Genomic DNA, 136,239 nt, shown 5'->3' with positions numbered 1-136,239 from the left:
TAAAATACAAAAGTTGAAAGGAGTGATGATTAAACATTCTCGCCAGTAAAGGTTCAAAGACAGTAAATATACATCTAAAAATACTATTAAAAATAGAAGCTCAACAATAGCATGCAAGGTACGACAGGGTGAACCAAGCACTAACAGAAAGCCTATGTCCTTATAAAAAAAAAAAAAAAAATGAATAATAACTGAGACTTGTCAAAGTATCAATGGAGCATATAAGTACAAATAAATAGGCATAATGCAGGACATGGACATGTACCTTTGAGCAACCCTCTGCTATTTGTGCCAAAGCAATGAGAGCAGCATGATGCTTCTCCCACTCTGGAGCTGCCAGAAAGCTTTGCAAAACCTCAGAAGCAACTGGAATTACAGTATTCCCGCCAAGAGCAATAGACAACCTGTCTAGACACTCCTGTCCAAACCCATAATTGCTGGTCTCCCCAGCATCCTCGTCTTCACTCTCTGCACTATGCCACACGGGATCATCTTCTATGTCCAAAAGCATTCTCATCAACACCATAAACAGCTTATGCACAAATTGTGGAAACTTCCTCATCATCCCGGGTGCCCTCTCTCTAGCCTCAGCTAATGTGATGACAAACTCTATGGCCAAATGTCTCGTCCCTTCTTCTAAACTCTCTGCCTCCGCTATTTGCAACATAGACCCAACCACCTCCATTATCTGCTTCCTCAAAAATCTCGGTTCACTGCCCGCTAATTCAATAAGCAACTCGAGCGCTTCTTGGGCTGTTGCCTCTTGATTGTTATTCAATGATTCTGTTAGAGTTTGCATCATTAACGGTAACAAATCCTGAAATTTATCACGATCATGATTGTTTGATAAACATTGAATAAAATTAATTGTGGCGTTTAAAGCTGCAAGTCTCACATCCGGACTCGTGGAATTGCTTAAACAATTTAAAAACAGTTCGCGAAGGGTGCTCAAATGTGGAATTAGGGTTTCACCAATAAACTGAGCCAATCGAGCGAAAATCAAAAGCGCCGATTCTTGGAGATTATGATTCTGTGCAGTGACGCATTGGAACATGAACGGCAACAGCTCAGGCCACCCGCCATCTGGCAAAACTGAGGCAGCGAGCTCTGAAACCGTGTCGTTAATCTTTTTAGTTATTGATTTCGTGGTTTCTCTCTGGAGAGAAGAGAGAAGTATGTTCTTAATGGTGGAGCGAGTTGACTCATTGAGCTTAGGGTAAAGGAACGAGTCATCGTTAGCTGCTCCACGGGTTAGGTGCTTACGGAGGAGGACAGCAGACATGGCGCGAATCTCGGAAAGCGCGGAGGAAGAGAGAAGGTGAGCAAGTCTGAGCGTGAACGAGTCCGGTTGAGCTTGCTTACAGAGGTTGAAGAGTGACTCGGCGGCGGACCGTTGCTCATTGGAGGAAGACATGAGGTGGCTTACTAAAATTTCGAAGTGACTCGGGTCAGGCCCGAGGAGGTGCGTGAGTTGCTGCAACTGGGTTGGATCGGCAGCCATGGATAGAGTTTGTGAGTGCTGGTGAGGTTTTTTCGTCTGGTGGTGGCTGGAAAGAGGAGGAGGGAAGAAGATTGAGGGGGGGAAAAGGAGGGGTTTTGGTTAACTCGTGGGTTTGGGATTTTTCTCTCAAGTTTGTTGTTACATTGTTTGGTGAAGTTAGTCCAACCAATACCTTCCACGTAAGCGATTCTCGAAATAAATCCGGTTCTGTTTGTCTCAGTCGCAATTTTTCCGTGCAGAATAGGTATAAAGCAAAATTCTAACATTTATTTTCTTTTTCTTTTTTTTTTTTCGAGAAATCCAACGTTTATTTTCAAATCTCTATTTGTTGCGGGACTAGCAGAAGTATACTGAATTACTGATGGGGAGCTAGAATTGGAATTAAAAATTAGAATCTTTTTTTTTTTTAACTTTGAAATAAAATTTAATTGCATTAATGCTTATATTTATATGCTACACTTCTAGAATATTAAGTAAATAAAATATACTAGTAAATATCAACAGTTTTCATCCATTAATCATTCAACATTTTTATCATTATTTTCCTTTAAATTTACTTTTTTGATAATGTAATTAGTCGTAGAAATATACTTAAATTTAAGATACGTTGTAAAAGTTTTTTTTTTTTTTATACACGGAGATCCAAGGGGCAACTATCCCCTCCGGAATAACATTATCGGCCACTATCTCATTTGAATAATATTCACCTAATTGATAAAAACTCTTATAATAGAGATGACTCAAACTCGATACCTCTTACTCCTTACATCATATACAATAATTATGAAGATCAATCAAACCAAACATGAAATGTATATTGTAAAATTTTGTTAAGCATACTTTCTAAATATCAAACTTGTATTCTCTCCTTTTACGAAAATTGAGACTCATCTCACTTGACTAACATATTATTAGCTAGAGTTGTAAATCATTATCGAATATAGTAAAATTAAAATTCTACTCAATTTGTTATTTAAACTACTTAAGTTCAAGTTATTGAACTCAAGTAATTTACGAATTGAATACGAGAAACTCATAAATTATAAACGGGTAAAAAGATAAATTTATTAGGAAAAATTGTAAGGTAATGGTAAATAAGTAAATTGGTGCAAATCAAATGTGATCTGATTGATTTTTCTATCTCTCATAGTAGATGTTTAGGAAGTAAAAGGTCTTGAATTCGAGTCTTTCCACTACAAAGTTATCGCAAATTTAGTAAATATTATTTAAAGGGAAGGGTTGTCTTTTACCGTGCAGCCCACAATGTTATTTCGGTCCGTTAGATCTTCCATATATTACAAAAAATAACTTGATAATTTTAATTAGATATTATTACATTAATTGAATTTTCAATCTAGATGTCGTCAATTATTGTATGGTTTATAAATTTATGTTATATTAAGAGTATAAATAAATTTAGAAATTTAATAATTGTTTGAATAATTACTGTTTATTCCATGAATTTTAATTGAAACTACTATCATATTATTATTATTTGACAAAATCATTATTTTGTCCCTAAAGTTTGTAAAAACTAAATTATTTAGGTATTCCATTTAAAAGTTCTATTTTTTGTTTTAACTATTCAGCAAAATCCAATAGTTTTGGTTGTTTATTTTTATTTTTTTGGTTATGCATAGGTGTGTTTACATTTCATGCAATGTTTATTTTTATTAAAACATTTAATGCAATGGTACTATTTGGTTCTTAGCAGCTGTTATTTGATATTTTACTTACAAAATGGCTAATACTTTTAAATAAATTTCATGGTGAAAAAATAATTTTATCATACAGTTATTTTTAAAATAAAGTTAATTTATCTTTTTTTTTTTCTTTAGTTTTTGTTTATTGTGGCTTGTTTTTTGAAATCGAAGATAGCGGGGGACAATCTGCTGTCAAGGCCAGAGCTGAAACTGTGGGACATCGCGATATACATTATTAAACGTGGCATTTTTACAGATTGTCATGGCCCACCTAGCCTGCTCCTCTATCATGATGATCAGAAAGGGGAATGTGATCTGGTCAGATTTGGGTCACTCAGGACCGTATGATATTCGAGATAATGATGATTTTGAGTCGGCTTTGGAATCCAACTGCTGGAAGCCACTAGAGTACAGTGCAATGTATGTTGTGGATAAAAGATGCCTTTGGTGTGAACGACCCTTTGGTTAATGCAATTGAACGGAAAAAGATAATTAAGAGCTTTTTGACAAATAGAATCCCAACTTTTTCTTTTTCTTTAGACGGGATTTTAAATTCGAAGATTTCGTTATTTCAATTACGATCAAATTGTTTTATTGAGATTAAATAATCAAATTATAAATAAATATACTTATGCTTAAACCAAAAAAAAAATCTTAAATAAATAAATTGAACATCTTGTTATAAATGAAAAAGATCGATTATGATAAAATTGATCAGAATTAAAAATAACAAGGATAGATTATATCTCGAAATTTATTAAAGTATTTTAAACGAAATAAATTCATAAAGAGGTAATTTTATTTTACATTTTTTTATATACAGACAGCTAGAACTTGATTGATAAATTTGTGTTGACGTGTTTTTCCAAATAATAATAATAATAATAATAAATCTAACTGTTGAAAATTTAGATTTGGGCTTCAGTCAGAGAAATTGGGCCTATGGTAGTATAATGAACGTTGAAGTTGGATTTTAGTATTTTATTTACTTAATTGGCCCATGGAAGCATAAAGCACATATTTGTATTAAATAAAGGAAAAAATTATAATCGTATATTTTGTCAAAAAAAATAAAATATTTGATCCTTAATTTTTTGAAAACTTTCATATTTTAAGTGTAAAAAGTGTAAATCCATTTACAAGTTACAATTTTATTTTTGCAGGCAATAATATATATATATATATATATATATATATATATATATATATATCAATACTAATATTCAAAGTAATTAAGAAAAATTAATTGCACGCTAACCTTTTATTTTGTTAGATTATTATATAATAATTCTAAGAGTAACGGAGGCAGGGTGCGCCCACCACACAACAAAAGTTCTAAAAAGAGGAAGCAGAAGGTGCAAGTACAACTAACAAACATCCTCGTAACTGTGTGCTTTTGCCGAGTACTGCACGCGCTCACTCGCTCACTTTAGACGTCAAATCAGGAAATCAATCAAACCAGTCTGCCGCTGCATTGTATTTGTAGAAAAACTACGTTATGATCTGGGCCGTAGATTAAGTAATCACAAGGGACCCCTAAAATGGATAAGATAGAAATTTAAGTTATCCACAAATGTTATAAAAGAAATAAATAATATGTAGCTATATAATATATAATATATATCTCTTAACGCTTAAGCATTTAACAAATGAGACAATCACGTAACATCACTTGGACCGTGTACTTTTTTAATTAGAAAATAAAAATTTAAATCTTTATATATTTTCAGATCATATATATATTATAATTAAATTATATTTTGATACGGGATTAATTTGCATCGTTGAAAACATATTTTAATAGTAAAATTAATTTTTAGAAAACACCATCCACAGAACTAAATGTAAAGTATTTTTTTTAATTAATTCGGTTTTAATTAATCTTAAGTTTGTAATTTTATGACAATGAATACAAATTTAATGTTGCTAAATTAAATTTAGCTTAATTAGTAGCTAAAGTTGAAGCTCTAGGACTCGAAGGTTTTAAATTGGGTGATTGCCCAGTTTGAGTTGGAGTTGTATTCGATATTATTTTGACTTTATTATCCAATATATAGATATGATTATTCATATATTTTTTACGAAAAATTTTATAATATTTTAAATCTTAAAAAGATTCATTATGTCGTTAAAGTTATAAATTTTGATAATATTTTATAACTTTTTACGTTAATAATAACAGTATTTAATGTTTTAAGTTTTTATATATGAAATATTGATTTAATATATATGGTTATTATTATTTTTGTAATTACAAATTTCATAGTTTTCAACTATCCAATAAATATTAATTTTAATCAATCTAATTATATAAGTTGAAATATTTAATAAAATAATTTTAATTACAAGTTAGCATTCAATAAAATGATTTTGTAAGTTAAAATATTTAATAGGTGAAAATTTATAAATTAAATAATTTAATGTGAAGTAAAAGTTAAGAGCGTTATAATATTTTTCAACAAAATATAAAATTGAATTTACTCTTACTCTTAAAATTACAAAAACACAATATATTTGTATATTAAAATTTATTTTCTGTACAATATAATAAAATTGAAATAATTTATTTATTTTTGAATAAAAAGAGATTAAAAAAATCTCCTAAAGTTAAGGGTGTAGTATTTTTTTTTTAAAAAAACAAAATTAGGAATAGGAAGAGTCAATTAATTAATGGCCACAACTTAAGAGCCGCCCGTGCAATCAGAAAATAAAATAAAGAAAGAAACAAAGGATTTTTCCACATTGATATTGAAAACAAAATTACTCATTTATTATAAAATATTACACGTTGGATCTGATCAGCTGGCTATATACCAACTACCAAGCAGTTGAAAAAAAATAAAGAAGGATATATTCGTCTTTTAACTGTAACTAAACAAGTCAAGCTTGATTCAAGGATATTTTTAATAAATCAAACTCAACCTTGCGATGGCTATTAACAAATAAATATTTGATTATTTCATAAAAAATTTAATAGTAATTATTGTTGAATTTAAAATGATGATTAGTTAAAAATAATTATTTTCGTAAATTATTTTTATCATATATTTTTAAATTTTTTAGAGTAAATTAATGTTTTTAATTTAATATGTTATACAAATAAAACATGTCAATTAAAATTTTTAATAATAATATTTAATATTAATTTATTATTTTTAAATAAAATGATTAGTAAATTTATTATTTGAAAAATAATTTTATTTATAATTATTTTTATAATGTTAATATAGACCAAATATATTGTGACTACAAATAAACAGTAGCTAACAAGAAAAAACAAAATCTAAATATAGTTGTTGGAATAAATAACCGATTGAGAATTTAAAACTCTATTTATCTAAAATTATATGTTGTTTTGAGAAAATTAAAAGGTATTAATTATTTTTTTAATTTTATATTATCTCTTATATAAACATAATAATTATTTTCTACAGAATCATAAAATACATATTATCACCTCCACTCTCTCTTAATGGAGATTAATATCGAGAAAATTATTAGGATTGGACTAATCGAACTTTATAAGCTTTTGTAATTTTGGTCTGTTTTAATTTTTTTTGTTAATTTTGTTTATTTTTTTATAGCAATAGCATCATCAATCATAATTAAAAATGAAATTATAAATAAAAAATATTTTACTATTATAATTTAGATGATTTAATTACATCGTTTATTATGGGAACATGAAAAAAAGTTTAAAAAGAGATAAAATGAATGGAGGGATTAATTAATTTTAAGGGTTGGATGATGTTATAATAGTACTATTTTTTCTAGAGGATATCAAATACTAATTTTAATTTATTTTTAATTTTATTGTTAAACAATATAATGAATTCATTAATTCAATTATTTCCACGTATATGGGGACTTTTCTTTATAGAGTACAAACTAATTTATCGTGCACTTTTTTTTTTAGGGAAAATTTACTGTGGAATTGAAAACTCAAGATTTCTTATTCTAAAAAAAAAAAAAGAAAAAACTTAAGATTTCTTAGATTTAGTTACTTTAGTAAGCTAATTAAAAATTGATTCTGATATTTAGTCTGTCTGAAAATAATAATAATAATAATAATAATAACCCAAGATTTATTCCAATTTATGGGGCAAAAATACAAAAAATCCTAGGCACAGGTCCCTAAAATTCTCTTGATTTCCACTTTTCTTCCTCTCTTAACCTTTACGTCTTCGTCTATAAATCATACAAGCAGTCCACCACAGCGCACCATCCCTACCAAAAGATTCACTTGTTCAGACAAAATAAAAAGAGACCTACACCGTAAGTCACTGAATCAAGAACCAGAGAAATATTTAATCCAATGGTGAGAAACCCACCTTCATCTTCTTCTTATTCAACTAATGGCAGGAAAACCACTACACCATGCTGTAGCAAAGTGGGAATCAAGAGAGGGCCATGGACGCCGGAGGAGGACGAGCTCTTGTCAAACTATATCAAGAAAGAAGGCGAAGGACGGTGGCGTACTCTGCCTAAAAGAGCTGGGCTGCTTAGATGTGGAAAAAGCTGTCGTCTCCGGTGGATGAATTATCTCCGGCCTTCTGTTAAACGAGGCCGTATTGCTCCAGATGAAGAAGATCTAATTCTTAGACTTCACAGGTTGCTTGGTAACAGGTATATTATAATTGAGACTGATGAGCTAATTTTGTTTCTTTGTTTTTGAATCAGATTCTGTTTCAACATATCCTTTTCTTTATTTTTTTTTTAGGGTTACACTGTTACTTGCATACGAGCTGTATCAATTATATTGCATATTCAATTAATTAGTTTCTTAGAATTTGATTTCTTTGAACTGGTTTTGTTCTCTCTTTTTCCCCCTATATCTCTCCCTCTTTGAAATGGGCTTCGATCAGTTTTCAATCTTTATTTCTATATGTTCAATTATCAAGATTTCTCTCCTCTAATTTTCATTTTTTCAAAATCTTAATAATACTTATTAGGGTTCTTTATCTTTTCCAGATAATATCAAAAGTTACAAACTTTATTAGCTGATATTATAGGGTGTCTTTTTTCCTTGTTCATTGTGGTGCACCACCTCCATCTGATATGGGCAGGTAAGATTTATATGTGGGTTAGGTAAATGATTGCCAGATTTCCTTATGTAAGATTAAACGGTTGATTTTGTTTCCTAATGTCAAAGTAACCTAATGGATGTTAATCTTCCTTTCCTTATCAGATTTCTAATCACTTCAATTATCAATGGTTAATTAACACAAAATCACCTAGAAATATTTTGATTCGCAAATATCTCTTTTTTCTTTTAAGTATTAATCGTTAATGTTTATGCTTCCTTCATTTCAGATGGTCATTGATAGCCGGGAGGATACCAGGACGAACTGATAATGAAATCAAGAATTACTGGAATACCCATCTAAGCAAGAAGCTAATTAGTCAAGGGATTGATCCAAGAACCCACAAACCATTGAACCCTAACCCTAATTCCTCACAAATTGCCCAAAACCAAAATACTGGCCCTAAGTCTGTCAATTTGGAAGAAACCGAAGGTAGGACTTATCGAACTATAGCAACTAGAGTGAGCCAAAATTTCAAAATGAGTACCCTGGATCATTATCATCAACCAAACCCATTACTTATTGATAATGCTGGTAGTGCTGATCATAATTGGCCTAATTGTGATGATATTGCTATGGATTTACAAAATGGCGATCAAGGACAAAGCAATGCGAATCAGTTCTATATTGGAAATGGAAATGATGAGGGTTTCTCTTCGTTTCTCGATTCTCTTATCAATGAAAATGAGAATCTGTTTATGACTCAACAACAACAGCTGCAACATCCTAGTATGATTGTCTCTTCAGCACAGAATTCTAGCATCTGGGAAGCTGAAGTTGTATCTTCAATGGCTGCCTTTGTCGATGAAGATGTTGCTTTAAAATAAAATAATCATTCTGCATCATATACACAAGTGGATAAAGAAAATCAGATGGGCTAATTAATTAAGCTTCATTGTCATCTAATTTACGTAAAATGTTGTTGCTTCTGTAGTTTTTGTGCTTGCATACATAGTTTCTGTAAGTTCTAGATTGTATGTAGGAGATGAACTTTGTTTTCTGCATGTATCAATTAATCCAGTCCTTTTAGATCTCGTACAAATTAAGAACCAAAAAAACCGGTTTGCTTTAACAAAAAATGTTCTTCTCTTTCTCAAACATTCAATGTAAATTAATTTTTTATGCTAGAGATCTGTTCTATTTCTATCTTATCTGCATGCATACATGAAACTATTTACTGCAACTGATGCAATGGTATTGCTTAGAATTTTCCTCTGTGTGTATATATCTAAAGGAATACAAAATTAGTTCACTAATTGAATCATTAGTACACATGTGATTTTATTCAACCTGTATTATATTTCCTCTCATACATTCATGCATGGCAAATTACATAGAATTTACCTTTTGAAATCCTTATAAATATGAGGGATTATTGACAATAATAAATAATTTATGCAAGCATGCACATGCACACGAGCTTTGCACATATTTGAGAATGTTAAGTTGCAGATAATGTACTTTTAATTCATAGGATATATACACAATAATAAGTATATAAACATTAATTTTTAAATTGTGTTGAGTATTCAAACTCTAACAATAAAAAGATTAACCGGACCGTACTTGATTGGCTGAGCTGGTGAAATTTAGAACTTGCAAGAAGAAGTCCAATGGTTTGAACCTGGCAAATGCTTTTCAATGGATGCCTTTAAACATTATAAGCAAATGAGTAGTTGGCTTTGTTGATATGGTTGAGGATTGATATATACATGTGCTTATTAATTAGCATGCAATGCTTAGGATATATAACTTTTGCCCTTCACTACATATGCAAATAGATTAATAAGACTTTAAAAACATTTGCTGTTTTCAAATCCTCGCAAATTCCTTCTTTGCTTCTCTCAAATCATGCACGTATAGATGTTTGGCTTAAATATAAAGGCGTGACACGATAGAATGACTTGATGAAGGTATTTGAGATCAACACGATATTGTGTGGGCGTGTGATCATGCAAGTAAATTATATAACTATATATGATTTTTTTTTTCTTTTTTTTTTCCAGCAAAAAAAAAAAATTTGGTACTATTATTAAGTTTTTGTCAGCTCCTCCAAAACTTCAAATGTCAACCCTTTTTGACTCCCACATGGAGGTCAGTCACATTGAAATTTAGTTGCAATCCTACTCCCCTTTCGTAAAGTCCAGCTTACTGATCTTAATGAAATTCAATATTTTAATTATCAACTGTTTGCTTACATATACTAACCACAAGAAAAATAATTAAATTAAAGATAATTTCAATGATAATTGAAATATTTTACACAATTTAAAATTTAAAATTTTACTTTAACCTAAAGTATAAAGTTTTTTCATTACAAAACACGATAAAAGAATATTTAAATTTCTTATACATATATCAAACTAATAAAAATTTCAAAAAAAAACTAAAAAAAAAAAACTATTTAACACTCGAAATATGAATAGCTTTTTAAATTTATAAATACTAGTGGTAGATGAAAAAAAGACATGTCACGTATGTAGAAGCTCGACCTAACCTTCTTATATGAATGAAAAATATTATTTAGCTTTTCAGTAAAAAGAGGAAAAGAAGAAATTAAGTTACAAAGCAAGTCTAGTAGGAGGTTGTTGATATTGTTTGTAATTATAACAAATGAAGGGCAGATAAATGAGTGGTATGCGAGGTTGATGAACACTGAGTAGGTAGGCATGGCATAGATTTGACCTGTGGGTGTGCTTTTTTTTTTTTTTTTCCATACAAACACTTGGCCCCCTAAATTTTGTTCCAAACCCAGAAATGGTTTCAATAAGATGTGTAATAACTCAAACCCTAATAGCTCAAAATCTTTGCAAGATTTGGTATTATTTTCACTATTTTGATGTTAAGTGTCACTGCTTTGTAGAAAACTTGGAGTTCATTCAAGAGTTTTTGATGGGAAAAATAAAAGAAACCCTCTTAACACTAGTGCATGTTCTTTCATCTCCCTTTCTCCCTATCTCATGCTTTCTTTCTGTATTGTAATTTCTAAACTCAATCATCATAATAAGTAATCAAACTATGTAGAGTTAAATGCTTGCAAAATAATACTAAATATACACAAGAAGAAAGAAAAGTAATTAATTGCAGAGAAAACGTATGTAATTAGTACGCAAGTTCTTTTTTTAGTCTCAAACATCATTCAAAAATACGAAGTGATCATGAAGGAGATTAATGAAAAACACTACATTTTACAGGTCAACAGAAGGACAGAAAAAGAAATTAAAACTTGAGAAGTCTTCTCCACGCACACAGAGGCATATATATTGCCAAGAAACCAAAACACAAATCAATCAAGAGAAGCAAGTAAAGATGCAGACTGACCTTGAAAATGGAAATAAGATTGCTTATTCTTTGTATATGGATATTTTTTGTATAATACTCTTCACCATTTAGACCTCGAAAACCAGTTCCTTGTAGAAGAAGCAAGCAGATCAGAGAATCTTGAAAACTTATATATAAAAACAGGAAAATTTATTACATCTGTATATATATTGGGAAGATTCCAAAATTTTAATTTGCATAAAGAAAAATGAAAAGGGTTTATGTGATCAAATAAATAAATAAAGTAAAAGGGTTTGGAAGATACTTTTGGTATGTAGTGGAGTGTGGGAGATACATTCATTAATATATATATATATATGTATATCACATGTTTATCAGACCATCGGCTGACCGAACGTTCTTCTGTAGAAGCTTGGTTCCCTTCTACATGGATATATGGACCTACCCTTCCTTTTTGGATTTTTAATTTCATTTTTTTTTAAATTATCAACTGCCATTAATTTTTGAATATTGTCCACTAAAATGGTAGAAGAGAACATGCCAACGAGAGCAGCTGCTTCTCTTCTCCTCATTGCAACTTAAAAATATTTATAAACGCACAAAGCATATCTTCAGAAATACATTTTTAAAAAATCACATTAAAAGAAAGAGTTAGGATCTCACATTAAAAGACCCAACTACTAATTCGGTTAACATTAATATTATTATTTTGAACTATAATTGTGCTGCTTTTTTGGGCTCATATTGCCTCGAAACAAAGAGTGCCTCGCGAAGAATATGATTCTATTCCTCCCATGCTTATTTGATTCATCACATTAGAGCGAAACAAGCTTATTTGAGCCTTTGCTCCCTCTTAATCACATAAGAAAAATATATATATATATATATATATATACTATATTATAATTCATACTTTTATCTCTCTATTTTCGTTAAATTATTACACTCATAATTTTTGCTTAAAACTAATTATTAGAGTTTTTTAATTCAAAAAAATTAACTATTTAGACTCGTTTTTTGGATGAAATAAACAAGTAGAAAATACTCACTTTTTAGACCGAATGATCTCATGGTGAAATTATAGTAAAAATTAAGAATGTTACGGTAATTAAAAAAAAATAAAGGAAGGAAATTGTTAATTAGAATATAATTTAGAAGGTAAGTGTATTTTAGAATATAATATGCTTGGTTGTGAAGACACTTTGCCACAAGTGGACTGTAAATGTATCTTTTTATTATTATTATTATTATAACAATCAATTTAATTATTAATTGTGAAAAGAGTTTTGATTAGTTTCTGATATTTTTCGGTTTGGTATATATGATTTTTTGATCATGTTTTTTTATTTAAGTTATCCATATAAAGTTGGGTGTAAATGGAAGATATAAGGGTTGAGACATTAATTTGATAAAATTGCTAATATAATTTAATAAAAATTATTTTTGCTGAAAAAAAAGTGTATTTTATTTAATAAAATATTGAAAAGAGGAAAATAATCTTATATATATAAATGGTAGGATTTGGGAGCAGTCCCTATCCTTCCTAGCTGGTAGCTGTTACTTAGACTTCAACCCAGGAATTTTGGACACGTATTTATTTCAGCACAAGCAAACAAATCAAAGACCCAACAAGCTTTTTCCCTGTTTATGTTTTTAACATTTTCTATGCAAAGAGCCACTGCCAACCGGAGAGGAACCTAAAAGACCAAAACTTTTTCTTTCCATGGCAAACACTTCTTTGATTAACTATTACTTCAGTCACCGGCGGTTCTCTCCCTCGTTCAGGTCACTTTTTTTCATGCCCACTTATTTGGCTCTCTTCACTTCTCTTTTCATTCTTTTCTATATATCCACCACCTCAAATCTCTTCTCCAGCAACCATAATCCTTCCACTCTTCGCCTAAAACCCCATTTCCCATCTGGGTATTCGACAAACACTCGAGGGAGCAAAAACCCAGTTTTTGTTTTCAATGATTCTAATAACCCACTTGGTCATTTGCCTAGAATTAGTCACCCGAAGAAGAATGGTGAAGCTGGACATGAAAGTCAACGGGTTTCCAGACTTGAATTTAGCTCTAATGGTATGATTATTTTTAAGCAAAGTTTTATTTTTGCATTGTTTTAGTTTGGGTAGATTCTCTTTTTCTTTCATAGATGGCTGAGAGATTCCTTTGGCTTCAAATGTATTGTTTAACTTTTTATATATGTGGCCTCCAATCCAATTTCTAAACTAGCTATTGTCATTTTGCCATCTGCACAGTTTAAAGCAAGTTAAAATCTTTTAATTAGCTTCAAACAGTTTATTGATTGAGTGGCAAAAATTGGTGCAGAAGAGAGTTCGTGGAGTACCAATTTCTTTCTAATTGTGATTGATGGGCTAAGTTTTAATCAATTGATAATTAAGAAAATTGAGGAGTTAAATCTTCGAGAGAAATTTATATTCATAATGATAAAGGACTTGATAAAATTCCAAGTTGGATCTTTGAGAGACTAGTCTGAAGAGAAATGTGGCAAAATAATCTTGTGGAATTCACAAGCAAAATAAGATCATTTTTGCTGCTTCGTTTGATTAAATTCCTTATTTGTCTTATGTCTATTTGGTTTACCAAAACCTTTTCTCACATGTCCTGAATTGTAGAAGCCCACAACTTCCTCCGATATTCATATTGTAAAGATTAGTTAGATTTTGCCAGAGGAGCTTCTATCCCCCTCTCTTATGTCCTTTAGGTGTATCCTTACTAGTTGGGTTTCATTGGTTGTGTTTGAGAGAAAACCATGTCAAGCACCAATGTCACGTTATGTTTCTACAATGTACATATAGCTGGAAAAGGTGACTTTAAAAATGATATACTAGAAAAAGATTAAATCTTTAAAATGTATAATCAGTGCAATCATTTGAAGCCTTCTTGTATCAAATGTAGTTTCAGAGGGCGCGTAGAATGGAACTAGCCCAGCTTTTCTATCTCCTGAACACCAAAGCAATCTCGACAAAGCAAGTACATATCCTAGGCTTTCCAATTTTGCAAATACTGGTATACTATGTCTTATCTTTGAGCATCATAACTTTGGGGTTGTGCTGCAATGCTTTTGTAATGTTCTTATTCGTCTCCCACTCCAGTGCTTTACTATATAACCAATATAATTATGCTCTAGTTCAACTTTGTTTTAACTATGGGCAATGCATTTGTAGCAGTTGAACCTTCTGTTTGGAATATATCATAAACCTAAATGAAGGTGTGAAATCCTTCACCTATTGGGAGAATGAGTATAAAATTTGCTTTGTTATTCATGTTCTTAATAAATGGCGGGACCTCCATTATTGGTTGAACCTCAAGTTTGATTTGGAGCTTAATTGACTTCCCATGTGGTGGGCTTAGAGAGAGGCCAAAGGAAGTGCAGTCAGTATGCTCAAACTTTTATTTCTTAACCCTAGGATCTGGAAACTGTTGGTTTTTATAATTCAGTTTATGATTCAGGAATCTATGTGAATAACGAGGTGTTCCATGATAGAGATATCTTTCTGGAAGATTATAAAGAAATGAATAGGAGCTTTAAGATATATGTTTATCCTCACAGGCGAAATGATCCATTTGCTAATGTGCTCTTGCCGGTGGATTTTGAACCTGGGGGTAATTATGCCAGTGAAAGTTACTTTAAGAAGGTTCTTATGAAAAGTCACTTTATCACTAAGGATCCGACAAAGGCAGATCTTTTCTTTCTGCCTTTCTCCATTGCCAGGTTGCGGCATGACCGCAGAATTGGAGTTGGAGGGATCCAAGATTTCATAAGAGCTTACATCTTTAATATAAGCCAAAAGTACCCATATTGGAATAGCAGTGGTGGAGCTGACCATTTTTACGTTGCTTGTCATTCCATTGGACGGTCAGCAATGGAAAAAGCAGAGGAAGTGAAATTTAATGCTATTCAAGTTGTATGCTCTTCAAGCTATTTCCTTTCTGGATACATTGCTCACAAGGATACGTCTCTGCCACAAGTTTGGCCTAGACAAGGGGATCCTCCTAGCCTTGCTTCATCGAAAAGGTGAAAATACATGCTCCGATTTCAATTTTCATTTATTAAAAACTATGAAGGTAGTAGATCTCTGCAAGTCACAAATTTTGCTCCATAAATAAAATTAATTGAATAGCAAACTCATATCCATTTGATAACATAAACCATGAACTGTCATTGCAGTTACAAAAGTACAGTGTTGCTGCTTTTTCTGTTAGTTTTGCAAGGAATTACTCGACTTAACTAACACCAATTGCAATTTGATGACAGGAAGAAGCTTGCATTTTTTGCGGGATCAATAAACTCTCCTGTCCGTGAATGGCTTCTTCAGGTTTGGAGAAATGACTCAGAGATCTATGTCCATTTTGGTCGGCTCCAAACCCCTTATGCAGATGAGCTACTTGGAAGCCAGTTCTGCCTCCATGTCAAAGGCTTTGAAATAAACACAGCTCGGATTGCAGATTCACTATATTATGGATGTGTCCCAGTTATTATTGCCAACCATTATGATCTTCCATTTGCAGACATTCTAAATTGGAAGAGCTTTTCAGTCATTGTTGCCACTTTAGACATTCCATTACTTAAGAAAACTCTTCAAGCAATAAGTTCTGACGCTTATCTGATGTTACAAAATAATGTGCTGAAGGTGCGAAAGCATTTCCAGTGGCATTTCCCTCCTGTTGATTATGATGCTTTCTATATGGTAATGTATGAATTATGGCTCCGGCGAAGTTCTGTGAGGGTTCCCCAGTGTGCTTCTGTGGTTCCCAATCAATAACCACTGGTTTTCTCTTCAGGATTTTACAGGTTCAAATGGGAGTGGTTATTTTGTATATGGTGATGTATTGATTTTTTTACTCATTGGGATACAATGACTTCAACTATTGTAATACATTCTATTGAATTAATATAGCTGCGTGGTTAAGTAAGGGATGAGCATTATGTTAGTTTGGTTCAAATTGAACTGAGTCAGTATAAAGTTATAAACTAATAAATTGAGTTTTTTTATAAAGAAAATCTAATGAAATAAAAAATAATTTATTTGGTTTAATTTAATCTATTATTTTTTATAAGAATAAAATTAAATCGAGAATTATGGTTATTTAATTAAAATAGAAACCAAACTGAAAATTTTTTTGTTACATTAAATCCGATCGGTTCGGTTCGTTTCACAGAAAACTGCTCTGTTATTTAATTAATTAATGAAGACAAAGACGAAGACAAACGCGTCTTTTTCAAAAGAAGAGGGGCTGTGTACAAAACAATACTTTTCTTATTTCTATCTTCCTTCCTTCCAGGCATCAGCGAGGGTCTGTTCGCATTTTCTTTATTCAAATAAATAAATAAACAAAATAAAAACAAATAGCAATTTACAGAATCTTCTCTTTTCTTTTCAAAGATTTGATTTTGAGCTTCCTAATCTTGTCATCTAAATTCCCTTCTAAATCTATATTTTATTTCTACTTCATGCACGCTCACCATCACTCTCTGCCTTCTATAAGAAATCAATTCCTCGAGATTTAAAATCCCCCGGAATCTTCGCTGCGAGTTAACCAAAGCAAAGAGAGGATTTTTTTTTTTTTTAAAAAAAAAGGGAAATTCAAATCTCAATCTGCTAAATCTCTTGTTTGGCTAATTACTAACATTAAGCATCCGTTGACTGTGAAGCTTGTAAAGTCGTTAACTTTACAGGTAATGTGCATACAATAATATCAAGTTTCCTTTTTGACCTGTATTTTTTTTTTCTTTGCTTTTGGATTGGTAATGTAGGGTTTAATATTGGGATTTTTGGCAGTTACGAAATTCAGTTGTTTGGTATGAGTGGAGATGGTATTCAAATCCAAGATAAAATGGATAGCTTTGTTATTACTGATACTATCCACAGGATCTCTTGTTATTCACCTCTCTATAACCAAGTTTTCTGGTTCCAGTCTGATTACTTATGCTCCAAAGGACTCCGGTATCAATTTCCCTCCTTTAGCAGACACGCAAGTCAGTTTTGCAAATCTATTTCGTTGGTTGTTTTTTTTTTTTTTAAGTTTATCTATTGTTTTGTAATTGTTGTTTTCTGATTACCAGTTTTTGCTGGTTTTGCAGAGTGTTCGATATATTAGAAATAAGAGGTTATGGGGGGTTGTGAAGCCTTTACAGTCATTACAGCCTTATGCCAATCCAAGAAGCAACTATCCAGGTAATTAATTTGCTTGAGCTTGCTATTTATCTATGTCTTTAGTTTTCTATTGCTATTTGTTTTCTTGAGTGGATTTATTTAGTGGGTTCCACTTTTGGTCACCCAAGAATAATTGAGTTCAACTGTTTTATTTCATATAGATAGATTTTGTGAATTTATAATCTGGGGAGGGTTTCTTCATAGTTGGCAACCGCTTGGCAATTTTGGAGGGAAATTTTAGATGTAGGATTTAATTCAGTCATGGTGACTTTCTTTTTGCTGGTCTAATCAATATTTGTCTCCGTTCATGATGTTATCTGATGGGTTCTAATTCTTGAACTTTTTTGTAGATTTTGATTCTTTGCTAAGTACCCCTTAAAGGAGTTGGGAAATAATTTCACTTGCTTACATGTCTGCAATTATTTTTCAATGACAATTTAATTGTTGCCGATGATAGTTGTAGTTAGTTACGTTATCTTTACATTTGAAATGCTTGCTTGGTTATTCTGATTATATGGCTAGAAATTGAAGCTATTCTGTCACTTTGATGATAAAATACTTGATATTCATTCATGCATATGTAATATAAGATGCATTTGAATGGATAGTCATTTGAAATGAACTTGTATTTAGATTTTGAGGTTCAGGAGTAAGAGGATAAAGAAACCAATATGTTGCCAATTCTGGATACTCGATCATTTCAAATCGCTAGATACCAACTGGACCCTTGATATATTATAGATGTAATATGCATAACATCGGGTTATAGAATTGTGTTTGAAATTTTGTTCGTGAATACATGATGTAATTGTTTAAGCATTGGATGATAAGGGATCAACATGATGTCTTGGAGGTGATGTTTTGTTGTTTGAAATGCCTGAGATATTGGAATGACAGTAAAATACTCCCTCGAGGCTTCAATCTTTCTCCTATATTACTTTTATTTGAACAATTAAATGCTTTTTTTCCTGCTGGTCTTTTTTCCTTTGTTATTTCATCATCTTATCAGATTCATCTGTATATTTCTAAGTTTTTTTGCTCTTGTTTACCTGTCACAGTTGCAAATGAAAAGAACAATGGTTATATTTATGCGAAAATTTTTGGTGGATTTGAGAAGATAAGATCTTCGGTATGACTGATTTGATGCATAAATGTGATTTCAACTACAATTGCTAATGGAAGTGCATAACGTTTTTGTTAATTTTCTAGATCTGTGATCTTGTCACCATATCCAGGCTTCTAAATGCTACTCTTGTCATTCCAGAAATTCAAGAAAGTCTTCGGTCAAAAGGCATTAGGTATCTTGCTGGCACAATTAATAGTTTTTGCCAATTCCTATGGTCGCATTAGTGAGCTCATACATTTTGTCTCTTCTTTATCTTTTCACTCTGAAAATTTCATACAGTAACAAATTCAAGAGTTTTTCCTATCTCTATGATGAGGAGCAGTTCATTGCTTCACTTAAAAAGGATGTAATCATTGTGAAGAGCCTACCTGAAAATTTGAAGGCAGCTAGGAAAAGGAATGAGTTCCCAACATTTAAGCCCAAAAGTTCTTCTTCTCCAAATTTTTATATTAAAGAAATATTGCCTAAGTTAAAGAAAGCCAAGGTTATTGGCCTAGTGCTTGCTGATGGAGGATGCTTGCAGGTGGTTATCTCTTTGTATATCATACACCAGACTTTTTATTTTTTCTAAAAAGCTCACTTGTATTTTTAAGTAGCTAAATTTTTTGAGGTTTTCTAGTTGAGCACCAAAACTTTTCCTCTTGTACAAGTGAGTTTCTAAATGGAGAAAAACTTTGCATTCAAGTGCATTCTTAATGGCTTTTTATTTTCTTCAGTCAATCCTTCCACCTAGCATGTATGAGCTTCAGAGGCTTAGATGCCGAGTTGCATTTCATGCTCTCCAATTTCGCCCAGAAATTCAGGTGCTTGGACATCAGATTGTTGAGAGGTGTAGTTTCTTTGCTGTCTTTCTGCTAGCTTCTTAACAACATAGTGAAAGAGTAAACTAAGAAGAGAAGCATTTAGTATGTGTTTATTGGAGGGGAAAACCAAATAACATGTTGAGCATGTCGAGATTATGGGAACTTGACTTGCAAATATAACTTTTTAACATGTCAGAAATAGAAAGGGGGGGAAGTTCCTTTTGTATCTAAAAAGTTGGTCACTTCAAATGTTTGCTTGCTGTTATTGATTTAATTGTGCTTTTGTATTCCAGGTTAAGACTGCGGGGCCAACCTTTCCTTGCATTTCACCCTGGTTTGGTGAGGGACACATTGGCCTATCATGGCTGTGCGGAACTTTTCCAGGCTAGTTGTTTAAGCCTTTTCTGCAGTTATCATTGTCATGAACTAATGTGACTGGTGTTTTGCTTGCTTGTTTTGCACAATTGAAGATTACTGAAAGGATGAGTAAACTAATTCAATCGCTTTTCTCAAATTCCCTGACTTTTTTTTTTTTTTTTTTTTTTTTTTTTTTTTTGAATTGGTAATTCCTCTAGGATGTTCACACTGAACTCATTCAATATCGAAGGGCTCAGATGATCAAGCGAGGGATTCTTAATGAAGAGCTTAGTGTAGATTCTCAATTACGTAGGGAAAATGGGTCGTGCCCTCTCATGCCAGAAGAGGTACGGTTGAATTTAATGAGATCCTCTTGTTCATGCAAGCTGACATTTTGTGTAATGGTAGTTGATAATCTTGATAGGGCTGGTACTTACAAGAATTTCTGTTGTGGTCCTCACCAAAATGCATATCGTATTTTGCAAGAGTTAGTTGGAAGGCAAAGATTTAGAAAATAGACAATAATAACTATAAATGTTATTTATGAATGGATAGCAAAGAGCTGTTTATTTATGTGCAAAGTCTAACAGCAAAATTTGGGAGCAAGTTTGCAGGTTGGACTTCTTCTCCGAGCACTGGGCTATTCTTCCAAAACAACAATATATGTGGCAGGTTCCGAAACTTTTGGTGGTCAGCGTGTTCTGATCCCTCTCCGTGCCTTGTTTGCCAATGCTGTAGATCGCACATCAATATGCAGCAAGGATGAGTTGGCTGAATTGTTTGGTCCTGAGGCACTTCTTCCTGAAGATTCTTTTCAAATTCCTCCTCCCAAAAGTGATAAACAACTTAAAGAAGAGTGGAAGAGGGCAGGTCCTCGGCCTCGGCCTCTTCCTCCACCTCCAGATAGACCCATCTATCGACATGAAAAGGAAGGCTGGTACGGTTGGATAACTCAGACTGATGCTGAACCAGACCCTTCACCAATGGATTTTAGGAGGCAAGCACACAGGTTACTATGGGATGCTCTTGATTACATCGTCTCTGTGGAAGCAGATGCATTCTTTCCTGGTTTTAATGACGCTGGAAGTGGGTGGCCAGATTTCTCAGGCCTGGTCATGGGACAGCGATTATATGAAAGTGCTGCTTCTAGAACATATCGACCAGACAGGTAAAATGGGCATGAAAATGCTATCACGAATTCTGAATTTTATTAGAAGGATGTTGGATATGGAATTGCATTGTAGTATAGTAACATAGATGAATCACCATAGTAACTGTAGTATGTTTAGGAATCTGTCTCTAATAATATAATTATAAAATGTCACTTAGAGCACATAACTACTCGATGGGAGAAAGGAAGATGGATGTAAGGACATAAATTCTCAGCAGCCCAATTGATTTCCCATGGGTTGACCAATGGCACTCCAATTTTCTTAATGTCTGCTATCTGTTTGCATATGTTGCAAATGGAGTCTCTTTGTACTCTTAATATCAAGTTTTTATTTTTTCATTTTTTTAGTTCTTAGTTAAATACGTGATTGTTAAGCTTAGCAATTTATTTTAGCTATTAAACCTAGTAATTATGATATCTTTGTAATTCTTTCTGATGCCTTGTTGGTTCTTCTAACAGGGAAGTTGTTGAAAAATTTTTCAACACTATCCGTGACAGTATGTATCATCCCAGACATAATTGGACACTTTCAGTGAGGGAACATCTAAACAAAAGTTTGGGTGTAGATGGCCTGATTAGGCAATCTCTTTTGTCAAAACCAAATTCATTTCTATCACATCCGCTCCCTGAATGCTCTTGTAGAATTTCATCTACTGAGTTTCAGACTCCGCTAAAAGGTAAGGATGGTCAATATCTATATGGAGGTGAAGATGAATGCCCAGAATGGATACAACGTGGACAGGAAGCTTTTCCATTGGATTCAACAGACGCAGAAGAGGTTAAAAATGGTGATAATGACTCTGACTATGGGAATGATGTGGTTCAACAAGAATCTGATGACAGAGGTGGTAAGAGTAGTTTTACTCTACCTATGGATCAGGATGATGAATGGGACCCTAATGACTAGAGTTGGATGTGAGAATGATAATGGAAAATTGGTAGTCACTTTACTGGCAATATTTTTGAGAATGGAAAATTCCGGGGAGATGTCTGAGAAGAGGTGACATTTGGAGAGAATTTTTTGCATAACAGCTCCAACTTATTTTTTTGAGGAAAATAAATCCAGATTTTTTCTTTCTAATAGATTCAAGGACTCATTTAAGTTACAGAAAAACAAAAACATCAGTATACCTTCATACAACAGATTTTTTCAACAGCACAGCAGCGAAAATGATTGATGCGGTTTGGACCAGCTGATTGCAGCCTGTAACTGAAACGGGTGTAACATTATTGAAGATGTTTTATCATGGAAAAGGGGGAATGCAGGAAATGTTGTATCATGCAGCTAGCAGTCAGTTGAGCTTGATCATTTGAGATGATTTGTTTCTGTTCTTCATAAACCTGCATTTGCTACTGAGAGTGTAAAGTTATTTGGAGAGGAAATCAATTAATGGAAGAGTTTTTCATTAATATAATTATTATAATACCCTTTCACTGTTGATTGGATGATTATAATGTCATATGCAAGCAGTTATAATATTGATATTGCAAATCCAAGTGCTGCTGCTGAGAATTCTCGGAAACAAGATGCGCCTTGATTGAAGGTCTTAGGTCGGTATCGAATAACTTTTTTCAGAAGCATTAACTAAGCAAATTAATGAAGGCTATCATTGATATAACTAGTGTCAAATTCCAGAAATAACATCCTCCTTTCATATTATTCAGTCTTTTTTGTGACCATGAAAATATTTTTGGTTGTTCAATTTCCGTTAGTTCCAAATGCCATGAGAACTGGCTTCTACAATATTTATCCCCAAGAATTTCAAATTTCCCTCCACGATCTTGGCAAAGAAATAACATGAACCCTTCACAATTTCAGTTTTTAATTCGATGAAAATAAAAGAAAATAGACACTATAGTAAGAAGTAGAACAAACCCAACCAAATTTGTTAATTGAATCCAACGAACAGAAGCTGAGACATCGTAAATGAACTGCAAAACGATAGACAGATTGCCGAAAGGGATCCAAAAGCTGGTGCATCACTCATTTATACAGTATACAAACAGAAAATAAATGCTAAGCACCCTTGTTGCTATTCCAAGGCTTGATCACCGCAACAACGATAATTACAACAATAAGGAGAAGGATAATGATGGCAATACACATCCATTTCCTTGAATTCCTTTGCAACTTTTTCGCCCTTTGAAGTGCAGTATTCCCTGATTGCACATGATCTACAGCACTTGAGACCTGAGATAAAGGAAGTAAGGTAGAAATAATCCAATCAGAGAGTTCTAGATTCAGCCAATGCATTAATTTGTACTATCATCACTTAACAAATCAGTGCGGCATTAGTAATGGGACCTGTGATTCAATGTTATCAAGCATTTCTCCTTGTGCATCCACCAAAACAGCCATATCCAGAAAAATCTGCACATGAATATAAAATTATAGAATCCAAAATATTCTCTCTCAACATGTACACATGTATCTGTACATCATCATAACGACACTTCCCGCAGAACATATTTTTTTCACACGAAAGCTCCCTTTCAACAAATATCTTCCTACAATTACAGGATAAACTCCAATTACATGCTTATGTACTATGCATTTGTCAAATCTTACTGTTGGATTGGAAATTATTTTGATGGTTTTATGACCATATTTTCATTAACTTCACAAGCCTTCTATATGGGCATATTGGCAGCCTCCATGCGACACTAATAGCTTGCATTTAAATATTAACCCCCATTTGAATAGTAAGCAATAATGCAAAATGTGAAGATGAGCTTTAGTTTCAACATATACCGGTTGATAACTTTCCTGCTAGAGTGAAAATGCATCAAGTAGTCACTAGCCACTCTTATGTCTCTTGACATACAACCACTGCATACTAACTTGCAAGCTCAAAATTAATCATTATATGCCTCAAAACATGCCTGTTGCATCTTATAGTTTGATATTGAAATCAAACTCCATGCAGTGCTGGACTTAAAAAAAAAAAAAAATTCACTGCATAGAAGGCAAATAAAATTATAATTGTGAAATACCTGTTGTAAGTCTAGAAGTTTCCTCTCCAAATCTCGCACAGCATCATGGCGCTCTTGAATTTCTGCAAGAGTATCCATTATCTGCAAACTCAGAGAACATTGATGAAATTAGACATGAGTTTTTATAGCCATCAAACCTTTACATAAATGACAAGTCATGCAAAGTACACCAAACAATCCTAAAAATGTATTTTTCCCAGGAAATAAAAAAAAGAAAAAAAAATACAGAAGTATAATAAAGAATGAGAGAAAGGAAAATGACCAATACTAATCATCTTAATTAGTGAGTTTAGCATCCAACTCACTAGTGGCTATAGGGTTAGATGAAATCCTCTCTAAATTGTTCACCATTTCTGGGGGCTTCCGACTTACAATCGGAAGATTGGATTGCCTGAATCACGAGTCTTTTCAGGTGCCAATACCGGTAGTTCCTAATGCTAAGACTTCTAATTTTATGAAAGCCAAGATTTTTTTTTTTTTTCACCTTCTAACCTTTGCAAAAAGGTAAAGTGACAGGAGAAGAAATAATTCAGTGGAGGAAGAAAAGAGCAACAAACCTGGCCTCGCCCTTGCTCCTGAATTGCTTTCTGAAAAATTTGTTCGCTGTCTCCAGTTTCAATCAATCTGTCAATTGTCTGTCATTATTGAATAATAACAGTATAAGTCCACGGAAATATTTTGCCACAGCCACCAACTAGGTGCAGACACAGGCAGTCAATGGAGGTGAGTATTTCAGCAATTCTGATATTCTCTTTGTACATTAAAAAAAAAAAAAATGAATATGAATTCACTGTGCAATATATTGTACAAAAGAATTCACCTCTTCATCTGCTCTTGCTCCCGTTACTGAAATCAAGGAGATAAATAGATAAAGTTACAACATATCATAGATTACACAGGGAATCATTTTGTAGAAATACTCATGGATAAGGTACAGGTGAGATTCAAACCTGTAAAAACACGCCTTTCAACAACCTCCCGATACTCTTGATGGATATTTTCCCTTAGATTCTACACAATTTACAAAATCAAAAAATTGAGACCACAATTAGGTGAAGTAAAAGACCCTCTCAGTGAGATATGTGGTTCAGTAGGTGAGTGTGTGTCCACATTCCTACCTGAAATTCTGCCATCTTGTCTTTCAACTTCTTTTTCAAGGCCCTGCACATTAGATGAAAATTATTGAAGTCAGATAAGGTTACTTGGAAAATTCTTCAATAGGTCTTTGCATGTAGAACTGCAATAGAGTAATCTTTACTTTCCCTCCCTTTCTGCATTCAAACTTCAGAAAGCAAAATGGAACCAACAATTTGTTTTTCCTTTTAGGTTTCTACCAGTTATGCATTTATAAAAAACTTCTCATGTAAAAGAACAAGCAGAATGTAAACACTTTTCAAAGCACCACAAAAAAGGGCAATGCCTCAATTCCTGTGGTCAGTAAAAACAGTTAGGAAAAATTCAGCGTGGCAATACTTATGATTATATTTCAGATTTTTATCGAAATATAAATATCAAAAGTCAGCATAAAAAAAGAGTAGAATAATAATTTGGACTAAGAAATGTTTGCTTTTCTTACATAATTTTTGAAACATACTGGTGATAATTAATTATATTAATAAAAGTATTTGGAAAAAAGGTCATGGAGGGATACCTTAATATTAATACAGTTCATAAAGAAAGGAAAACAGAAATTATTCAAAAGCAAAGTTGGAATGTAAGTTACATAGTTGTCGAGGTTCTTGATCGGTCTACACCTGTTCCTTTTCCACATCCTGGTTTCTGTCTATTTGCTAAATTCTGTACAACAAAAAAGTGTTGTTATCCATCGGAAGGATGCAAAACAATGAGTCAAAAGCAACAAGTATTTTACCTCTCTGTCAAGTTCCTCAATTTTTGACTTCACAGAACGAGCAATTTTTCCAACTTCATCGACATCTTTCTCCATTCGCTGCTTGATTCCTGCAGAAGAAAGCCAGACCAATCATCAATGTCTTGAGGCTGATAAGAATGTAGATTAATATTAAGTAACAATGAACATTATAAAAGATAGAGAGGGACACATGTTGATTCCAAAAGAAAAATCCAGTTGCAAAAATATCAAAGAAATGCAAGCTACTAAAAACAACCTTTCATGGCGGGAGCTTTAGTCACAGCCTTCGACTCTTCGTGTGCATCCTGCAATCAAAATTTGAAAGAGATTGATCATAAAATGCACACTTGGAGCTGATATTTTGGTTATGAAAGGCATTGTTTGCAAATTTCAACTATTTTTATCTTTACTAAAGAACGAATTTTAAACTAGGATTATGTCAAGAAGACTATATATTGAAAAAGCCTTCTGAGCTTATACCTGGAGCCGTTTAAGTAGCTTGTCCAGCTTCTCATTTTGTTTTTCTATTTCTTGAACCTGTGGAAGAATGAAATGACAATGTATAGCAGATGCTAATCAACAAAAGATGAGAATGATAACACATAAAATTCAATGTCCTTGGGTAGATTAATCATAATATCAGAAAAACAGAGACAGGACATATTTAGTACAGCAAAAGCCATAAAGATCAGTGAGCACCTTTTTAAAGAAATTTTCCAAGCCCAATTCATTAGAAGTCATTCCCATCTCAACATCACCACCTCTAGATCCCTGACCACGAGGGATCTCAAAGGACTCCTGCAAAATTAAGCAAGTCATTGCAGGTAAATCCAGCTGATTACTCGATGATCAATATCATATGCAACACATTATAACCCTTTAATAATTAAAAACTAAGGATCCTCAATGCTCAAGTTCCTGCAAAGATTAACCTTGTAGCTAATAATAAATAAAAGAAAATTGTAACAGCCTCAAATGTGAGCTTCTCATTGGTTTAAAACACGTGCGTTAGCAATTTAAATCCACAACCTCCATTAACAAAACTAGACATTTTTTGTGTCATATAACACAGCAAATACACTGATGATGCAAAATAAGCAGCACTGCAATGACAACAAATGGAAATAAAAACAGTGAACTGACTACTCTATATATAGGGAAACTGAAAGAACTATAATGCATACAGGAACTAATATTTACAGATTAGTGTAAAAAGGATTTGAATTTAAATAAATTAACAGTAAATTTATGGACTCGAGATTTTCATAACCTACAAAAGATCAGATTAATTAATGCAAGCAAAAGATTCAGTCTTCATCACCAAAATCGAATTATTTTAGAACGCTTAACTTCATATTTTATTTCCCATAACGTACGCAACAGTAAATTCCATGACTAATGAATTCCGAATTTCCTTCAACTTTTTCTCTCTTTATCAGCAACCAAACAGAGAAATCTAAACTTTTTAACTAACAAATCCTAAAATCAAATCCTCAGTGAACTCCATAGGTAATGGATCCACTTAAATAAGCCTTAACAACAACAAAGGGAGAAAATAACACTTGGATCAAGACAAACCCAATAAAACAAAAAAATCAAAAAGAAACAAAATTTACAAAAAAAAAAACCAAAACTAAATAGAGTGGAGAAAAATTTACAGATAGAAGGTCGTTCATTGTCGAAGAAGCAGCTCAGAGAACCCTCCCTTGCTTCCCAAATGTGGAAGAAATAAATAAAAATAAAATGCCAAAGAATAAAGGATATATAGAGGTCTAGAAGATAATTAATTTTTTGTTTTAGAAGGTTTATGATAAAAACCAGGTCCAATTTGTAAAAAATATACAAAGGAGAACTTTGAATTAGGGCTGGTAGAAAGAGAAAATCGATGACAGTATTTCGTGTTGAAATCAGAGGAAGAAAGAGAAAGTGGTGACAAACAGACCGCGAAGACAGGCAAGCAGCTTCCTTTTGGTAGATAAAATCATCTACGAATCAGTGTATGATTTAAATAGATCTTAACCGTTAAGCTATTGGCGGGTCCCATTCAACGGTTAGTTACTTACAATGACAGTGGAAATTCTAAATTATTTATTGTTATTATTATTGTTACACTGCTGGCAAATTCCAACAAAATCCTTGGGATTTGATCAAATTATTATTTAATCCTTACTGTTTCAAACATTATCATAAAGTCCTTAAAAGTTTTGCCCTATTAAATTATTTACTCATCCCCTCTTTTTTTACTCATAGATGATGAGCTAAATAGTAATTCTATAGTAAATGTGAAGTAAATTAAATATAAAGAACTAAATAATCAAATAATTTATGGTGTTTAATGATAAAATTAGCACTATTTAATTTAAGGATTAAATAGTTAAACAAATTATATCTCAAATATTTTACGATAAATTTCCAAAAAGTAGTTAAGATGAAGTAATGATTTATTTCAAATTGCATGAATTTCATAATAATTTATTAGAACATCCTTATTTGTAACTAGAACAATTCTTTATTTTCTCAAATTACTTCCAAAATTAAGATTTTTAAAGTATCACTTGCTTAGAATTTATTGATATAAATATTAATTACTGAGTCATAATTAATATAATGTAATTAAGAGTTTTTTTTTTTTTAGTTTGCATTAACACAATGTAACATAATATAACAATTATTATTATTATTATTAATGGGTGGGACCATATGAGGAATTTTGAGTTGCTAAAGTCAGCTGGATAGACATGTTTGATGATGAGTTGTCTAAAGGGATATACATAGATCACATTACTTTTTTAATTTATAAAATGGTGGCCGGTTTATTATTTTGATTTCCATTCCGATTCAATCAATTTCGAACCAATTTGATTTTAATGCTCGGAACATTCAATTCCATGGATAGCTTTGAATCGATTTCGGTTCCAGATTAAAACAAGAAAGGACTATAACCTAAATCAAACCCGATTTTAAAAATGAAAATTTTCAAGCCAATTTTTTTTGTTTAGATTTTTTTTTTTTTCGTTCCGATTGAAGTTCAATTTCAGTCCAATTATTTCAATTAAAGAATTAAACCGTTGCCAACCCAACATGGAATAATGGCTGGATGAGTGGATCCCACCTCCACCAAATCCATCCGAATTTATGATTGGAACTTTCTGTGGAAACCAAATAAATTAAAATGAAATTATTTGATTATTTCCATAGCATGTTTGTTAATTGATTGATATTTGTCAATTTAAACTAACTTTTCCATCCCACTCAAGCCACCTGGTGGCCCTACCTATTCCTTCACATGTGTATATATTATTTGTAAAATTTTGGAAAGAAATTTCAGATTTTTTGAATAGTTATGCCAATACTTTAACAAAATTCTTCATTTTCTAATTTATTGGATGCAAAATAATTTTTTTTTTTTTAAATATCGGAACTTTGCTTAACAAGTCAGAAAGCAAAATAGCCTCAATACAATGAGACCAGAGACATGTTTTAAATTTAAAAACGAGCTGAAAAAACAGTCTCTCAAATAAGAAAATGAGCAGATATGTTAGCTTCAGATCGAATTCAGATGGATATTAACTAATTGATTTAATATAAATCGACAATCTATAACTATAGTACCAAACTTTGAATGATTCATAGACGATAGATTCATATTTATACAAAATATATTAAAATAATATCATATTTATACAAAATTGATGAAAATTTATAGAATCATAAGTACTTAAGTTGACAAAGTGCATGCCAAGTGTTGGATGAAATGCGTCAAAGTGAGAACATAATATTTGAAGTACAGGAGCTATCTAAAAACAGACAACGAGGTTATTACAATTTACAACTAAGGATTGAAAACAATGACAGTTACGTGTACAGCATTTAGCATGGACTATAGACTAGAGAATGAACATATGACTTCTTTGACGCGTAGACCGGTTTTATTTCTTAAGGACTAAGGAGGAATATTATTATATAATAATGCGAGACTTTGTACATATTTAATTTCCAACATTTCTTACATGGAAGTATATAAATTTATCTTGAATTTCATTTTTTTAATTTTTTAAAATTCTTTAAAAAATATTTTTTAAAAAATATTTAGTATGCCTATGAAATATGAATTTTGATAATATTATTAATTTTAATATTTTTTTGTTGTTGATTTTAATTTATATATATATAATATAATTTGACGTGTAATAAGCATAAATTTATATTAATAATTTTTTATTTTTTAGCTATTTAATAAATTTAATAAAATAATTTTATGAATTTAAAGTTTAATATAAATATATGTCAATAAAAATTAAATTAATTCAATGTATTTGATTCTTTAATTTTACTTTTCATACTTTGGGATGGATAGCAGAAATCCACGTGTTTAACTAACCCAGTTGTACACGTATGCTCTGCTTACGGTGTAGAACTGTACAGGACCGCGTTAATGTTCTTCATCTACGATTCAACTGTTATTACCCGCAATAAAGGGTGCAGAGGAAAAAAATTGGAGATGAGAAAAAGACAAGCTTTTTGGTCTGTATAAGTACACAGTGACAGAGGCGGTTGCTTGAAGACTCTCGAGATCATTTCCTTTGTTAGTTGGTAACAGAAGAATTCTTCTCTTTTCTAGAAAAGAGGAAAGTTAAGGTACAAATTCTTTTCACGTTTTTTTATTGTTATGGTTCTTTCTGAGTTTTCCTAGATTTTGATCTTTTGTTATGCATTTCAGGTTAGCTAGAAACTTCTTCTAAATTATTATTATTATTGTTTTATTTAAATAATCTATCTTTGTCTCAGCCCTTAGGGATTTCCTATCATAGAAGTGGAATTATATCTGTTTTTGAAGGTTTGATAAATTATTTCTGATTTACAAAGAGTGTTTTAGAGGGGAACTGTCTATATGGAGTTATTTTCTTTCTCAGGTAATTGATTGGCAGGGAAAATTATAATAGGTGTGAAATCCAGAAAAAGAGGGCATTTTTGGATGGTTTTTCTTTGTTTGGTTGTTGGTTTATGGCATTTCCTTTTAGCTGTGACTGTGGAAAGAACAGTAATAATGTGCAAATCCATCTTGATGAAGGTGGGATTTTTTCATTGCTTTTCTGGGAAATTTTCATCCTCCTTTCTCAATAGGCAATCTTATTGTTTGTGTGTGGCATAAGTTATTCCTGATAATACTGGTTATGTTTGACGGCTCGCTTAATCAATTATCAGTCTTATTTTGGTCTGAATATTAATTTCAGTTCTCATGTTGGTTATTTGTTGGAATTGATGTCTTACATCCTCAAAATGGTTGGTGTTTTTTTTTTTGTTTTTTTGTTTTTCCCTCCAGGAAATCTGTGCTTAAACAATAAGTGCTTTACATTTGAAGTTAAATCATTTGACAAAAATCTCAAGATGGAAGACAAATCTGAATCTGCTGCGTCTGCTGTCGAAGTAGAAGAGAAGGTTAAAAAGGAGGAAATACATATCAAAGTCAAGAGTAAAGATAAAGAGCTGAATAATGAGAAAGCTGAGGTGGAACTTGAGTTGAAGACCAAGTCGATAGAGAAGGAAAAGCCAAAGCAGAGTGATGACAAGGACGACGGAGATAAAAAGAAGAAGAAGAATAAGAAGGATGAAGATGAGGATGACAAGAAGAAAGAGAAAGACAAGGAAAAGAAGAAGAAGAAGAAGAAAGAAAAGGAGGGTGAGGATAGTTTAGCTGAAGGGTCAGAGTTACACCATGAAAACGAAGGGACTAAGAAAAAGGAAGATAAGAAAGACAGTGAAAAAGATGAGAAAAAAAGAAAGAATAAAAAGGAACATGATGAGGAGGTGAGGGAGAAAGATTCAGTGAAGGAAGAGAAAGGGACTGGTGAAGTCAAGGATAAAAGTTTGAGTACTAAGGAAGGAGAAGATAAGAAGCATGGAAAGGATGTTAAGGAAAAAGATGAAGAGAAGAAAAAAGACAAAAAGGAAAAGAAAGTGAAAGATAAGAAGGTCAAAGATGAAGAGAAGGTAGGTGAAGAATCTGAGGAAGAGAAGAAAAACAAGGATGAAGTAGATGAGGAAGAAGATGATGAAGGTAAAGGTAAAGAAGAGAAGAAGAAAAAGAAGAAGGATAAAGAAAAGAAAGATAAGAAGCATGAGGATGGAGTAGATGGGGAAGTTACAGATGAAGGAGGAGAAACGAAGAAGAAAAAGAAAGAAAAGAAGGACAAAGAAGAGAAAAAGGAGAAGGAACCTAAGGATGAAGTTGATGAGCCAAAGACTGAAGTTGCATCTAGGGGTATTGTAATGGACTTGGGAGGGGAAAAGGAGAAAAAGAAAGAAGACAAAGGGGAAGAGAAAAAGAAAAAAGAGAAGCAGCAAACTGAGGAGAAAAACAAGGATGTAGTAGATGAGGAAGAAGAAGAGGAAGCTAAAGAGAAAGAAGAGAAGAAGAAAAAGAAGAAGGATAAAGAAAAGAAAGGTAAGAAGCATGAGGATGGAGTAGAAGGAGAAGTAATAGATGAAGGTGGAGAAAAGAAGGAGAAGAAGAAGAAGAAAGAAAAGAAGGTGAAAGAAGAGAAAAAGGATGAAGTTGATGAGTCCAAGATTGAAGTTGCATCCAAGGATATTGTAGTAGATTCAGGAGGGGAAAAAGAGGGGAAAGGTAAGGCAAAGGAAGGTAAAGAGAAGAAAGACAAAGATAAGAAAAGGAAAAAGGGTGAGAATGATAAAAGCAAGGACCTCGACAAGCTGAAAGTGAAGTTAGAGAAGATTAATGGAAAAATTGATGAAGTTCTCGAGAAAAAAGCTGACATTTTGAGGCAGATAAAAGAAATTGAGAATGCAAGCTCTGTTGTTCCCTAGAAGGATCAAGATGCACAGGAGGCCGCTGTGAAGTAGCTCCATATGCAAAATGGTGCGGCCTTCACCTGTTGCATATAGTGTTTCCATGGATTAAAGTTTTAAGAGAGCGTGACCACCTTGCTAGTGTTATAGAAGGTGTTTTCATATCTGTAGTTTAATGTGAATAAAATGTGAAATACTCTTGTGATTAATAAAAAACAAATGCTTTCTTGGCCCTTCATTTCACGTTTTATACTCCAAGCCATTTCAAGGAGTGTATTTATCTATTTTCTGTCATTATAACTCACATGTCTACACTATTTTTGTTTTGTATTGTATGGAATTATTGATCGTGCATCTGAACAATCAAATTAGTTTATTCCAAACTCATAATCCTCGATTATTTTCCCTCTCCAATTTGGAATACTTCTGCTTTAAAACTTGTGTGGCGTTTCAGGTTCTGTCAAGTCAAGCCATCACATTAGCAATGCTGTCTTGTCATGAGGGTTGAAGTGTATGAAGTTGGTGGTTCTGGCAATCATTACCTAATGAAGAAAGTAAGTGTATTTCCTTATACCAGCAAACTATTTGGACAATCATTTCAGTACTCATGAAAACATTTACTGTCAGGCAGAGCAGGTGTGAGAGACTAGTGTTGGGCAAAATCACTGGTAAATTGTCTTCTGCTGCTCTTCTTTATTGATATCAAATATAATACACAACAAAATTTCTCTCTAGTTATTGTGAGTGCACATTTGTTGGTTTGATACGCAATTTGTAGGAGCTTTCAAGGGGAAAAACAAATCTTTACTATAAACTGACTGATTGATTTTTTTTTTTTTTTTTTTTATCAAAAACATTATTGAGGGTTTAAATTCTTAACTGCTAGATCTAAAAGTTAGTGCGCTGTATCAGAAAAGATCTGAAAAGTTTCCACTGCCAAAGAAGGATCTAAAGATATATGTTTTTAAGGAACCTAACTAGGTTTTAATATTTAACAGATGAAGTTTTATTTTTGACATGTAAAAATTGCTATCTTTCATCATTTCCAACAATAATGTTTGTTGTGATCTACCATGTTAATATGCTCAGGTTAGTTTGTCAATGGTAGTTTTTCTTTTATTTGAACTAGAGCAAATTATAAAGCCAGTGAAACTATAATAGTTAGGTTTAATTTCTAAGCCGAAGCAAATTTATTTGAGCTAATAATCTGTTATAAATTACAGATTCACAAAATGGACATCTAACCCTTGGCAGGTTCAGTAGTGAGGCCAAATCCAAATGGGAAGAGGGGGTCGTAATGTTGATCTCCAACAATCATAGGCAGCTGATCAACAGTCTTGAACCATGTAAATGAAAGCTTTCCGGTGAAACCATAGTCACCAAATAAAACATCAGCAACACCTTGGCCTTCAGTTCCAGGAAGCCATGCAGCAACAAGAGCATCTATCAAGTTCATATATGGCTGCATTACAACAGGACGGCCCGATACAAGGATAACAACACATTTGACAGCTTCACAGACATTCTTGATGGTATTTGGGCCAGGATAAGGAATTGTCAGGTTCCTGCTGTCACCTTGTGTTTCTGCATATGGGTGTTCTCCTACTACAACAATAGCATAGGAGAACTTGTTGGACTTGACAAAGTCCGCATCAGGATTTTCACTGTAGACAACTTTTGTGCTTGGATCAACAGCTTTTTTAATGGCTGTAAGGATTGTGGTACCTATTCAAAATAATAGTCTGGTAAGGCCTGATGTTTTAGCTTTTTCATTCATTCAGGACCTGAAGGAACTCTGTTGTTTTTCTTTCAGGTTATCATATTTTATTTGATTTAAAATATAAATGAGTTGGAAATATACCAGTTGTGAGATTGTTGCCACTGAGTCCTTGCCACTCAATTGTCCATCCACCACACTGATAACCGAGATTGTCTGCGTGGCTGCCAGCAACAAGTATTTTCGATGTTTTATTGGGAAGGGGCAGCAATGGCTTACCAGCATATTTACCATTCTTTAGCAGAACAAGAGATTTCCTCACAGCTTCCCTTGCCAGTTCTCTATGTTCCTGTTTTCATTATCAGGTTTCCTAAATCAAGTATATTTTTATCCTCCGATTACTTCTATATTGGATTTTTAAAAGGAATAACCTGTGGCTAACCTCACTTCCAAGCTGGTGCACCAAGCTCTCATCAGCATATGGGTTCTCAAATAAACCCATCACGAATTTCACTCGCAAAATTCTCTTTACTGCATCATCAATTCGGCTTATAGGAATGATGTTTTTCTTCACTTGGTCTGTCAGACCGTCGATAAATTCTGTATAGTTGTATGGAACCATGATCTGTAAAATTGCTATAGCAAGTATTAGAAGATAGAATAAAATGATGACAACCTGATAAAGCAAAATGTTTCACACACTATTGACTTGCCATGTCAATTCCAGCACTAATTCCTGTTTGGATGGAATATGTGTAGTTAGCATGAAGTGGAGTGGTGATCCAGTCAATACCTTGCCAATCTGAGATTACAAAACCCTGCAACAACCAACACAATTTTGCGTGCAAAATATTAGATTCTTCTTTCTGATAGGGATAACAAATGCTAACTCAAAATTTTTAAAAAATTGTTCTACCCTAAATCTTATCGTGTTCTTGAGATAACCGATGATCCAGTTGCGATTAGCATGCATCTTAATTCCGTTCAAGGTGGACTGGGAAACCATGATAGTTGACACCCCCTTGATGATTGAGCTGTAGTAACCTGGCATGTGGATGCTGAGCAACCCATGCCTGCTTACCACTGTATTGTTCGCATTAAGCCCATCTTTTGTTCCTCCATCGCCAACATAGTGCTTGGCGCAAGCTGCAACTTTTGTTCTGTCAAATGCAAATTTAAGGACATGATCAATTCACAGCAAAGGAAATGGGTGTTACTGATATATAATGAATGAAATTAGCAATCTTTATGCGTATTAGTAATATTGACACTGCACGAGAAAATCTTACTTGCCAGCCACAAAAGGAACACCCTTTCGAGAGCCAGAAGGAATGTCTCCTTGCAATCCAGGTACTATTTCAGTCATTGCTTGAACAATCTTTGGATCTTCACTGTAGCTTTCAAAGCATCTACCCCATCTTGGATCTCTACAAACCTGTAAATTCAAAAGGAATGAGAATTTAATGATATATATATATATATATATATATATATATATATATATATATTTGGCTTCTGGAAATTAATTGTTGGATTAGACAGTCACCGCAATACAAGGTGCAAAAACATAAGGGATGCCTGTTGCCCTAACTTCCAGTGCAGTTGCTGCCCCAATTCTCTTAACAAGTTGAGGATCCCTAGTTAATGACAATGAAATTTCATCAGGAATACTAATATCCTCTAAAATGGCTATATTAGCTGAGTGTATGAGTATGAATACACTATCTCCCCTCCTGGATTAAGGATTTTGAAATTTATGAAACTTATCAAAATATATGAAGTATAGATTTAACACTCTCTTCTTTGTGAAAAGATTAGCGAATTATGTGGCGCATGTGTTAGCTAGAGCTACAGATTCTGTCTGATGCTAATAATAACTAGTACATCTTTATTTTCAATATATATACATTTTGACTATTGAGGAACTTTGGCCTATATCAGATAATATACCTACTATTGGGCTAATTGCTGGAAGGATATTTACTTGCCTGGTGGCTCCAAGGCCAATATTGTGGGGAAAAATTGTCGCATTATGGACATTGTTGTGGCCATGAACAGCATCAATCCCATAAATCATAGGAATTCCAAGTCTAGTAGATAAAGAACCCTTTTGAAATTCATTCACCATTTTAATCCAAGTTTCTGCAGAAGCTTGTTTAACTGGAACACTCCCTCCTCCACTCAATACACTCCCTGCAAATTTCAAGGGGCAAAAAAACAATAAAAAAAATAAGAAAGTCTTTATCTCTGTTCCTATGTTCTTTACTTTAAAAAAAAAAAAAAAAAAAAAAAAAAGAAAAGATGACTAATGATTCTTACCAATGTAGTACTTCTTCATGACTTCAGCTGATGCATTGCTGCGTTCAATCTGAGTCATTTGGCCAATTTTTTCCTCCAATGTCATCCTTTTCATTAAGTCCTTTATTCGAACGTTTAAGGGCTGTTTTGGATCTTTATATTTCATGTACTCTGCTTCTGCAATGGCTCCCCATAACAGAGCAAGCCCCATCAAGAAGATGAGAATTCTACCCATTTTCTTTTTTCTCTTTTCTTTTGTTTAATTCTAGAGCAAGAAATAGTGTTGAATTAGAAAGAGGAAACGTGTTCCAAGGTAAAATAGGGAAAGGAAAATTTAAGAAAAGTACAAAAAGCATTTATATCTCCTAAAAAAAAAATCGAAAGAGAGCAACATTAGAAAAACAATAGATACTACGTACGAATAATAATTCACCCTAAAAGAAAATGCAGCTAAGTTCATTAGCCCATAAAGAGAGACAAATACATATACAAAATGTAACATACATATCACCATAACTGGAAAATCATATTTTGTTGTATCACGAAACAGAGCATTGAAATAACTTAGAGAAAATAACAGGAACAAGGGAATGAAGAAGAAGAACTGAGAATTTGAAATAAGAAATAATAGACACTAGCCACTGTTGGGCTCACTCACCAACCAAGAGATAGATATATAGCCGGATAGAGAGGCTTGAAAGTTTAAAGGATACCTTCAGCTTCAAGCGAGTTTTGTGATTGTTTTATTTATTTATCTATTTATCCACTTGACATTATTCTATTTATTCACTTATTTATTTGTGGAAAAATTTTACTTAGAACAGCTCCATGACTCCACTAATTGACCTAACCAATGAAAATAAGATTTATAGTTTATAGTTTTTATTTATAATTATGGACCGTATCTAAACAAATAATTTCCTTTATTTGTAGTTTTTTTGGAAAGAGCACAACCTACAAAATATTTGGTGATTGATTTTATTTTATTTTTATTTATACACATGTCTCCACATCATTAGGATTGAGGTGATATTTAAATAAAATTCTCTTAAAAGCGTTGACACGTTGCGTCGAAGGAAATTTCTTACCTACAATTAGATATATAAATAGTCCCAAGCCAATCAAAATTTAAAAAAAAAATATTAATCTTCTCCTTTTTTTTTTTTTCATTTCTAATGAGAAATATCTTTATTCGAATCAAAATATTAGTTGTAATTAGTATAAGTGGGCTCTGTATAGATAGTTTTTTCCCAATCTGCAAAGGTATTTCATTATTGATTACCAAATATATCCTGAATATTTTAAGTCCATATGTATACATTATAGTTGCATTTAATGCACGTGATATTTCTAACGCGTTTGGTAAAAATAAATTACCAACCATTTTTTTTTATTTTTTTATTTAGATTTCAATTCTCCATGTAATATTGTTTGGCAAATTGCTGGATTAGGACAAAATGGAGAGGAATAGAAAAGGAGAAAAAGAACAACTTGACGTATTGAATAAATGTTTTTTGGCTCTAGATTAGAGACATTAAGTTGTATATTTCTATATATTATGATTTCTTAATTGACTGCTAGCTGGACTATTTCTTTAATGGCATCATCCTAATTTTCTAATTAGATTATTTCTTAATTATCTCTTTTGGTGGAAAAAAAGAGAGAGATTAGATTGTTCTCAAAATTAAAAAAAAAAGGTTATTTCTTTAATAATTCTTTAAGATAAAAATAATTATTTATTTTTGCTACAAAATAGACATCTAAGCGTTGACGGGTTCAGTAGTGAGGCCGAATCCAAATGGGAAGAGCGGATCATAATTTCTATCTCCAACATTCATAGGCAACTGATCAACGCTCTTGAACCATGTACGCGAAAGCTTGCCTGTGAAACCATAGTCACCAAATAAAACATCAGCAACACCCTGGCCTTCAGTTCCAGGAAGCCAAGCAGCGACCAGAGCTTCTATCGAGTTCACATATGGCTGCATTACGACAGGGCGACCAGAGACCACGATTACAACACATTTGACAGCTCCACAAACATTCTGGATAGTACTCGGACCAGGATTAGATAATGTCAGATTCATGCTATCACCTTGTGTTTCTGCATATGGGTGTTCTCCTACTACAACAATAGCGTAGGAGAATTTGTTGGATTTGACAAAGTCTGCGTCAGGATTTTCATTGTAGACAATTTTTGTGCTTGGATCAACAGTATTTTTGATAGCTGTAAGGATTGTAGTACCTGTATGAAATAATATTGTCAGGTAAAGTTTCATGTTTTAGCTTTGTTTGTTCAAACCATTAAATAAATTTTCTGGTTGTCTCCAGGATTGGGAGGTTTCTGAGTTCTACACAACTGAAGCCAAATTAACCCAAAAAAAATAAAAAATAAATAAAAAAAAAATAAAAACTACATGGGGATGAGTTGAGAAAATTACCACTTGTGTGGTTGTTGCCACTAAGGCCTTGCCACTCAATTGTCCAACCACCACACTGATAACCAAGATTGTCTGCATGGCTGCCAGCGACAAGTATTTTCGAGCTCTTCTTAGGAAGGGGTAACAATGGTTCATTAGCATTTTTACCATTCTTTAGCAGAACAAGTGATTTCCTAACAGCTTCCCTTGCCAGTTCTCTATGTTCCTGTTTTTGTTGTCAGGATTGCTAAATTAATAACCTGTAATTAGTATTATTATTGGATTTTGAAAATCAATAACCTGTAACTAACTTGACTTCCAAGCTGGTTCACCAAGCTCTCATCAGCATATGGGTTCTCAAATAATCCCATCGTGAACTTCACTCGCAAAATTCTCTTTACTGCATCATCAATTCGGCTCATAGGAATGATGTTTTTCTTCACTTGGTCCGTCAGACCGTCGATAAATTCTGTGTAGTTGAACGGAACCATGATCTGTAGAATTGCTACGACAAGTATTAATAGATAGAATAAAATGGCGATAACCTGATAAAGAAAAATGCTAGCTTTCACACTAACGACTTGCCATGTCAATTCCAGCACTAATTCCTGCTTGGATGGAATACGTATAGTTAGCGTGAGGTGGAGAGGTAATCCTGTCAATACCTTGCCAATCTGAGATTACAAAACCCTGCAACAACCAGTAAAATTTTGCAATTGAACTCAAAAGATGAATACAATCCTAACTCAAAAATTTTAAAGAAATTGTCCTACCCTGAATCGAAGAGTTTTCTTGAGAAAGCCAGTGATTAATTCGCCATTAGTATGCATCTTAATTCCATTCCAGCTAGAGTAGGAAACCATGACAGTTGACACTCCCTTAATGATCGAGTTGTAGTAGCCTGGCATGTGAATGCTGAGCAAACCATGTCTGCTTGTGACCGTATTATCCTCATTAATCCCATTTGTTGTTCCTCCATCACCAACATAGTGCTTGGCACAAGCAGCAACTTTTGTTCTGTCAAAAGCAAATTTGAGAACACGATTGATTAACAGCTAAGCTAACTTAAGGAAATGGGTATTTTTTTGTATAGCAAATGATTGATTGTAACACATAATAAAAAACGAAAGGTCCAAAAAAATATAAAACGAAAATAGGTACCACAACTTTCAAAAATCACATTGTAGAACTCATATCTACTGAAGACAAGAAGTTAATGATATTGATGAACTCTATAGAATCCTCAAGAGAGAAAAATCTTACTTGTCAGCAACAAAAGGAACACCCTTAGGAGAGCCAGAAGGAATGTCTCCTTGTAATCCTGGTATTATTTCAGTCATTGATTGAACAACCTTTGGATCTTCACTATAGCTTTCGTAGCATCTACCCCATCTTGGATCTCTGCATACCTGTAAACTTTTTGGGATCAGAATTTTATAATGAAATAAATAATTATTGTTGTTGGATTGGAGAGTTACCGCGATACAAGGTGCAAAGACATAAGGAATGCCTGTTGCCCTGACTTCAAGTGCAGTTGCTGCCCCAATTCTCTTGACAAGTTCAGGGTCCCTAGTTAATAGGAAAGAAATTTTCATCAAGAATATCTGAAAATTATAATAGTTTAAAAAATGAAAAGTAATGAAAAAGAGAAAAAAAATCAAATCTTTTTTTTTTTGCAATAAATCTAATCTTTGATATTTTCATTAGATTTAAAATTGTCCATGGCAGGTCTTTGTACATAATCTGGGGGTTTCACATTGATGTACATTATATTATGAGCTTGTTAAAACCTTTGAACCAACCATAAAACAAAGACAAAATAGAAGCCAACAATCAAAAACAAAAAGGAGACAGAAGCCGACAATAAGAAACAGAAGGGAGACACCAATATGTAGTATAGTTTTTATCTTAGAAATATGACAACCCTACTTTCCTATTTGTTTTGCATGAAAATTTGGTCTAAGTTTATATCCCAATTTCAAATATGATTTATTTAGAAGATGATTTACTTGCCTGGTAGCTCCAAGACCAATATTGTGAGGAAAAATTGTTGCTTTATAGACATTGTTGTGGCCATGAACAGCATCAATCCCATAAATCATAGGAATTCCAAGTCTAGTCGATAAAGAACCCTTTTGAAACTCATTTACCATTTTAATCCAAGTTTCAGCAGAAGCTTGTTTAACTGGAACACTACCTCCTCCGCTCAATACACTCCCTGCAAATTTTCATGGTAAAAAAAAAAAAGGGAAGAGCCTTTATCTCTGTTTCTCTGTTTTTTATTTTGAAAAAAATGAAAAGGAAATGATAAATGATTCTTACCAATGTGGTACTTCTCCATGACCTCAGTTGATGCAACGCTACGTTCAATCTGAGTCATTTGGCCAATCTTTTCCTCCAGTGTCATCCTCTTCATTAAGTCCTTTATACGAACATTTAAGGGCTGTTTTGGATCTTTATATTTCACGTACTCTGCTTCTGCCATGGCTCCCAAGAACAGAGCAAGCCCCATCAAGAAGATGGGAATTCTACCCATTTTCATTTTCCTTTTCCTTTTTCTTTTTGTTTTTTGTAATTCTAGAACAAGAAGTATAATGCTGAATTAGAAAATTCGTTTCAAGGTAAATAGGAAAAAGAAAATTAAAGAATAATGTACAACATTCATGTTTTCAAATACACAGAGAACAGTTTTAAAACAGAGCTGCATTAGAGAAAGAACAACTGCAGCTCAGTTTAGCCTGAAGAGAGACACATGTACAGGTAGAAATGCAAAAAATATAATCGTAATATCAAATTATTTCATATTCTCAAGAAAAATTAGAACTATGGCATCATTTCTTTTCCACTTCTATTTTCTAAAGAAACAGAGCATTGAAAAACTTACAGAAAAAACAGAAAAAACGGAATGGGGAAGAAGAACTGAGAATTTGCAGTAAGAAATTAAAAGAAACCCAATACGCAATAGCCACTGCTTGACAAACTTACCCACCACTTGAGGGAGAGAGGTTTAGGAGAAAGGCGTGAGAGTCTGTAGGATAGAGGTGGTATTTATAGGAAGTTTGCCCTTTAATTTTGAGGTGACTTTACTTTGTAGATTAAAGTTATTCATTCTTTAGTTTATTTTTTATTTTTTAAGTTCATTAAACCTCCAAATAAATCAAAAAATTCTACAAAACTTTTAATTTCAATAATTATTTTTTCAATTTTTTGATTTTATTAGTAAAATTGATTTGAAAACAGAATTTATTTTCACTTGTTCAATTGTTTATTGGTTATGAAAGGTTAATCAAATGATTTTTTTTTTTTTTTTTTTTATGTTTTAAAGAAAAGTTTGAAAGATTGGAATATTATTTTTCAAATGTTGAACCCATGGTAATGGATGCAACAAGAGATACAGGACACAACACAACAGCTGTGGTCAAATGAAGTGGCGATCAACTATTCATCATACAAATAATAATGTAAATGAAGCAAAATTATGGAACTTTTTGGCTTTTTTTTCTAATCAATAATTCAAAAACTTGTTCATTTGAACTAATCTAAACTAAAAGAAAAAAATAGTTTAGATATCATGTAATTATCTTATTAAATAGGAAATGTGGTTTCATTTTAATAAATTATAATTTAATTTTTTTTTCCAAACCATAATTTTCAAAAAAATTATAAAATTTAGTATAGCCAAAAATATCTTTATTTCAATAAAAATCTTCAATTTCAACAGATTAATTTATAAATGGACACGGTTCTAGTCTAGATAAATTTTCCCGGATGCTTTAATAATTCTAAGGAGGAAAAAGAAAGCAAAATAATGGACGTGTGAGAGCTGTGACATTCTTCCTTCCAAACCACTACCCAACAAAATATGGTTTAACATATAAAGAAGCAAGAAAATCTCAACGAATATTGCAAATTAATATAATATTATAAGATAGAGAAAAAAAAAATATAAATACGACTTTATTTTGCGATTTCTTTTTTTTTTTTTTTTTTGTTTTTCTTTTTCATTGACTAAGTTATTTTTTCAATTTCTTTATAGGCGGTCGCCTAATTCAGCTCTGAACGATCATTGAATTTAAAAATTTTTTTATATGTCCCGCCTGCATTGTCAATTGAAATATTATCTTCCTTTTATTTTTAATATTTCTTTTATTTTTTATTTGTGATTATCTCTTTTTATAAATAAATTTTTTTCCGTAAATTGAAATATTAATTTTATAGAAATTAGCGAATTTTTCTATTTTAAGATGGACATATTTGTAATTAATTAATTTTTCACATTAATTATTAAGATGGACACAATGGCATGGAGGCGGCTATTCTCACATTATTTAATTTATTTGCTTTTATAAATTTAATAAAAAAAACTATTTAAAACAAAACGGATACAATAAATTACTAAATAATATTCTTGATTAGTTTAGTGTATACGTGAGCTTATAATCCGAACATGAATAAATTTTTCCTATAAATAATAGAAAGTGGAAAGAGGAAGAAACAAGTTGGAGTATAGAATAAGTTGTATTGCTGTGTCTTAATGGGTTGACCCGTTAACTATGCCATATTTAGCTCCAATCAATTATTTTCATTTTTGTCCCTTTTGAAAAAATTTTCAAAATTTTCTATTCTCCACTAGTGATCCGATCGATATAAATGAATTTAAAATTTGTGAATGTCTTTTCATATTTGGTATAATTAATTTAAAATATATAATTCAATTAAATTTCATATTATCATGTGTGAAATAAATTTATAATTAAAAATTTATTTACTTTTATTTTTCAAAATATCTCTGAAATAGTAATTTTATAAAAATAAGTATGAATATAAATTATATTTATATTATGCTGTATAATTTTTTTATAAAAATTTAATTATTGTGTTGTTTGTTTGATTAAAAATATAATTCTGGCGGTTTTTCCCCTTGGAATTATTGTACTCGTGTGTTTTCATTAAACCGACAGCTACTACTTCTAAATAGGGGAGATGTTCCTTATGATCAAGAACAAAGTTAACGTCCATTGCGTAGGATTAATTAAATATTCTAGATGAGTCTAAAAGTATTCTTCATTACCTCTATTTCATTCATTAAACAATAAGACAATGTATTCTTCAATTTAATTAAATAATCTTAATCTTCAATATCCGAATTAGGTTAGATGTCTGTGGAGCCTATTGACTCGAATTAATACTTGAATAAAATAAATTTTTATAAGTTAATAAAATTTAATATTTTTGCTGATAAAAAAAATCTTAATCCATACATGCTTTCCTCAAGCCATTTTCTACAAGGAGAGATGTTGTATTACGCACAAAGGTAAATACCATATGACTATACAACTCATACTCTTGCAATTTTGATTAAGAGTTTAGTTGTGATTTTTAATTATCTTAATTAAAAAAAAAAAAAAATCTTTTGTTGCACTAATGTGAATGCAAATATGTATATATAGCCTTTTAGCAACTCCATATTATTCTTTTAATATCTATATTTTTAAGATGGGTTTCTGAAACACAGCTATATAGTGCAATAAAGCTAAATCATCCAGTCTACATTCATTGAAGGCAGAGGGCTGGCCAGCTAACAAGGATCTAATCCAGTGCTTTTATCCTAATACCAACCCTACATTATTCGATCAGACAACGACGGAAGCCTCCTGAAGAAGTTTAACGCCGGCGACGGCATTCGATCACGGAATATCGGATGCCGGAAATAGTAGAATCCAAATGCCATGGCCACCATTTTGGATGGTACCAAGTATAATATCACTGCTACCACAAAACACAGCCCTACAAAAATACCTGTCGCTCTTGGATCTCTCCACGTCACTAATGCTTGCACTCTTTCTCCTTGTGTCGCGAAATCCCCTAATACTTTTTGTACACGTATCCCGAGTGTACGTAACTTATCGTACCTCGCTCGTATTGTATCCGGTGATCTCGTACTTGGCAATGTATCAAACTCCTCATCAAGTTCCTCTCTATCAACGGTATCAGCCAATGAGATCTTAGGATCAAAGTCCGGCAGAGGGTCCCGTGTTCTAAACCTGTAATTCCAAGCACCAATCACAAACACGTAAAATGCCAATGTGGGGACAATCAAATCAGGGAACCACACAAGCATCACTAGCAATGCATGCACGAGTAGAGTAGCTGTTGGATTCCTCCATACACGTGTATCGTCTATCCACCGTACAATATCTAAAACCCCTGCGATCACGTTGATGATCCTAAACCAGTTGGCACGCACTTTTCGCATGCTAAAAGCGTGCGAGTCTGCATCAAGCATGTAAAGCACGATCTCACGTCGAAGGGGCGGCTCTGATCTTGACAAGTGGGTTGCTATAATCCTGACAGCTGCACTCCTCAGCATATCTTGCTGAACCACTCCTAGTGGCTTTATATGATGCATCAACGGCAACAAAGGCTGGGAGTACACGTGTAAGAAATCCAACGTCGGTGTTGTACGTATAAACCTTACTGCCACTTCGATTTCTCCCATTTTCTTCACTCCGTTGTTTGTCAACAAAATCAACGGATATGAGTTTCTGTACACCTTACCCGTCTCCAACGTAGATATACGTATCCGTATTTTACCAATACGGTAATCAGGAGGCGAGGCTGTTTTATCGCCGTCGCGTTCGAATACTTCCCTGCTATCAAAGACTCCAATGGACAACACCGTTGAAGGGTCAAATACTTTCCAAGTGTATTGCTCATTCCATTTAGGATCCAAACTATCGCATACGGTCCTTGTACGTACCCATTTTGGACCGTACTTGGCTACACTATAAGCATCTGTACAACCTTTACCGTCTTTGGTTTTCATAGGCAACAAGTTCTTGCACCCAATGATACCTAATTCAACAGTGCCAACCGGAGGTTTCCAGAGCTGCCTTGCCGTGGGCAGGTAATCGCTGCACACGTGAGCCGCCTCGTCCATCACGTGATATCCACCATCGAAACATAACTTCAACTGGACTCTACCTTTATAAGCTACCTTTTCACTGTTTGGATCTTCAAAACTGAACCACCGGGACGCTACCTTCCTGTCATCAACACGCCTCTCGATGGCCGTTAGAGGAATTCTAGCAATCCCGACGGTGACAGGTCCTTTAGATTGCCGGTTTTCTATGGTGAAATGCAAGTCGTCGCTAAAAGGTTCGGCAGCCACGAAGAGCAAGTCTTCATTCCAAGATGGGTTGCCGTTGCGAGTGACGACGGTTTTAGTTTTTTGGACTTGAAACCCTAATTGGGCTTTGAGCTGAAACGAGGCCTCTTTTAAATGGGTTACTGGAAAAATGTCTTGGGCTTCAACTACAGTGGCTCTCAAATACCATAATTTTGGAGAGAGATAAACTTTGGCTCTCGAGTTAACGTTACCGGCTGCGTCTGTCTTCCAAGCATCAGGAAATGCCTCGTCAGCTTGTGTCCCTACCCACGTGGCAAGCATTATGTTACCAAGCAACACGTCACCTATGTGGATCCCACCTTCCAACCTGTACCATTGTGGGGCCAAGGGACTGTCCGGTGGATCCCGCAAAGGAATTTCTGTTACGTCAAAGCAAATTCCACCAAGGAATTTCGCACCAGCCAAATCGGATTTGGGGTCCCCACCAGGCGGGTCCCACACTGAGACTTCAAGGATGGAGGAGGACTCTGGTGCGTCGCGGCCGAATGCGAATGTCTGATCCCACTCGAAAAAAGCAGTCTTTCGTGCAGGTCTGGACTGTATTCGACTGCCTGAGGTTACAATTCTTACAATGGGATTGCCTTTCGATGGAAGACCTTGTGCTTTCACTACACGTACAAATAAGTAGTGCATCTTTTCAACGAGATCAAATGATGATCGTTCGATTGAGATACTTTCTTGTGGTTCCAATGCGTAGTTCGTGGTGGAGGCTACTGGCCTTGGAATATGATGTGGATCATTGATACTAGCTACTCGAACTTCAGGTACAGATCCAGATACTGACGCGGCCATTATTTCCGGTGACGTTGGACCCAATTCATTGGCTGCGGGTTCCAAAACAATATCACCATCACATTGCGCAGCCTCGTTAGCTGCTGCAGGTGGATCGCCTTGACTTTCAGTCGTTTCTGCTGCTGGTGGTGGTGGCTGTGTCTCAGATTCTGGTGGTTTTTCAACTTGAATTGGAGCTGGTGCATTATCTGCAGGTGGTGGTGCCGCTTCAGCTGGTGGCTCTTCACTAGGCTTAGCGCCCTCTGCAGGTGGTTCTTTATCCGGCTCTGCGGTGGTTGCAGCTGTTGCATCAGGCTTTTCACCGGCTGCCGGTGGTTGATCTTGTGGCTTCTCAGCTGTTGCTTCAACTTTTGAATCAGGTTTAGCTTCCTCCGCTGGTGCTTCCGGTGGCGGTGGTGGTGGAGGAGGAGGAGGTGGCGGTATAACTTCATCTTGATAATAAATCTTCAAGCCAATTTCGCCTTGAATCCAACTGAACAAGTACTTCTTCTCCAAAGGATAATATATCAAAGCCTCTTCACCTTTTCTAACAAACTGAGTAGAATTGAGTCTGATTCTTCCAAGATGAACATTCCTTCTAGTGGGGCCATACGTTTTATCATGGCAAATATCAAGCTCAAGCATGTCACCAAACACATTAGATGGCTTACCAACATTAAATTCAAGAACTTCATTCCACGTCGGATTCAAATCGCGTATTGCAGTCTGCGTCCGCTTTCGCTGCCCGTAAAAATCAACAGTAACAAAAGGACTAGACGTCCCATGACCGTCTTTAGGTAGAAGATTGCGAGCATCTACAACTTCAACAAATAGTTTCTGATTTTTGGCCATGGTGAGTGCAATTTTACATTATTTGAAGAGGAAAATGGAAAAAGAAAATATAGAGAGGGAATATATAATGAATGGGAAAGAGTGAAAAAAGAGGAGGAGAGAAAAGAAAATAAAAATAAAACAAAGGTGCTTAACTTGATGTTCAAGAACATCTTTAAGACCAATAAATATTGTTTCTTGTTTTTTTTTTTAAAAAAATTTTTTTTGAGAGACTGAAAGATTCCTGCACCTTTTGCTTTATGGCCGTCCTTAATCTTAGCAGGATGTATTTGATGAGTTAATGCCAACAAGAGATGGGCATGCTTTTTTCAAAGATGAGTCTCTTTTGTGTCATCAACCGACCTATAGGAGGTTCTGTCACCACCATATTTTATATAATTTGGACAAAAGATGACACCTTAGCTTTAATTTCTCACAGTTCAATGAAAGTTTAACGTCTAACGTGTGTAGCAGTAGCAGTAGCAGTAGCAGTAGCACTATTGTTTATTGCCATGCAAGTGGGTGTATAAATTAACACAGATCAACACTTCTAGTTAAGAGCGGAAGATGGTATTTAAATAAAATTCTAGTTTTAATATTGAAAATATTGGTAAGTTGGTGAATAACATTTCCAACGTATAATTAGAAAGGAAAGTTAGCATAATATTATGTGGAGTTTTGCTAAATGGCATAGGTTGTGCTTTGGCGATGGCAAGAGCGGTTGCGGTTATCACCCTTCAGTCTCTCTGTGGCAGCCTTTTAGACACAACGTGTCTAAGAGAAAACAGATTGATCAATCCACACAAATGAGGTATCTTTTCTTTTCTTTATTTTATTTTATTTTATTTTTCCTCTTTCCTTAATTATGCCTTTTTCTTCTTTGTCAAAGGTAGAGGAAAATAAGGGTTTTGGTGGGGGCAGGAGAGGGAGAAAAAAGAGTCATATAATAGGATTACTGTTTCTTGAAAGTAAATAAAACTAAATTTGTTGATGGCTGAGATCCAAAGTTGATTATAAAATTGACTTCCACAATCAAAAGTAACAAAGACAAATAATTTGTATAATTTCAAAGATTGTTCAGTTCCATGGGTACCTCTCTCTCTCTTTCTTCTTTTAATGTCGTTTTGACATGAGCAAAATTTGATGTTAAAGAAAAAGAAGTTGTTAATTTCATTTGACAGTGCTGGAAGAGATAGTCTATGATGATAAATAAAAAAGGAGAAAGACATCTTATTCGATCATGAAATATATGTGTATTGAGTTTATATATATATATATATATATATATATATATATAATATAAATATATGTGTATTGAATTCAAATGTTATTGACAATTCAGAGAGAGCATGGTTGTGTAATTATGGATGTAGAACAATGTTAGCTCAACGGGTTAATATTTCTGAATGATTCAAAAAAAGGCAAGCAAATATATATAGGTGCTGGAGTATCTTATCTTTTATGCTAACTTATGTATGTGATTCAATTCTCGAATGCTTATACTGTTATTACCATGTTTCTTAATGCATTTCTTCATTTTACCTTTATGAAAAACACTGGTTAATATTTTCGTATGATGGATTAGGAGGCTAAATAATACAAAAGCTTATGGTTTAGCTAGAGCTTTAACTATTGTTTTTTTTTTGTATTTCTTCTCTTTATAGTTTGGAATGAAGTTTCTTCTTTCTTTTTTTTTTTAAAAAAAAAAAAAAAAAACTTTTTTATATTTTCTCTATTCATTTATCACATGAAACAAAATTTATAATTGTAATCCCTTATTATAAAATTAAAGTTCATACAAGAAAGATTTTTGGTAATTAAAGAAAAATTAATCAAAGGATTAGTAATTTACAAATTTTTAGGGCGTTGGCTATGTTACAAAGGAGAAACTTTTTTAAATATGGTGATTGTGTGTGTGTGTGTTTTTTTTTCTTGAGATAATTTTTTTTACGTGAATCAACGGTATCCAAATCCTATTATTGGGAGCCGCCGTCTAATCGGTTCGAGACTTAATCACAATTAAGTCATTCACCTCCTGCAGGTATGTTTAGTGGGGGTTGAATACGAGAGTTTTTTCCACATGTTCAGCCTACATCGTCAACTGAGCCATAATACTTAGGTTCTTAAGATAATTTTAGTAATTAACAAAGTAAATTTTATTTAATTTTATCCTCGTGGTGACTTTTACAAAGTTAAATAGAATAAATTATATATATCGGTTAAAATATCAAATTAATCCCTCAATTTTTTTAAATAGGTTAAATCAGATTCAAAACCTTTTTTATTTTTTCGATTTAATTAGCTATTGAACCTCTAACTTTGAATTAATTGAGATGCATATAAAATCCAGCCTGGAGATTGACCTGGCTAAAAAGAATGGGATCGGATGGGTAAGTAATTAGTTTAACCATCAGGTCAATAGTTCAACATAAGTCATAAAATATTAATAACATATATTAATTAAATAATTATAAATACATGAAAATTAAAAGATAATTAATTCTCAAAAATTAATAATAATAATAAACTAATTAATGCTGCAAGTAACAACTTGCAATAGTAATTGCTCCTCTCCAACAAATTTAGTTAATCACATCTAATCATGCCTCAATCAACAGCATATATAGCACTAATCATCTGCTTAATTATGACTACATGATATGATGTAACTGAAAAACATGTAATTATAGATGGATCATTTCACTCATAAAATGCCAAACCCTAGAAAGACATAATTAACATAAGCCATTGATAAATGAGGAAAATATATATATATATTATTCAAATTAAGACATGTAAAGTACAATGACCCAATTAATATAATGCCAAAAATGTTTTTAGAATCCAATTATATTTATAAAGAAAAACTAACACATTGTATATAATGAAAATGAGCAGGGATGCCAAAACTGTCCTAGCTAGTTTATGTGGCGCATGACAATTGGATATGTATATTCTTCAATAGGGTTTTATATATTTATATACAGTACAAACTTTTGAAAATGGCATCATAGTTTTATGGCACAAAATTAAAGAAAATGGAAAACTACAAACATCCATATATAAATTGATGAAGACAACATATATATATATCTGCTGCTACTTAGGGTTTATACATGTGAGATCCATAACTCAGTAAAATAAACTATATTGAGAATGATTTATATGTCTAGGAAAATGTCAAGTTATTAATTATTTTTTATTAAAGGAAAAGCATTTATGTTTATAGAAAAATTAGAGCCAAGAAGCAGGTTGGAGCAGTAGGGAAATAAGTAAAGAATAAATTCTTCTCAAAGAAAAAATAAAACAGAAGAATAAATAATTTTATTGAATGACATCATATTTCTGATAAAGCATCATAGTTATGTGTCTTGTATACTTTGTCTGAGAATCTTGGGCAAACAAATAAAATATTTTTACAGAAAACCATAGATGCAGCTTAAAAGAAAATGAAAGGTTTGGTTTTAACAAAGTTAAATCAGCAACATTCCATCAAGGAATAAAGGAACATGAATATATCAAATATACAAATGTTTTCTGTGCAAGAACTGATAAAACTATTCCCATGTAAATTGAAAATCCATAAGAGAACATCCATATTTGATTAGCACAGACAGAGTTCTATTCAGAAAACCATATATGGCATAGTATAGAAAGCTTGACAAATCCAAATACTTATAATATATATATACATATATATGATATTACCTTTAGGGTCTTGTATTTGAGCATGGAGAAGCTTGGTGTGAGGAATGAAGCCTGGTCCGAGATCAGTCTTTGGATATTATCAAGTAATTAATTACTTAAAACATCAAAGACAACAAAAAAAAGAGAAAAAAAAAAATCTGAAAATTTTAATTTTGACAAAAAAGCATAAAAAGATCTTTCAGACATAAATGCAAATTTTCACTCTCTTTCTCTCTCACAAGTCACACAGATGTAGCTAGAGTAGAGGGAGAGAAGAAGAGAGAGAATCTTGAAACAAAAAGAAAAATCAAGAAAACTTCTCTTCTTCAAAATCTCTTTCTTGATGCATGATAACAGATTAAGCCAAAATGGAAAAAGATTGAAAACAAAAGATCAAAACCAAACACTAACAGAAAGTAGAGAAAGAAGAAAAAAGGATCTTGGATCAAACTTCATTCCAAACACCATCTTTTCCTTCCGTTTTTTTCTCTAGGTATAGCTTAACCTAGCAAGAAGCAACCCTCTTTATATGCTCATGATTCAACAATCAAAACCAATAAATATATAAATATAAATATATAAGGCTGCAAAGTACTCAAGTTCTCAAAAAAATCTTTCTATAGAGTATTGCACACAGCCAAACATACAATAAAATGATACATATGATCAAGAAGCAGAAGTATTTAGTGAGACAAGCAAAAGAGAGTCAGTAAATGGAGGCAAGAGAAAAGATAAAATAAAAAAAAAAAAAAGAATATAAATGTATATGTGGAAAAGCACATGATAGACAGGTCATTACAAGAATAAAATAATGAAAAGGCTGGTAGGTTTTTGGAGGGAAGGTGTTGTCTTCTTGTATAGGTCTTTATTAGTTACGAGAGAGAAAAGGACTGCCTTTGAAGCCTTTTACAGCCTATAATATATATATAAAGTAGCTTTAGCACTGAAAATAACGAGGTCCTTACTCTTTTTTACCATACCAAACACAGAAGCAAGAGAGACAAGACATGGGCCTCCACAATTCCTTCCTATTTTTTTTTTTTATCTTTTCTTTGCTGCTTTATTCATCAAAGATTCAAGAAAATCAAAACCCTAAAACAATGAATTAAGATAATTTTTACATCATTAATTAAATATTAAAAAGAAAGAGTCACCACCGCCCAGATCAAACCATGATTTTTCTGCACTCATTCTTCTATAAATAATTAAAAGAGAAAATATTTCCTTTTTTTTTTTTTTTTTGTCTATACCACATGTGTTCCTAGCTCCATGGGCTAAACTTAATCCTGCTATCATCGTCGCATCAGACTATAAGAGGGAAGCGCTAAATTTTTTCTCTATTGAAAAGGTTGGAAGACTCGAATATTTCCATCTTTACTGGTGCAAGCAAAGCACAGTGACGAAAGAAACAAAGCTATTCGAGGAATCCCAATAGCATATAGTATAATATGTTTATTAATTTAGACCATGATTCCTTTTTCTTCTTTTGGTCTATGGTTGTTTTGGTGTAAGCGAGGGGTCCAGACGGCAGGTTCAGGAATTGGCAGAAATATATATATACCATAGAAATATAACGCTCGTTTCATGTTGTGATGCACTGTCTGCAGTTATTATATTGCAAGAGCTTGAAAGTTGTTTCGAAAGATGTTATTTTAAATATCGAGAAAAAAAATAGTTTTATTAATGTTACTTTAATTTAATTGCTTCATTCTCAGTACATACAGTAACATGGGAGTTGAGGCAATCGAACTTCAGATTTTTTTTTTTTTTTTTTTTTTTTTTTTGAGTGCTGGGGAAGGTGATACGCACACTTACCGTTAGGCTATCTCTTTTAGGGTGCAATCAAACTTAAGAATTTATTATAGTATTTTACTTTGATTTTCTTCTATAAATTTTTGTGTTGTGAGTATAGCCTATGAAATATCATGTTATGTATTAATTACTTCTTCTATAAATTTTTCTTTTTTTTTTTTTTTTTTTTTTAGTTTGTCCCAAAACATAGCCACTTTCCTTTTTCGCATTATCCTTAATCCTTACATTATCTATTATACCCTTATTAAATTTTATTTTATTTTAAATAACCTTCGTTAATTCTTACTTGTTACTCCCTCTGTTTTAAAATATAAGTCATTTTTTGTTTGTTATTTTATATCAAAATATAAATCGTTTTGTGTATTTCAAGAAGTAATAAATGATGTTTTTCAATGTTGCCATTTTTTACATTAAATACAATAAATACTTCACAAGCAACTGCTGATTTTAAAATAAATAATAATTTAGTCAAATTACCCTTAAATTTATTATAATCTAGGAGAATTAATTGCTTCTTTAATCTTTGTGTAATGGGACAGAGGAAGTATTCAAATATAATAATTACTCGTGTGTTATTTAAAATGTGCGTAATAGGAAAGTTATATGAATAAATTATTTTTTAACCATAATAATTACTACCTTTTTAATTTGTGTGAAAATAGAAAATCGACTACCTTTCTTTTTCTTTTTTTTAGATGGAGGAAGTATATCATTTGCCATTCCTTGAGTGCAATGAATGGGTTGTTACAAATAACTATGTTATATTTATACAACAACATGTTAAAAATATATCACTACCCACATTGAAACACAAAAGGAAATGAAAGAAACCGCAAGTAACGAATTATGGTCTTTCATTTAATTGATTACAATGATTTTGATTGATTAAAATTCCTACTAAATACATAAAATCAGCTGAATATTAACTTTGTTTTAAAAAATTTGAATAATGTAATTAGGATTTGAAGATTTAATCATGAGAAATGGGCTAATCTTTTGATCCTATGACAAATTGACAACTAAGAAGATGACATCAAATCCAAATAATTGAGTTCCTATTTTTCTCCCAAAAACTCCAATTGTTCACATCAAAGTGGAATGTTCATCTTTTACTTTCTCTCAAATACTCAAACTTCTCTTCCCCAAAAAGGGTCCACTAATTTATGCTAACATATATGCAATTAAAAGGTTCACTTGATTTTTGACTTATCATGTCCCCTCTCTCTTTTTAGCTCCAAAGGATCTATATATGGTGGCTATTTGTGCTTGGCAACTAGTTCCTTTTGTGTGGGTCCAGCCCACTTTCTCTACTATTGGAGACATGCATCATTAATTTCTCTGTCTCTCTGGGTCCATCAACTCTTTGCTTGCTGAACATCTCTATACCTTCCACATCTAACACCCACAATTTTGATCAAGCAAACTCAATCAATCTCCTTTAGAAGAGAGAGCAAAGAACATTTGAATTTAAGAATATGCTTTCGATTTATGTTATTTATAGATTGCAAATACCTGTCACAAAGATGATTTTATGTCATGTTCCAGAGATTTCATTTTTCTTCCCAACAAAAAACGGAGTGTATGCCTTGCACAATTTATTATAAAGGATATCGTACAAGTCAAGAAGCTGTTACCTTCGCTCGGGAATTTCAGGCTTCATTATCTCTTAAGTAAAAATTAAAACTGAATGTACATTTACAAATCTAAGATTCATGGGAAAAAAAAAAAATGATAAATTAAAGGCAGATGAAAAGTGACTACTATTCTAAGAATTAAAGAACCTAATTTACAAGATCACCTGTACACTGAAATTAACAGCAATGAAGTTAACTGGAAAAAGAGAGCAGATTTGATGAAGCACCCAATTGCTACATGCCAATGCAAAAATCATGCGCTCTCTTTTAAGTTGGGTTCTTCACAATCTTGACACTGCTGTAGAAGCGCTTTAAGTCCTTTATAGCCTTCTCCTCTATCTGAATTGAACGTATTGATGATGGTGTATTGACCTCAGGTTTGAACCAGCGGTTCATCCCTTGAGACTCTGATGGCGAGACCTGGCCAGATGCAATTGAGAATCCAGCTGTTCTTGTCTTTGGACTATGGGAATTATTCTGCTGGTGTTTTCCCTGCCATAAAACGTGCAAAAGATGATCACAGAAGTATTAAGTTGCAGATTAGGTGGACAAAGGAACGCGCAGTTGAAATTTCGAGCAAAGAAAAGGACAAATAATAGAAAGCTAACTTGGTAATAAGAAGAAAGTAACTTAACATACCTGTTGCATTTGGATGTCCCTAAGAGATGGCCGAGAAAGTAGAGGAGGAGTTCCAGAAGCCCAAGGCGGTGTGCTTTTTTCTGCATCACATGCTTGCGATGTGCGTGATGATACTACAGGTATTGGCTTGGATGGCAAGAAGGAACTTAGTGGAACTTTTCCATCATTTTTACCATCAGCATGATCTTCCACCTGATCTTTGTTCTTTGATGGTTGGTTCACCTTGGTTTTACTCTGTTCATCCTGAATTTCTCGAAGTGAAGCCAATCCCTTTGAGACCTTAGCCCCACCCCAGGCAGGACCCTCACTTTTAGGTGTTTGTGGAGGGGGAGCCGCATCTTTGGGAGTGTCATCAAGAGCACCGCTCAAAAACATGGAAAGGCCACCCTTCCGGTTTTTCTTCTTGGATACTGCCGGAGATGAACTCTTACTTCTTTGAAAGTCAGATGAGTCTTTCTTCTGAACAAGGAAAGCAAGATCTTTGGAGACTTGGTTCCCCAAACTTTCCTCAAATATAATTTCCTCCTCCTATCAGAAGTCAAATTTAAACAATTTAATCAGTTGCAATAATTACTCAAGTAAAAATAATTCTTAACTCCATGTTTTCCACTATTTGTCGAATATCAATAAGAAAAATCAACCTTGCATATGTCAGTAGAACCAATAAAATCTACAATCATCCATTTATGGCACTGCTGAATCCCAAGGAAAATTTAGAAACAATGAGATAAAACCGTAGCCATCGCATCAAGTTATATATCCTGTGCTTACTCAAAATGACAGAACAGGAAAAGGAGGGGAAGGAAAATCAAATGACTTTACTGTGCTCACAGGAATTACATGTCAAATTGCATTCAAGGATTCTTTCGAACATACCAAAAGAAAAGTCAGTCTCTCTAGAATGAATATCATGAAAGAGACGAGTCAGGTTGGGGGCTCAGGCAGAATGACTACCTCCAAAAAAAGGTACTCTAAATGGAAGTATCACGGGATTGTAGAGGAGTTGTACCTGTGAGAGGCAGTATAGGAAAGAATGGAAGTATCACGGGATTGTAGAGGAGTTGTACCTGTGAGACGCAGTATAGGAAAGAATGGGAATCTAATTTTGGAAGCTCTAAAAGCACTCCCAAGAGAAGTATGTCTCTTGAAACTTCCCAATTCCTATATGCCCCTTAAAACCCATCTCTAATTCTATATTTAACTCTGAAAGAAATATCAAGAATAATACATATAACATTTTGGTTGTTGATAGGCTCTGAATTTGCACGCAACATTTAGCAACCTTACCTTATTCATCGAAATATGAGAGATCTCAACCTCCAAATGGTCCTTCGTCGAAATATGAGAGATCTCAACCTCCAAAGGGTCCTTCGCAAGTTTAGATTCTAAATCAGTTCCACCACTAAAACCAGGAACTGTTTCCACTTGTGCGACCTTTTGTTTGCTCTTTCTTCTTTGTTTTCTTGATAACTCAGCCTTTTTATTCCCTTTTGCATCTGATGAAACTATAACTAATGCTTTTGACTGTGCTATATCAACTGGAAAACCAAGCTCAGCTAGTGAACTTTCAAGAGCCGACCTTGTTTGAAGCTTCGCAAGTTGTTGGTCATCAAGAAGATGACCGTTAGATTGCTTCACCTCAAGCATCTCGATTTGCTGCAACTTCTTACGCAATGCACGCACTTTCTTTGAAATGTCTTCATTGGGATCATCTATGGGTTGTACAAAGAAATCTGATCTTTCATCTCCACTCTTCAAGGCGGATTTGCTATTGTGGTTATCACGGGTCCTTATAACATCACATTCACTGTCCTCGTCCTCACTGTTGATGACTAAAGGAAAAGTGGCCGTTGGAGTTGGGAGCCTTCGGTAACTCCAAAGTTCAGATGACCTTAGGTCCAACAGATTTTCAAGGTCAGCCAGAATTTCAGGTGCAGAACTTGCAAAAGCATGTGATGAGACAGTTAAAATATAGTCCAGGTTGCGAATAGCAATGTCCTGCAAAAAATAAGTCAAAATTCTGAGTAAGACATCAAAACAGAAAATACTCAACTCATTTTTCTCTGCCACAGTTCCACCCTAGTGCAATTTCTTCTTTCATCAAATAAAGGTGACCAACAAGATGAGACAGGCTATATTAATATTATTATATATACATATATTATGCACATATATGAATGTCTATAAGTATAGGTTAACAGATTCTAGAATCTTGACGCTTGACGCCAAATTCGACACCATAATATATTTATCTTATCCAAAATTGCAGGTGATTAACTACCCAAAGTGCATGGCATGGGGAAGAAAAGAATAATCTATCAACACATAGCAACTCACAACAAACTTCATATGTACATAATTTACCTCGTAAAAACCAATAATGGCCACTAGGCCATGTTCACCTAGCCCAATCACAAACTACTATCTACATTATTCCTTACATGGATTATTTGTCAGTCAAGCATATTTTTGTCAAAACCCAATTTCTTAGGGACTAAGGAGAAACTCTGTTTGGGTGAAATCTAACAAAAACAAAGTAAAAGAATTTCCTTAGCTAAAACTCTCACATTACGTGAACAAATTCAGTTACTCAGTGGGATAGGCAGTAAACAAATTTGAAAATCATCTAAAAATAAATAAATAAGAGACAGCAAGTGTAGTAATGATAACATTAACTAATAGATTGACAATTTAGAGAAAGTTAAACTAACAAAAAATGGAATCCTACTCGATGAAACAACATATAATCACAAGTTGGTAAAATTTGATGCATATAATGTAAAATTTCAGGCATTCTCAAAATTACTGTTGTCATATAAAGTACCTGACAATGCTTCCTCAGATCTTCCGCCCCAAGTGAATCAGCAATTTCAAGCATCTGTATAGCATTTCGTGGCTCAACTAAATTTTCTGCAGCTGCTTTTTCACAAAGAGATTTTAAGCTTGGTATAGGCCTTTTCCCGGAATCATCCTTTTCTACAGATGACATGGGATTAGATTCTATATCATTAAACATCAAATCTTCATCAAACTCTTCTACCCCATCCCTAACTTGCAACTTCTGTTTCTCAAAACTTTTGACCACATTGGGAGGATAAATACCATGGTAGAGAGAACCAACCATCAACAAATGAGTTTCACCAACTGAAAGTGATGTGACCCTTTTTACACCATGTAACCGAGTGACATCTGGCAGCTTATCCTTGCCTTTTTTACCATCCCACATATATACATCACCTGTAGCCGTAACCACAGAACTCCAGTATTTCCCCGCAGAAATGTCCACCACTTTTTTCCCACATAATGAGTATAGCTACAAAGGGGGAAAGAAAGGCATTTCACAAACAATGATACTAAGAAAATCAACAGAGATGCATAGTTATTTTAAATAAACCTGTTGGCATCTAAGATCAGGATCTGCAGACAACCAATAAAACAATGCACCATCATCTGTGAGAGCCAAGCTGTGAATCATCCCTGCAGCTATAGAAGAAACATGAAGTCGTTCCATGCGATGGAACTTCAAAGGGCTGCTACCACTTTTCTTCAAATTTCTTGCAATCACAACACGTTTTGGGGTAACAAGTCGATGACCCCATGTGTACACCTGCCACCAAACTCATTATCATCAGATTTTACTCTGCTCACAGCTAAATGGCAACAAGATTCTCACAAATCAAAGCCCAGGCAATGATAGTAACCAGAAAAGAACAATGTAGCATTTGGCTTCATTTATGAATAAAAATGCGAAGTACATGTAAAGATCCAATTTATAAATTACCTCTCCATCAGCTCCTAATACAATTGTGTGATATTTTGCTGTTGTCACCCCAATAAAAACTTTTCCCTTCAAGTACTCAACCAGTCTTGGTGTGTAATTGGATGCTGAGTTAGAGGTGCCATAACCAAGTTGACCCTCTTTATTGCAGCCCCATGTAAAAACTTCACCAGAATCAGAAACTACAGCTGTATGTTTGTTTGCAGCTGCAACAGCAACAATCTTTGACCTAAGCGAACTCACTCTACGGGGTGTAGGTTGTGTGTCCACAGTGTAGCCAAGCTGACCCTCTGTAGAACATCATATTAAAGCAGTCAATCCTTCAGAAAGTATAAATGCTTGAAAGATATCCAAAAGCACAGGGAATGTTGCATTTTGCATCCAAATTTATGCTAAGTACAAATACACTAATACAGGCAGCCAATCCGTGAAACGGACATATGAAGCTCAAGTTGGAAATTAGATAAAAGTTACAGGGCTAATCTTGTCATGTATACTTCAAAAAACACTCATTTCGATTACCTCTATTGGATCCCCATGTGAAGACCTCCCCACTTTCTGTAGCAAGAACTGTGTGATGTTTGGCAGCTGCGATTGCCTTCACCCGCCGGTGCCCTAAACCAGAAGTCACCTGACGGGGAGTGATGACTGCAGCTTGGCCACTGAAAAAACATAAAATAAAATGCACCAGATTGTTCATCTACACAAAAAAAAAAAAAAAAAAAAAGGATAAAAGAAAAAAGACATGTAGTGGTGGTGCCATTTGCACAAATGATGGGACATACATGAGATTAGATTTTTATTTTTCAGCACTAAAACTTGAAGGAAAATGGGAATCTATTCCATCTGTGTCACAATAATTTGAGATCACACAATTGAAGGTGATAAATAACAGAAAAAGAAGAGTCCAGAAATCTCAGTACTGCAACCAAAACAACAATATACGGAACAGAATTATATAAATGATCCAATTTAATGCCTAAATTTACAATAACATAGAGAACTGAGGTTACAACTTTAAGAATGTTGATATCTCACTCATATGTATGTAGTTTAAGTATAAAACATTGTACACTACCTGTGGATATCAAAATCAGGATGCCCAAGGCGGCCACCTCTTCCAAATCCCCAGGTGTAGACCTCCCCACGTGCACTAACTGCTACACTGTGGAACTTTGCAGCAGAGACTAATTTAATAAGTGACCCATGAAGTGCATCAACTTTGCAAGGTAGCTTTTGCAAGTGAGCATTTCCTGTTCCTAATTGATAATTGGCACCACTCCCCCAGCTAAACACCTCAGTAGCCACTGAAAACAGAAATAATAGTTAAAAGGTCATCCCCAAAAAAAAGCTATGTCGAATTTGCAAGAACAATAACATCCGAAATGATCTTGTAATACTATAGATGTAGGAACCTGAATCACGTTCATCTCCAATGGCTTGCAACACAGGACCGGACAGAAGATCAACAGGAGTACGGGATTTACAGTCTTCCAATGTAATAGAAGCACCGGATTGAAGAAGGATACTTGCCACTGCAAGATGACCAAAATGCAAAGCCCTGTGAAGGCTAGTCCACCCTGATTCTCCATCCTGATATGAATAATGTTAAAGACTATCCAATGAGGGATAGAATTTCCCCACAAAAATTAGAATGCTACAGATCTGATTCCAGCAATTAAAAAGCCTGAAGCAAGACTTCTGTGTCACTTACGATTTAAAGGTGTATCATTAATGAAAAAATGTCAAAAGTTCTTGGACACAGAGCACCAAGTATTTGTGGGAAACAGACTAAATTACAAATTCAACTTTTCTCCCACTAATGAGAAATACACCAAGTAGATCTCCGATGAAGAATAACAATTACAAGGGTAAATATTATTATATTATATGCTCACACATCATGAAAAATGTCCAAATCAACATATCTAATGCCTTGAAATTCCCCAACACACATTAATTTTATGCCATCAAAACAGATATCAGCACATAATCCCGTCTAAACACATTAAGCATCATACAAAGAGTTAGAATCAACCTCTTGTGCAACAAACTCATGTCATGCAAAACCCTGACAATCTAATCAACTAATTAGAAAAGACTAAAATTATCAGGTTTCAAGCCTCTAATTGCCAGCAAGTATAAAAAAAAGAAGGTTCTCTTACTTTAACATCAGATAAAAATGTCCTTGACAGTTTATATGAACAAAACAGAACTATGTCAATTAGTGAACAGAGAGAAACAAATCTGAATTGCCTTTTTCAAGACCCTTAGATTATGTCTTCGATATTACAAATACCTAGATTAAAAATCTAATCACAATATATTACCTAATTTGAAATATCATTTAATTCATTATTCATTAGTAATATATTACCTAATTTGAAATATCACATCAGCTATATTTATCTCAAAGAGTCATCTCAGTAAGTGGAGATTACTACATTAAATAACCTTATCAATTATGGCTTATTATCCAACTAGCTTGGGAAATTGGGATTAATGCTTAGCTGCTGTTATTGTTGTTGCATAACCCCATTGATCTGATGGTAAAGCATATTAAGATAGTCAACTCTACAAGGGAGATGAGAATTCAATTACCTTAGACTCTTTTTGCTTTAAAAAAAATACATTTAGGCCAAATCAACTGAATTCATTTCCAAAGAAAACCAAATTAACCACACTAAACTTTTACACAACTCAACATGGTTAATATATTCAGTTTTCGAATTTTCAGTGGATTCTCAAGTTACTGCCATAAAAATAATGAGTAATTCTAATTTGATTAGAATTTAAACAAAAACATGCCTAGCTACATGAAACATATGCAAATAAATTTATAATACTCCCTTCGTCCCAAAATGTTTGTTCCATTGACTTTTACATAAAGTTTAAGAAACAAAATAATTATAGTGCCACATCATAAAAAATATCTCTACTTTTCCAAAATTATCCTCCTTTAAAACAAAATGGTTATTCTAGAATTTAAAAAACTAGTTATAATGATGGGTATAAAAGGAAAAGTAAAAATCTCTTAAGTCAAGTGGGCAAATATTTTGGGACATCTAAAAATGGAAACATGTACAGATATTTTGGGACGGAGGGAGTATATTTTAAAAAAAAAAAAAAATAGCCAACATAAACTCAGTTTAAGTTGCCTTGGTTTTTAAGGTGCTTAAAGAAGATAATATAATTTGAAAGAACCTACAGAATCAATAATAATGTACAGGTTTGGTTCAATCATTCAATTTTAATAAATAATGCTATGCTTAATTTGAGAGATGTCTTAAGCGGCTTGGAGAAAGGGTTCAAACAAAGACCTTTTGTATTGACATTTAGTCTTTAGATAATTCAAGTCAAGCTAGAGGCTTGTTGGGACACATTTAGCTGTGAGGAGAGTTCAAGTCAATGCTCATTTGATAAACAAATTGAGCTTAGATCAGCAGTCTTAGCTCATTTATGGTTGTTTCAAATGAAATGAACATAAGTCACATTTTGAGGATTATGTAATGAATTATCCAAGTCCGATATTGCTAGTGTCGTCTTAACCCGACTCATTTAGAACTTTTTTTTTTTTTGTTAATTCATTTAGCTCTCAATAGATGCAATTTTCATTGCTTTCAATAGTAAAGAGACCACTAGCAGATATCTACATGAGTGTTTGAGAAGATGTTCATGAAAAGGAATAAGGGAGACGGGATTCTCTCTCTGTGTAACTTGAAAATATTCAAAGAAACTAAGGGATGAGAAAAAAAACACACCCTCGCATCAGGATCAGCACCAGCTACAAGAAGCCTCCTAACAATAGGAATGTGGTTCCTCCAAGTTGCAATATGAAGAGGAGTGAGGCCAAACATGTTCCTTGAATTAATGTTACCTCCGTTCTTCTTAAGTAGTGCCAGTGCTGAATCTACATCAGCCAAGGAACCTTCTCGCACAACAAGCCACAGATCTTTATAGGAACCACCAGAAGAAAATTTCCGAGCCTGCATTTGCATATTATGCTTTTGTCCTTGAGGTGAAACTAGCATCTCCATATTCTTTATATGTGGTAAATGATATAAACTATTCTTCCTAAGTTTTCTAGATTAATTTCTTATATCTCTGCCTGCCAGATAGAGCTTAATAGGAATAAAGTCTTGATAAGTTAGCAAACTCCAATATCTAATCTAGGCCTTGGTTCTTTTAGATCATGTGATAATTACTTTTCTAATCTAACAAAGAGAATGGAAAAAGATAATTCCATCAAATGCAGGCGTGAACTAACAAACAGTTATACCCCCATCATCATCAACATCTGCATCATAAACACAAACGAGATCTAAAAGCCATTCACAAACTCCCATGAAAGTTCTCAACAATAGAGAAATATTTGATATCCAATCTTTGCAAGACCCTGCAATAGAAATTCATCTTGAGTAAAACATACCTATTGGGAGAACAATAGTTATTAAAGTGAAACAAACTGAAAGGATCAGAAAAATCATTAACCGAGAAGACCATCAAGAAGCATCTAGAATAGCATGATAAAGTTCATTTACTTATGCTGAAACGTGGATGGGCCCTTTCATTGCAATCAGCAAAACAAAAACGAAAGGAAATAGAAAAAGAAAACAAATCAATGAATGATAGTTGATCACCTCATAAGATTTCTATAACAACAAAAATCAGTACAAAGATCCATCAGCAAAAAAAAAAAAAAAAAAATCATATTCAACAATACAAACCCTATTCATGTCATAAAGATGGCAGAATAATACAGATTAAAATGATCAGAGAATTGCTTGAATGCAAATAGAGCGGAAGAGGAATATTTAACATAAATCAGTTAAATGCATCAATGCAGCAACAGAAGCTCTTGCCTTTGTCTCGGTAGCAAAGATATGTAGATAATAGTGCCTTAAAATTTTATTTATCTTCTTGTTGACAAGGAAAGGTAAAACTAGTGACATTTCCAGATTCAAATTTTATCATAAAACAAAATTCTAAAAAAATTACGCCCATTTCATTCTCAAAGTAAATTAAAAAACACAATTATGAATGCTGTCCTGGTAATGCTATAGAAAAAATATATATATACAGAAATGGTTTATCACACTACATAATTACAGAATAGAAATAATCAAAGGACTAAGCTTAATCCCAAGTTAAGCCATATCATAAAGAAAACCAAATGATGATCTAAATAAATTTTTTAAGACCTTAATTCCACACTTATCCCAAAAGCTTTCGAATAAGACGGAACCAAAAAAACAAGGATACCGAAAGATGCATGCCAAATTGTTACTGTAATTACACTTATCAACCTAAAAAATAAAAACTCGAATAGAAAATCAAATATTATCATCATCAAAGACATTACATCAAGCACTAAGACTCAATATCTAGATCTAATAACAAATGCATTCAATAAATTATACCTACCAATCAAAGTTCCAAACTTCGAATAGAAAACAACAAGATTATAACCTTAAACAATGATATTAGACCTTGCCAACCTAACACAAAAATTCCCAAGAAACTACAAAACTACCAACACTTTCCCATTACTAAATTTCCAAAAAAAGAAAATTTCCCCAGAGAAACCAAAGAAGAATTGAAACATGACCAAAAAAGACATCATAAAAGCCGACTGATATTAAAAAAAATTATACATCACCTCAAGAAAAAATCTCCAACCTGAGGAAGAGAAGCTCAGGAAACACAAATGAGATAGAGAGAGAAAACAAGATATAAAGAGTGATTGATTTTCTGTTACATAGAGAATAGAACCCAAGAATATACCGAACCAGACCAAAGGCATCTCGGTAGAGAAAGGAATCGAGCTACAGAGAAAGAAGGGCAGTATTGGAATTTCAATAAGTATTGTTGACGAAAATGCCCTTGCGTGTTTCAAAGATTGACGTGTCCAAGAGTTGGGTCTGAAAGTTCAGAGTTCTGTTTGGCTACGTCAGGCAAAAGTGGGCGTACGAGTGTCTCTGTGGCTTCTACGTGGCAATTCTATTGGCGGACAGGAAGCTAAGGGAACTTAACGGAGTTTAAAATTTGACGTTATGGCTGCCGTTTCGGGAAGTTCTCTTTCTCTTTTGGTCTTTGAGATTTGTCAAATGTCAGCCTCCAAATGCTGGGTTGGGCGTTTGTAATCGAAATGACTAATTTGCCTATGTCAGCCTACTTTTTTTATTTAGTTGCAATTATATTAAATTTAACAAGCCAAATAAAGTTCTAGCCTTAAAAAGGCAAATATCATTTCCGTCCAGATTTGAATTTCATCATCTTAATTTGTAATCTCATCAAAAAATACTAAATTTTTTATACACATAATAGAGAAACATTGCAACCAAATAGAAGATCAACTTGCTAATTTAAGAGCATTAAATTTTTTTATAAATTAATATGTATCTGACAAGACAATTAGGAGTGGAAGGTCTCGAGTTCAAGTCCTATTAACTAAAATTGTTTTCAACAATTTGGTGAGTGTAGGGAATGACTAACCTTATTGTATAACACGCAGTATTATTACGAATCATCAGACCTCTCAATGAATGAAAAAATTATGTACTTGACAATCTTAACGAAAGAATTGTCTATATCAATCAATTTCGGGCAACAACTTTTTTTACAAAAATATTTTTAACAACTTGTTTTGTATTGTTTGATTAAAATTTAAAAATTAATTAAACAATATTAAAATTTTTAAAAACTTCATTAGAAAATTAACTTTTTTCCATAAATTTCTAATGCAAAAAATAAATATTATAATTTTCAAAAAAGAGAAATCTACAAAAAAAGTAAAATTAAAAGAGACACTCCAACATTAAAATTTAAAAATTTAAGAGACGTTTGACTTTTGGATAAAATAGATACAAACAATTACTCTGACTCGTTTATCATATAAATATAAATATATATATATATATATATATATTTTAATTACAACCTTTCATTTTTTTTATAAGAATAGATAGAGTAAGAAGTCTCTATTATATACGATGACTTGTTTATAACAACATCCTGACTTTTGGTATATACATTTAAGAACTCTTCTATCTAGGTTTTGAAATGTCTATTATCAATTGAGTCTATTCCTAAAATACTATTCCTAAAATTAGAAAAGCTTAAAAAAAAAAATGTAGAGACCTTTTCTCCCTTGCTTTGGCATCGTAAAGACAAAAAATTAAGGAGTAAACAAATGAAAAAACAAACAGCTCTTCTTAAGTACTTCATCTCTGTTTTAATTTACAGCTGCTACAAGCTTACAACTACACCTATCGTATAATATGGGCAGCATAGTTTTGAAAGCAATCGCCTAGCTAGCTAGTGCTGGGCAAGGGACAATTTGCCTAGTTTGAAGTTTGAACCGGTTGGCATCACATGCACTGCACACAGAATCTAGTTGCTGGACGTAACAGCCAAGAATCATGTTTTTGGATTCTTTTGTAAATTTAGAGTACAAAATCAACTCTGAGATCTACAACCACGACACCAATACCCTTTTTTTTTTTTTTTTAATTTGAAAATATTTAAGCCAACATAGACCACAAATTTATGCTCATTTTATTTTAATTAAAAAATACGACAGGTAAGCATTTAACTGCCAAGGCAGAAGAATTAAGCATCAATGCCATGGAAAATAATAATAATAATAAAAATGTAACCTATTTGGCTCTTTCTATTTATTGAGTTGAAGTTACAATTACTCTTGAACAAAACAAGACTAATAAGGAAAGGGCATGTGCTGCATTAAAAGTACAACTAAGACTTGGCTGAGCACATGGACTGATGGAACCTATGCTTGATTCAAATTCTCACTTATACATATTTCAAGAAAACAACCTGATAAACAGGTACTTAAAAAAAGTTATGAATAAGCAGAGCAGGTGATGAACCTAACGATGTTACTAGCAGAAAGGAAAATTCAATTCCATCGCTGATAATAAGGTTTTAAAGCAATTTCCTATTCCCAAGAAGTTAGGTCAATCCAATGATTATAGTCTATCCAAAACGCCAAGGACACATAATTCTATATTACAGATCATCATGAATTAACAAAATCCATTCAATGAGCAAATATTTACAGGCAGTTAAATTCTCGGTGGCTATTAATATATCCAATTAATGCATAGACCTATGTTTGAATCCCTGTAAGATATTCAAAATAAATAAATATTCACAGGCTCTTGTGCAAAAAATCATCAGCAAACTGCCAATAGACCTCTTAATTCATTAATTCAAATAACGTTCTACCACTGCAAGAGATGAAATGAATTGTTATACTCTAAAGACTCAAAAACTTAGAAACTATAAATCAAAGTCATAACTGACACACGACATCGTTTCCTTCCCAGGCAATGTGAATTTAATTTTTCATTCAGCGTTAAAAGAATAAGCATTGCTGCGGACGGTGAAAATTACAAGGAAGCCATAGACATCATCCTAGAAATCAAAGAATATTGAAAAGCAGAGCAATGCTAGTTTTGCGATAATTGCACACACATCAAACCAAAAGGTCAATCAATACGCATAAAGGGAACACGGCACAAATTTCTCTCATCCTCCACCAGCAAGCAGACCTGCAGCTGCAGTAGCTACATACTATTCCCCGAACTTGATGATTGGAGCACATGAAGGGGTTCAATGCATTTGTTGAAAAAGATCTGATTTAGCAGCTTACAGTGACACCAACTTCTTGCTTATACAGCAATGGGAGAGTCCTGCATCCAAGAAGACAAAAGCATGTTCAAGCCATTATGAAAGTACTCTAGGATGATTGGTGTTGATATTGGTACTAAATTAAATTCAAGACATAGAAAACTTTTTTTTTTAAGAAAAAGGAACAAAAGAACAATCATGCCATAAGAAAATGAAAGGATCGAGCACTCACGAAGTTGCAACATGACTGACATTAGTCTCATAATAACGTTGCCATGATAAAATAAAAATAATGATAACAGTAGTAACTAGTAATAGTAATAAACTATTCCCCAACCAGAGAGGAGCCAGAATTAAATTCCCAAGGACTATTTACTTTGCATCACAGGCTCACAGCCTACACCAATTAATGCACAAACCAAGGCATATAAAAAACATATGATTAATATCATTGGATAATTTTTGGTCACCTAACATACAGATAACTCCATCTTTGGTGCCGCTAGGAATTTGCCTCAGATAGTTTGATCATAGATAATAAATAAAGAAAAATAGCGATCACCAAAAGTCAATCATGATAACCCACCTTGGAAGTCAGGTTTGAAACAGCCAAATTGAACTTCTCTCTGGTTTTTGTTCCAGCAGCCTGACCAGCCCTTGCCACCTTACTAAAGGCACCATTTAGCCAAGCTGTTCCAGCTGTCACATATCTGTTCAGGGTTACAGTAGATTTTATAAATTCATATCTTCTAATTCTAAAACAATTATCATTAGAAACTGAGCTCAAAATCAAATAACAATTCACCAACCAGACTACAAAAAAAAACAGCCACTGCAAATCAATTACACGAAAGATCCACTGCCTCTGTTCTAAAAGAAGTCACTAAAAAACATACTAGAGAAAAAGCAGGACCAATTTCAAAACTGAAACCAACTTTTGAGTACTTGAGAAGTTATTCTGTACTACACAATCTTATTAAAGGGGCTTATTTGAAGATATTTAGATTGGAGAAGAATAAAACCGAGTGGTTTTAGACCAAAAGAAGCTCCTCACTCCATCAGGATGGGGCACAGGTAATACAGATAATGAAATAAATCAACAGCTGTTGCTAGTTAATGAACACCATATGTTCTCTGAATAGCTAGTCCTTACGTGCAAATTAACTAAGCAATCAACAAAATAATTTAGACTACTCCGAAGTAACCAGAATCAAGAAAGAGATTCACCTGCTTGATTTGACAGCTGATCCTGTGTCATTTATCTTCCTTTCTGCTGCAAATATAGCTGCCATTGTCTTATCTGAAACATGAAGCCTTTGATCCACAGACTTAACTTTTTCATTGACTGCTGAAATGCCAACTGTCAATTTCTCTGTAAGCCCAACTCGTCGATCAAAGGAAATTACCTTGGCAGATGCACTAGCAGTCAAGCGATGTTTTTCATCAAAAGCCTTGGCCTTATTCATTGCATCTTGACCAAAAGCTGAACCCTTTGCCAGCATATTTGAAACCACTTCTTGTGCTTTACTGACATACACTCTTCCATTGCCAGTTGGACTAGTTTTAGACTCCTAACAAAGAAAATTTGATTGTCAGACCATACAGTTGGAGGAGAAAACTTTTAGAAAGAGCATATGACTAGATATTGATTGAGAGCACATATGAAGTATCAGTGCACAGGTGTCAACATATTTAATCATGCCCATTCATCAACTTATTGTAAAGCACAGAGTGAAGACAAGGGCATACATAAAAGGAAGTCATAATCCACCTCTAAAGACCATATAAAACGTTTCTGGAGCAAAGAATAATTGAATGAAAGGTTGAGATCAATCTTGATCAACCATTTTGTAAAACATGAATTTCTAAAATTCACTCCTTTTTTTCCAAACTAAGTCTAAGACAACCAGCATCCACTACTCCTCAGAATTTTCACTTTTTACACAATCACTTATAATTTGGATCTACCAATGAGTAGCTATACATTTGACCAACAAATCTATCTTTATACTATAAGATTGCTACCAGTAATTTTACCAACCTCAACATCAGATGGAAAACCTTCAGCTGGAATAGCAGACACAGCATTGTCTACCCTTCTTACTTCCTGCATAAATTTGCAGTGTGAAAATGGATATTTGACAATCATATAAATCAAAACTGCATAAAACTTGCTCATCCACTTACTTGTAGCTCACGATTTGGAACATAATTTTCTGCAGGAGTTATACTCACTATCTGGTCCACTATAGTTGCTCCCTGCACCAAATGTGGATATTTTAATTTCTAGAGCTTTCCCTTGAATGATGGTTTGCTCATATCAAATAAAAGAAGATTGGCAACCAAAATAGAGGACCAAAACAACTATGCCTTCCACACTATATTTATGCAAGGCATAAATTTTGTAGTCTTAACCATTCAAAAAGCATTGACACTACAGAACAACACATTCCTGCTGCAACTGTTAACCTAGACAATTTAGAGCTTAAAAATAATATATTTCCACAAATAGCATCACCAATATAACATTCTCAATGAACAAAAATATGACAATAATCATAAGCAAATATCTAACATGAAATCTAATGCTACGTACTTTTTTTTAGCATATTTATTATAAAATTAGAAGCATTGCAACAGCATTTGGCTGAATATTTTCTTTTAATGAATTACTTTTATATTAGGGTCATGTTCCAGTAGATGAAAAAAAATTTTAAAACTTCTTCGGCCAGAATAAGCCTTGGGAGTAGGTTATTTCTGTTGTAATACAAGGCATACTGCACCTATACCAAGTAATTTGGCCATAAAATGAACAAAATTCAGACATTGGTTTTCAGAATGTACATGCAGTCCCTCTGGCCAGAAGGTCCAGAACACAGATATGCAGACTATGGATATCTAGAGAAAGACAGGAAATATTCAAAGCATATTTCTGGGAATCATGGCATGAAGTTGATAATCACTTCTTACTTTCCGAAACAAAAATCAACAAGTTCAGCAGCCAGCTTGCAATTTAAGCGCTTCAAACATACCTAATTCTCATTACTATTGAATAGTAAATGTCAGACTACAGTTGTGACAACTCAGAAGGGTCATTTATAGGGTAAACTTAAAGAATACCACTCAATTGCTTAAAAGTTAAACATTAATTTAAAATTGCTTACAGTTCAATCACTGTCAGAGATTAAAGTAAATCATAAAAGTATTAGACTTCATAATGTCTCGTAAACACGCAAAGTCTAACAAGGGAAGAAAAATAAGGACATACCGATAACAACAATGCAATTTCAAGTGCTTTAGCTTCTTTGAATGTAACAAATGCAGTCTTTGATTGCCCATTTTCACTGCATCCAAAGATAAAACAACACCAAGAACCTCGATTAAGCAAACACATACACAAGAAACATGACTTCTTTTATTAAAAAGAAAAATCCATAAAGCCTCGTGTAAGAAAGCACATAACACAACAGTACGTCGATTGCCAGAATTTTAAAGAGAGAGAACAAAGTAGCATAAAAGATCACTAACGAGGTTAAACGCTCTATACCGTCCGGTTTCTAGAAAATGCCATGAGAGATAAAGAGGAAATAACTGCTCAAGTAACTGAACTAGAAAAGAAAAGGCAAGAACTAGTTTCCCACTCAGTTTCCTTTCCATACATTTTCTCAGCGACCAAATAAGAGTTAAACAAAAACTAAATATACGTTTCGCAAGCATATATATATGGAGAACGCACCGTTGGATCTCAATGTGTTCAATTTCACCAGAGAAAGAGAAGAACTCATGAATCTCTCTTTCACTTGCTAGATCTGATAAATTCTTCACTTGAACCGTTCTTGCCTTTAAGAGAAAACAAATCAATATCAGAAACTTCAAACTATAATTAAAGTAAAAATAGTGAAAAATCAGAGGCGTTACTTCTTTGTTCAGAGATAGAAAGAAAATATGACCTGACCTGCATTGTAACTTCCTTGTGCAGAGAAGGTTTTCCGTTTTCTACTGCTGCAAGGTCATGCGCGAGAGGGAGGGGGAGAAGGAGAGAGAAGACAAGAGTATTAAAAGAGCCAGCAACCTGACAAGTTGGATACAGAAGAAAGAACAATGAGAGCAGAGAATGTAGTTGTACTAAATGCCCCTGGGTCTTTCCATAATTACATTTTCTTTCCAGTTTCCTATTTTGCCCTTTTTGGTTAAAAGTATCAGCCGATATACTAGTGTAGCAGTAACGAGAGTCAATCTGAACTGAACATTTACTATGTAAAAATCAGTTAAATACTCCGCATCCCATAAAAATAAGCTTCGTTTTTTTACCTATTTGTTTTAACTGATTTTATTAGTTGGCAACTGGTAGTTTGGAATTGACAGCTGTTAGGATAAACGTGGTTTTGAGATGGTATATTATTTTCTATTTTAATATTTTATATATATAAAAACTTTTTATAATAATATTTAATAATTGTTAATTATTTTTAAATAATGATAAATAAAATGTTCGCATAAGAATATTAGTTTTAAAAAATAAGAGTAATTATTTTCATAAGATTAATAAAATTTAAATAATATACACGTCAAGACATAGCTAGTAATGAGTGCATATATAACAATAGATTAGGTTTGAATTAAACAAGATAAACACAGTCAAGCATGCATGTCTAGTTGGACTTTTTACTTACGTAAAAGACTGAAAATTTAAAGTTTAAAACTTTTTTCCCCATGAAATTAGTGAGTAAAATGGAAGGCTACGGGTATTATGTAACTTATGTTCTTTCAATCCTTTAGACTTCTTAATGAATACAAAAATACATATAATACAAATAAAAAATATAACATAAATATAAATCAACTAATAGAAAAAATAGATTGTTAGACCTCTTAATGAATAAAAAAAATATACTAAATAAATCAATTAATAGGAAAAGTTACAAAATATAAGCATACGCTTCATATGACTTTCATACAAATTAAAAAATATATATTAATGTAGCTCTAACCATAATTTTTTTTGCTAAAATGTTTTAATATGCACTTGCATTAGTCCATATTATTTCATTAAAATTAAATAACTCATATTTTCTCTCTCTCATTGACGCAGTCCTTTTTTTTTTTCTTTTAGCCAGCATGTTTCACCTTAGAATTCTTCAAACTTTTCATGTCATTCCACTAAAAAAAATACGCTTCTAGTGATTAATTTCTTTATTTCAATGTATGGTTTCTTTTATGCCTATGTTCCATATTCTACTATTCTAACTAATGGTTTGTTTTATTTAGATGTCCCGCATTTTATACCCTAATTAATGATTCGTTTCATTCTCATATTCCCCATTCCGCTATTATAGCTGGTCCTCATCATCTTAGAAGTCTGTTATTAATCTTGCCCTACCCATACCCTTTGAACCACTTTATCGAGTTAGGATGACACAGCTTACCAACTCCTACTTGGTCGATCCTCAAACCACACATTTATTAGATGGGGTTTGTGATAAATTCCCATCCTAACTCCAATCACTACATTTCTTTTTCTAATTTAAATACTAAAAAGGATCAGGTTAATTAATTTATAATTTTCAATTTACAAAAAATGATCATCTTTTCTAAACCAATGCGAATTTATCGAGTAATCTTTTGGACCAACCAAAAAAATTGAAATAGTTTTTTCTCCTCAATTATAGATTTTTAAGTGACTGTTGACGGTTGGTATACAAGACACTCTTGCAGTCCTTGTAGTTGCAGACTCCTTCACTTGCAGGGTTGATGGATTATTATCGTTGGCCGTATGGTTGTTTCTTTTTAGTTGTTTCTATTTTTTTTTTTTTTTTTAATTCACTGAGAGGCCTAACCAGTGGTAGAGCTAGAATTGAAGACAAAAGAGGATGATTTTTTTTTTTTTTTATCAAAAGTAAGGAGGGAAAATTAAAAATTTTCAGAAACATAGAAGGTAAATGTTTTAAAATTTTTTGCTGAGGGCGCATGGCTCCCTTCCCTCCGTTTATAGGACTAATGAATTGAAATAACATGACGGACTACTAACATAGATAACTCTTGTCAAATTGGTGAAACGAAGTCCTCCTCTCCACCTACCACTCCTCATGTTAGCGAGAAAACAACTAGACCATATATGATTAGTGTTCTAACTATTAACAAATTAATGGTTAGGAGAGTAAATATTACTAACAGCTAACATTATTAACTTTTCTTATTATTTAAGCTATTAGAAGGTTAAGACTGTGTTCGGTAATAACTTTTAAATAATCAGTCGAAATGCTAAACTTTAGTTTTTTTTAGCGTTCGGTAACATAGTGTTTGATTTAAACTAACTTTTAGATATTAACGTAGCGTTTTATAAAAAATTAACTCATATTAACTTAAATAATGTTTAGCTTAACTTTTTATGAAAAATTATTCAAACAGTTAACAGTTAAACATGTTATAACATCTAATAATTATCAAAACAATTAAATTTGCGGTAGAGATTCTAACTCTCACTAACAATTCAAAGATATATTTTTATATTTAATTATTAAATACTTATTGGACAATAATAGCTTATTGTAAATTACAAATGTAAGATCATAGTTAAAATACTAAATAATACTACATTAAATACATATGACAAAGCAAAGAAATTGCTGCCCAACTTGTTTTATACTTTCATTTTTACGAAATAAATTCAAGTAATTCCTTTCAAAAGGTAATAATTTGGAATAACTGAATAGGTAAATACGGAACAAGTGGGTGTGGAGGGTAAAATAGTAAATGAACAAAAAAAAAAAGGGTGCAACCGGAATAGGAAGTCATTGTGATTCTTTTCTTGGTCAACATGTAATGAGAGAAAATTCAACTTTGAAAGCCACTTGGGAGCTTTGTTGGAACTTTGTCTCTCTTTTGTCCCCTGCTCGTGGCTGTATTATCATCTTGCACTTATTAACTGGAGCCAAATTTTACTTTTCTAAGAGTAAATCATCTAACTTTCCTTATACAATCCTTATACAAGTACAAGGATTTTACTAATTTATCATGTTATTTAAATAATATTTATTTTTATATTATGGATATTTATTATCTTTTATACTTTGAAAGCAATTTATTTTTTAAGAAGTTGATTTCTATATTAAAGACATTCAACTTATATTTTCTGAAAAATAATTTTCTTATAAATTATATTTCCTAAAAAATAGACTATTTGAACTAAACAAGGCTAAATGTTAATATTTATTTAACAAACATAATGCTAATTACGTCATACTAAAACTGTAAAATTCTAAAATCGAACCAAAACCACAGCGTAACTAATAAGAACGAAAGAAGAAAGAAAAAGACAAACGTTACACTAGATGTTTTCTGTCTCAGTATGCAAAATTTGTGATTGCATTCAGATATTTCTTTTTTTTTTTTTTTTTTTTTTTTAAAGAAGCTTTATTATAAAATATTAACTCATCAGGCCAACTGTCTACGACAAAAAACAAATTGATGATTGAAGGTTAAATAGGTTAAAAAATTCGCATTCATTTTAAAGAAAATTCCAGTTAATTTTTATACCGATTAAATTAATTAATTACACAAATAAATCAAAATTTAAGTATTTAAATCTATACATTGCAATAAGATCGTTCTTTTACCGGTGTTGCTTATGCTCGCACTATGTTCACTTATTTTTCTTCTGTCCCAAAAAGAAAATGCAAGAGGTAAAAATAGGAAGTAAAATAAATATGTGCACAAAACCCAAAAAAAAAAAAAGCAAAATATATCCACAATGACACTCTTGGTGGAAACATTCTTTTTACTCTTTCTTTTTGGCTTTAGATGATACAGTAATTCTTGACTTTGTTTCGCTGCAAAATGATGATGCAAATGTTCAATTGGTTTTCAAAACAAAATATTTTAAATGTTCTTGGAAAAAAAAAAATATTCCAAAGTGAAAACCAATTTCTAAAATTGCCTTTAATTAAAAAAATCTCATTCTGTAAAATTTCTTCATATGTACTCCATAATAGCACCATCAAAATCATAGCTTGACCTAATTCACATTAAATGGAAGTTGGACAAAATATTGTACAATGGACCAACCACACATTCTGTCATCTTGTTTGGGTCTGACAAAACTCCTCAGTTCATTAAAACAGCCCAAACAAAAGTAAAAGTAAGCATAACATTAAATGCACAAGAAAGAACCAGCAATTGGCTTCCATCTTTTAAATGGTTTTTAGAGAAAGAATAGCATTATAGGCCAATGAGAAAAGGGCATGGCCATTGAAAAGTTTTCCAAAAAGAGGACACATTTCTTAGTCATAGTCTAGTTGGAAATCCATGAAATGAGCTACAAAACAAAACTCACATGGCACATGTAAAATGGTCCTAGCTTGTTAGTTTACACCTCAACCCAAAGAATTGCATGGGAGAAGTTGTCTTGTTCTCATTTTATGTGTTGGTTTAGCCTTGTTAGTCCAAAATTAAAAGTACACCCACACCCCACAAAAGTAAAATCCCTGCCTTTGGCTCCAAGTCATGGCTGGCTTATAAAAACACCATATGGGTTCTTTTTTTTATGGGTTCATTATAAATCCAGAATCTTGATTCTTCTGCTATGGCTACCAAGATTCTGAACACATCTAGTCAAGGTTTTGAGATGGATTGCAAAGAGATTCATGATTCTTGGGGAAGGTTAAACCAATTGGTTAGATCATTGGCTAGTCGGTCCAAGCTCGAAAGGCAACAAATTAGGGAGACTTTCAAGGGATTGTATGGAGAGGATATAACAAGTTTTCTTCAAAGAAAAGAGGCTAAAATTGTTGGATCTAAAGTTTGTACTGCTTTGTCTATGTGGATGGTAGACCCACATGAACGTGATGCTGTTGTGGCAAGGGAAGCTCTCCAACAAGGGGACACTAATTTCAAGGCTCTTGTTGAAATTTTTGTGGGTAGAAAATCAAGTCACATTATGCTCATCAAACAAGCCTATCAAACAAGATTTAGGAGGCAATTGAACCAAGACATTAGCAATCTTGAGCCACCCCACCCCTACCAAAAGGTAAAATCTTGAATTCAATAATTTGTTTTAGCATTTTTTGTGCTTGGTATTTACTATTTTACAAAGGAAAAAACAATGGTGGGTTGGTGTTTTCAGATTCTTTTTGCATTAGCTGCATCACATGAGGCTCACCAAGCAGATGTTAGCCAACATATTGCAAAATGCGATGCTAAGAGGCTACATGAAGCAGGGCAAGGAGGTTCAGCAGCCAGTGAAGAAGCTGTTGTGCTTGAGATTCTAAGTAAAAGGAGCATTCCACAGATGAAACTGACATTTTCTAGCTATAAACACATCTATGGATATGAGTACACGAAGGTATAATGTGTGACAGAGATATCTCTGGTTTCTTTTATCTCTAATTATCTATAATTGCACTAATTTAGATCATTCTACTTCTTCTGGGTATAACTCAAATTAGTGATTTCTTTGTTTAATCTCTATTTTGTAGTCACTCAAGAAGGGGAACTCTAGAGAATTTGCTGCTGCACTTAAAACTGTCATAAAATGCATGTGTAATCCACTTAAATATTATGCAAAGGTAATAACCCATCTTTAATTACTGGTACTCTATGGGTTTACTAAGCTATGTGCATCAAGTCATTAAAGATTTAAACAAGTTTGTTCAAGAACGGTTGCAGGCATTGTACACAAGCATTAAAGGGACAACAACAGATAAAAGTGCCTTGGCAAGGGTGATAATGAGCAGAGCAGAGGTAGACATGGGTGAGATTCAAGGGCTTTTGAAGAAGAAATATGGAATCGAACTAAAAGATGGAATATGTGGAAGCATTCCATCTGGGGATTACAGAGACTTCCTTGTTGCTTTAGCTATAAAGTCGACTGACACTACTGCTTGCAATTGCCATTAGTTGAAATGATGATTCTGCAGTGGCAGAGTTTTTTTTTTATTTGTTTAGGAAAGTGAAGAGGAGTTATATCTATCTATCTATCTATCTATATATATATATATATATATATATATATATATAGAATTCTCAGTTTTGGCTTTCACTGATGTACATTTTATATCTAAAAAACCAGCACCAGAAATATGAGTACTTGAACATGTGATCTCTATACAGTATAACCTCTCATAATCATGAACTGGTTGTCCATGACACACTAAAAATATTTTAAAATTTGGAATTTTATCAACTTCTAGGTTAATTTTAAATCCTATTGCAGATACTGCTTGAATCTATATGTCACTTTTTTCATTCATTAGGAGGCTCATCGGGCCCGTCCTCCCATTTTGTTAATTAAAATGATGAAAAATTTTATATTGGAGAGAGGTCGAATACTTCTCGCATCTTATATAAGAAAAAAGACCGATCAAAACAAACTCGATTAGTTTTATATATTACTTTTAGTAAGCCATAATATAATAAATTACGATCCATCACGCCCACTAAACATAAATCAAAGGTTTCTTCATGGCATATTACTTCCATTCATAATTTAATTTGGTAGTGTAAATTGACAAACCAGTGAACCAATTACCTGTACTTTAACATGTCACCATCCAATAACCATCCAACTTTTGCAGAGAAAAATTATAGATGCAGGACAGTAAGTGCAATTTATTTGGTTCTTTCCTTTTGCTATCTGACTATGAAAGCAAATGAATCAAAACAAAATATGAAAATCACGTATATGCTTCTGTTTTCTTTGTTATCGAAAGAAGACCGTCCACACTACACCTGATAGACTGTTTTTCTTAGTTATTACTATTTGATTAACATTAAATTAACTTTAATTGACTTGACTTATGGGTGTTTATTGGCAAATAGATAAAAATAAAAACTTTAAAATAACGGGGGAAAAGTTTCCCTCCATTGTTGGACGATCTAGAAAACTTTTCTTGTAGTCTGCAAAATCGACAGGAAAAGGTTCTCCTGTAACTTGGAACAATAGAAAACATTTCCAGACAATATGAAAACCCAACAGACTCAAATCCTTAGATATTCAAAAAGGAATTATTCGTCTCCAATTGCAAGAGGTAGTCCATAAGTAACCTCTTGCTAATTAGCCTACACCTTCTTTTAGCTGTTATATGAATATAAAAGAGCTACGAGGAAAAATATAAACAGTCCTCCATTGATATTCTTCTTCAATCCAAAAGCTTTAAGAAACCAAACCAGTTTAGCATCAATGGCTGGAGCTAATATAACTTCCTACGAGGATTTCGAACCGTACTGCAAGTGGCAAAGAGCGCCGGAATGCGACACTCTCGAGGTTCATCTCCATGGTATATATATCACATTCTCTATCATTTTAACTTTTTGGTTTTAATATTTTCTGTTCCATAACCAAAAAAAAAAAAAAACACATCTTTTACATTTCCTTGCACATATGGTTTATGCAGGTTTCAAAAAGAATCAACTCAAGATTAACGTCAGCAATCTTGGAGTTATGACAGTAACTGGAGAACGTCTTTTAGATGACAGCAAACGGAGTCGTTTTTGCAGAGAAATAAAGCTTTCAAAAGACCATAAAACTAATGAAATTCGTGCAAAATTGACCGGTGGCATTCTTTACATTGTTATGCCCAAGAAAGCACCATTATCAACCTTATTAGCGCCGGAAAATCAAGAAAGTGAAAGAACGAGAAAAAAGGCCACGTCAAATAAAGAATTGGTTAATACTACTACTATGATCAGTACTGAGAATAATGCTGCATTGCTTAACCTTAATAAGCTATCAAGCTATGGATTTCCATTGAAAGATTGGGTTTTGAAGCTTCGAACTAGAAATTTTGCTATAGCATTTGCTGCGGTGATAGTTGTTACTGCATTTGCAATGTACAAGCATCATCAGCCCCAGAATTGTTGAAAACTAGCTATGCTAGAATTAATTACGTCCCTGTATATATATTTAAAATTATTATATAACCTTTTCTGCTCTCTGTATATGAACCTTTTAATGTTTAATTTCCATAAACAGAAACTGAAATAAATTAACTTTATTTTGTTTGGAACAAAGACACCTTCTAATATATATTTTAGTACTGATGAATTTCCGACGGATTTTATCAGTTACTGATGGAATTTTCCTCCTGATATCTATAGTTTTTTGTTTGTCACGGAAATGATACTTTCAGCAACAATTGCCATTGATAAATATCTGGTTTTACTTATCTGACTCCATTACGGTTTCCATTGGTTTTAATGCAACTTTCGAAATTCGAAAACAGTGAAGTCATTTGAATTAAATATATATACTTTTTAAGAATTTATACAAAAAAAAAAAAAAAAATTCTTCATTCAAAAAATAAAAAATAGAAAAATATTTTTTCATTATAACTGATTTTTTGTGAATCCCTTAAATTATATAAATGGAAAAAAAGTAATATAATAAAGCAATAAAAAATTTATAAATGGTTAAATTCACACATATAATTATTTACATGATTAACTTAAAATTATGAATATAATCAATTAATTTTTTTAAGTAATTTAGTCGTTGATAATGTATGCTTATAACTTTGACAAACTGTTGGATTAATAGAAATGAACTGCGTTTGCAAGATAATTTTATTACAGTGTCAAATGTTCGAATTTTAGAGTTGCTGCTACCGAAGCTTTTACTAATACCATTCTGGTTCAAAGGGTGAAAATGGAAAACCAGCTTTGTGCATGAAAAACATAAAACTATATATATTTCTAGCTTAAGAAAGAATCCATAAAAAGATTAATCAAGCTATAATAACTTTCCTTAAGAAACTGAAATGAAAGATTCTTTCCTTAGATGAAACCCAAAAGCAACCTCTTAAAAATACCATGTTTGATTCCACACATGATTACCCTAGCAGTTAGAACCATATATATGATTTCTCCTTCAGCAAGAGTTAAGACTCATAGAACCAGAAAATCAAAAGAAACCTCTAATGGAGACCAGACCTAAACCAACCATCAACTATGAAGATTTTGAACCTCTATGCAAATGGAAAAGAGAAGAAGAAAGAGACTTGCTTGAGGTCTATCTCCAAGGTATATACTTCTCATTTTTCTCTATAATAAAAAAATTATCAAATCTAAAAGTTTATGAAATTAAATCCTATCTTCTATTTTCTTCTTATATGACTTCTATTTTCTTTATTTATAGATTTTAAAAAAGAAAACATTAGAGTACGAATAAATCGTAGTGGTATTTTGAGCATAGAAGGAGAATGTCTTTTGAATAATGATATTCATCATCGTTTCAAGAAAGAAATAAAAGTTTCAAAGCAATGCAAAATAAATGAAATTCGCGCAAAATTCAGTCGGAAAGGAATTCTTTACGTAACATTTCCTAAGAAAATGCTTTCAACGTTCAAAATTTTGAGCAGCAGTGAAAATGGCAGCATCAGCACAAGTTTGCCATCAAATTGCCTACTAGGTGGCACAGAAACTTCAAGTTTCAAACTAAATGATTTGGCTGTGCAAGTTGGAGCGGTAGCACTAATTGCTGTGGCTTTTGGTGTCTTTGGATACAAATATTTCAGTCATTTAAGATAATTGTTTCTGTTTTTATTCATCGTTTGGACTGTTTTTCGTAAAGAATAATGAAATGTAAAATATAATTCTGTACTTTTTTTTTAGTAATAAAATATTTATATTATGAAATTTACTTTTTTAAGCTTGTTGATTTTATCGGGATATGTTCGACAAAATTAACTCTATTTTAGTAGAGTTTGACCGTTAACTTTTCATGAAACTCTAAATTAACTTTTCACAAAAATATTATCGTAATCTCTAAAATCTGTCTAAACACTAAATAACTTTTTTAAATAATAGCAAAATGTTAAAAATTATTTAAAAAGCTGTTGTCAAATGCGGCTTTCATTTCAACTCATCAAATAAAACATAAATTGCTTTTGAGATATTTGGATTTCTAAAGCATAAATGACAACTATTTTTTTCAAATTTATAAATTATGCATTTATTTCTTAACGAGTTTTAGATTTCAAGTTTTTTCTTTTTTGAAGGGTAGAGTTCAAGTTGTATCATGCTTTTTCTTTTACAATTTAAGATTTAATTAATATTATTATTGTTGAAATTTGAGAGATTAAAGATTCAAATTCAAAATCTATCAATTAAAAAAAAAAAGGATTTCAATTCAATCTTAAAAATTGAGTTAACTCTGTGGTTTAATTAAAATGATTATTTTTTTTGGAGAAATAATTAAGATAAATATTTTTATTTGTAGGTTATTTTCGTCATTCTTTAACAAAGACAAACATCTTTTATGTAAATGCACAGAATCAAGAGTGAATTCTCTCTGATCCAGGAAACGGTAATCTACTGTAGGCTATAGTTCTACTTCCTTTCCTTTTGGTGTTAAAAAAAAAAAAAAAGAGAAACCTCTGAAAATAAGAAAAAAGAAGATAAAAAACATCAAAAAATGGCTCCGAAGAAGCAGCCTCCAGGCCCCCGCCCGAAACGCGCCGTGAGAGCCACCTCCAAGCGTTCCGTTCCTGACCCTAGCACTAGCCCTAATCCTTCTTCTAGTTCCTTGACCGCTGTTAAATTTCAACACAATGGTGAAATCAAAACAACAGCAGAATCAGCTCCTCAAGGTACCGCTTTGCCGATTTTTTCTCCTCCGATCGCAACAGAAACAGCTTCCTCTAGACCTTCGATTATAGGTAATGCAGAAACCGGGTCCGTAAGCGCAGTGGAAGAGACGCTGCAAAATTCTGCAATGGAACCAAGAAATGAAATAATTAGCGCGGGAAACGAAACCCTAGCTCAGGAGAATGGGAATCCGGAAGTCACGCCTGGAATTGGCACCGGAATGCTGGGGAATGCAGCGATTGCTGGGAGCGAGAGTGCTAATGAGACAGGGAAGCCGAAGAAGAAAAAGAAGAAGGTGGTGGTCAAGGTTGTGAAGAAAATAGTGAAGAAGAGAGTGCCTAAATCAATGCTTAAGGGCCTGCTTGCTCGTTCAAATAAAGAATTGACGACAGAGGAGGTTTTGGATGATAATGGTGGAAAAATTAGCTGCGGTGATGGTGTTTCTCCTACATTACAAGAAGTTGCAATGGTCAAATTGAGTGAAGGATCATCAGAGGATAAAAGATTGGAGAAACAACGGGAGATTTTCAATGTTGAACCTACCATACCTGAGCAGGAAGTTGGAAAGGTTGATTCTTCAATTTCTGTCCCGGTTGAAATTTCTGATGCTACCGTGACACTGTCAGTTGAAGAAGCTGAAAACCCAAATCAGCCTGTTGATGCTTCTACGGAAGTTCAAATGTTGAAAACAACGGATGAAGAAGGAAAAGAAGTTTCTGCTAGTGAAATTCTAGTGGATGGTGAAAAGAATGATGGTGCAGTTGAATCTGATTCTGCTATTGCAAAGCCTATGGAAGTGGTAAATGTGAATGCAGTTGGGGATAGAAATAGCGAGTTTTCTGTTGGTTTTTCTACGGAAGTTGAAAAGTTGAAGACAATTGATGAAGAAAGTAAAGAAGTTTCTGTGGGTGAAATTCCAGTAAATGGTGAAAAGAATGATTTTGTAGCTGAGAAATCTGATTCTGCTACTGCAATGCCCATGGAAGTGGTGAATCTTGGTGTAGCTGGGGACAGAAATAGTGAGTTTGCTGGCTTGAGGAGTGGATATGGGGAGGTTGAGAAGGACGTGGAGAAAGGTAATGGCAGGATAGTTTTAAGTGGTGAATTGGAAGCACTGGAGAGGAGGAGGAGGAGGAAGACGGAGATTTTTATTGGTGGATTGAACACTGTTGCTAAAGAGGAGGACGTCAGGAAAGTTTTTGAGGAAGTGGGTAATGTCGTGGAGGTAAGGTTGGTGATTAATAGCAAGACAGGGAAGAATAAGGGCTTTGCATTTGTGCGGTTTGCTTCAGCAGCTGATGCAAAGAAGGCATTGGACAAATACTCAAATGTTGAGGTGATCACTTCTATGGATTTAATTTTAATTTTGCCCTTTTTATTTGAATGAAATTTGTATCTTCGCTTCATGGTAGTATAGCGAAAGTAAACTTTAACTAAGACAAGTGGCTAACTGGTCGAAGTTTGGAAACTTCTTGCATAGTTGTCAACCCGAGATTCGAATCAAGGATCCGAATCCTAATTTTCTGAATCAAGAATCAAATTGAATTGTAAAATTCGATATTACTTTTCAAAATCAATTAAGACTAACACATAAACATTTATACACGTATTTCCTATTAATTTTATCGAAAGATACTAAAAATACAATTTCAAATCATGTATTTATATAAATTTCAATTTGAAATCATGTACTATAACACAAAAGGAAAGATAAAACAACGACTATAACACAAAAGGAAAGATAACCCAACGGTTTTGTTGTCTTCAAATTCAAAATATCAAACTATTTAGTCAAAAATAGGTCTCCGAATCATTTGAATCTACCGATTCGTTGCCATTCTGACTATTCGCCTTTGATTCCATCACACACAGTATTTGTATCATTGGGCATGAGAATCAACTCAAATTGCACGATTCAAATGGAATCATATGATTCTAATAACATTGATTTCTGGTTGCCATGTGCATGTCTTTGAAATCTAGGCAGTTTAGAGTGACATCAAACTATATAACCTCAGAATATATTATATCCTCAACTCTTGTTATAGCACCTCACTCCGCTATGGTAGTTTTTCTTCCTTTTCAATTGACAATGCTTGTCAAGACTCCGAGTAGATATTCAGTACAATGAGTTGGTGCATATAATGATAGAAAGTTGATATCATTAAGACTGCTTATAACTAAGATCAAGTCCACTGCTTTTATTAATTTCAGCGATTTGAACTGTTTTGTTCTTTATCATTAATCGCATGCCGCATTTAGTGATGGAATACTCCTTTTGAAATGGAAACAAAAATTTGAAGTGATTTCTTTCCATATTGACTATAATTTCCATACAATACAAGTTCCTGATGACAAGACCATAGGATGAGATTATTGGAGAGACTTGTTTCATTTTTGATGTTTTTCTGTCCCGATACTCCTAATTGTGACTGCAAGTTTATCCTAAATCTGCCTCATGTTTTAAAATTGAAAATTTCCCCATCGTCATTTTCATCTGCTGCATGATCTTGCGATACTTTTAGCTACTCATATTAGTTTGATCATCATTCTATTTATGACTAAACATCTCTCTTTCTCCCCCCTTCTCATTTCACATTATAGATTTGTGGAAAGCAGTGTACTACAGCACCAGTTGAGGGCAATGATACACTTTTTCTTGGTAACATTGACAAAAAGTGGAAAAATGAAGATGTAAGGGCTTGTGCATATATTGATTTCTTCACTGAATGTTTGAATTATCAATCTCAAAGTTATATATCATGTCCGACAGGTTATAAAACTTTTGCAAGAGATAGGAATTGAAAAAATAGATAAAGTCACAGTGATGATTGACCCTTCTAATGTGGAACGTAATCGTGGGTTTGCATTTTTAGAGCTTGAAACTTATAAAGATGCTCAAATTGCTCTCAAGAAACTCCAAAAAAAGGACCTGCTAAAGCTTCAAAATATAAAAGTTGCTTGGGCTGAACCCTTAAGTGAGCCAGATGAAGAAGAACTTCTCAAGGTCTGTCCACTAAGACTTCTTATCTTTTAGAGTTCCTGATGCAATTATTTCTTCACTTATCTATGCTTTATGCAGGTGAAGTCAGTTTATGCAGAGTATTTACCTTCCTCATGGGATGAAGAGAAAGTGGGAAGTTACTTTACGAAGTTTGGAGAAATTGAAAACGTTGTTCTTTCCCGCAATCTACATTCTTCAAGGAGAAAGGACTTTGCCTTCATTAATTTTAAGAACCGTGAAGCAGCTCTTGCATGCATCGAATCATTCAAGAATGAAATGCTGGCAGTTGAGGGATCTCAGGTTTTTTTTTCTTTCAAAGAAACTGAGTTTGCTTATTATGATATGTATTATTTTATAACTAAATGATGTATATGCTACGATGTTTAGGTAAATGTGAAGGTATCCCTTGCAAAACCTATGCCTAAGGGCAAGCCTCATAAAAAAGTCCAGAAGTCTACTAATAAAGAAATTTCCAAACAGAAGCAAGTGAACCGACGTGAGTGTTTATTTTCTCCCAGTGGCAAATATAATTCATGTATGGATAATATCTGATGGAATATACATTTCAATTGTCGAAGGATTGAATAAAATAAAAGCAAAAAAAAAAAATATATTTTGATTAATTTCTTGTGGCATGCTGATTCCCGCTAAGACTGTTGCCCTTATTAAATTGTGCACCGGAGAAGAGGTTTCTGCATGTTAACCTTGGGATAGTAGTTGATGGTAAGAAGATAAACATACATTTGTACCTTGTTGGACAAGTTTACCAAGTTAGGAATCCATCAATTACTAGTAATACAAGAAAAACCTAAATTAGTAAAAAATAAATAAAATAAATGACAATAATGAAGTAAACGCAAATGCTGTTTTATCTTTCCGATAGGCCTGAAATGAGAAAAGGAAAAAAAAAAAAGATCCTAAATTAAATATATAAATAGAATAGAATATAATATAGAAGAGCTCATACATAAATTGGAGAGTGGAGAAAGCCATTTTTTAGCAATGACATCATATTTCATAACCTAGTGGTCTAAAAGCTTGGGGATCACAAGATTACTAAAACGGACCAGTTTGCTTCTTTTTTTTTTTTTTCTCTCATAGTGAGAAACATGTGCGTGGTAGGATGATGAAGTATCACTTCCTTTTCTTTCAGGTCCTGAAAAGCCAATTGAACCCAAAATAAAGGAAACTCCTATAATTCAAATTAACAATCAGAGGACGGATGATACAAGATCCCCTGGAACTGCTGATCTTGAGAAACTCTTAGCAGAGAGAGCTCTATGGAAGCAAATGCAATCAAGATTGGGTACAGGTATTTTGTTGTTATCTATCTTGTTTTATTCTAGATTTGGTTACTTCTTGGTTTTGAATCAGAACGGAACTTTTAGGTGTACATACCAATGAAACGTGATACTTTTGATTTATGCTCAAGAATTCTTGATGGACTTCTCTGCCTATAATTACCATATGCTTCTTGCATTAACTGCAGTTTCATTTTTGGTTGAATATAGTGCAACTTTGGTCAATATAGGCTAGTCAATTATCAATATGAACTGGTATTAGCAGGATCCTTGCCAAGGTTCCCATTGTTAATCAACTAATCATTAATGAAATTTAAGAAATCCTTCACAAGGAGATGCTTGACCTGGTATACCGATGTGGCTATACACCCAACTTTCGTTAGCTACTGTTTTTCCTAAAATTGGGGGCAACAGGTCCCATATGGAGTTTTTATAATCAACTAAATAACATTCCATAATTGTGAGCAGAAATAAAACACGAGACATTAACTGCCGCAAGAAAATATCTGCTGGTGATAGAGATCAATAAGGATTGTGTTAACCATCTTAACATCATTCCAAAGTTGGGAGCAAAATGTTGACAATATTAATCAACAATCTTGAGCTCTGCTGCATGTTTACAAGATCAAACATTCCTTAATATCAATTTGGGAAAAGTTTAAACCAGTCTTGATGTGTGCTGCATGCTGGATTTCTGTCATTTACAACTTTAATCTGATTCAAAGCAAGGCTTACCATGAGAATTAAACAAGACTTGTGGAGCTAGGAATTAATGGGGATATTACAAATGCAATAGAGGTTACTTGGGGCATAGGCTGGTCTTGCGTATAAATCCATGTTTGCTTTGTCTTAATCATCAAATATCCTAATATCATTCCCACATTGTCCATTGATAGTCGCTCTCAGGGAAGATAATAGCAGGTCTCTTTTATTCCAGCTTTACAAATTACAGTCCCTTGTATCTCTGCAGTCTTTTAGCTATTCCGCTAAAAGCAGAAAAAACAGAATTCTTACGGAAATACTTGATTTTGAGATGCTTCCACTTATTCTCTCTCTCTCTCTCTCTCTCACTGATGGATAGGCATGGCCAATCTGGATTATCAGCAATCATCACCTGGACAGAAACGCACTTTTTCTGCTTTGGTAAGTTCTAACTGATTGCTGGACAAACCTTTCTAATTTATATCTTTCATTGTCAGCTGCCCTCAAATTATCTTTATATATGCAGGGAGATAATTTAAACTATTCAGAACTAAGAGGGTACCCACGTGTTCGTATGGAAAATTCATTTCCGGCTGGACGCCCAAGGTAAATCTCGTTTGAATTCCTTCTAATTTCTTCCATTTACTTATATGTAATCGCCCAACCCCTACACACCAAGGTTGCTTGATTGTAGTATGACCGTTTAACAAATAACCTTTTTTTTTTCTTCTTTTTTTGTTCTCCTTAGCTATGATGAAGTTCCCCCAAGCTTTGGTGTGGCTCCTCCCTCTTATTATCAGCAACGAGGTGCTGATTATTCAATAGGTGAACTCCTATGTGGCATTAATGTTGATTTATGATAACACTTAGTTATGTATAGTTTTGTTATTTTAGTTTCACATTGTTTTCCATTTTTTTTGTCAGGTCACAGATATTCAGATTATGCGAATACTTTTCAGGTACTGATCAATTCGTTTAGAAATTTTAATTGCTGTAGTAATCCAACGAAAGACCTTTTTTTTTCCTTTGCATATTCCTTTTGATGGTAGAAGATTGTTCTAGAGAAGATCTAAGTTTTTCACTCAACTAATGTCACATATGAAATTGGGAATCTAACAAGCCACTCTGATTACACTTTCAAATAAATTTTTCTATGAATACTGCTGTTATCTTATTTGGAGTGGGGATTGTCGGTTCCAATTCTGTCACACCAACTGTATACTTCCATTTACAAATGAGAGAATCTGATGTTAATATTATTTACCGCGTTGGCATGAAGAAAATTGATTTTGCTGTATAATTTGAATCATTGGCATGGCCGCCTCTGCCCTTCCCTTTGTGGATGGAGACTTCCATTTGTCCATGTTGTCGTTATTGTAAACACTCCTTTGTTAGCCAATAACCTGTTCTCTGACCAGATAAAAAAATTATAGGTTGTTGTACCTTGCAAAGGTCTGAATTAGAGAGAAGCGTGCCTCCTCTAATATGGATAGGGGGAATTCAAGTCACTGATGAAATCCCTACCTGTAGATATCATATACACTTAAAGAGTGTTCCTTTTGGATGCATCAGAACGCCAATATTGATTTATCAATTCCAATTTTGGAGGTGGTAGGCGGGCTTATGGAGTCAGAAGGAAGTTTTTCAGGTAATGTGTGTGAAAGAATGGTTCTAGCTGCCCTTATCTATGTCAGATGGGGGGCTGTAATGAGAGAGATTCCTTTGGCTTTAGAGTTAGGTTTCTCCAGTGCAGGGGATAGTTCCAAATGATCCCCATCCTATTACTTTTAATGCAAAGGACTATCCTATCCATAGAAGGGCATGGTGGCAGAGAACAGGGAGGTAGCCCAACTACTTCCAAAAGCAGGTTAGGAATCCATAGAAGGAGAGGGATGGGGCAATCCAACCCCAATCACTGGTATGCCAATACAGAATGTAATATCTGCCTCTCAGATAAGAGGATTCTCGGATGCTTCATTTGCATTTTGTAAATAAAGAAAATAATTCATTATCATAAATTTAGCACAATACCAGCATATAGGAAGTACACAAGGAAGCAATTTGAAAAGAAATAAAAAGGAAAGGTCAATATTCAAGCCAACTACTGGGGCTTCGAATATGCAAAACACCGAAGGAAAAATAGAAAGCAAAGGAAAGAGTTGTCAGCACCCTTCACTCAAGTCTTAGTCCTAATCGGCTGGCCAACATATTATCATGAATGGCGTTGAATATTTATTTTGCAGCTTTCAGAGTTCATTTTGAAAGATTTATGGTCCTTCCTGAAGATTTTGTTATTTATTATCTGCTATTATTGAATCTCAGTTTAGTAAGACAGGGCTGAAGGCACCTGTGTTCATCTTGCAAATGAATGATGATTGCACTGATAGCAGAGTCATTTTTGTATGTCTAAGTTCAAATTCATTATGTTTGCCGATGATAGATTTGGAGCATAAAGAATGCTTCATACTGTTCGGCCTGCTTTACCTCTATGTTCCTTTGTCTATCTATAGCCCTTTAGTATCAATAGATATGATTTTCTAGGGAAGTACTAAATATGTCCTTCACATGTATTTAGTGTAATATGAAAATATCACTGTTTATAGTAATATATGAATTTCATTGCAGAGGGAAGATGCTCCTTGCCGAGGAAATATTGGCAGAGACTACTACAGATGTAAGCACACATTTTGCCCCATTACCTGAACCTATCTTCATTATTTCTATAAATTTTTCGAAATATCCTAGAAGAAAATTTATTGGTTGGAAATATAAAGTCTTCATTTCAATTGATTGGTTCCACAGTTTCTATCCCGTACAAAATGAGAATGGTCAAGGATCTGTTTAGATTGGCAGTTGTGATTAGTTGGTGGTAGTTTGATGGTTAATAGACAGTGGTTGGAGGTGCAAACACTACCACCTAGAAATCAATTTTTATTGTTTTGGTTAAAAGTTTGAAACTCAACTCTGAACACCATGTCCTTGGCCTATAAATACTGGGTTTGGGTATACATTTCTGTGAACTATTTTCAAATTTTAATTATTTAGTTCTGCTGATAGTTTCTTCATTTTGTACAGATTGATGAATTCATCTGATGTTGGAAAAGGCGGAACTAACAGGCTTTTAGGATGAAGCGAGGAAATTTTTTACTTGCGGCGTCTTCTAAGTTAACCTGTATCATTTGTTGTTGCAATTAATAATGTAATATATGAAAAATCTTGTATAGGTTAACTTAATTCTTTTAATAGCAGTTATACTTTAATTATTTCATACCTCCTTTTTTCACGAAGTATCAGAGAGCATGAAAATTGATATTTAGGTTATATTGCTTTGATTTTGGTTCTGTTTTTGAATAGTCATTGAGTATCTGTTTGGTTCAGCGGTTCATACTAGTTAGTAGTTGTTGGCTGATGATGACTGATAACAGTTAGTTTGGGTACTTTTGCTGATACAAGTACATCTAGAACTGGCGCTTCTTTTTAACGGAACATCCAACTTATCCAATGAAGAAGTGTTTGCACGTAAAATGTCTAGAATGGATATGTTTGGTGCTCATTTTCAGGGGATAGAGACCATGATTTCTTCTGGTCCATAGAGGTTATGTATGGGATCAACAATCAGCTCCAGATAGTAATATAGTTGCTGTAGCTACATCCATTTCCACCACCTGCAGAATGATTGGTTTTAATTATTTTGTTTTTCGTATTTCTTGCTATGTTGAGTTGAATTTCTTTTGATTATTACATATTTTCAGACACCGTTCCTGTTTCCATTAAGTATTTTGAATATTTGTGCTTGTGTTTTCTTTTGTTTAGTGTTTCTTTTCGCAGATTGATACTTTTTGGCGTCCGGCTCTTATCATATCTTTTCCTTGATTCTTATTGTAATTTTCAATACAATGGTGGTAATGGTTTCTTTGCCCTCTTATTTTTCTGTCACATTCTTGATAATATGATAAGTTTGGAGAATTGATTTTAGGCACATTGGGGATAATGTGCTAGAGTAAAATTGCGAGAAGGGAAATTTTAGTCAAAAGTTTTGTTTTTTTATATATTTTTTTAAGCTTAATATGGTTGAAATAATTATAAGCAAGATAAGAAACTATCATTATTTATGAAAATTGTGATATTTTGAGTTATTTTCTACTCTAGTCATGTTTTATCTTAAAAATTAAAGTCTTGACTTAATATGATTCTTTGATTTAAGCATTTTTATTTTTAAGATCATAAACACCAATTTTTGTGAATTTTTATGATGGGTATGTATGTTTGATCAAGACTTATCGACATTCCTAGAATAATTTAGAATTTCTCTCGAGGCAACGTTTTTAATGTTCGCATTAGGAAAAAAAATGATTTAGGGATTCTTTGTTTATAACTCATTTTTAGCCTAGGCCACCCTAAGTTGAATTATGACATTTGCAATCAATTTGAAGCCTACAATCAAAATTTTCTTATTTACCCTTATTAAAACCTAGCCATAAAATCAATTTGAGAATCCATACCTAAGTACAATAATTTATAATTGAAGGAATTGATTTTATTAAGACATAGCAAGGGAATAAAAGGGAGATTATTTCATAATCACTAGCAAGCAAAAAAAGTAAGAAATTCAAAGAAGAAATGCCCTAGGAAAGAACAAGTAATCAAAATTGAAGTTTGGGGAATTTTAGAGCAAGGAAGAAATTATCAAATGTTATGAAGAAACCTTGCCAAAGTTTCTCTAATTTTTAGCTAGTGAAGAACTTCAAGCAAAATCTCCTTTTACAAATAAGAACATACGCTTTGATTTAATTAAATATAGATATCATTCATTCTTTGTACTTTTTGTCGTCTTTTATCCATTTTCTTTGCTAAACTAATCTTTAAACCTTAAAACTTCATTTCAACCCTAATCAAATACCTTTTGATTTCTTCTAAGTGTGCTGCATTTAAATTGGGAAAGGGGACGAATATTTTTGCCTATGGAAATATTGAATCAATATCAATCTATTCAAAGATTAATAATGCTTTGAAGATTCATAACTTATTTGTCATAATCTGAATATTTTTTGGTGTTAAATATCTTATTAACTTTTGTTTACATTTAAGAATTTATTTTGCTAACAATTTAGTTTTTGGCTAAAATATAATTATTGAAGGAAACACTTGATTTATTTTCATGTTACTTAATTTTGATATTTTCCTGAAATTGTGAGTAATTATCCCAGACCATAATGAGGTAGCCTTGTTAGTGTATATAGTTTGTGTTCTTCTTTTGTTTTTAGTTTTGTTGCTTAAGGAAAAACAATGGTTTAAGTTTGAAGAATTTTGATAGGTTTTATTTTTATAGTTAATTTTAGCATTTTTTATTTAGGTTTTTATTTAGTTTTTGTTAATTTCTATTTTATTCCAACTGAGTTTATTTATGTTTTTCAATAAAGCTTCCTTGAATCACATATCACTTGAACTTTAGGAATTTTATAGGATTTAGATAGGAAATCAGTCAAAAATACAGAAAAGAGTGAAGTTAAGCAAAACTCTCAGAGTCGAGCACGCCCTGGGTGTGCAATTCAGCACCCCCGTGCTGAATTCAAGGGAAATTATCATGGAAATTCAGAGTCTAGCACACTCCAGTCATGCTATCTAGCACGCCTGTGCCTCAAGAGAATATCGATCCAAGGGCATGCTCACTTGAGCACGGCCCGTGCTGCATTCACCTTGGAGACTCAAAGCATAACACACCCATACTGTGCTTTCTAGCACATCCGTGCTGATTGCCTGACTTCATATTAGGCCGAAAAAGACAAATTTAGCCCGTGCTGTTTGCATGGACTCGCATGAGATGCTTTTCTGACGTGCTAATCAAGTTTAAATCCTATCAAGCCGCTAGAAGAATCCTAAATCGAAGAATACAAAGCCTAAATAGTTTCCTACATCAAATCTATTTCTTCCTCATTAGAGATTCTATTTCTTAATCAAATTCGGAGATTTCTCATGGAGTCTATAAAAAGAGAGAGTTTAGCTAGGTTAGAGAGATCTTTTGATTTCTGGTTTTCTTGTTTTCTAGATAGTTTTCTCTCTCTTTAAGACTTCAAGTACTCAAGCTGATGTCAAGATTCAAGAAACTATTCAAGACAATTATTGACTGGTTTTTATTTCTAAACTCTCTTTTGTTTATTATTCTTTATAAGATTATTTACAAATTGAGTTGATTTATTCACTATGTTGAGCTAAATCTCTTTACTACGGATATGATGTAATTTAAATTCAACTTCAGTTTATAATATTAGATTTGATTTTTTTATTCAAGTAAAATTTATTATTGATTTTAATGCTTTCAGGTAGAATTTATCTCATGGATTAATCTATTTCATTAATCATGAGAATAACAACTTGATATGAGAACTAGATGGTTTGACTTATCCGAGGTTTTCATAAAATTAAAAGCCTTAATTTTGTGAATTCTTGAATAATCATAGAACTTAGTGATTTAATCTACGTTTGGTTGCACCATTGAGAGATGGCTAATTGAATTAGGTTAAAATAACTAATAAAACATCAAGAGAGCTTATTAGCGAATTTAGGGTTGTTTCGCCTTCTTGAATAATTAAAGTTGATTATCAAACTAATAGGATAAACTAGATAGAATTAAGTGAAGCCAAAATCCCTAGTAATTTTTAAACCTTGATTTCTTTTTAATAACTTCTTGCTTGATCTCGTTCTTGTTGGTTTTACTTTAATTCTTTTATTTTCAAATACACTCTCTTTATTAACGTTTAAATAATAGTAAGTTAACACAATTTTGATAATTGATATATAATTTTCGTGGGATGATAATTTACTCATTTATTTATTTGCGATTTCATACACTTGTGAAGAAGCCTGTCAATACGATTGACGTTGAGATAGCCAGTGAAAATCTGGATGGAGTTTATGAGCCACAGGAAAACTCTGGTGCAGAGTTCTAGCAGCAATAATTTACCAACGAAGAAAAATTGCCACTCTTGAGTTGAACCTCATAATGCTTTGATCTTTTTTTACTAATAAAAACCAAAATTTTATTGTCAAGAGCATAATAACCAAATATCATTGTTAATAAATTCCATTTCAAGAGAATGCCAATACAAAATTGCTCCTCACAAAAGAAAATAAAAATCTAATACAAGGAATGGCAGCTTATTAAAGGCAAGTGCTGCATCACAACACAGAAATAAAATTAATAAAAATAACAATAATTGTATCCATGCTAAAACCTTATTGTTGAGAAGTAAACTCAATATGTCTATGATGATTCTTGGGATCATAGTGTAACAATTGCAATTGCAACCACAGCTGCAATCAAAATCTGAAACCAAGATGAGACAAATGTGTAGGAATCATTGGATTCTGGAGTTGGTGCTGGTGCTGATATTGGACCATTAGATTCTGGTGCATCAGATATTGGACCATTAGATTCGACATTAATGACTAGCTTCTGGCCTTGAGCACAGTGACCAGTAGCGCCGCATATGTACCATTTCTTGCCTGGTTTCCCAAGGGGGATTGTGTCGTTTCCAGTGTTCAAAAGATCATTGGAAGGTATGCAATTCTTGAACTGATCTCCATTCACTTTGTATACATTGTGTGGTGACTGGTACTGGAACACTGCAATTTTGTGTTGCATCAAATTTGAAAATTAAGTGTTCTTGAAATAATTCGAAAGCTAAATATATTCATGCTTTTGAATGGAAAAATCAAATGAAGAAACTCGATTATACATACCTAATCTGTCACCAACGTAAAATACTTTGTCCTTAGCCCATTCAGTGTAGTTAACGCCAACTTTCCAGCCTTCATCATCACCAACTACGTAATCAGTTGCCATGGCCACTGTGGGAAGAATAATTGCAACAATGGCAAAGCAAACAAACTGATAACTTTTAGAAGCCATTGAAGATTGATCGATTAAGTTAGTTCTGATGCCTCCTTAATTACTGTAATTAATTAATCTCCAATAGAATGTGTTGTTCTGCTTAAGGAAAATATGGGGTCTTATTTATAGATAACCTTTTACGACAAAATTAATGTATTAGAGCAACCGGCAACGGTCGGCACAAGAAATTAACATTGATTTACCCGAAATAGCTTGCAGGCGACAAGAATATATATAATAGCTAATATACACAAACACAAAGCAAGCCATGTGCCATAGATTTAATATGTGTGTATATATATATAAGAGCATATAGACATACTCCTGGTACTTAGTGGGTTTATTTTATTTTTTAAATGTTGGGTTCTGCTCCGAAACATATATATAGAGAGATGTTATACAACCAGGTGACTATGTTAACAGATTAAAGTTTATGCATCAGCAATTTGGCATATGTAGCTCGATCAATCCATAAATTTGAGCAAATGGATCATTTTCCTCTTCATCGTTCGATAGTGGTGATAATGCAAAATAATTTAACCATCAGCAAATGGAAGCATGAATGGCATTTTTTGACGGGTAAATTACAATGAAATTGACTTATATTACCTTATTGTTTATATAAATTAATGTGAAATCGTTAAGGTTTGATTGTATTACATTGTTTAGTCCTTCCATTCAAAAACCGCCACTTTTGTCTTTAAATACCTTACAATATTTAACTATTTAGTCAATCACGTTTAATATGTATTGTTATTATTTAATCTATCACATTTCTAATGAACTACTCTTACTCAAGAACGAAAATAACGAAAATACTAAGTAGTTTGATAGTATCAAACTCCAGAAATTTTACAGTAATTTTTTCAAATAATAGAGACAAAATAATAATTTTGATTAAGGGAAAGTTTTATCTAAACTGGGTTCATGGCCTCACTCATGAATCAAACCGATGAAAATAATATTTATTATTGAAACGAGAGTATTTTTGACCATATACTGGAAAAAAAAAGTCGAAACACTTTTAAAAGAATTTTTACTGTGATCGGTTTGGTTCATAAGTATGGCTATGAACTCGGTCTAAACAAGTAATTTCCTTCTGAGTAAACCTCTGAAATTCAACATGGTAATAAAGAGGAGACAAGTTTGCTATGGTGAATCCAATTCGCAAAATTGCATAATGTAGAGCACACATTTCACAAGTGTTGAATTGTAACTACATAAAATTACCTCATTTTAACAACAAAACATAGAGTTAAAAGGATAAAGATTTGATATTAATAAGAATTAACAGTAATGATTGAGTTTGTATATATATATATATATATATATTTTTTTTTTTTTTCCCTTTAAAGTATATTATATCTATTGTATGCTTCAAGCAACGATTTGTTTTTTTTAAAAAAAAAAATCAAGGGGAAAAAAAAAAAATATACCTTTCAGGATCATTCTGCATATGCATTTTATGTAAATATATTAAGTGACTACAAAAATAAATGAAAATATATGACATTTAATTATATACACACAGCATTTGTTTTCATGTAAATCTTTCTTGATACTCGTCAACTTTTATAATATGATTATATATTTATATTTAAACTATATCTTTATACCTAGCTTAACTTATTAATTATTTTCCCAAAAAAAAAAACTTTATTAGTTTATTTAACAATGAAGATCATAAGTCATCTATACTAAAACCAATTAAGGTTTTTCTGAAATATTTTATTTATTGCAGCAAGAAACATGAGTTTTTGCCGGATACATCAACTTCAAAATAAGAAAATAAGACTTAAAGGCTAAACTAAAACTGAATATTAAATCTCCAAAATAACCAGTAAAAGCAAAACCCAAGCTCTGATATTTATATCACTACTAATGGAAGTTCAAGAATGGCCTTCTTGTTGCACTTGGTTCTGTGGTGCTGAGTGGAGAAGGAGCCGGGGCTGACCATGCATAATCTTGAGATAGCACAGTTATAGCAAGTTTTTGGCCACCAAGACAGTGCTTGCCTACGCCGCAAATATACCATTTCCTTCCTGGTGTTGCTAAAATGATTGTGTCATTTCCTGTAGTCAGAGCCTCTTGCAGTGGTGGCTTAGTGCAGTTTTGAAACGCAGTTCCATTCACTTTGAACACATTGTGGGCACCAACAGGGTATTGGAAAACTACAAAATTAAATCCAATCACAGTAATATTTTAGTTTTTGTCAATCTAATGTTAGTAATTAAACCACGTAACTGTGGAAGAGTTAATATGAGAAATGGAAAATGGAATTACCAAGTTTGTCTCCAACTTGAAAGGTCTTGTCTTTAGCCCAAGCCTGGTAATCAAACCCAGGAGTCCACCCATATTCATCCCCTACTACGTGCTCTTCTGCTAAAATTGTGATTGGAGCAATGGCAACAAAGAGCACGAAGATGATGAAAGCCTGATCAGAAGCCATTTGATTATTACAGCTAGCTAATTTGAGTTTAAAAGGCTAGAAGATAGATAGTTGCTTGCTGCATGAAGAGTAATTAAGTTGGAGACCTTTTTATAGTGTTTTTTGAGTGGCAATTAAGTACTGAAAAGGCCAAGGACGGCAAGTGGTGGCCGAATGAGTGGAGTTCTACTTTATAGAAAGCACTCTTCTTCACCAAAATTTTGGAGATGATTACAATATTATGCATACACATTTGTCATCAAATTATAAATACATGCAAAATCCTGGCTGACTTGGTCTACTCAATTATAAATTAATAATTGACTGATATTCTTCTAGTGTTTATTTATTTTTTTAATAATTTTTTCTTATTAAAAGGAAGGGAAAAACCCCAAACAAAACACTAGCTACTCAAAGGTACAACCCGTGGCCAAGCCACTTGTTGGCAATCCCATCGCAGCAAATCAACAACCTCAGCAGGAGAGTGATGCAGAACTGTTCTACCCATAACATCTGTAACAGCTAAGTTCGCAAGATAATCTGCCACCTTGTTTGCTTCCCTATAGCAATGTTGAAACTTCACTTACCATTCTCTCTTGAGTAATTTCTGACATTGCACAATCATATTGACCAGCTTCAAGTTGGAACCAGAAGGAGCAGTAAATAATTGCACTGTTACCTTAGAGTCCATTTCAACAATGAGCTTCCTGCAACCCACATCTCAAGAACTGTTAATCCATGAAGCAAAGCTAGGATCTTAGCTTCCATAGAAGAACACAGCCCCAGACGCACGAGAAAGCCACCAACCAATTCCCATAACAGTCCCTAGTTACACCTCCACCACCACTGCTACCAGGATTCCCCTTAGACGCACCGTCAGTATTTAACTTGTACCAACCAAAATTAGGAAATTCCCACACAACTGAAACGAGAGACTTGTACCTCATAGGGGCTTTTTTCACGCAACCAGACCAGGCAAAAGCATTTGATTTGACATGAAATCTCAGCATACTCAAACGTGCTTGGAGAGGTAGCCTTTCCCCACAGAAAATGAACCCATTTCGCCATTTTCATATGCACCAAATAGTTATCATTAGAACTTGAAGAGGGCTACTTTCCTGAAAGCAGTTGCTCACCAAGACAGTGCACATCAAGGCCCAATCAGAAACACATAATACATAAATTGCACCATGGAAGGCCTGTCCCAAACATGGGTCCATATTTCTTTCGCAAAAGCACAATCCCGCAAAACATGAGCACAAGTTTCAACGGCCATACCACACAAACTACATCCAGCATCAGTAGTAAAGCCACGCTTACACCGCTCCTGATATGTCATAATCCGTTCGCGCTGCACCAGCCAGGTGAACAAACGGATGCGCTGAGGAACCTTAGATTTCCAGATTTTCACCCATATTGGTCCTGAATTCTCCCGATCTGCATCCTTTGCTACAAGATATGGGGATTTGACAGAAAACAGTCCAGAATTAATACCGCGCCAAGCATAACAATCCATCTCCTCAACATCTGAAACCGGCGAAACTGACTCCAACCTGCGACAAACATCAGCAAAGCAAAAACACTTCTAATAGACTCCATTTCTACCCGTGACCATCCCAAAAGAAAGCTACCGACTGATGTAAGAGATCGGGAGGAACCTCCATTAAAACAAAATCCCTCAAAGGCCGAGAAATTAACCAGATATGAGATATCCTCCCAAAAATATGTTAACAAGCCATTGCAAACCGATTTGTATAAACCTTTGCTAAAATAGCAGCACTGTGAATTATACCCCACTAGATAATGGAAGAATTGGATTTATGAAGAAACATATCCATACCAGTTCTACCTTGCACATATTTACCTCACAAGATCGAAGCCCAAAGGCCTGTGTCTTCCCGAATGAGTTTCCAGCCAATTTTGGCAAGAAAAGCACTATTCATTTCTCTACATGTGCGAATTCCGAGCCCACCTCTATTAACAGGGAGTGTTACCTGATTCCAGTTTACTAAATGAACTGTTTTTTTCCCCCGAAGGTCCCCCCAAAACAAAATTACGCACCCATTTATCAAACTCATCGGAGACCACCCGAGGAATGTAAACTGATTGCATTACATGATTAGGAAGCGCAATAAGGACCGGCCTAGCAAGAGTAACATGCCCTGCTAAAGACAAATACTGGACTTTCCAGCCAGCCAGATGAGCATCAATTTGAGAAAGCATTGAATCAAAAGCAGATTTGGTAACCCGACCATTAAAGATAGGAACACCCAAATAAACACCAATATCCTCGGTCAAAGAAATACCAGCCGTACTGCAAATATGAGTCCGCAAAGGCATATCAACATTAGCAGAGAAAAAAATCTTCGACTTGGCCATATTCACCCGTTGACCAGAAAGATTGTCGAACTGCTGGAGACACTGATTAACCACTGCAATCTGATCTACACTAGCTTTCGCAAATAACAACAATTCATCGGCAAAAAATAAATGGGATATTGCTGGTGCCTGACGGGGGATTGAAATAGGACGCCAACATTTATCCGACACAGCCTGGGAGATACAATGGCCCAGCCTTTCCATTGCTAAAACAAACAAATATGGCGAGATTGGGTCCCCCTGCCTAATCCCTCTGCTCGGGTGAAAACTCTCTGACGGAATCCCGTTCCACAAGACCCGCATGGAACACGCCTCAAGGCATTTCATAATAATGGAAATCCAGGGCTCAGGAAAACCAGCAAGGCGAAGAGAATCTTCAATGAAACTCCATCTCAATCTGTCATAGGCTTTTTCTAAATCTATTTTCAAGATCATCCACCCATTACTACCCGACTTCGACGGAACCACTTTCTGTAAGACAATTACATTATCACGTAACTGTCTTCCCGGCACGAAGCTAGCTTGCGAAGGAGATATCAGCTTAGGAAGAAGAGACTTCATCCGATTGACCAGCACCTTAGTAATGTGTTTGAAGGAGACATTACACAGACTAATCGGACGAAATTGGCTAATCACCTCCGGAGAATCCACTTTAGGCAACAAGGTCACCAAAATATCACACACCCCACCGGAATTTCACCACCTGATAAAATATTCAACACAAAATGAGTAACTTCCGGACCAACAATACTCCAAGATCTCTGAAAGAATACCGCCTGAAAGCCATCCGGGCCTGGCGCCTTGTATGGATCCATCGAGAAGAGAGCATGCTTAATTTCATCCGCTGTAAAACCTGCAGATAACTTACCCTTCTCCTCCTCCGATAACACCACAAATCCATTAGGAATATCATCCGAAGAAGCAGCATATGTTACCTCTGAATATACATCTTTATAAAAATTAACAAATATCTCCTGATCCCAACACCAGTGCCCCTCATTATTTTTTAGACTAGCCGCTCGTTTCATTTTGCTTTTTAGAACCGCAGAAGCATGATAAAAGGACGTGTTCCTGTCCCCTTCCACGATCCACTTTTCTCTAGACTTCTGAAACCAAATTAGTTCTTCTTGATCCAAAATGGTTTCCAGCTCGAGTTTTAATTTCCTCTCCAAATTCAACAAACCATTGTGAGGATGAGAAGTTAACCGCTGCTGAACCCCATTTATCCGAGCCAAGAGTCTCATTTTTCGTTGCTGAACATTACCGAAAACATCTCTATTCCAGCCAACGAGCTTCTGACTTAACTAAAGCAGATGTTGAGGTAACGGACCTGCACACGACCAATTATTACGCACCAAATCGAGAAAACTGGCACCCAATAACCAAGCTGCCTGGAATCTAAAGGAAGGCGGGGCATGATGCCTCTCCATAGAACCTAGGCACAGTAAAAGAGGAGCATGGTCGGACAGAACTCTTTCAAGATGATGGACTGATGCAGAGGGGAAAAGATTGAACCAATCCATACTGCACAACACACGATCGAGACGAGCCGCTTGAAACTGGCTGCTAGCAGCACCCGTAGACCAAGTAAACTTAGTTCCAGAAAAACCCAGATCAACCAACCCCAACTGCTGGATCCATTCCCGAAAGCGCGAGCACCGTTGCACAACATGAGGGCCCGTTCCAGTAGTCTCATCCGGGTCCAAAATAGTATTGAAGTCCCCCACCAGAACCCACGGTCTTGGAGAAGAAACATGAAACCTTGCCAGAAGAGGAAACAAGAAATACCTATAATGTTGGTTCAGAGACCATATATAGCAATGAACTCCCAACTGCGACCATGAATATCAGAAACACGACACGGGATAAATTGAGAATGCGTTCGAATGATAGAGATGGAACCAATAACCGAATTCCGAAAAAGCTATATTCCGCCACTCATACTAACAGCCTCCACCCTTACCCATTCATCAAAACCCATATTAAAAGATAACATCAGCCCTTGGCCCAGAAATCTTCGTTTCAATTAGCACCAAAATCATTGGTTTTGTACCGCCGACAAAAATCCTTTAGGACCCGCATACTTCGCTTGGATGCAGCCCCTTGAATATTCCAAGTTAAAATTGACATAAACAGGAAAAAGGAGAGAAGAACGAACTCAGCTTGTAAAATGCAAAGAAATGCAAAACGATGGACAACAGAGCTACTGAGAAATAGAAACATCACCCATAACTCCCCTATCCTCAACACAAGCGTTCTCCATAGAACCAGCTTCCGGAACAGGGGTAAAGCCTCCTTCAAAATCCATCATACCTGGAGCCTCCGCATCTGGGTCAACGATTTCTATGTCCTCATCAACAACTCGCGTATCCAGAGTCCCAAACCCAGCCCGCCCAACCACCATAGTGTGCATTCCCGTCGCAGCAGCAATATTAGGAGAGCTTTTATGTTGTGGAAGAAGCGTTACTGAAGTAGGGGCTGTACTAACTAGATTGTCTTCAACACCTGTACCCGCTGTGAGATGTGGTATGGATTGAGGGGAGCTCTTTTGAAAGGGAGCAACACTAGTACTAGGCCTAGCTTTAGACTTAGCAGGCTGTTTTGTTTGATGCTTGGGCCCAACGTTTTCAACTAGACCCGTTTCTTTAGCAATGGGCTGCTTCTGCATGTTGGGCTTTTCTTATTGACTTGCCTAGAAGGCTGACTTACGGCAGGAACCTTTGCCATGCCCGGTCCACATACATTAGTCACTACGACATTTGTTGTTTCTTCATCCATAACCTCCTCAAACGCCTGATCATATAGCGCAGCAAACCTAGAACCAGCCCCACTTGTTTCGGCGTGATTAACGGGGATACGATTCCGTGATACAGTGGGTCTTTCCTTAGCCTCAGAAATTTTCGAATTTGTGAGCCCCAGTTTTTGGAAACCACGTCGTCCCACTTTTTGAGCCAACATCCAAGGACCAAATCGGTCCACCGCCTCCGGCGCCACCACATCCTCCAAACCTCGCCAATGCTGGTCCGTAACATTATCTTGCGGCCCGGAGTTTTGTTCCTCTTCTTGTCCCTCATCAACTTCAATATGCACCTGGTTCTGAGGACAAGTCTCCTGACAGTGTCCATAACATCCACATCGAAAACAAATAAGGTGGATGACTTCACACTCTATTCGTCTGACCCTCCGTTGGAAATGAAATTTGGACAAAAGCGGTTTGGAAAGGTCAACTTCAACACACATTCTAGCATATTCACCTCTACATGCCTGTAACATAGTGTCATCTACTCGAACTGGCTTATCTATACGATGCCCTAATCTCAATAAGAAACTCTTGGCATAATATTCTATAGGCAAATTTGGCATACGAACCCACACCAAAGCTTTATCAATGGCGGCATGCTTAGGATAAAAATTCGGCTGCCATTGACGAACAGTTAGGTAGTGATCAGCCACCATCCAAGGACCCCCAATAGAACATGTTCATACTCAGATTCATTAGAGAAACGAATCATGAAATACCCATTAACCAATTCACTTATATCGATGGGAGATTTGAGCGACCATAGCACTCTTAACCTCTTTTGCAGATAATTAAAACCAATATACCTCCCTAACACCTTGATAATAAGAGTGTGCTTCCACTGCTGTCGTAACACCTTCTTCTCCATCTTCGAAAGGCGAATGGTTGGACACTCAATGTCATCCTCCTCATCATCTTCCCTATCTGGCTCATCATCCGACGAAGCAATATCATCCTCCCAGTTCACACCCGCAAAACCACCCACAGCAGCTTCACCCATCACACCGTCCTTGAAAGAAAACTGACGATTCGCCTCAGTATCCGGCCCTTAAAGCAAATCTTCCCCACCCATACCAGCCGCAGACACATCTCCTACACCATCCCGAATCCGTACCTTCTTACTACTGCGGAGCAGTTGGTCAACCTCCGACGACGACGCTGGCAGTCGCACCGAGGGTTCATTTAGAGAATCCATACATACACTTTTTTTTTTTTTTTAATTAATAGCATTTTTATTTTTTCTAATAGCACAAAGGGTTTATTTTTCTAATATTCTGATGCAAAATAAATGGGTATATAAAAACGTTGTTATTACGATAATAGCTCAATAATCCAGTCATGTCTTCTAATGCAAAAGATCATATATTTGAATTTTAACCCTTATTTTGTTAAAAAAAAAAAAAAAATCTCTATTCGTAAAAAAGAACATGAATGTTGTGCTAATCTTAAATTGCACATACCTTAATATATTATAAATGATATTTAAGTTTCAAAATAATTGGAATCCAAGTTCAATCTACGTGGCTCAGTTGGAAATGCATGCTAAGCATATGTGTGAAGAGCTGTTGGGTTCGATTCTCACTAAATACACTTATAGAGAGAGGTCAAGAGTCTTAACTGTGACTAAATTCCGAGCCTGATTAGACGGACCCAGTAATATGATGTGATTTATACAAAAATAAATAAATAAATAAATAATCACGTCGTAACCTAGAGACTCTTAAATCTCCTACTTTCCTATCAATATTTGTAACTCTCGTCAAATAGCATGTCGATCGTGGTTAATCAAAACGACTTTGTAGTTTATCTAGGGAAAAGTTCCACCCCGAAAAGTTTGGTAGCAAAAATATTGTTATAGATGTCGTTTTGAATGTCTCGGCTTGATTCTGTAATAATTGGGCCTGTCTCGGGCCGAAGCCTAATCATCCTATCTCAGGCCCATAATATATAAAAAATACAACAAGGGCTTAATACTTTGTTATAAATAGCGGGAAAATCAGGAAATAGACCCGTGTTTGTTAAGACTCGACTGGTTAATTCTTCCTCCCTTGTCCTCTGCTAAACGGGCGGCGTCGCCGACGCTCTTTAAGGTATGTTGATACTGCCGATACAACATACACTATTAACTCTTATTGTTCTTCACTGTCTGTTTGGTTTCCGAAGAAATGAAACTTTGCATCTTGACTCTGGTATTTACTTCTCATTATATATAAAAAATACTTCAAATTAAACTGACCTGGAGTTTTTCTTTCTTTCTTTTTCTTTTTTATTTTGCTTTTTGGGGTTACTATTTAGTTCAATTAATTGGAAAATGGTTTGTGTTCTTTTTACTTGATTCTCCGTAGCAAAACTTTGTTTGTGGAATTAATTTGCTCAGTCTGTTCAGTTTTTTCGTAATTTTTTTCAGTAATTTAGATTACTATGAATTGCACATTTACTTACTTGATGCACTAACTAAACCCTTACATATTTATCTTGTTTTTAGATAATTAATTCTTATTTTTAAGCCAGACATAAAGGTTAACCTTTTCTTTTTCTTTCCTTTTTCTCTCTTTCATTGTTGCAGCTTATTTTTTTATGTAATTTTGATTAGGACCAATGGGTAAGCCCTCAATCCTAATTATTTTCAGAATTATTATTTTTTTATTTTGGTAAATACTTATATAGCGAATGTAAATGTCTATTTGGATTGATTCTGTTACAGAAAGAATGTGTGCTCCAAAGTCACGCCGAGAAAAGCGAAAAGAAGCTCGGAAAGAAAAAAAACAGAGAAAAAATGAATCTTGGTTGGCACATCAGGTACAACTACAAGGATATGTCTTGGTTTTTTTTCTTCTCCTAACTTTTTTTATCTTTTTTATTTTTATGTAACTTGGGAAGTAGAATGATGCTAGTTTAATTTTACAGAAAGGACAAAAGGTTAAGCGAGCTCAACATCAGAGAAAGTTTAAGGATTCAATGCCAAATAATGCAAACAGATCAAAAAATAAATTTATTCAAAATTTTAGTGAGAGAGAAGGTAGACAGCAAGATACCAACTTCAGGAGAAATCAGAGTTCAGAGAAAATGGATGTGGGAATGACAATGGAAGTTAAAACAAAGTCATTAAGTAATAATCATTCCTCCAGTTCAGCAACAGTGAAAGAAAGGAAGGGTTTAAAGAGGAAGTCCAAAACAAAGTTTGAAGAGTTTCTTGAAATGGATATGAAAAATGCTGACACGTTAGCACAGGAGGATCTAAAACTGGAGAGGAAACTTGCTAAGGAACTGAAGGTGAAAGATGGAAAATTGAGGGGGATGGATGATGAAATAAATTTTTTATTAGATGGGATTCCATGTTTGGATGATTCTTTTGATGATGTCATAGATGATGAAGGGTTTCCCAATGGGAGACTTGAGAATGGTATTTCTGATAAGAAACCTAAGAAGAAAAAGTCATTGGATGAAAGTTTGGAGGATGATATAGCTGTGAATTTTATGGGTGGAGTTCCAGAGCCAGTCAAAACATCTAATGCAGAGATGGGACAGGAAAAATGCGCAGAGTTGGGGCAGGGAGAAGGTACCGCAAAGAAAACTTCGCGCAAGAGGCGTAGGAGGAGTAAGAAGTCAACAGAAACGGAAGATTGCCTACTAGGAGACACAAGTTACAGTGCTTCAAAGCCAACAGAGTTTCCATTACAGGAAACTCCTAGCGATGCACCTGCTGTCGCAAGTAGTGTGAAATATGTGGCTCCTCACTTGAGATCTCGGGCAGCGAATGAGCCAGAGGAGCATACTCAAATCCGTAGACGTGTCCGTGGTATGAATTGAGCTCCATTGTAAATTTTGGGACTTTACACCCTTCAAATTTTACTGTTTTCTGATTTTCTATATCTTCCAGGTCTTCTCAATAGGCTATCTGAATCCAACGTGGAATCTGTTACAGGAGAAATGGCTACCATCTTCCGTGTATGTTATCTTTCTTGCTGCAATTTATTGCTTTTAGAAGTTATATTTCTAATCGTATCGAAAGAATAACTGTGTGAAAGTTGAGAGAAATTTACAATCTTTCCTACTTTAATTCTTTGATGGCCAAAAAAAAAATACACACTGCTTGATAGAAGCTTTGGAGCATTCATAATTTTTTTTTTCTATCAGTATATGCATTTGGAAGCTAAATATCATATCTCCCATTCTAGTGTCATCATGGTTTGTGAGACATTGTCTTGTGGCAGCTTATGAATGCCATTTTTTAACTCCTTGATTTTATCCATTAGCAGTCTGTTAGTCGAAGTGTCGGTTCTCAAATTATCAGTGATGAGGTGTTGGCAGCTTGCTCCGGCGGTCCTCGTGGCAACGAACAGTGAGTTAACCTATTTCTTTCACATTTTTATCTCCTTGACACTCTTGACTTATCTCATGTTTTGTTATTGACGAAATTATGATTGTAACAATTCAAATTGCTAAGCGAATATTTCAATCATTTCACCTGTTCTCTTTCCATATCTTTCTTATTGATGAAAGAGAACATCTTGCCACTTTTTATGAATTCATTTGTTTGTCTATTTGCTTCATATTTGTCACTTGTACTCCAAAGCAGTTATACCATAGCATTCCTGTGGAAAGTTTTCTTGCTGGATTTAATTTTGTTGTGACTTGTTCTGAGTTTCACAATCTATATTGATAGCATTCCTCCAAAAAGTTGTCTTTTTCTGCCTTTTTCCCTTCTGACTGATTGGAGTTAATAATAGAATTTATTGAGGTACTATTCGAATTACATATGTAGAATGTGGATTGCAAAAATAACTTTATATTTGAATCCTACTGATTGTATATTTTCAAAGATGACACTTGTGGTCTGGCAGTTTATGACCTTCCAAGTTTGATCAGTTTGGTTCTTGTCGGATAAACAGCAGTTGCATTTGATTCTCTCTCTCTCTCTCTCTCTGTTTGTTAAAGTTTTCTGTTCAATATGACTGATGCTTTTTTTTTTTTTTTTCTTTTTTCACAGGTATGCTGCTGTTTTTGCATCTTTTGTTGCAGGCATGGCTTGTTCTGTTGGAATGGACTTCAGTGCAAAGCTTATGGCTGGACTTGCTAGGTCTTTTGAGGTTCGCCTTACCTGTTTTAAAAGAAGCTCATCATTATGGCTGAACTTCTCATTTTCATTTTTGTGGTTACAAGATTGATGATAATAGACTTTCTGGTTTTAAGCTGTGAAATGTGTGAAGTGCTCAAAGCACTATTGGTTTAGAAGTGTCTTCTCTGTGGGAAATTAATGCTTGTATTGTTTATGCTGTTGGAACTCAGAATAATTCTCTTTCTACTGACAAAAATGAAATTCTGTTTGCCATGCAGGATGAGTATCTTAAGGAAGACAACCTTTCCTTGCGAAATTTGACTCTTCTGCTGTCCTATTTATGCATATTTGGAGTTTGTTCTAGGTAAGTTACCTGTTAATTTTGCTAAAGAAAATATAGTAAGAAGTGCAAAAGTAGGAAAGTTTATGGCAGTATTAGAGGAGCATATGTAAGGGCTCTGGATAATAGGGATCTTTGGATGAGACTCTCTCTTCAAGTGGATGTCTATACTCTAGATACATGTGCTTACTCTAATATGGAGATCGTTCCATCTTTTTTTTCACAGTAGTTGGCAGCCTGGTCAGATATATGCATTTGTGAACTGACAGCACAATTGAGAAACAAATTAGTACTGCTAGTTCTGAGATTGCTTGTTTCAGGAAAGTCCTTTTCATTTTGCAATGATAAGTTTATAAGCTTCATGGAATCTGGAACCAATTTCATTGCCAAATCCCAATATGAACTTCATCCGTTTTTATTCACATATCTGCCAAAAATATATCAGTTTTCACCATTTAATTAATTTAGCACCAAGTGTATGTTAATGAAAATATTTGCATGCTTTTCAGCGATTTGATATATGACTTCCTAATTATGTTGAGCAAGCGGTTGGAAGAGATTGATGTCTCCACTATCTTGACACTTTTACAATGTAAGTATTGTGTTTAACCCTTAATTTCTTTATTATGGTTGTACTGCTATTTTAGCATGTTTATGTACTTGTCCAACCAATCATGTATTCGTGTGTAATGTAAATTGTCATTAATTTTTCAGGTTGTGGCATGAAAATAAGGGGCGATGATCCTACTGCCATGAAAAACTTCATCGAGAGTGTTCAGAGTAGGGTGAATGAAATAAAGACCTCTATTGAAGGAGACCAGGCTAAAATTATTGGAAAAAGAGTAAAGCTACTCCAGAAGATCCTTTAACAATCTTCCACCATTTCTTCTGCTAATTCACAAGTAATTTTACCTGGTAACTTTTGCAGATGGAATTCATGCTCGAAACCATATGTGATATCAAAAACAACAAGAAGAGACCTAAAGAAGATACTGCACAACACACTAGGATAAAAAAATGGCTGCAAAAGGTCTTTGCTATTTTTGTTTTTTTGTTCTTTAAGTTGTATACCTCTTATAATCAATAAGGGACGCTCTTTCTTTCAAATTTACACCTTATCAATAACATGACAACCAACTATGCTGGCATATTAGGCCTCTAGGGAGGTTAATTCATATGAATACAAGCATATAAGCTGACATTTGGCTTGTCATCAACTATAGTTTGTAAAGTAATAATATGTTATTTTCTCTGATATTGTTCACCAAATATTTAAAGTGAAGTCCACAAGCTTATTTGTGCATGCACACTGTTGTCATGGTCATGCTTACAATTACAGTTTTCTTCACGCAGATATATTCTGTAATCATAATTATTAATGGATTTTTCCATGCATCAGCTAGGAGTTGGAGAAATTCTTATTAGAGGGCTCAAATGGAGCAAGCTACTTGATCCTGACAAGAAGGGTCAATGGTGGTTGTCTGGCGATATAACTTCTAAGCCAGATGATGTTGAAGAGGTTGCCAATACAATTGACAAAGAAGTTCTAGAGGCACAAAAGATGCTGCAGCTTGCTGCTTCACAGAGGATGAATACAGACGCTAGAAAGGCAATCTTTTGTATAATAATGAGTGGAGAGGACTACCTTGATGCATTTGAGAAGCTTCTGAGATTGTATTTGCCTGGACAACAGGTGGGTCTCTCTGGAATCTTTTCTCTTCAAACACTTGCTCTCTTATCCCTCTAACACCAACCCCCCCCCCCCCCCACCCCAAAAAATTTCTATTGTGTTCCTTCACATTTAATTATGTTTCTCACGCTTTGTCTACACAGGACAGAGAGATTATGCGAGTCCTCGTAGAATGCTGCTTGCAAGAGAAGGTGTTCAATAAATATTACACTGTCCTGGCTTCCAAGTTGTGTAAACATGACAGGAACCACAAAACGACTTTACGGGTATGACATTATCTCTCTCTTTAGACCGTTAGGTCGCATATTATAAAACTAGAAAAAAAAAAAGGGGGGCCAAATGTAGTGTAGGAAAAATGTAGAGTTTTGGAGTATACAATTAACAAAGATGCAGAGGGTTATTAATGCCTGGCTGGCTTAAAGGGAAAAGAATACAAGAAAATCTATAGCTTTGATATATATATATATATTTTTAATGATTTTTGGTTCAGTGATTGAAGAAGACAGATTAATATATCAGAATATTTGTTTTCTGGTATGATTGTGTAGTTTTGCATTTGGGATCACTTCAAACAGCTCGAGTCAATGGAGCTTTTGAGATCAATGCACCTAGCGAAATTCGTAGCGGAAATGGTCGCCTCTGGGACCCTCTCTCTTTCAATTTTAAAGAGTGATTTGAGTGATGCTGGACAGCTGACATCAAAGAGGATCATGCATTTTCGGATACTATTCGAGGCCATATTTGAGTATCCTGACAAGGATGTATGGAACATGTTTACATGTATAGCTAAAGAGCCGGAGCTGGAAAGTCTTCGCCATGGCATTGAATTCTTCATCAGAGAGTATGTTATCAAAACTAACAATGCAGCTGCTAACAAATTCAAGGTTGCAAAGAAAGCCCTCAACAGTATGGAAGGATTCCTTATCTGAGTTAAGGATTCTGCTTTTTTTTTTTTTCTCGTTTAAATGTAGCGGACTGACTTGGGAATCAAATTAAATGAATTATAAGAATTTTGTAGTTCTTTCTATCTCACAAAGATGAGCTTAATTTTATTTTCATAAAGATTAAGAAAAATTAATAAATATAGCTTAAGTAATAAATATTACTTATTATTTTCTTAATATATCATTACATTAATATTATGCCAATTCAATGAGAAATTGTTAGTAATAAGACAAATTAAATAAGAATATATCAGAGAATTAAAAAATCAAACTTAAAACAAAAAAATGGACAATAAATATGAAATCAAATTTTATTTTGGACAATATCTTTTTTTTTTTTTGGGACAATTATTATTCCTGTAAAGTATCCTATATAATTATTGGCCTCCAAAAAGAAATTGCTGTAGCAATTTCCATTTTCTATAATAAAGGTAGAAGAGTGGCGGGAATTCAGCAATTGCTTAATTGGTATTTCACCAAATCACAAATTCACATGCATGAGGCAGTTTTCTGATTCAAACTCCAAAATTCAGAGCAAGGTGAATAAATTGTCAGCAACAGTTTCTACGGGCAACTATCAAGCTTTACTAATTGGATAAAGGTGTGCGCACAGCAACCCAATTGCCATCGCTCGTGGATAATACTGTGCTGCCTGGAGGATACGCCATGTTTGTCCCACGTGGATGAACAATAACCTTATTGTGGCGTGGAGTATCTGTTCCAACAGGCTGCTCAATACCTGCAGCTGAGATGGTGACAGAAGATGCGGAAGGTGTGGATGGTCTCTTCTGAGCTGGGCTGCTTTCTGGTCCTGGAGATGTGACTGGGCGATCACAACTGATAACTTCAGCAATTGCTGTCAACATTTCAATGATGTATCATAAAATTAGACAAAGTGTAGTAAATTGATAGATTGCAATTTGCCAAAATAATCAAAAGATGGTCCATGTCAAATAAACTAGCAGCTGTCTGCATAAATGCACCACCATTCACAATGCATATATTGCCCTTATCATGCAAACATAAAATTCTAATATTGAAAAAATGAGTTCTGAACTGTGCTTGCATCAGAAAATAAAGGGATAATGGCAGGTAGAACATTAAGGTCTACTGATCTTCATCTTTTTCATTTTTCCTGCCATTCTTGTAAATATATTGGTTAATATAATGACATTTAGGGGGGAAAAAAAGAACAAAAAAAGTCAAAGAAAACTTCACTTTTTATGATTTATCATGTTAAGTTATAAGCATGCTAATCAATAAGAGTGCAGTCATTAATAAAGTCATAGTTATAGGAGCTTTTCAAAACATTCACCTTTATCCTCTTCAGCTTGTTGTTTTTGCTCGGGCAATATAGGTTGAACATTCTTTTCAAGAAAAGCAGTGAAATCTGACAGCGAAGAAGGCAATTGAACAACTTTTTGTCCCTCCTGAGGAGTTGACAAACTTGAAGCACTCTGAATTGGATTGTATAAACAAGAAGCCACAGGGAATTGGCTTGAATTGCCAGAACAGGAAGCCAGATCGCTCTGACTTGAGTTTCCAGGACATGTGGCCACAGGGCTGTTACTTGAGTTGCCCAAACTAGAAGTTACAAGGCTCTGCCTTGAGTTGCCTGAAGAAGCCATAACATTTTATCAAGAACTACATTCGATTATCCTTCATTACTGACCTGGTTTCCTATTTAAGCAAATATGTCATGGAATGTATTGCACTGTGTTTAATATGAGATAACGCAAAAATTTAGAAGCTAACATCAGATTATCCTCCAATGCATTCTTTTTTGGCATGAAAAAACCCATATGAATTTCTATTTTGTCAAGAAGGGGAAATATTTCTTCCCATCACACCTTACTTGTGACTTTATTAAAAAAGAACCTCTTCTTCCCTTTCCTTTTCTTCCACCTTTTTAGCAACCATAGAACAAGAATGATAGCAATCTGAAATTCTAATTATCAAGAACTAGTTGACAACTAAGTTCTTGGAATGGAATCACTAAGCATCAACTAGAAACAAACCTTTGATCTAGTATTATGGTCAGAACTTGAGTATGAATCTTGCCAATGGCATTTATCATATCAATCAAAAGGTTGTTGCCACAAAGTTAACTAACATCTTACCAATTAAACAATTATTGATATAAAAATCAAGAATTTGGGTCATGGAGCAAAATACACTTCCCAAATAAGAGAATATCTAAAGCATGAAAGTATACAAACATAATCATATGTACGTTAATGGACATGTATAAAATATTTGTCTATACTTACGCTGTTTTAGAGCTGTATAAGCAACCTTTGCTGCACTCAACTCTGCTTGCTTCTTAGTTCTTGCTTCCTGCCCTGTAAATGACTCTCCTTCTACCTCCACAGTTGAAACAAATGTCGGTAGATGAGGTTCACCCGATTTTGCTGTGGTATAAGATGGCAAACAATAACATTCTTTCTGAGCCAGTTCTTGTAAAAGGTTTTTGTAAGCAGATTCATCCTGAAAACAAAACAGAATAAAGTAGAACAATAAATACAATCACGAGAAATTCAGAATGCAAGAAGAACATCAAATTAGTGAACGTCCACAAGGAAATGATAAGGACAAAGAGTTAATAAAAGACTAGCCTCTTCAACTCCATCAGGTGCCAATGACATCAGTGCAGCTTTTGCAGCAGCATTTTCAGCCTTGCTTAACGTTGGGAAAAATTCCTGACTCTCATAGGTCTTTTCATCAATTGTAACCTTAGCCTTAAAGCGACTTGCATGAGGTGGACCCAAACATTCGCAAGAATACACAGGGAGGGTAAGGCCTCTCTTTTGAGCAAAGCTTTGCAGCTGGTTTTTGAACAAACGTTGCACATCTATAAGCCAAAAGAGACATTCCATCTTTAGCATATAAAAAAATGACTTCTAAGAAAACTAATAATGGAGCAAATTTTAAGTTACAAAATAAATTTACAAGGTTCAAGTGTTGTCATTGCCTTCTTCAACCAAAATTTATTTACTTTCTAGAGTTACCCTTCAAGTCTTACCTAGATAACCCAAACAAAAAACGATTAAGCAAAAAAAATGCTATATCACTACTGTGGTACATTTACCCATTCCCGTCACAAGAAAGCGGCAAAACTCACGATTTGAATGACAAGAAGTTTGTTTCAAAATAATACAGGATTGCATAGCAAAACCATTAGAGCAAAGGAAAATCTTTATTTTAAGAAAGACTTTCAAGACTAAAAATAAAAACAAGAAGAATAGTGGTACTCGGTTTTCTTAAAAGAGTTTTGCTTAATTAGAATCGTAGCATCTCAAGTGATGGGTAAAAAAATCTTATAATCTAAGCCCCTTATGAATCTTCATTTGTCTCCAAGAAATTTATACAATGAAGCACGTTAATATGATTTGTTCTTCCATTACGATCAGGCAGTTCATTTGCTTACTTAAGGGTAGAACTAGGCGACTTCATGGCACTCATCACCGCTGGCAATATCCTTCTTGAGTATGTAATAGGTGGAGCTGCGGTGGCCCATTCATGGACATCTTATTTTGCCACTCTCTGCAACCACAAACCTGATGACTTCCGTATCATAGCCCACAGCCTTCCTGATGACTACAAACATCTTGACCCCATTGCTGTTGGGATTACAGCCGTCATTTGCATTCTTGCAGTTTTTAGCACTAAGGGCTCTTCTCACTTCAACTACATTGCATCCATTGTCCACATTGCAGTAATTCTCTTTATAATTATTGCAGACCTTACTAATGCGGACACAAAAAATTACAGAGATTTTGCTCCATATGGCCCTCGAGGTATTTTTAATGCAGCTGCTGTGCTTCTCTTTGCTTATGTTGGGTTTGATGCAGTTTCTACAATGGAAGAAGAGACCAAAAACCCTGCTCGTGATATTCCTAGTGGTCTAGTAGGTTCAATGGCAATAACTACATTGCTATATTGTATACTAGCTGCAACATTATGCCTTATGGTTCCATACAACCAAATTGATGCAGATGCTCCATTTTCTGTAGCCTTTCAACTGGTTGGATGGGATTGGGCAAACTACATTGTTGCTGCAGGTGCATTAAAAGGGATGACAACAGTTTTGCTTGTTTCTGCAGTGGGTCAAGCCCGCTATCTCACTGACATTGCTCGTACTCATGATGCCACAATGGCTAGCTCAGGTTAATTTAAGAACCGGAACTCCTATGAATGCAACTATTGTCATGCTTACTGCAACTGCTATTATTGCTTTTTTCACAAAGCTTAATATATTATACAATCTTTTATCCATCTCCACATCGTTTATTTTCATGCTCGTTGCAATATCACTTCTTGTTCACCGTTACTATGTTCCTGAAGTTACAACATAGCAAATCGGATGAAGTTGATACTATGCATTTTGGTAATTCTTGGCTCTTCTATTGCAACTGCTGCTATATGGGGTGCAGGTGGAGATGGATGGATTGGCTATGTTATTACTATACCCATATGGTTATTGGCTACACTAGTACTAAGTGTTTTTGTTCCAAAAGCAAGAGCTCCAAAATTATGGGGTGTTCCATTAGTGCCATGTGGATACCACCTGCTTCGATTATTCTCAACATTTTCCTTCTTGGATCGATTGATGCGAAATCCTTCGAAAGGTTTGGTATTTGGACTGTTGTTTTGCTGGTTTACTATTTTCTATTTGGTCTACATGCTACTTATGATGCTGCTAAAGATAAGAAAACTCCAAAGAAAAATACCAAACAGAAACAAAAAGACACAAAAAATTTACATATAAAATAAATTTGTTATCACCTGTGAATTTGTCATCAACTTTAAAGATTGCAGCTGGTTCATTCTTTTGCCTAATCTGATTTGCAGCTGGTTCATTCCTTTGCGTATTCTGATTTGTTTCTTGTACACTCAGTGGCAAGGTCCTTCCAGAGGAAAGATTCTCATTCAAATCAGTATTTACAACTGTAGGAATTACAATAAAAAAAAAAAAAAATTATTATTACATTAAAATAACGATAAGGACGCCAGCATTTGCTTATGTAGGGAAATTAACATTACCAGGTGGAGACGAAGGGAGGGAGGAGCCACCGGTAGAAAAGTGATCGAAGGCGACCTTAGCGGCGTCGTTTTGAGCATGTTTAGAAGATCTGAAAGGAGATTGGGAATGAAATGAGAGGCCATTGACAGTAACAGTTACTCGAAAGCGAGGATCATGATCAGGTCCTTCTTTAGTAGTATCATAAGAGGGCAAGTTCCATATTTTCTGGTGGCAGAGCTCCTGCAATTTCGTTTTATACATCTCTCTTCTACTTGCTTTCCCCTATCTCTCTCAAATGGAAATGGAAATTGACGAGGCGCAGTACCGGTACTATTTGTAGCGCGAGAAACGAGAATCGCTTTGAGCCAAAGCAATTTTAAAGTGAGAGATTAACGAAGAAGTCGAATAATTTTAAAGATTTAACCAAACGCAAAGGAAACTTCGCCGGGGGTTTATCGTGACACGGCGGAGATTGTGATATCATTGTTCTATGTCAAACTGTAAAGTGTAAACAAAGGAGTAATGCTCATTTTTGGCTTGTGTCATCAAATCGAACGCAATATAAAAATTACTAATTCTTTTGACATTTTATCCTTTCAATTTGCATTAAATAATTAAAAATCTCAATTTTTTATTATTAAAAAATAAAACATCTAAAAGATTTTTAATATTTTTAACTAAAAATATTTTTTTTAACTCATAAATTTATTAATTAAAAAACTAAAAAAATTGTTTTTTATTTTAGTTTTACTGAAAATTGAATTTGTTTGATCATTTAATGCAAATTAGAGGAATATAATATACCAGTTAAAGGCAAATTAAACTAAATTTTTTAATTCCGATCGATACGATCTTTTTGACATGGCTTAATGTATGAAATTATCTATCTTTTTTATGGAATTATCAAAGTAAAAGGCCATACAATTATTATGCAATTGTCAACTTAAGCAAAGAATTTGAGCAGTAGCAAACCAGTTAATGCACAAAATGGTAATGACATTCAATTGATTTCCATCGCAAGGTACACTAAGCAAATTGCAAATTTGCAATGCCTTTCAAACAAATTAGAGGCAAAAACAAACTACAAAATATTGAAAGAGAGAAAAATAAGCTGAAGAAAAAAAAAAATCAGGGCCCTCTGGGCATATTGTGCCTACTAGGTATTTCATCATAAAACACAGTTATTGAATCAATAGTATTCCATTTTTTCTCTTTCAGTAAGAATCAACCCATTTCGGAGGATTACACTCCCACTGTATCTTGAAAAACTCACTTGGCACTGGCAAGCTCGGTGCGGAGTAGCTTAGCTGCAGCAACCATGTTCTTTAGAGCAGGCTTGACCTCAGAGTACTTGCGAGTTTTGAGACCACAGTCAGGGTTAACCCACAAGATGTTCTTCTCGAGAACCGCAAGCATCTTGTTAATTCTGTCAGCAATCTCCTCAGTTGAAGGTATTCTAGGAGAGTGGATATCATAAACACCAGGGCCAATTCCAGCACCATACTTCACTCCCTCGCGGAAGACGGAGAGAAGCTTTTCATCGGATCGAGAGTTCTCAATGGTGATCACATCAGCATCCATATTGATGATTGAGTGAATAATGTCATTGAAGTTGGAGTAGCACATGTGAGTGTGAATCTGAAGTAAATGCCAAGAATAGTCAATAAAACAATAGAAACTATAGGAAAAAATAAAACAGATAGATGCAAATTTGAGTCGTAAGAAGTGGGATATAAACCTGGGTGGTGTCTTGTACTCCGCAGTTGGTAATTCTAAAGGAGTGCACGGCCCAGTCCAAGTAGAAAGCTTGCTCAGACTTCCTAAGAGGCAACCCTTCTCTCAGAGCAGCCTCGTCAATTTGGATAACATTGATACCGGCCTTCTCAAGATCCTCCACTTCATCCTTAATTGCCAAAGCGATCTGATAGCATGTCTCAAATCTGGAAAATTGGGCAAATGTATCATGTTAAATCAAACTGAATATAAAAGAACAGCCAACAAAAAGTGGTGAGTTCCTGTTTCACTTTTGTTTTAACATTTTAAGATTTTTGCTTTATAAGATTGTTGCTTTATTTGTTGCTTTATACCTGGGCTGGTCATTCCTGACAAAGGACCAGTTGAGAATGGTTACAGGGCCTGTAAGCATTCCCTTCATTGGGCGGGCAGTCATGCTCTGAGCTGTAGAGGACCAGAAAACAGTCATTGGGTTGGGGCGGCTCACATCACCATAGATGATTGGTGGCTTCACACACCGTGATCCATAGGATTGCACCCATCCATTGACTGTGAAGACAAAACCTGACAACTGCTCTCCAAAGTATTCAACCATATCATTCCTCTGCAATAAATGAATGGCCCAGTTTAGTCGAAAGATCAGAAATCAATGTTCTAAGCATAGAAAGCAGACATTTGTTATTTCATTTTTTTTTTTTCTAATAAATATCTGTGGAGAAAAGTTCACCTCAGGCTCCCCATGGACGAGAACATCAATATCAAGTTCCTCTTGGAGTTTGACAACTTTGTTAATTTCCGCCTTGATAGCTTTAGTGTATTCCTCTTCAGAGATCCTGCAGATAACAGTAGAAAATTACATTAATTAACAAAATCTCAAAATATTAATTTCACATGGATAGCAAAAATAATAATTGCTTTTATGACTCACTCACTTTTTTGCTTTGTATTCACGGCGAACTCTCCTGAGTTCGATGGTCTGTGGGAAGGACCCAATAGTTGTAGTTGGGAGGATTGGGAGATTAAGCTTCTTCTGTTGAGCATCTAGTCTAGCACTAACATTTGTAGCCCGGCGGTGGTCAGAACCTCTCAAAGCAGCAGCCTGAGAAAGCAGGAAGAATTCATGGTAAGTACAAAAGGATTTGAGCAGGGCTTGGAGGCGTATAAAGAGAATTAAAGTACTTACCGCCTTTTGAACAGCCTCATTGGTCACTCTTGGGGAGGACTTCCTTGAGGCCTGAGCAGCTGCATTAGCAGAGAAGAAAGCCTGAAAGTCAAACCAGAAGAAGTGAGTAATGAACTGATGAAGAAACTTTGTTGAAGAAAAAAAAATGACAATGATTTCAAAAGCCAAATTAACTAGCAATCAGGCCCAAACCAACTCAGCAAGATTTTTCATCAAGTGATTGGTTAAAAAAAGACGGCTAGTTACTCCTCCCTACCAAATTAAAGTCCACGAGCAGCTCAAGTACCCTAGCTAATTTACCAAAATGTGAGTTCTACTATATCAAAACATATTAGGTCGGTAGTTACAATTGAAATAAGAGATATACCTCATCCTTTTCACCAGCCAAGGCCTTGGCCAATGCATTCACTTCAACAACTTTCTGGGCAGCAAATGCAAGCCATGATTTGATTTCCTGGTCCAACTTGGTCTCATTGACGAGATCAACAGCAGTGTGCAGAAGTGAGGAAGAGGTGGAGACTACAAGTTTGTCTGCAAAGAGAAAACATAATCAACTCATGTACGTCGAAAAAAATCTAAATCTAAGTGGCAGAAAAATGCAAGTTGGATTAGTACCTTTGCCAACAATGCCCTCAAGTTCCTGAAGGGTGCTGAGAGAAGAAGCAAGATCATTGGCCCAGATGTTCCTTCCATCAACCACTCCAGCAAATAGGTATTTCCCCTTGGGGAAATCACTCTTGATCAAGTCAAGAGTTTTAGTTCCACGAACCAAATCAAAACCATATCCAGTGACACCCTTCAAAGATGTGAGGGTCTTGAATGCCTCAGCAGGTACATCAGCAAAGTAGGTCTCGACAACAACATTCAAGCCGGATAGAGTTGACTCAAGCTCAGAGTAGGCATCAGTAAATGCTTGCAATTTGTGAGAATCAAGGTCCATAACAAGCGTAGGCTCGTCAAACTGAATCCAGGATGCACCAGCTTCTTTAAGCTCTGAAATAACCTCCCTAAAGGTGGTAATAATTATCACAAAAAGTTAGCAAATTCACATTTATATACATATAAAGAACTACAACATAACAAGCATCGAGTTCAAATTCTTACTTGTAGACTGGAAGGATCTTTCCAAGAAGGGAGAGAAGAGAAAAGGTTTTCTCCACACCCTTAGCAGGTTTAGAAAGTAACAAGTAAGAGACAGGGCCAACAAGGACAGGAACTGTATCTATTCCGAGCTGTATAAGAGAGGAAGAAAGTCAAATCTCTAAGAAATTTTTAGCAACTTGAATTAAATAACACCAATATAGAGAAACCAACGAAAGACAAAATAGCCCCAATCACACGATACATACCGCCTTGGCCTCCTTGTATTCAGTCACTGCCTTGTGAGAAGCATAAGAGAATTTGACATCAGGTCCCAATTCAGGGACAATGAAATGGCTGAATCAAGAAATTACCAAATAAGTCAGTAAAGCTGTTATGAGAAGATGATATAAAAATACCAGAAAAATAAGGCATCTGCAATAGTTGCCACTTACTAGTTGGTGTCGAACCACTTGGTCATTTCCATAGCAGGGACAGAGGCATTTCCTCTGGCCATGGAGAAGTACACATCGAATCCAATCTCACCACCGTTCCAGCCATACCTGGGTGGAACAGCCCCAAGCAATGCTGTGGTGTCAAGCACCTGATCATAGTAAGAGAAAGTATTGCTGGGGATGTATTTGATCCCAGCACCAGCCATCTGCTTCCAGATAGATTCCCTGAGCTCAAATGCTACCTTTTCCAAATCCTGAGCGCTGCTCTTCCCATCCCAAAAAGATTCCAATGCAAACTTAAGCTCTCTCTTGGGGCCCATACGAGGGTATCCAACAATGTGAGAAGCCATTGTTCTGTTTTTTCTAATCAAAACAACATAAAATTAAGTCAGAAAATGCAAAACAGAATGACCTTTTAATATGCGCTTTTAGAATAAAGTAAACAAAAAGATATCAAGCTGCATGTGTCCGAGGAGATTATAAAAATCAGGTTCAGATGACATGGACCCCTATTTTTATTTAAGCATTACCAGGATGCGTCACATAACTTCAATGGCAAGAAATTAGAGAAATACTCAGTACAGAATGGACAGAGATTTGAGACATGCAGTAAAGTGGAAAGCAAGACACAAGTTAAAATAAAAAAAATAAAAAAGAGGCTTAGTGGTTTAATAAATATATCATTGAGATCTAGAGACAGCAAACGAAAAGAGATATAAAAGACACACCAACAACCTTTCTAGGAGAATCAACTACAATATTCAAGATCTAGAGTGCTATGTTTTAAAAGCAGTAAGTAAAAGCAAAACGCAAAAATGGTTCAACAAGGGGGTTATGGAATAGGAACCTCCTACCCTGTTCTCCCTAATCTTTAATAATTCCAAGCCTGCAATACTAGAACCACGGTAACTATGAACATGCAAAAAGAGAAAATGGATATTACAATTCCGGAGGGAAGACTGAAGAGTTTATCAACTTGAAGTTTCAAAGTACACCAAAATCAGACAATTTCAAATGGAATATGTTAGATCTCAATTGAACTAATTTATATGCACTAGAAATGCAGATCTAAATTTAACATGAAGCACAAATGAATCTTATATTAGAATTAGCATACTATTTCCTACGCATGAACTTATACAAGAAACTAAATATTTCTAAATTCGATCTACACAAACAAATAGAAGTTCAACATCAGATCTAGAAATCCCAGAACAACAAACTACTGGATCCATTACTGAAAGGGCACAAAAAAACTAAGATCAAAATTCCGAAATGTTTCAAAATCCAGCACAAAGACACACTCACCAGATCTCGTCCGAAAACAAAGTTTTTATGGATTTTTTTTCTTTTTTTTTTCAACTTATTAAAAACAGACCAAGCAAAGGGAGTGAATATAGCAATAGATTATGTTTCTAACAGCATGTTTGACATGATCAAAGGATTGAAAATTAAACGAGCAGAGATTCAATCAACAGAGTCTGTTATAGCATTTACAGCATGAAAGCTTAGCTTAGAAGTGGAAGGAACCGAACCATACCTTTCGGATATAGAACCGGAGGTAGTGAGACTGGTTCCTTCGAGTCCTTATAGAGAAGAGGGAGAGAAGAGAACGGCACGAATTATGGAGTCTGTGTTTTGTGTTATTTATAGAGGCGAGGGAGGCAAATGCTGGCAGACTTCGAGTGGTAGTAGATCTGAGATGTGATTGCTTTTTTTTTTTTTTTTCTTTTTTTCACCTTGTATTTGTTTTTTTAAGGTATGCCAGTATTATTAACAGCTACCAGGTTTTTCAACTGTACGCTCTCATGCTGGAGCGTGGATTTAACGCTGATAGCTGACTAATTGGCAGATCCTCTGGGGCCCATACCTTCATTAATTAATTTATTCCTCCCACATTCACTGCCGTACTTATTCGTGTATTTATTTTTCTCCTAGACGAGGCTTTAAAAAAAAAAAAAAATTAACACTTTTCAAATAAAAAAATTTAAAAATAAAATATGGGTAATTTGAAGAATGAGCTAAATGATAATTGATGAGTTGGAATAAGGGCGAGCACTTCTAGATTTTCTACCGAAAAATCAAATCAAATTAACTTATTATAATGAAATTAGAATAGTTATTTTATAAATTTAATTACCATTTAGATATGTAATATCATTGATTTTTTTGTTATAGTTCCACTATCATATATAACTAATCGAATTTATTTTTTAGTTTAAAATAATTAATTTGATTTAAAATAATTGAATTTAAACCGATTTGGATCGATTTTATAGTATTAAGATTTGAATTTAGTTTGAAACTTATCTTTTAATCTAAAATGAGTTTAAAAATTCTTTTTATTGAATTATTTAATAAATGAGTAATGAGTTTACTTATATTTAGCTATTTTTTCACATAAGAACCATTATATTGCCAATTCAATACCTTTAAATAAAATTACTTTATCTTTATTTGATATAGTTTACAAAGTAAAACATAATTTTATTTTATTAAAAATAAAATTATTCTAAAGTTTTCCTTTTGTTTCGAATAACATTCTAATTGCAATAGCAATCTTTCCTCCAATAGGTTTATCAAAATTTAAGTTTAAGAATTATTATTTAATTAAAATAATATTGAAAACTCTATTATTTAGTTTTATAATATATTTTGATTTGAATTTAGTTCAATTAATTGCACCAATTAAGAAAGCTCGTGCTAATAAAATGGTACACTTTAATTATAAACGTAACTATTTAGAAATTTTAAATTTAAATCGTTAAATGTAAGATAATTATTTCATAAATAAAAACTTCTTGCGTAATGTTTTAATATAATTTTACGACGCAAAACCAAATGAAACCAAAATGGCTAACGAGATGATGATGATCATTGGTGGTATCCTAAACGACAGCGGTATCAGTTTTTACACCGAATCGAGGTCTCGTCATTGTGGCCACGCGCCTGACAAAACACTTGGAAGGCACGCGAAACGGTTAAAATTTATAAAATAAGAAAAACACATTTGTGGTAGTATTTGTTTTGGAGAAACGAAAAGTAACAGTGAGAGTTGGTGGCTGAGGTTGGTGGTGGTTGGTGGTGAGGTCCACTACTTTGCACGACGAATTTTGAGAAAACAATTATTTTTACTGTTTTAATAATGCAGAAAATCTTTTTTTTCTGAATTACCTAAAAGATCCCTCAGATTGGTACTAAAATGACAATAATCTTAACATGGTTTTGCTGGGAGAGTTTGGTAAAGGGGCAAGGCGTGTACATGTCTATACTTTCACACGCACTATTTGTATTGAAAAGCTTTCAACACATGATTAAATTTAGCTTTACAAAAAAAAAAAAAAAGAAAAGGAAGGCAACTGGCATACATCTCTCTCTTTTTTATTATAAAAAAATTTGAAATTTAATTATTAATTTAAATTTATGTTTCCTGAATATAACCATGAAAAATAATTAATAATATTTTAGTGATTCAAATAAAAAACACTAATAGAAAATGATATTTACTTTCATGCTCAAAGTTTAGTCTCGGAAATGAGAAAATTCAAGGGATTCTGCAGCGGGGTTGGTAGATTAATTGTTTTATGGATTTTGATTAATTTTATTGAAATGACAAATATTTTTTGATAAAATAATTTTTAGAAAATGACAAATAAAAATGAACGAAAAAAAAAAAGTAAAATTAGATTCGTCAATAACAGAGTATGAATCTTAGCCATGAATCATGATGGTCCACGTGTTTTGTTGATTGTTGTATCGTCCATTGAAATCTCGTAAGAGATTAGTTCAAAACAAATTGGTTGGCAGAAAATGACTTTCTTGTGCAGGAGAGAGGGAGAAAAAAAAAAGCACTTAATAACCATGAAAATAACCGGAGTACCCTTGTCCCTTGGTAAAGAAACGTGCGTATATTTATACAATTTGCAAGCTTTCGAAAAGCTTCATTTTGCTTCAGGATCATTTCAGGACACACAAGCCTGCAGAGCGCACATATACTCCCCGCGAAAGGACGGATGACCATAGCAGAGCAGATTTGGCAACGGTTAGTCGGTTTCCGGTCGAATTTGGCTCCACAAAAAACTATTGATTCTACTCCGATTCTGATTATCACTTTTCTTTCTTTAATTTTTATTTTTTTCTTTTCAATTTAAAATTGAAATTCTTCAAATATGTTTTAAGAGAAATCAAAATCAGAGCTCCTCCTAATTTCAATTCAGTTAGTAATTGAAATTCGACCCATTTCTGGAAATCAAACCAATGATAAACAATGAATTATTTTATATTTTATAATATTATAAATTGTTAAAAATCATATATTGCATATTTATTATCAAATATGAATATATATTCCTATTTTTCACATGAATTTTAAGTTGTAATTTGAACTTAAAAATGTGTTTATACATAATTTGATAAAATGTTGTTTAGTAGTTTCACTGACAGATGCAAGTCGGTAGAGTTTGCTGAGGGCGATACCCATAAGCATTGAATGCGTATCACGACGAAGAGGTCCACATTCGTTTTTAAACTTATATATATATATATATATATATACTCATGTTCCTGAGCTGAATAATGTCGGTGGACGGTGGTTCTATTACGAGTTACCGCGACGCTACGGTACAAATGCCACCCATCTTCCATTTCCAATCACCCTTTTGCTCATTTCAAGACCTCCACGCTCCTTTTCCTCGACTGTGCACAGTACGATCCGCATTTTTAGATTTCAGCTCAAGTGATCCATTTAAGGAGTGTCAAAATCAGTTATCCTCTCTTTAATATAAATAAATGAATTAAAAAATATAATTTATTTATAAACATATAAATTTAAAATTTAAAAATTCAAAATTTATTATTATTTTTTTTTTATAATACATTTAGTGTAATAATTTTAGAATGGTAGTAAGATGAATAGACTTATCATAAAAGTTTGGACCCTTTGAAAAATTTCATATTTTCTGATAAAATTATACCATAAATTGAATTTGTAAAATTTAAAATTTCTTTTTTTTTATACCACCAACTCAGAATTTTGAATTTATAAATAAATATCATAAGATTTTATGAAATATATAAATAAATTTTATGGAATTTATTTTTTCCAAATAAGATGTTAACATGTTATCACAATAGATCATTCTACGGTACAAATTTAAGTGAAAGATGTAATATAAACACTTATGAACTCATTATAATCTGTTTGATTAAACTTATCTCATTGGATCATATCAATTCAATTTAATATATTAGTTCATATAATTTAAGGATAAATAGTTACTTAGATATATAAAATACATATAATACTACATGTTAAATGTACTATACCGAGCTGCATATGACATAATTAATTAAATACTTTATATTTATCATGTTTGTATCATCTATTTCAAATTTGTGTCTTGCTATAATTCAAATATTTAGCACAATTAATAAATACTTTACCGAGCGTTATCCTAATCTAGAAGTGTTGGGTTTAGCCATTTTATACCGTCAATAATTAATTTGTATTTAATAGATTCATCAAATATATTTAGCAATCAATTGATAATTAATAAAAATTATAATCAATTGTTGTTTATTCACTGAGTTTTATTTAGCGTTTTTTATATGAATTATTTCTTGATTTATATTTATATTAAACATAGTCTGTATTAGTTTTATGAAAATAATGACTAATAATTTTTAAATAGAATGTATTTGAAACAATAATAATATTTAGACTACATTTTTATGCATTAATTTATATATATATATATATATATATATATATATATATATATATATATATATATATATATATATACATTCTCACCCATAAGGATTGTAGCTTAAATGATAATGTGTTTAAATAATAAGACGATTCATATAAGATTAGATGTTTAATTCATGAAAAATAGTAATGAATTAGAGAAATATAATTACGAATCTTGAAATAAATTAGTTTAACACTAAAAAAGATGACAATATTTATGAGTTATAATTATAATTTAGTTTAATTATAAAATTTATCAAATGCAAAGTACAATTTTCTAATAGCCCATGCTAATGAGCTAGTCACGTGAAAAAATCTACATAAATACAAAATCTTAAAAGAATTTTTTTGATGCAAAACAAAGAAAAAAAAAATATTTTAGATTATTATTTTTTTAGATTATGAATAGCAGCAGTAATTTCAAAACATTGGTCGAGACAAAAAGCCAATTGTTGGTAATTACCTACAACCTAACATAAGCATCAGGTCCAAATTCAGTTTCGTTCCACAAGGACCATTTTATTAACAAATAAATATAATAATCCCAAAGCCTCCTAAAATCAAAAGTCAACATTGAATCTATTATTTCATTTTGAATATATACGCACAACCCAAGTTGGCTGGGAAAGACAAAGCAAATTCAGAAAACGGCAAGTGTACAATTGGTAGACAGTACCTAAACTCACCAACCCACCCTGTTCTGATGCGTATTGGATAAAACATATCAGCATCGGACGTTTCTTTCCCCACCAAACCATTGATTGTTATCTTTTTCTACTTCCCTTTGTTTTTAGTTTTATTAAAATGATATTCATGACGACCTACATTTTCTTTTTTCCATATTTATATTACCATTAAAATTGGCGATATAAACATGGTTTAATATTTTATTTACATTTTTAATATATTTTTTAGATAAAAAATATTATTTTTATTAATGTTCAATCACGCTCTCTATTCTTAGAGAGTCTGTTAGACAGTCTGACTCAATTTTTATTTTTATTTTTTTCGTTTTTTTTCTTATTTTTGCATTGTCTTTTATGACTTCTCTATTGCAGTCAAACTTCTTCTTGCGCTCATTTTTTCTTTGTGCATTGGAGAGCTATTTTTAAAATTTAACATCTATAAATACACATATAGTCATCACCATCCACAACTTACATCTATTAAGACATATCAGCCACAATTAATAGTTACATTGGATATACTCTTAGTATTTAGAGTTTAAGAGAACAATTATTATTTCCTTTAAAACAATTGATAACTAACAACTACTGAAATAATTAATTTTACTGAATAAAACTAAAAAATTTATTAATTTCACTCCTTTGTTCATTCATGAAATTATATTATACCTTCAATTTTCCATATGCAAAACGAATCATACGTTGAAATTTGAAAATAGCATTCCCACAAATATTGGAAATAATTTGAGTATCATAAGCACAATATAATCTTTTTTATTTCAATGTATTTGTTAAAGGTGTTTTATGTATATATTAAATCATTGAGTCTGGATTTAATAATTCAAGTTCATTCCACATAAATAATTAAACTTTAATTTAAAAACATATGTGATAGAAATTTCTCTAAATTCGTATAAATAGGTCTAATACTACTTTTTTTTTCCCCAAGTTTTCTGGGAATTTCTCAAAATCAATATCCTTAATTTCAATTTTGTCGTGGCTGATTATGCAAATATTCTTTTAAATAATTGGTCTAGACTATAGAGCTTATTTTCCTAAAAGATCATTTTGGACCAAATCGTCCTTTACCCACCTTGGATGGGCCGAACAACTTATAACTCTTTGGGCCGAACAACTTATAACTCTTTGGGCCTCACACAGAGGCATTCTATTTTGTCAAGCTATTATTGCTGAAAAAATAGAATTGATAAAATAATTCAAGAAAAAAAAAGAAATATTTCATATTTTTAAATATTAATAAAAATTTTATAAAAAATATTAATTATTTTGTTTAATTAAGTTGATTCATAAATTAAATTCATGATAATAAAATAAATATATTTAAAAAAAATTAGGACAAATATAGAATTTTGTGAAATTCATCATTTATTTATGTCAAATGAAAAAAAAAAAAAAAGCCTTATTAGAAGTTTTATTGTGACTTTTGAACCTATTTCAATGATGAATTATGTACGAAAGACTAGGGGGCAGTAGTTATTGACCTTGAGATTTTTTGTGGACGGAGGTAACAACCGTAACCCCTCAAAACTCCCTGCGCATATGTAATTTTATATTTTTTATTGTTATCTCTGTTTTATAATATTTGTCATATTTAAAATTTTAAATATTTTAAAAAAATTATTAAATTTATTTAAGTTATAATAAATTATTAAGTAAATTGACCATATTACCATTAATTTGATATTAATTCTTTAAGAAAACCATTAAATTGAAGTAATACAATTTTTGATCATATAGAGAGGGTAAACATAGAAAAAAAAATATTATTTATCGAATGGAGGTAATATATTTTTTATAAAGGGTGCAAACTTTATGTTTGGGGAGAAAAAATTTGCATCTTTTTCAATTAATAATATCTGGATACACATCCAATAAATAAATGATTAATTAATTAATGTTGATTATACTATGAATTAGTATAAATTTACTATGAAGTCACTTCTCCCTTGATGTAACTTTGACATTGATTTTGAAATTATAAATATATATAGTTACTTTTGATCTTATGTAGCTTTGATAATGATATTCAAATCACACATTCACATGCTTGGAAAAATTCTACACCTATATATTAATATTACAATTAATTTCTTCAGAAAAATTAGTTTACACTAATCAATAACAAAAATTTGTATATTTCTTAGATCATAAATATACATATATATAGAAATGAACATTAATTTTATAATGTTTACACTTTCTTCCACAAATCTTTAATCAACCCTCAAAACAGAAAAAGGAAAAATCAATTTAAGCTCTAAACTAAATAACAAGTGATCATCACTTCATCATGTGGAAGGGGGAAAAAGAAATTGCCATCCCTAAAGCACAGCTAAAGGCATTGATCGATCAAAGCTACTTCTAAGAGCTCTTGTTCTTGGCGGCCTTTTCTTGGTACCCTTCTCGGCTTCCGGGGTCTTCACCATGTTTTTCCCAAAAGGAAGATTTACAGGCGCCACCGTATGCAAAGCACCATCTTTAACCGCTCCACTGTGTATAAGCACTCTAATGATCCCTACATAATGTAAAGACTCTGCAATTTGTAAAGCAGTAATACCCTTATTAGTTCTAGCTTCAACATCTGCACCTTTCTTCACCAACAATTCAATTACATCAGCATGACCTGATTCCACTGCACAGTGTAATGCAGTATAACCATCTTCATCTTTTCCATTTATCTCTATTCCTCTATCGATTAAGGCTCGTACGGCTTCGATTTTGCCTTTAAACGCTGCTCTGTGTAAAGCAGTCCATCCATGTTGGTCGCGGCCATTAATAAAAGCTCCATTTTCAATCAACTTAATTATACTTCTTACTTCTCCTTTTCTAGCAGCAGCGCATAAGCAATCGCCTAAGTTCAACACATCATAAAGACTAGAGTTTCCATATTCTACAGCAACATTATAAGCAGTTTTTGAATTTTTGTTTCTAATATCTTTGTTCGCGCCTTTTTGCAGTAACAATTTAACCATGCTTTCATCTCCTATTCTTGCAGCTATATGTAATGGAGTATCTCCTTCGTTTGTGTTTCGGATATCTGCTTTAGCTCCATTTGCTAATAGCAAGCGAGCACAATCCCGTCTTCCTTCTTCAACTGCTAAATGCAAAGCAGTGTTACCGTCTTTGGTTAATGAATCCACATTAGCTCCTTTAAGTAAAAGAAGCCTTAGTACCTCTAAATGGCCGTTAATGGCTGCAAGATGGATTGGACCCCACGTCGACGTCTCTGATCTTTGTAAATTAGCTCGACGAGCTAATAACAGCTCAACGATCAAATCCTCGCCAGCTTCAGCAGCTGCTTCAAGTGGAGTATATCCTGACCGGCTTTGAAGTTCAACGTCAGGCTTGAATTCAAGAAGTAATTGAACAATATCAGGACGGCTTTGAGATATGGCTATATGAAGCAATGTTTGACCATCGGAATCCATGGAATCCGCCGGATTCCAAGATGGGTCGCTACGTTCAAGAACCTCCCGTATTTTATCCATGGATCCATCTGTAACTAACTGTGCAAGAATTGGCGATCCGACAAACATGATTTTAATACCGCTATCGATAAATACTTGCTTTTTCTTTGCTGTAAACCAATCTTGAGGCACTGCATCGAAATTTGAGGTGTCTTTGATTGAAGCGCCAGGAACTACTACGCTATGTAAGAGAAACCCATCCTCACAATATGGAAACGTGTCGGGGAGAATAGAGGAGCCAGGAAGAATATGGTAAGTGATTTCTAAGGTTACAGTAGCTAAAGGAGAAATGATTCCTGATTGTGGCTTTATAGTATAACGAGATCTGTTTATGGCTTGAATTCTGAAAGCTACAGGCATAGTGTACATAACGTTTCGAAGAGTTAGTTCTCCACTGCATTTCTGGCCTGGCTCGATTCTGATTGCTACAAGGTTTGAAGGCTCTAAGCTAATGAGCCTATCCATTTTTTTATTTTCTTGGAAACCAAACAGGAAACCCTGTTTCTTGGTTCAGTTTCTTGATGATTTTCTTTTCAGGGGAGGGATGCTTGAAATTCTTGATTTTTGGGGTGTTGAAATTCAAGAAGAAGAAGGAGGGACTGGTTTATTTTAAGGAAGGAGAAGTGGGCCGGCTCTAACGAGAGAGTGGCAAGTGGCGGTGTTAAAAACAAGGAGGACTTGTTCTATTCGGCGTCTTTACTGTAAAAACTTGTTAAGACAGTCGTATAAGTTTCAAGAAACACAGAGCGTCAGAGTTTATTACAGTATATTATTGTTGTTCCTTCTTTTTTTTTTTTTTTAAAGTCACTTTCAGTTTCAATGTTGTGTTTTGTATTAGACTATTAGTTCTGACAAATTAATTAATTGTTTATTGTTCTTGTAAAGGTCACACTAGAGAATCTTTTCCTTTTGTTTATTGTTTATAAACCAAATCCAGCATCTAATTTGAGAATGTTGTCTTACTTATTCTCTCATATATATATTTTTGCCAAATGGGTTAATTTGATGATTTGTTGATAGCAAATTAATAATTGGATAAAGGCTTATGAAACACTAATAAAACAGCTGACAGCTATTACAATAATTAAATATCTAATTTTACGGAATATGAGGTAATTCTCTTTGCAAATCATGGTATTCCTGGTAACGGTGATGACAAACTTGGTCGTTGGAGTATAGGGTGATGTTGCTCTCTTCCTAGTTGGATTGGGGCTTTGTTTATTGCAATTGAATTGTCCATTAGGCCAAGTCATATGACTTAAATCAAGTGGCGTGTGTGTATATATATATATATATATAATTAATGGATTCTTAGGGTTTGAGTTGTCGCTCATGATTTGCTTACTAAAAACTCTCCAATAGGAATGAAGTGGACCATTCAATACCCAAAACTATGACATTTTCTAATGAATGTGATGTTAGATATCCAAGCAACAAAAAAAAGGCACCATCCAACTTACTGAGTCATGGTTTAGTTGATAATACAAATTGGATAAGTGAAAAGAGTTATTTGATACTCATTAAATACACCTGTAGGGAGGGGAGAAAAATTTTAACTGTGACTAAATCTTGAGTCAGATTAGACGATTCTTAATAATAGAATTTAGATACTATAGTTTAAAAAAAAAAAAAAAACAGTATGCAACCATACATATATGGAGAGAATGTATGTGTTATAAAGTAAACATGGAATATAATTTTATGATTGTGTATGTCTATAAGATATAGATTAAAAAATTCATGAGACCATGTTAATTTATTATCACATAACATTATAAATTTTTTATTTTTTTTCCACATAAAAGTGTTATATGATGATAAGAATTTGTTTCTTTTCTATTATGGTCCCCATACCCTTTCCTTGTTGAACCAAATCTTTTTTGTTTTTCATTTGTACGGTTCTAAGACACTTTTTGAAGGTTGAATTGTTCCATATTTCCATTTTTTTAAAAAAGAAATTTCCATTGTTAGTTCAAAACAAGAAATATCTTGTAGTTGAATGGAACATTTTAAAATTTATGATAAATAATTAAAATTTAATTGTAATTATAAGTAAATAGAACTAATTAATTAGTTTACGAGGTTTACTCATGTTAAAATTATTTAGTCCTGAATCTATAGTCAGGCCATATATGAGTTTACCATTAGACTATTACTCTAATGGGCAAATTATTTAATTTAATTATTATTTAAGATAGTAAATACATTATCATATTCAACTATTAGGTCCTCCACGTTTAATAATAATAATAATAATAATAATAATAACAAATTTTTTAATATTGTCTTCGAAAATGAGGGTGAAGCAAAAAAAAAAAAAAAAAAAAAATCTTTGAAACACTTTTAACACATTGCATGTCTCTGTATAGAAAAGTTCGTAGAAAGTCCAAGAAGGTTTCTTTTGGAGAAAATGAAATGAAAAATTTGGGAATCACAATTCACAAGAAACATTAAAAGACAACAAAACTTCATAGGAAATAACTGCATCATCAATATATATATATATATTTTATAAATTGCATTTTATTCATCAAATACTTAGTTTAGTTTTACGAATATATTGTTTTTAATTTCTTGGGCTTGTCGATTTCTGCCAATATTTTCTTTTAACTTTTTGTTTTAGCCAGAAATAATTCAAGTTGAGTATTTAAAAACAGTCAATCACTCCTTTTACTGCATTAATGATATTCCATACATATATAGGAAATTATATTCTTAAATAAACTTTGTTTCGAATATAATATATATAAAGAAAAATTTTAATAAATAATAATAAAATTTATATTTGAATATCACTTTTGTTATCAACTTGAAACATGTGGAAAAAGAAAAGAAAAAAAAATATATGTTTTGGTATATAATAGTATATAGCTTTTTGAAATTATTGCATAGGAAAGCATCAAAATATTCGAAAATCAAAAGAGGAGATTAAGGACATGACTAGAATATTTATACATTGAAAGGCAAACAAAGTTTCTAAATATTGTTAAATAAATTACTTCCTTTGTCATCTTTGATAGTTAATATATTATTTACTTATTAATATATTCAATCCATCCTCCATTGCTGACAGTTGAAGCCTTAGTGTACAAACAAAAGATAGATTATAATTTCTTCCCATGCACTTGGGAAAAAAAAAAATCATAATACTTTTTAAAAGATCTTTATAGATGCAGTCTAATATTGTTTACCTTTCAAAAGAGAGACGGCATTTTACAAAAATGTTTGAAAATTACAAGGAAAGACCGACAAAGCCGTTGTTTGATCCCTAAAAGGTAGAAGTACCAAATGTGTACTTATGGGCTGAAGAATTCTAACATGAAGGTGTTTAGCGTTTGTCTATCGCGAATTGATACAACAATCTCTCTCTTTCTCTAATTTATTACAATATGTTTTTGTTCAATTTGTGGGTGTTTGGAATGGAAGCAAAGTGGCACCATCATGCCTATTAATGGCTATCAATAGTATATACAAACTTGGTTATTATACTAGGCCTTTTGGGTATGTTGAATTTTTTTTTTTTCAAATTAATACAATTCAATATTTATAGTAATTTTCATTATTTATAAGTGTTAGACCCCATATGCCCTGATTTGGATGTGGATGTTTCTAAACGGAGAAGATATAGACCTATTGCGATATAGGTTCTTAAAAAAAGGTTCTACTTGGATTGATTCAATTTATTTCAAGTCATACAAAGTATTAAAGGGCAACAAATTGATCATGGTCAGATTTGGGCCTACATAGATAAAAAAAAATAAGGCCCAACAAGTTTTGTGGATATGCTGTCTGTTCTAACAAAGCAGCAAGTCCATCAAATTGAACAATCCGTGTAATATGGGCCTCAGAGGCCCTTTCTTGTGTTCCGTTATAGTCTCGGTTTTCCCAAGAAAGACAGGCCCTCCAAATCATTTTTTTGGTATGTCGGATAAACCAATCTATATCACCGGAGAATTAACTATTCAAATTCCGGCAACTTCTTAACAAAATTCAAATCAGCAAATTATCCCTTTACTTAGATTTGATTTGATCTTCAATTGTATTGTACTAGTATTTATGTTAGCATTATAAATACATTATAACATAATAACTCTGTAAAAAAAAAAAAAAATCAAATTACAGAATAATGTGAAATAGGTGTGCTCTGTTTCTTGCATCTTACTACTGTTAGTTATGGATAATATGAAAGTTAAGAGGATAAACCCAAAATAATAGAAAGCAGTTAAAGCTTTTATTGTTAAATAATCCTTATTATTACAGCATAATATTTGGATTTACATTCACTCCCTGCCTACAAGGATAGCACACATCACAACTATTAACCAAAATATCAAACTTCATAAAGACAACTTTGCCCTTTTTTTTCTTTCTTTTTTTTTTTTATTACTTTTTCCTCCATTTCTGTAGATAGGGCACGAACAGAAAAACTTCAGTACACCTGTTACAAAAAAGAGATCAATACAGCATCAGAAAATGATTTACCATATTTAAATATATAACAATGGAAAATTCCAATAAAAAGTCATATTACCTAGATAATTAGGTATATAATGAGAGGATCACCATTCATTAATTAATCGCTATCGCTATCACTGCTGCTGCTATGACCATGTTTATGGCCGTCCTCATGCTTCTTCTTTTCCTTCTTCTTCTTCTCCTTTTTCTCTCCTTCTTTGTGACCATCGCCATGGATTTTGTCCTTGATCTTGTCGATCATACCTTCCTTGTGTTCGCCCTCGTGCTTGTGATGCTCACCTTTATGCTCATCCTTCTTGTGGTGATGATCATCTTTGTGGTGCTCTCCTTTGTGCTCGTCTTTGTGGCCTCCCATGTGGAGAGTCTCTTCAATTTTGTGAATAATTCCTGACATTTTCAAATGCAGATCTGTCCTTCTGGTGTTTGATATGAGGTGAGAAGTTTAAAGGGACTGCCTCTTATTTATAGGCAGAAAACTATTAATCTAATCTAACACTATTAAATTGAAATTACATAACTGCCCTACATTTATCTTTACACGGATTATACACTGGCGAACGTAATAAATTCACACGTACTGGATCTGAACAGACAAAGAAAGTTCGTTGGTCCCTGTTTACAGGCACTAAAGATGGGCAAAGGAGGGGCAGTTCAATATTATTACTATTCTAAATAAATATTTGTCTATTCATCTTTATTTTAATTTTTTTCCCTTGGCTACAAAAATAACGCGTGGCTTAGATGGATTTCTAAGGGATAATTTAATTTAATTTGATTTTTATTATTTAAAAAATACGATTCAGATATAAACTTTATTGTAAAGTATATATAGTTATTATTAACTCATAATTGAAAATTAAGTCTGATTGATTTTCTCAGTATAAAAAGTCACGGTGGAAAATATCAAATTTAACGGACGAAGCCACTATAATAT

The 136,239-nt window shown here is 33.6% G+C and overlaps 23 protein-coding genes, 1 long non-coding RNA gene and 1 pseudogene across 35 annotated transcripts in view; 11 read left to right on the top strand and 14 right to left on the bottom strand.

Moving 5' to 3' along the window:
- The window catches only part of LOC105632615 (uncharacterized), a 9,549-nt gene extending 7,922 nt beyond the window's left edge, over positions 1–1,627 (bottom strand). Inside the window, exon 1 of the mRNA XM_012215043.4 lies at positions 266–1,627. Within this exon, the coding sequence (XP_012070433.1) occupies positions 266–1,501 (1,236 nt within the window). The 5' untranslated portion in view covers positions 1,502–1,627. The remainder of the gene's footprint in view (positions 1–265) is intronic.
- A 5,781-nt stretch (positions 1,628–7,408) lies between these two features.
- On the top strand, positions 7,409–9,415 carry LOC105632614 (myb transcription factor 42). The gene is made up of 2 exons (XM_012215042.4): positions 7,409–7,830; positions 8,518–9,415. The coding sequence occupies exons 1-2, from the start codon at positions 7,520–7,522 to the stop codon at positions 9,113–9,115; spliced, it is 909 nt and encodes a 302-aa protein (XP_012070432.1). The 5' UTR covers positions 7,409–7,519; the 3' UTR covers positions 9,116–9,415.
- Positions 9,416–13,175: 3,760 nt separating this feature from the next.
- On the top strand, positions 13,176–16,510 carry LOC105632613 (putative glycosyltransferase At5g03795). The gene is made up of 3 exons (XM_012215039.4): positions 13,176–13,651; positions 15,047–15,611; positions 15,852–16,510. The coding sequence occupies exons 1-3, from the start codon at positions 13,294–13,296 to the stop codon at positions 16,357–16,359; spliced, it is 1,431 nt and encodes a 476-aa protein (XP_012070429.1). The 5' UTR covers positions 13,176–13,293; the 3' UTR covers positions 16,360–16,510.
- A 308-nt stretch (positions 16,511–16,818) lies between these two features.
- Positions 16,819–22,623, top strand: EDA30 (O-fucosyltransferase family protein). 2 transcript variants are annotated; one of them, XM_012215038.4, is made up of 11 exons: positions 16,819–17,273; positions 17,377–17,573; positions 17,679–17,772; positions 18,810–18,880; positions 18,961–19,049; positions 19,157–19,400; positions 19,594–19,706; positions 19,974–20,064; positions 20,256–20,384; positions 20,652–21,205; positions 21,668–22,623. In XM_012215038.4, exons 2-11 carry the CDS (start codon positions 17,409–17,411, stop codon positions 22,113–22,115), a joined length of 1,998 nt encoding a protein of 665 aa, XP_012070428.1. In that variant the 5' UTR covers positions 16,819–17,273; positions 17,377–17,408; the 3' UTR covers positions 22,116–22,623. The 2 variants fall into 2 exon arrangements, with proteins under 2 accessions (XP_012070428.1, XP_020534349.1); XM_020678690.3 differs by lacking the exon at positions 16,819–17,273 and having other exon boundaries at positions 17,387–17,541.
- A 451-nt stretch (positions 22,624–23,074) lies between these two features.
- LOC105632611 (syntaxin-132) lies at positions 23,075–28,046 on the bottom strand. Its single transcript, XM_012215037.4, has 13 exons — positions 27,731–28,046; positions 26,772–26,870; positions 26,553–26,609; positions 26,329–26,377; positions 26,073–26,161; positions 25,926–25,999; positions 25,321–25,363; positions 25,153–25,213; positions 25,023–25,048; positions 24,760–24,837; positions 24,203–24,283; positions 23,514–23,579; positions 23,075–23,399 (listed from the first exon to the last, which is right to left on the bottom strand). The coding sequence occupies exons 1-13, from the start codon at positions 27,746–27,748 to the stop codon at positions 23,226–23,228; spliced, it is 915 nt and encodes a 304-aa protein (XP_012070427.1). The 5' UTR covers positions 27,749–28,046; the 3' UTR covers positions 23,075–23,225.
- Positions 28,047–30,535: 2,489 nt separating this feature from the next.
- Positions 30,536–33,120, top strand: LOC105632609 (uncharacterized). Its single transcript, XM_012215036.4, has 2 exons — positions 30,536–30,710; positions 31,396–33,120. Exon 2 carries the CDS (start codon positions 31,461–31,463, stop codon positions 32,898–32,900), a length of 1,440 nt encoding a protein of 479 aa, XP_012070426.1. The 5' UTR covers positions 30,536–30,710; positions 31,396–31,460; the 3' UTR covers positions 32,901–33,120.
- Positions 33,121–34,029: 909 nt separating this feature from the next.
- Positions 34,030–37,609, bottom strand: LOC105632608 (uncharacterized). Of its 2 annotated transcripts, none has more exons than XM_089718188.1 (10): positions 37,556–37,609; positions 36,919–37,162; positions 36,588–36,792; positions 36,146–36,236; positions 35,889–36,034; positions 35,516–35,759; positions 35,313–35,417; positions 35,042–35,224; positions 34,744–34,948; positions 34,030–34,607 (listed from the first exon to the last, which is right to left on the bottom strand). In XM_089718188.1, the coding sequence occupies exons 2-10, from the start codon at positions 37,130–37,132 to the stop codon at positions 34,123–34,125; spliced, it is 1,878 nt and encodes a 625-aa protein (XP_089574314.1). In that variant the 5' UTR covers positions 37,133–37,162; positions 37,556–37,609; the 3' UTR covers positions 34,030–34,122. The 2 variants fall into 2 exon arrangements, with proteins under 2 accessions (XP_089574314.1, XP_037493804.1); XM_037637876.2 differs by lacking the exon at positions 37,556–37,609 and adding an exon at positions 37,402–37,531.
- A 972-nt stretch (positions 37,610–38,581) lies between these two features.
- Positions 38,582–42,409, bottom strand: LOC105632607 (uncharacterized). Of its 3 annotated transcripts, none has more exons than XM_012215034.4 (10): positions 42,303–42,409; positions 41,640–41,894; positions 41,331–41,535; positions 40,796–40,886; positions 40,581–40,726; positions 40,091–40,334; positions 39,903–40,007; positions 39,629–39,811; positions 39,339–39,543; positions 38,582–39,142 (listed from the first exon to the last, which is right to left on the bottom strand). In XM_012215034.4, the coding sequence occupies exons 2-10, from the start codon at positions 41,857–41,859 to the stop codon at positions 38,658–38,660; spliced, it is 1,884 nt and encodes a 627-aa protein (XP_012070424.1). In that variant the 5' UTR covers positions 41,860–41,894; positions 42,303–42,409; the 3' UTR covers positions 38,582–38,657. The 3 variants fall into 3 exon arrangements, with proteins under 3 accessions (XP_012070424.1, XP_037493807.1, XP_037493808.1); XM_037637879.2 differs by having other exon boundaries at positions 42,202–42,329; XM_037637880.2 differs by having other exon boundaries at positions 42,307–42,326.
- Positions 42,410–44,744: 2,335 nt separating this feature from the next.
- On the bottom strand, positions 44,745–48,435 carry LOC105632606 (C2 calcium/lipid-binding plant phosphoribosyltransferase family protein). Its single transcript, XM_012215033.4, has one exon. It carries the CDS (start codon positions 48,127–48,129, stop codon positions 44,938–44,940), a length of 3,192 nt encoding a protein of 1,063 aa, XP_012070423.1. The 5' UTR covers positions 48,130–48,435; the 3' UTR covers positions 44,745–44,937.
- A 6,807-nt stretch (positions 48,436–55,242) lies between these two features.
- LOC149498589 (ankyrin repeat family protein / regulator of chromosome condensation (RCC1) family protein) lies at positions 55,243–65,466 on the bottom strand. Of its 5 annotated transcripts, none has more exons than XM_089717778.1 (12): positions 65,318–65,458; positions 63,938–64,054; positions 63,420–63,644; positions 61,074–61,251; positions 60,737–60,965; positions 60,181–60,320; positions 59,662–59,948; positions 59,275–59,487; positions 58,705–59,193; positions 57,168–57,878; positions 55,881–56,408; positions 55,243–55,733 (listed from the first exon to the last, which is right to left on the bottom strand). In XM_089717778.1, the coding sequence occupies exons 2-12, from the start codon at positions 63,962–63,964 to the stop codon at positions 55,509–55,511; spliced, it is 3,252 nt and encodes a 1,083-aa protein (XP_089573904.1). In that variant the 5' UTR covers positions 63,965–64,054; positions 65,318–65,458; the 3' UTR covers positions 55,243–55,508. The 5 variants fall into 5 exon arrangements, with proteins under 5 accessions (XP_089573904.1, XP_089573905.1, XP_089573902.1 ...); XM_089717779.1 differs by having other exon boundaries at positions 65,338–65,360; XM_089717776.1 differs by having other exon boundaries at positions 63,420–64,054.
- Positions 65,467–67,994: 2,528 nt separating this feature from the next.
- LOC105632604 (RNA binding (RRM/RBD/RNP motifs) family protein) lies at positions 67,995–72,399 on the bottom strand. Its single transcript, XM_012215031.4, has 8 exons — positions 72,266–72,399; positions 72,047–72,150; positions 71,579–71,654; positions 70,498–70,569; positions 70,352–70,417; positions 69,538–69,881; positions 68,897–69,020; positions 67,995–68,372 (listed from the first exon to the last, which is right to left on the bottom strand). The coding sequence occupies exons 1-8, from the start codon at positions 72,269–72,271 to the stop codon at positions 68,352–68,354; spliced, it is 813 nt and encodes a 270-aa protein (XP_012070421.1). The 5' UTR covers positions 72,272–72,399; the 3' UTR covers positions 67,995–68,351.
- Positions 72,400–76,723: 4,324 nt separating this feature from the next.
- On the top strand, positions 76,724–78,276 carry LOC105632603 (annexin D8). Of its 2 annotated transcripts, none has more exons than XM_020678675.3 (4): positions 76,724–77,335; positions 77,432–77,650; positions 77,784–77,873; positions 77,963–78,241. In XM_020678675.3, exons 1-4 carry the CDS (start codon positions 76,892–76,894, stop codon positions 78,029–78,031), a joined length of 822 nt encoding a protein of 273 aa, XP_020534334.1. In that variant the 5' UTR covers positions 76,724–76,891; the 3' UTR covers positions 78,032–78,241. The 2 variants fall into 2 exon arrangements, with proteins under 2 accessions (XP_020534334.1, XP_012070420.1); XM_012215030.3 differs by having other exon boundaries at positions 76,738–77,335; positions 77,974–78,276.
- A 1,137-nt stretch (positions 78,277–79,413) lies between these two features.
- On the top strand, positions 79,414–80,330 carry LOC105632602 (inactive protein RESTRICTED TEV MOVEMENT 2). The gene is made up of 2 exons (XM_012215028.4): positions 79,414–79,583; positions 79,701–80,330. The coding sequence occupies exons 1-2, from the start codon at positions 79,487–79,489 to the stop codon at positions 80,165–80,167; spliced, it is 564 nt and encodes a 187-aa protein (XP_012070418.1). The 5' UTR covers positions 79,414–79,486; the 3' UTR covers positions 80,168–80,330.
- An 840-nt stretch (positions 80,331–81,170) lies between these two features.
- On the top strand, positions 81,171–81,933 carry LOC149498588 (inactive protein RESTRICTED TEV MOVEMENT 2-like). Its single transcript, XM_089717993.1, has 2 exons — positions 81,171–81,324; positions 81,440–81,933. The coding sequence occupies exons 1-2, from the start codon at positions 81,222–81,224 to the stop codon at positions 81,829–81,831; spliced, it is 495 nt and encodes a 164-aa protein (XP_089574119.1). The 5' UTR covers positions 81,171–81,221; the 3' UTR covers positions 81,832–81,933.
- A 643-nt stretch (positions 81,934–82,576) lies between these two features.
- On the top strand, positions 82,577–91,167 carry LOC105632601 (uncharacterized). The gene is made up of 12 exons (XM_012215027.4): positions 82,577–84,226; positions 85,495–85,584; positions 85,664–85,897; positions 85,973–86,194; positions 86,282–86,390; positions 87,048–87,206; positions 88,277–88,338; positions 88,424–88,503; positions 88,646–88,722; positions 88,822–88,856; positions 90,523–90,571; positions 90,973–91,167. Exons 1-12 carry the CDS (start codon positions 82,718–82,720, stop codon positions 90,975–90,977), a joined length of 2,631 nt encoding a protein of 876 aa, XP_012070417.1. The 5' UTR covers positions 82,577–82,717; the 3' UTR covers positions 90,978–91,167.
- Positions 91,168–94,952: 3,785 nt separating this feature from the next.
- LOC105632706 (blue copper protein 1a) lies at positions 94,953–95,855 on the bottom strand. Its single transcript, XM_012215147.4, has 2 exons — positions 95,638–95,855; positions 94,953–95,520 (listed from the first exon to the last, which is right to left on the bottom strand). Exons 1-2 carry the CDS (start codon positions 95,804–95,806, stop codon positions 95,177–95,179), a joined length of 513 nt encoding a protein of 170 aa, XP_012070537.1. The 5' UTR covers positions 95,807–95,855; the 3' UTR covers positions 94,953–95,176.
- A 1,628-nt stretch (positions 95,856–97,483) lies between these two features.
- On the bottom strand, positions 97,484–98,275 carry LOC105632705 (blue copper protein 1a). Its single transcript, XM_012215146.2, has 2 exons — positions 98,072–98,275; positions 97,484–97,959 (listed from the first exon to the last, which is right to left on the bottom strand). The coding sequence occupies exons 1-2, from the start codon at positions 98,235–98,237 to the stop codon at positions 97,667–97,669; spliced, it is 459 nt and encodes a 152-aa protein (XP_012070536.1). The 5' UTR covers positions 98,238–98,275; the 3' UTR covers positions 97,484–97,666.
- Positions 98,276–98,509: 234 nt separating this feature from the next.
- Positions 98,510–104,632, bottom strand: LOC149498587 (uncharacterized). The gene has a single exon (XM_089717983.1). The coding sequence runs from the start codon at positions 104,049–104,051 to the stop codon at positions 103,227–103,229; it is 825 nt and encodes a 274-aa protein (XP_089574109.1). The 5' UTR covers positions 104,052–104,632; the 3' UTR covers positions 98,510–103,226.
- A 758-nt stretch (positions 104,633–105,390) lies between these two features.
- On the top strand, positions 105,391–111,504 carry LOC105632600 (MIF4G domain-containing protein / MA3 domain-containing protein). 2 transcript variants are annotated; one of them, XR_002284206.2, is made up of 14 exons: positions 105,391–105,485; positions 105,962–105,997; positions 106,100–106,194; positions 106,303–107,194; positions 107,276–107,343; positions 107,655–107,737; positions 108,386–108,485; positions 108,733–108,818; positions 109,304–109,386; positions 109,509–109,636; positions 109,723–109,824; positions 110,194–110,487; positions 110,633–110,750; positions 111,033–111,173. XR_002284206.2 is itself a non-coding variant. In XM_012215026.3 (14 exons), exons 2-14 carry the CDS (start codon positions 105,994–105,996, stop codon positions 111,411–111,413), a joined length of 2,439 nt encoding a protein of 812 aa, XP_012070416.1. In that variant the 5' UTR covers positions 105,391–105,485; positions 105,962–105,993; the 3' UTR covers positions 111,414–111,504. The 2 variants fall into 2 exon arrangements, 1 of the variants encoding a protein (XP_012070416.1); XM_012215026.3 differs by having other exon boundaries at positions 110,628–110,750; positions 111,033–111,504.
- A 221-nt stretch (positions 111,505–111,725) lies between these two features.
- On the bottom strand, positions 111,726–117,003 carry LOC105632599 (double-stranded RNA-binding protein 1). Its single transcript, XM_012215024.4, has 6 exons — positions 116,472–117,003; positions 116,214–116,375; positions 114,044–114,279; positions 113,699–113,915; positions 112,744–113,043; positions 111,726–112,284 (listed from the first exon to the last, which is right to left on the bottom strand). Exons 1-6 carry the CDS (start codon positions 116,710–116,712, stop codon positions 112,016–112,018), a joined length of 1,425 nt encoding a protein of 474 aa, XP_012070414.1. The 5' UTR covers positions 116,713–117,003; the 3' UTR covers positions 111,726–112,015.
- LOC105632680 (cationic amino acid transporter 1 pseudogene) lies at positions 114,865–116,207 on the top strand (annotated as a pseudogene).
- Positions 117,004–117,426: 423 nt separating the features above from the next.
- ATMS1 (Cobalamin-independent synthase family protein) lies at positions 117,427–122,601 on the bottom strand. 2 transcript variants are annotated; one of them, XM_012215022.3, is made up of 12 exons: positions 122,444–122,601; positions 120,904–121,266; positions 120,718–120,805; positions 120,473–120,600; positions 119,984–120,375; positions 119,736–119,899; positions 119,369–119,449; positions 119,118–119,284; positions 118,913–119,018; positions 118,539–118,789; positions 118,190–118,391; positions 117,427–118,089 (listed from the first exon to the last, which is right to left on the bottom strand). In XM_012215022.3, exons 2-12 carry the CDS (start codon positions 121,251–121,253, stop codon positions 117,721–117,723), a joined length of 2,298 nt encoding a protein of 765 aa, XP_012070412.1. In that variant the 5' UTR covers positions 121,254–121,266; positions 122,444–122,601; the 3' UTR covers positions 117,427–117,720. The 2 variants fall into 2 exon arrangements, with proteins under 2 accessions (XP_012070412.1, XP_012070413.1); XM_012215023.4 differs by having other exon boundaries at positions 120,904–121,257; positions 122,444–122,582.
- A 2,121-nt stretch (positions 122,602–124,722) lies between these two features.
- LOC149498586 (uncharacterized) lies at positions 124,723–125,709 on the top strand. The gene is made up of 2 exons (XR_016319764.1): positions 124,723–124,945; positions 125,335–125,709. It is a non-coding gene; the product is annotated as an uncharacterized LOC149498586 (long non-coding RNA).
- Positions 125,710–129,537: 3,828 nt separating this feature from the next.
- LOC105632597 (protein VAPYRIN) lies at positions 129,538–131,650 on the bottom strand. The gene has a single exon (XM_012215020.4). It carries the CDS (start codon positions 131,292–131,294, stop codon positions 129,684–129,686), a length of 1,611 nt encoding a protein of 536 aa, XP_012070410.1. The 5' UTR covers positions 131,295–131,650; the 3' UTR covers positions 129,538–129,683.
- A 3,388-nt stretch (positions 131,651–135,038) lies between these two features.
- LOC105632596 (uncharacterized) lies at positions 135,039–135,755 on the bottom strand. Its single transcript, XM_012215018.4, has 2 exons — positions 135,361–135,755; positions 135,039–135,267 (listed from the first exon to the last, which is right to left on the bottom strand). The coding sequence occupies exon 1, from the start codon at positions 135,697–135,699 to the stop codon at positions 135,403–135,405; it is 297 nt and encodes a 98-aa protein (XP_012070408.1). The 5' UTR covers positions 135,700–135,755; the 3' UTR covers positions 135,039–135,267; positions 135,361–135,402.
- Positions 135,756–136,239: the final 484 nt, after the last annotated feature.

Source organism: Jatropha curcas, chromosome 2, assembly GCF_041381405.1.
Source record: "Jatropha curcas cultivar XTBG-Jc1 chromosome 2, XTBG_Jcur_1.0, whole genome shotgun sequence".
NCBI classification, from domain to species: Eukaryota; Viridiplantae; Streptophyta; class Magnoliopsida; order Malpighiales; family Euphorbiaceae; genus Jatropha; species Jatropha curcas.
The sequence above is the reverse complement of the archived record's forward strand: the minus strand, read 5'-3'. Positions and strand labels throughout refer to the sequence as shown.

What these genes read in the sequence shown, in the direction of transcription:
- LOC105632609 (XM_012215036.4), top strand. Translation starts at nt 31,461, where the DNA reads ATGGAAGACAAATCTGAATCTGCTGCGTCTGCTGTCGAAGTAGAAGAG.
- LOC105632705 (XM_012215146.2), bottom strand. Translation starts at nt 98,237, where the DNA reads ATGGCTTCTGATCAGGCTTTCATCATCTTCGTGCTCTTTGTTGCCATT. An exon ending in TCAAGTTGGAGACAAACTTG is followed by an intron (nt 97,960 to 98,071) that starts GTAATTCCATTT and finishes TTAATTTTGTAG; the next exon opens with TTTTCCAATACCCTGTTGGT.
- LOC105632608 (XM_089718188.1), bottom strand. Translation starts at nt 37,132, where the DNA reads ATGGGTAGAATTCTCATCTTCTTGATGGGGCTTGCTCTGTTATGGGGA. An exon ending in TTTTTGCACCTTGTATTGCG is followed by an intron (nt 36,035 to 36,145) that starts GTGACTGTCTAA and finishes TTGAATTTACAG; the next exon opens with GTTTGTAGAGATCCAAGATG. An exon ending in AGAACACGATAAGATTTAGG is followed by an intron (nt 35,418 to 35,515) that starts GTAGAACAATTT and finishes TGGTTGTTGCAG; the next exon opens with GGTTTTGTAATCTCAGATTG.
- LOC105632601 (XM_012215027.4), top strand. Translation starts at nt 82,718, where the DNA reads ATGGCTCCGAAGAAGCAGCCTCCAGGCCCCCGCCCGAAACGCGCCGTG. An exon ending in ATGAAGAAGAACTTCTCAAG is followed by an intron (nt 85,898 to 85,972) that starts GTCTGTCCACTA and finishes TGCTTTATGCAG; the next exon opens with GTGAAGTCAGTTTATGCAGA. An exon ending in TTTCCGGCTGGACGCCCAAG is followed by an intron (nt 88,504 to 88,645) that starts GTAAATCTCGTT and finishes TGTTCTCCTTAG; the next exon opens with CTATGATGAAGTTCCCCCAA.
- LOC149498588 (XM_089717993.1), top strand. Translation starts at nt 81,222, where the DNA reads ATGGAGACCAGACCTAAACCAACCATCAACTATGAAGATTTTGAACCT. An exon ending in GCTTGAGGTCTATCTCCAAG is followed by an intron (nt 81,325 to 81,439) that starts GTATATACTTCT and finishes CTTTATTTATAG; the next exon opens with ATTTTAAAAAAGAAAACATT.
- LOC105632597 (XM_012215020.4), bottom strand. Translation starts at nt 131,294, where the DNA reads ATGGATAGGCTCATTAGCTTAGAGCCTTCAAACCTTGTAGCAATCAGA.
- LOC105632603 (XM_012215030.3), top strand. Translation starts at nt 76,892, where the DNA reads ATGGCTACCAAGATTCTGAACACATCTAGTCAAGGTTTTGAGATGGAT. An exon ending in CACCCCACCCCTACCAAAAG is followed by an intron (nt 77,336 to 77,431) that starts GTAAAATCTTGA and finishes TGGTGTTTTCAG; the next exon opens with ATTCTTTTTGCATTAGCTGC. An exon ending in ATGGATATGAGTACACGAAG is followed by an intron (nt 77,651 to 77,783) that starts GTATAATGTGTG and finishes TCTATTTTGTAG; the next exon opens with TCACTCAAGAAGGGGAACTC.
- LOC105632596 (XM_012215018.4), bottom strand. Translation starts at nt 135,699, where the DNA reads ATGTCAGGAATTATTCACAAAATTGAAGAGACTCTCCACATGGGAGGC.
- LOC105632602 (XM_012215028.4), top strand. Translation starts at nt 79,487, where the DNA reads ATGGCTGGAGCTAATATAACTTCCTACGAGGATTTCGAACCGTACTGC. An exon ending in TCTCGAGGTTCATCTCCATG is followed by an intron (nt 79,584 to 79,700) that starts GTATATATATCA and finishes TGGTTTATGCAG; the next exon opens with GTTTCAAAAAGAATCAACTC.
- ATMS1 (XM_012215022.3), bottom strand. Translation starts at nt 121,253, where the DNA reads ATGGCTTCTCACATTGTTGGATACCCTCGTATGGGCCCCAAGAGAGAG. An exon ending in TGGCTGGTGAAAAGGATGAG is followed by an intron (nt 119,450 to 119,735) that starts GTATATCTCTTA and finishes TTTGACTTTCAG; the next exon opens with GCTTTCTTCTCTGCTAATGC. An exon ending in TCGTCCATGGGGAGCCTGAG is followed by an intron (nt 118,790 to 118,912) that starts GTGAACTTTTCT and finishes CATTTATTGCAG; the next exon opens with AGGAATGATATGGTTGAATA.
- LOC149498587 (XM_089717983.1), bottom strand. Translation starts at nt 104,051, where the DNA reads ATGGTGGCTGATCACTACCTAACTGTTCGTCAATGGCAGCCGAATTTT.
- LOC105632606 (XM_012215033.4), bottom strand. Translation starts at nt 48,129, where the DNA reads ATGGCCAAAAATCAGAAACTATTTGTTGAAGTTGTAGATGCTCGCAAT.
- LOC105632613 (XM_012215039.4), top strand. Translation starts at nt 13,294, where the DNA reads ATGGCAAACACTTCTTTGATTAACTATTACTTCAGTCACCGGCGGTTC. An exon ending in ACTTGAATTTAGCTCTAATG is followed by an intron (nt 13,652 to 15,046) that starts GTATGATTATTT and finishes TTTATGATTCAG; the next exon opens with GAATCTATGTGAATAACGAG. An exon ending in AGCCTTGCTTCATCGAAAAG is followed by an intron (nt 15,612 to 15,851) that starts GTGAAAATACAT and finishes ATTTGATGACAG; the next exon opens with GAAGAAGCTTGCATTTTTTG.
- LOC105632706 (XM_012215147.4), bottom strand. Translation starts at nt 95,806, where the DNA reads ATGGCTTCTAAAAGTTATCAGTTTGTTTGCTTTGCCATTGTTGCAATT. An exon ending in TTACGTTGGTGACAGATTAG is followed by an intron (nt 95,521 to 95,637) that starts GTATGTATAATC and finishes ACAAAATTGCAG; the next exon opens with TGTTCCAGTACCAGTCACCA.
- LOC105632611 (XM_012215037.4), bottom strand. An exon ending in TAAAGCTCCCGCCATGAAAG is followed by an intron (nt 26,162 to 26,328) that starts GTTGTTTTTAGT and finishes TTTCTTCTGCAG; the next exon opens with GAATCAAGCAGCGAATGGAG. An exon ending in TTGAGGAACTTGACAGAGAG is followed by an intron (nt 26,000 to 26,072) that starts GTAAAATACTTG and finishes TTTGTTGTACAG; the next exon opens with AATTTAGCAAATAGACAGAA.
- LOC105632614 (XM_012215042.4), top strand. Translation starts at nt 7,520, where the DNA reads ATGGTGAGAAACCCACCTTCATCTTCTTCTTATTCAACTAATGGCAGG. An exon ending in CACAGGTTGCTTGGTAACAG is followed by an intron (nt 7,831 to 8,517) that starts GTATATTATAAT and finishes CCTTCATTTCAG; the next exon opens with ATGGTCATTGATAGCCGGGA.
- LOC105632607 (XM_012215034.4), bottom strand. Translation starts at nt 41,859, where the DNA reads ATGAAAATGGGTAGAATTCCCATCTTCTTGATGGGGCTTGCTCTGTTC. An exon ending in AGAAAACTCTTCGATTCAGG is followed by an intron (nt 40,008 to 40,090) that starts GTAGGACAATTT and finishes TGGTTGTTGCAG; the next exon opens with GGTTTTGTAATCTCAGATTG. An exon ending in TGGCAACAACCACACAAGTG is followed by an intron (nt 39,143 to 39,338) that starts GTAATTTTCTCA and finishes TATTTCATACAG; the next exon opens with GTACTACAATCCTTACAGCT.
- LOC105632604 (XM_012215031.4), bottom strand. An exon ending in TTCCAAATCGTGAGCTACAA is followed by an intron (nt 70,418 to 70,497) that starts GTAAGTGGATGA and finishes AAATTTATGCAG; the next exon opens with GAAGTAAGAAGGGTAGACAA. An exon ending in TCAGCTGTCAAATCAAGCAG is followed by an intron (nt 69,021 to 69,537) that starts GTGAATCTCTTT and finishes AACCCTGAACAG; the next exon opens with ATATGTGACAGCTGGAACAG.
- EDA30 (XM_012215038.4), top strand. Translation starts at nt 17,409, where the DNA reads ATGGTATTCAAATCCAAGATAAAATGGATAGCTTTGTTATTACTGATA. An exon ending in CTCCTTTAGCAGACACGCAA is followed by an intron (nt 17,574 to 17,678) that starts GTCAGTTTTGCA and finishes CTGGTTTTGCAG; the next exon opens with AGTGTTCGATATATTAGAAA. An exon ending in GGACATCAGATTGTTGAGAG is followed by an intron (nt 19,707 to 19,973) that starts GTGTAGTTTCTT and finishes TTTGTATTCCAG; the next exon opens with GTTAAGACTGCGGGGCCAAC.
- LOC149498589 (XM_089717776.1), bottom strand. Translation starts at nt 63,695, where the DNA reads ATGGAGATGCTAGTTTCACCTCAAGGACAAAAGCATAATATGCAAATG. An exon ending in CACATGGGGATCCAATAGAG is followed by an intron (nt 59,949 to 60,180) that starts GTAATCGAAATG and finishes GATGTTCTACAG; the next exon opens with AGGGTCAGCTTGGCTACACT. An exon ending in GGGACATCCAAATGCAACAG is followed by an intron (nt 55,734 to 55,880) that starts GTATGTTAAGTT and finishes GTTTTATGGCAG; the next exon opens with GGAAAACACCAGCAGAATAA.
- LOC105632599 (XM_012215024.4), bottom strand. Translation starts at nt 116,712, where the DNA reads ATGTATAAAACGAAATTGCAGGAGCTCTGCCACCAGAAAATATGGAAC. An exon ending in CACCTGATGGAGTTGAAGAG is followed by an intron (nt 113,916 to 114,043) that starts GCTAGTCTTTTA and finishes TTTTGTTTTCAG; the next exon opens with GATGAATCTGCTTACAAAAA. An exon ending in TTATACAGCTCTAAAACAGC is followed by an intron (nt 113,044 to 113,698) that starts GTAAGTATAGAC and finishes TGGCTTCTTCAG; the next exon opens with GCAACTCAAGGCAGAGCCTT.
- LOC105632600 (XM_012215026.3), top strand. An exon ending in AAATGGCTACCATCTTCCGT is followed by an intron (nt 107,344 to 107,654) that starts GTATGTTATCTT and finishes ATCCATTAGCAG; the next exon opens with TCTGTTAGTCGAAGTGTCGG. An exon ending in ATATTTGGAGTTTGTTCTAG is followed by an intron (nt 108,819 to 109,303) that starts GTAAGTTACCTG and finishes CATGCTTTTCAG; the next exon opens with CGATTTGATATATGACTTCC.